The 126196-nt window shown below is 39.9% G+C and overlaps 2 protein-coding genes across 2 annotated transcripts; one reads left to right on the plus strand and one right to left on the minus strand.

Annotated features, from left to right (window-relative positions):
* Window positions 1–827: 827 nt before the first annotated feature.
* Window positions 828–2324, minus strand: LOC129775887 (putative transferase CAF17 homolog, mitochondrial). The gene is made up of 3 exons (XM_055781083.1): window positions 2090–2324; window positions 1033–2030; window positions 828–967 (listed from the first exon to the last, which is right to left on the minus strand). The coding sequence occupies exons 2-3, from the start codon at window positions 2025–2027 to the stop codon at window positions 964–966; spliced, it is 999 nt and encodes a 332-aa protein (XP_055637058.1). The 5' UTR covers window positions 2028–2030; window positions 2090–2324; the 3' UTR covers window positions 828–963.
* An 11589-nt stretch (window positions 2325–13913) lies between these two features.
* Window positions 13914–80858, plus strand: LOC129765989 (WD repeat-containing protein 20). Its single transcript, XM_055766454.1, has 5 exons — window positions 13914–14476; window positions 16105–16287; window positions 78066–78907; window positions 78978–79953; window positions 80016–80858. Exons 1-5 carry the CDS (start codon window positions 14078–14080, stop codon window positions 80073–80075), a joined length of 2460 nt encoding a protein of 819 aa, XP_055622429.1. The 5' UTR covers window positions 13914–14077; the 3' UTR covers window positions 80076–80858.
* The last annotated feature ends 45338 nt before the right edge of the window (window positions 80859–126196 follow it).

A 126196-nucleotide genomic window follows, 5' to 3' on the forward strand; every position in this document is an offset into this window, starting at 1 on the left:
CCAGACCCAGAGCCCAGTGAAAATAGTCCTCGACTACGACCCGACAGGAACGAGGAGAAGAAGTGCGCCGCGGGTAAGATGGTACGATGGTAACGCGGGTAAGATGGAAGCCGACTTGCCGATCCTACACAGACTGCATGACTGGCGACAAACAGCTATGGATCGGAGTGAATGGGGACGACTTTTGTGTACAGCATTGCTAATTAAGTAAATAAATAAGTTAGAGACATCAACGGAAAATAATTTATTCAAAAGCTTTCCTTTTTGATTTTTAATGACTTATTTTCCGTTTACACTTTATACAATTCATTTGTTCATGAAATTGTGAACTCGAACTTCAAGTGGTTAAAAAAATAAATTGCCAGTTTTAAATGTCGGTTCGTACGGTTCTAAGTAGATGTCAAAATTGGTGGCTATCTTCTTCTTCTATTGAAGACCATTGTAGAATCCTGAGATTGCACTCATGTTTGTTCGCTTAAGATAAAGGATGTGTTCGCTTAAGATAAACTATGTATCATGTGCCTCTGGTCAATCAGGAATATCTGACAACGAGTATGAATTGGACTTGCCTACTCTTCAAACGATCGCAAGCGCGAACAGGATTACATGTTTAGTTTTTAAATTGCTTCCTTATTTTTGCCTGAATTTCTGTAGGGAATTCGTGTACACATTTCAAGCTGCACAATTTACAATATGTATAAAGGTATTGAAAACTACATTTACTTTTTTTGCATACAACTCTGGAACATGTTCTACATTTACAACCGATCACTATGAAATATTCTATTGAAGTGGTCTGCTTCACGGAAGGCGGTGGACAGAACGGATCTCGCATCAAAAAACATGGTTCGTGAAATGTTACGTTCTTGGCGAATGGAGCTTGCTGTTCAAAACAATCGTAAAACTCGGTCCAGTTGCATAATTCACATGTGAATTTTTTTATTTGTTCCGTTTCTTCCATGGTCACCTGAAAATAGTTGTTATCTTTAATGTATAATTTTCAACAGAAAGTCATCTAAATTCAGTATTTACTGTTGCTTTTTTGGCCACCAAAATGGGGTGTGAGTGGTACAATGGTATTTCTCTGCCACTAATAAGTTATCATTTTTTCCAATTTTTTCGATTCTTAGTAGAGCCAGTCCAACAGAATTTTTTACACCTCTCAATTTTCCAACGATTTGTCCTTGCTGATTTTTTATTTCCGTATCTTTTGCAATACTATGCTCATCGATAGGTTCGTTGAAAAATAAAGGCATAATCCGTTTTCTCACAACTCCTGTGTGGTATGTACGTGCAGTCAATTCTTGGCCAATGTAGCAACCTTTGTGAAAACTTACTCCGTGCATGTAATCGCAATTGTATTCCAACGGAAAGCATTTATTCTGAGGAATATTGTCTAAACCTTCTCCAATTCCAAGAGAATATCGGTGTTCGTCATATGAAATTTTGCCGTCTATCTTAACATCGTTGTAAAGCGCTTTCTGTAAATTTTCATCGGACATCGATTCGGTTATAATTCTGTATCCCAGTTCTTTCAGACGTGGATCTCTGTGAACCATAATCTCGTTGTGTTTCTGATTAAAAATATTGCTAAGGTTGCTTTTTCCGTTTTTCACGAAGGTCACCCAAAGATCCAAGTTGGTTCTAATTATTTTCACCTTCTTTCTGATACGAAAAAGATTCAAATGCTTTTGAAAATTTTCAGCAGTTTGTGACTCGCATTCCACCAAAAAATCATGTTCATTTTTGGTTCTATGTATGATAGTATCATACAGGATTCTACCGGTCGAATTAAGAAACATTGCGTAGATGGAATTTGCATCGTGTTTCAAATGGTTCATGTCGTTGGTAATCAATCCTTGTAGGAAGGAACTCGCATCGGAACCTTGTACGCATAAGATCGATCGTGCCTGCAACTTTTGTAGTACCACGCTACTTAATAATCTGACGTGTATTGAACTTGATCCGTTAGGATATCTAGGCCTGATCAAAAACCCCAATCCAATCCTTCGGCCATATGAAAACATTGTCTACTTGCGAGAAATATTACCTAAGAATTCCACACTAACATTATCACATATATACTTACAACCTGAAACTACTATCTTTTCTCGAATTCGTCTTTTGTACAGAAAAGTGAACTATTTTTTCCAGCTGTATTTCCCAACACTTCGAATAAATTCCAGTGATCAATTTGTAAAAGTTACATGAATTCACATCACAATTCAAAATAGCGTTTTTCTAATCAAATCGTTGTTTGTTTATTGTTGGTAATTCAATTAAATATAGAATGTCAAATGCCTCAGAGCTTCGTTTGTTTACTGACTCTGAATTGAAAGGGACTAGGAATTTTAAACATCTACCGCCGCCAGAGATGCCAGGTTTGAAGACATGTCTTCATTTTGAAGACATTTGTATCACTGTGAGACTGTGAAACTGTGAAATATATGAAGACATTTCAGTATGCTAGCGTACGTAAGTTTTTGGAAGATATAATTTTCATGAAATTCTAACTATTGACCGAAAATACCGTCAAACGAAGTAGGACTTTTGTCTCAGGGTTATTCACTTGGTTCTTTCAAACTTTTCCCAACAGAAAATCCACAAGCATATAGAATAAATTCAACAATAAAGCTTGAAGTGAACTTGAAGTGGTCTAAATATATATTGTAACCAGAAGACGTTTGCGCTCGAGAATTCAAAAAATTGTGACATTGTATTTTTAATATTTTGGGCACATACTATAGAATAGATTAACCTAGATCTATCTTTCAACCACATTATGCCACTTCACAAATCGAAGGTTTCCCAGTTACATACCGTTTCCATAATAAGTTTTTATGAATATGGTGATCGCAGTTCCGTTTTTATGGAAGAATAGAGGTCAATCAACGGTTTATGAAGCCAATTAATATTTAGTTCACTGTTGCGCAATATTATCGTTGTTCACACTTCAAATGTTCAAGATAAGTTTAATGTAATGCGCTATATAATAATACCAATTGAGGGGCTCAAAATGAAAGCTTAGCGAACTTAGCTGGAAACACATTCTCAATTGAGGGGCTCAGATAGAAAGGGGTATAACTGATTTGATCGATTTCTCTTCGTCAACTTTTTCTTTAGTTAATAAATCAACTTCAGAAACATCCCAGTTTGAGTACAATTCGATAGATGAGGCTCTAACCTTTCTTCCACATTGTCAAATACAGCTGGGAATGTAATTGCAGCTATGTTATGACCAAAAGAGAGAGTCGATGTAGATAAATCGATGATGTCACTTACACCCCTTTCATTTTGAGCCCCTATTGTATTTGCCAATCGGTAAGATAGGTCAGAACCTCATCTATCGGATTGTATACCAAACTTAAATTGGAACGTTTTTGCAGTTGACTTATTGACTAAAGAAAAAGTTTGGTGAAGAGACATCGATCAAAAAAACTTACATCCATTCCATTCTAAGTCTCTCAATTATAATAAACGTTGAATAAGTTATTAAACTTTGTACAAAAATAAATTATGAAATTTAGTTTCCTCCGATATGATTGTGAAGACATTTGAAGACATTTTTTCGTATCATGTGAAGACATTTGAAAAAATCACCTGGCATCCCTGACCTCAGATTCAATTCTATGTTGAACCGCATTGAATTCTCTGCCAGAACATTGACATCAATACAACATAATTGGCACAATACTCACCGCTTCGTAAAGTTGCCATTCATATTCTGGATACCCAGACTTTTCAATATATAACTTGGGAAAATCAGCATTCTTTGTAGATACCCGATTAATCGATTGATTTTCTCTATTGTAGAGGTTTTGACACACGTCTTCAATTTCTATATAGGAGGTCACTCTACAAAAAAAGGTATCGATTATGATTGCACACCATTTGTATCAGATTTACATACCTAAACCATTAAACTAACGCATTTCGATGACCTCAATTCTGATCATGAGTTGTCCAATTTACTAATGTTATTTTGTCCACATGATTTCTATGGCAACCGCTTGGCGCGCTGCAGTTTGTTTATTGTGTCCTTCACACAAAGCAGAAAAAAAGTTCCTCTATGTTGAGTGTGTTGCGGTGAACACTTTTTAAATGCCCAATAAAATGCAATATTCTGAAGAAAGTCTATATATTAGAATGGATCAATATGATGACAGTAAACTCAAACAATGATAAATGCAACATCTACTTGAAAATTCGATTTTTTTCAATCAAAAATGGTGATTTCTAAAACCAGACAAACAATGATCATTTTTTGGACAAACCATGATCAGAGGTGGTCAAACCATGATCATAATTTCTCTTTGAGGAAAATCGTTAAAAAACATAAAAATTCAACCAATTCGGGCTCAATACACGTTTGTTTGTTTGTTTGTTTATTGTCCAGTAGCTTAAGATGTGAATCTTTTTCAAAAATTGATATTTGCTACGTCTTTATAGTATTACAATGTATGTAATTATGGTGAATCGTCAGTGGTCCAGGATATCATAATATCGAGCATGTTGTTTGGTTATGTAAAAAATGCAATTAATGAATTAAACTGGCTGCTGATCCTTTTAGCTCGATACACTTGACCCAGCGATGCTCCAACTTCTTTCATCCATCTGAAAAATACGTTTTCTCGAGGTCTGCAAAGTAGGCGAAGTGACTTTTTCAAGTTTGGAAACAAAACTTAGGTTCATATTTATGTAAATCTTTACTATTTAGACTTGTGTTTAAAAATGCTTACATTGTGACTTCTTGTCTTCTTCTGCATAATTGAATAACAGAAGAAGAGGGTAGTAATGGCTTTTAGGTATTTTGTGCACATTTTTGAATGTGGTTCTGGATTCTAACACGTTATCTCATCCAACTCGTTTGAAGGATACATGTTCATATAGGAAACGGTTTTTTCAGGGTTCCATTTGATGTATCAAAAGAGAAAAAATTACAGATTTTGAGCAATGAAAAAACTCAATTCAAATGCAATTACTACACACAAACACAGTCCTATGTCAAGATCCCGTCCGTGCCGCTAGGCCCAGACACACAAAATTTGTTAAGCAAAATATCACAACGATGTACAATTATATCGCTTACTTATACTAACTGATAGCTACCGTCATCGTCTCAATAATTAACTATTTGTCATAACGGTAAACCCACTATTTTTTAGGGTTCAAGAGAGCTTTCAAATTGAATTAATATATGTAGCGTTATAATGACTATCTTTGTTTATTAGATAAACAATTTGAACTTTATTGTTTTGATCAAGCGCGAATCATTCAAAACCGAAAACTCCAGTGTTTCATAACCATAGAACCAGGTGGAAACAATCACTCCTTTACAAAATTACCAGCATATTTCGAATAAATTACATCAAGTTTACAATTCGTAGCTCATCTTTAGTTCTCAATCAGTTAAAAAACCTATTCGGCTTACTATCAACTAAGCTACGGGATGCGTAAATTTATATCTCGCTCAACGCAAAGGTATCTGCTCATTTATACTCCTTACAACTTTCATACTGTCTGTTAGCTGCATCTATTTTTCGTATGATCGGCCCTTATAAGGTTTTCCAGCTGTATTTCCCAACACTTCGAATAAATTCCAGTGATCAATTTGTAAAAGTTACATGAATTCACATCACAATTCAAAATAGCGTTTTTCTAATCAAATCGTTGTTTGTTTATTGTTGGTAATTCAATTAAATATAGAATGTCAAATGCCTCAGAGCTTCGTTTGTTTACTGACTCTGAATTGAAAGGGACTAGGAATTTTAAACATCTACCGCCGCCAGAGATGCCAGGTTTGAAGACATGTCTTCATTTTGAAGACATTTGTATCACTGTGAGACTGTGAAACTGTGAAATATATGAAGACATTTCAGTATGCTAGCGTACGTAAGTTTTTGGAAGATATAATTTTCATGAAATTCTAACTATTGACCGAAAATACCGTCAAACGAAGTAGGACTTTTGTCTCAGGGTTATTCACTTGGTTCTTTCAAACTTTTCCCAACAGAAAATCCACAAGCATATAGAATAAATTCAACAATAAAGCTTGAAGTGAACTTGAAGTGGTCTAAATATATATTGTAACCAGAAGACGTTTGCGCTCGAGAATTCAAAAAATTGTGACATTGTATTTTTAATATTTTGGGCACATACTATAGAATAGATTAACCTAGATCTATCTTTCAACCACATTATGCCACTTCACAAATCGAAGGTTTCCCAGTTACATACCGTTTCAATAATAAGTTTTTATGAATATGGTGATCGCAGTTCCGTTTTTATGGAAGAATAGAGGTCAATCAACGGTTTATGAAGCCAATTAATATTTAGTTCACTGTTGCGCAATATTATCGTTGTTCACACTTCAAATGTTCAAGATAAGTTTAATGTAATGCGCTATATAATAATACCAATTGAGGGGCTCAAAATGAAAGCTTAGCGAACTTAGCTGGAAACACATTCTCAATTGAGGGGCTCAGATAGAAAGGGGTATAACTGATTTGATCGATTTCTCTTCGTCAACTTTTTCTTTAGTTAATAAATCAACTTCAGAAACATCCCAGTTTGAGTACAATTCGATAGATGAGGCTCTAACCTTTCTTCCACATTGTCAAATACAGCTGGGAATGTAATTGCAGCTATGTTATGACCAAAAGAGAGAGTCGATGTAGATAAATCGATGATGTCACTTACACCCCTTTCATTTTGAGCCCCTATTGTATTTGCCAATCGGTAAGATAGGTCAGAACCTCATCTATCGGATTGTATACCAAACTTAAATTGGAACGTTTTTGCAGTTGACTTATTGACTAAAGAAAAAGTTTGGTGAAGAGACATCGATCAAAAAAACTTACATCCATTCCATTCTAAGTCTCTCAATTATAATAAACGTTGAATAAGTTATTAAACTTTGTACAAAAATAAATTATGAAATTTAGTTTCCTCCGATATGATTGTGAAGACATTTGAAGACATTTTTTCGTATCATGTGAAGACATTTGAAAAAATCACCTGGCATCCCTGACCTCAGATTCAATTCTATGTTGAACCGCATTGAATTCTCTGCCAGAACATTGACATCAATACAACATAATTGGCACAATACTCACCGCTTCGTAAAGTTGCCATTCATATTCTGGATACCCAGACTTTTCAATATATAACTTGGGAAAATCAGCATTCTTTGTAGATACCCGATTAATCGATTGATTTTCTCTATTGTAGAGGTTTTGACACACGTCTTCAATTTCTATATAGGAGGTCACTCTACAAAAAAAGGTATCGATTATGATTGCACACCATTTGTATCAGATTTACATACCTAAACCATTAAACTAACGCATTTCGATGACCTCAATTCTGATCATGAGTTGTCCAATTTACTAATGTTATTTTGTCCACATGATTTCTATGGCAACCGCTTGGCGCGCTGCAGTTTGTTTATTGTGTCCTTCACACAAAGCAGAAAAAAAGTTCCTCTATGTTGAGTGTGTTGCGGTGAACACTTTTTAAATGCCCAATAAAATGCAATATTCTGAAGAAAGTCTATATATTAGAATGGATCAATATGATGACAGTAAACTCAAACAATGATAAATGCAACATCTACTTGAAAATTCGATTTTTTTCAATCAAAAATGGTGATTTCTAAAACCAGACAAACAATGATCATTTTTTGGACAAACCATGATCAGAGGTGGTCAAACCATGATCATAATTTCTCTTTGAGGAAAATCGTTAAAAAACATAAAAATTCAACCAATTCGGGCTCAATACACGTTTGTTTGTTTGTTTGTTTATTGTCCAGTAGCTTAAGATGTGAATCTTTTTCAAAAATTGATATTTGCTACGTCTTTATAGTATTACAATGTATGTAATTATGGTGAATCGTCAGTGGTCCAGGATATCATAATATCGAGCATGTTGTTTGGTTATGTAAAAAATGCAATTAATGAATTAAACTGGCTGCTGATCCTTTTAGCTCGATACACTTGACCCAGCGATGCTCCAACTTCTTTCATCCATCTGAAAAATACGTTTTCTCGAGGTCTGCAAAGTAGGCGAAGTGACTTTTTCAAGTTTGGAAACAAAACTTAGGTTCATATTTATGTAAATCTTTACTATTTAGACTTGTGTTTAAAAATGCTTACATTGTGACTTCTTGTCTTCTTCTGCATAATTGAATAACAGAAGAAGAGGGTAGTAATGGCTTTTAGGTATTTTGTGCACATTTTTGAATGTGGTTCTGGATTCTAACACGTTATCTCATCCAACTCGTTTGAAGGATACATGTTCATATAGGAAACGGTTTTTTCAGGGTTCCATTTGATGTATCAAAAGAGAAAAAATTACAGATTTTGAGCAATGAAAAAACTCAATTCAAATGCAATTACTACACACAAACACAGTCCTATGTCAAGATCCCGTCCGTGCCGCTAGGCCCAGACACACAAAATTTGTTAAGCAAAATATCACAACGATGTACAATTATATCGCTTACTTATACTAACTGATAGCTACCGTCATCGTCTCAATAATTAACTATTTGTCATAACGGTAAACCCACTATTTTTTAGGGTTCAAGAGAGCTTTCAAATTGAATTAATATATGTAGCGTTATAATGACTATCTTTGTTTATTAGATAAACAATTTGAACTTTATTGTTTTGATCAAGCGCGAATCATTCAAAACCGAAAACTCCAGTGTTTCATAACCATAGAACCAGGTGGAAACAATCACTCCTTTACAAAATTACCAGCATATTTCGAATAAATTACATCAAGTTTACAATTCGTAGCTCATCTTTAGTTCTCAATCAGTTAAAAAACCTATTCGGCTTACTATCAACTAAGCTACGGGATGCGTAAATTTATATCTCGCTCAACGCAAAGGTATCTGCTCATTTATACTCCTTACAACTTTCATACTGTCTGTTAGCTGCATCTATTTTTCGTATGATCGGCCCTTATAAGGTCCCGATTTTGAACTGGTGAATAAACAGGGTAGTCCACAATTGGAAACCCCAGTTAATGAACCATATATAGGTCTTCCGACTTTTTTTAACTGATGCGTTATCTGGTTGGAATACCATATCATCACAAATTGTGTACAAAAATAGTAAATGATTCAGAAGTACTTCCTCGAACTCCTGACTGTTCATTCGTGTTGGTGAAAAACCCACCTGAATTAGCTCTCTCTGGGGAAATTTCGTAATCAGGGACGAAAACTAATTGTCTACCAGGTGTGTATCCCAACGAATGTCTCACTGAATGGTAAAAGTATGCATTGATGCAAGTTATAAATGATATATGCCATGACTGTTTGGGATCTTGATACAGACGAGACACAATCCTACACCAGTGGTCGAAGCAAAAACGACGGAAATTCGCCTCATGCACCTCATACACCTAATTGGAGGTGGGATACAGTAGAGATACTATATACACAGAAAATATCCCTTATCTTCTGTTCTACGTACTTTGCAGCTAAAGAAGCCGCCGAAAGCCACTGAATATGTTTTACATCACCCAAGACTCCATGTGTATCACCAATCACTATGACCGGTGTGATGAAAAAGTATGCAAGCCAACATTGGCATTAACATGTTTTACATTATTAGTGTTAAGTACGAATTGCACCAATGCAAAGAGAGAGATCCCGCGAGGGTGGCCTAGACGGATTGCGCGTCTAGTTGGAGGGCAATTCTAATTCCTTCGTTCACCGTATCACCCTAATCAAGTGATACCTGGTTAAACTAGGTCGCAGATCTGCGTTCGAATGTTCGATCTGGACCTGCGATTTAAACATCCTCCTTTCTATCGGCTCTATGGCCGCTCAGAGTCATGCTAGTGGCTGCATGTCGTTGGGCATCAATCGTTGGTCACTCTACGTTCGGTAATACGCTGTGGTTACTCCGACTATAAGAACTACTCATTCGAGGTGAAGTGCTCGAGAATTTGAGATCATACCTTCAGTTTGAGGATAGAGTTCATACTGATTTCAGTATAGCTGTTACGAACAGGATGGGCAAAGTTTTGGTATGGAAAACATGGAGGTAGCAATAAATTTTCTATTCAGTAATGGAACATAATATTCCGGGGATATAAACCAAAGGATGTAACTATGCTTCATGAATTCAATAGCTTCAAGCTCTCAACTCGCATGAAACCGATTGCAGAAATACTATTTACATTATTTTACTATCCTCCAATATACTAGGTCGATCCGATAAGTACTTAACTTCATCGTCCGATGGTGTCAGTATCGCAAGAGAGATTACTATCGTGTAGTACATTCTCGTAAACGGCTACTGTCAAAGTTTCAACCGAATCTGATTCGTACTTTTGGTGTGAAAAATGGAAAAAGAGCAATATTGGTCGGTGATTCGATTCTTGTTTTTGGAAGGGAAATCGCGCAGCGAAATCAAAGAGCGCTTGGATGCTGTATACGGTGACTCTTCTCCTTCGATGGCGACCGTCAAAAATTGGTTTAACGAGTTGCAACGTGGTCGCACGTCGGTTTTTGATGAGCCACGCCCAATTGCCTCGATAACGGCTACCACGGAAGATAACGTGACAAAATTGACGTATTGGCAGACCGTCGATTGAAAGTGCGCGAGTTAGCGGGAACAGTAGGCATCTCAAAAGACCGCATGGGTCATAACTTGCATAAAATTCTGGGCATAAGAAAGCTGTCGGCGCAATGGGTGCCACGTTTGCTCACTCCGGACAACAAGCGCAACCGTGAGACCGGTTCAAAGCAGTGTTTGACGCTTTTTAAGCGCAATCAGAAGGAGTTTCTTTGTCGTTTCGTGACCGTCGACAAAACATGAATCCACTGGTACAAACCAGAGACCAAGGAACAAGTCGAAATAGTGGACTTTACCCGGTGAACGTGCTCCGAAGAAGGCAAAGACGGTCCTATCGGCCGGAAAGGTGATGGCCACCGTTTTCTGGGATTCACAAGGTGTGATATACATCGGCTACCAGGAGAAGGGCTAAACGGTCACAGGGCTCTACTATGCCAAACTATTGGGCCGATTCACCGCCGAATTGCAGAAAAAACTAAAAAACTTAAAGACGCCACCAGACGTCGACACTGTACCACTGTCATCGCAAATAGATTTAGGCCATGTCCTCACTGCAGCGGGACGATATTTTTATTCTCACACATTACACCGTGCCAGCGGCGTGTCTTTGCATGTTTTAACTGTCAATAATTGTGTGCGTAAGAACGAATGACGTTTGGTTTTGTTTTGAAATATTCCAGCAAAGTTGAACGTATCCTGATCAAAACCTCGACGACGATAACCGTATTTTCTATACTATATGTAACGTAAACGTAAACATATGTAAAATATGCATGTTCTATCGATTTTATTCGACACTATTTTGAAATGTCTTCACAAAATTAAATATCTTCGTAGTGAATGTAATGGAAATAAAATAAAATCTAAATGAAATCATGCATTTACAATCGGCAAAGCTCCTCCCCATGCGCGCAGTAATGAATACTACTACATGCAAAGAAGCGAAGAAGTACAAATATCGCCTGCGTGAAGCGTTTTTTTTGCACGCCAGAAACACGCCAAAACCTCGCTCAAGACACTGCAATGAGAACATAGCCTTAATATGGAACTCGCTGTCGCGGTAATTTTATGCTGAGCGTTCGAAATATCGAACAGTAACTTTGATAATTTTCCATGACTTTAAAGCAACCATATGGTCAGGCTTTGGCATCTAATGATAGCTTAGTTTCGTAGCTACCACTTACTTTCAATTTCATTCAATTTTGTATAACTTTATTGGGCAAAAAATCGGCTTAAAGCAACTATGTATGAAAAATACGTAACCTAACATAACCTAACAAATACAAAACCTGATAAAATTGTAAATATGTAAACTTTTCTGAAGTATTACTTTGATGAAAGAACACACATTGTGAAATAGGAAAAAAATCATTGGATTGAACCGTAACCTAATGAAAAATTTAGGAAACATTGAACGAAAACTGTGTCTAACGATGATTTTGTATTATAATAGTAATTATTTGTGGAACAAACAGGAAATGCATCGACAAATTGTTAAGTGAGTGTCAGGACTACATGTGTTAGGTAATCAAACAATATGAAGTAAAAATTTTCATTCAAACTTTTATATTTTACACTGCACTTGGCCCTTTTGATCAGATAGAGAAGTATTTACCTCCCACCTTTTAATGTGGGGCCATAATTTGGGCCCCGAACTCGATGTTTACAAAAATGTCATTACAGGTCTGTCCAATTAGCCAAATGTCGTATTAAATGTAAATTACTGTATATGGACTGAACAAAAAAATACAAGAAAACAAGTCGCTGGAAGTTCCTAGAAATCCTTCTATATCATCTTTTGGTGCCCCATAAAAACAGGCATTAATTTTTAGTTTACTAGCTCTTTATACTTTCATGAATTCAGTTGCTTACTTTGAATTAATAACAGGAAAAAAGAATTTCGTTATATGTGTTGGAGTATCAAAAATTACTCTGTTTTGAGGAGACTTAATTAGATGACTATTAAAAACTGAATAAAGACGAAGGAAACATATTTTCTGGAGTTTTTTCATTCTATTATATTGTGCGTCTATTCCCTAACTGGACACGACGGTTGGAAATATTCGCTCTTCAAACAGTCGTGGAAATAGTCGCTTTATTGTGACAGATAAATATGTCAAGAATGACAAATCCGATTAGCGCCTTTGCTCATTATTTTACGAGTATTTTTGTGGAATTTCAAAGATTGCATGAAAAACGTACGTTAGGTCGATATCAATACAAAATATCATTGATTGTACGGTTATTTTTTCCTGGGAATATTACGATCATAATTAGATACAAGCTACAAGAAGTTCAAATTAACTATTAGTTCCTGATTCATGGATTATAAATGAGAAGGAATAATAACTCTCCGCAAACGGTAGAGAATATTTCGAAAGATAGATGTAGACAAACGAATCTGTTTGATAATCCTGCTCCGAAAAAAATTACTATATGAACTATATGAACTATTGAACATCGAAACATATGTTGTTGAATCAAGCTGTTTTCAATGGATCCCATTAAAATTAAAACTCTTTTTTCCTGACGATGATGTCTTTGCAAATAAAGAGATCATGCGCAACCGCAACATTTGAAAGAAAGTTGAAGGGGTGACCAGTGCACCCTAACAACTCTGATAATGCTTCCTTTGCAATCCAGGCTTTTAGTCGCATGCGATGTACTCACTCGCGATATTTTGCAGTGCAACTCTTTTTAATCGTGCGCGATATCGCGAGATAATCTGTCATAAACTGTCTATCAATCCTGCATCCCTCTAATTATACTGCCATTATATGTTATGGACAAGGTCGTACTAGATTGGTGGAACAAAATCATATTGCTAGAAGTTTGAATGCAAGTAAATTCCAGATAATTAATAATTGAAAAGCTAACAAATTCAATCGAATATTAACAAAAATGTGTAAAAATAATTATGATATTATGCAGCAGTACGCTTGCAATAGGTGATCGACTCAGCTCTCCGTTAATGAACGTATCATATGTATAGAGCTGAACATTTATTTTGATATATCGTCCCACCCATCTAGCATATATTGTTCCACCTGTCTGATATATGTAGTATCTCCTGTCAAAGCAACGCGATTTTCGCAACCAAAGCTTCGAGAGTTCTATCTTTTTTCGCACTGCTAGTGGTAATTTCGCGCTTTGCTCTGATTGGTTGACGAATAAAAATCGTTATTGTAGAAAAAAAATCGCGGTCATTGTGAATGATTGTAAATCCGGCATAACGGCTTATTTAAAAAAGAAAATATTTTTATTGTCAGATATGTCAGGGGCGAACAGGGATTTGACGTCATCGTATTCCGCTGTATCGGGCAGTAACTCTATGCAGTAACGGGAAACGATACGTCTACTGTCAGTTTTCTTCTGCAAAAATGAATTAAGTTATGAAGTGCGTGGTGACTTTAAAATGCAATTTATGTAATTTCACCTTCGCATGTTAGAATTAGCAGTTCGTTTTAAAGTCAGAGAAAGAAATGTCGGTCCAACTGGTCGATGCAAGTGGTAAAGATGATTTAAAGACGCAGTTTGTGACTCGGGAAGGCGAGTATAGATTAATGACGCTGTCGGAATACTCTCGTCCAAACCGTGTTGGATATCAAAATAATCAAAGTAATCCTCAAGTAAGGGTTTCTTTAATAACATTACCATCGCAAGTCGCGCAGCAAGCTCAGGGAAGCAGCAGCCACAGCGGGAGTTCAAATCTATCATCAACGCAACCCGGAAGTTCGAGCTCGGTGATGTGTTCAAATGGACTGGAACAAAATGCTATCAATGGAATCTCACCGAACTGTACTCCACCCATTGGAGGCGACAGAATATGTTTCAATTACGGAAAGGAACTGTATGTTTATGCATATCGGGGAGTGAAAAAGGTATTTAATTTTGATTCATTTATTTTTTGTTATTTTTGAACCTGGTTGTTTCGATATTCAATCAGGATAACTCGAACAACATTGCACAAAACCTTTTCTCACAGATGTATGTGGAACAGAGAGCACAATGTTGAAAGAAGAAAAAAAAACTTGTCTATTCCAAATGCTTATTACACTATATAAAATCTATGTTTGAAAGTTTGAAATGAACTCGAATTAAAACAGAATATTATTGTAGTGTAATCAAATATGTTTCATATAGATGTATTGTTAATGAATTGATAATCAGGTGGTTGAAGTTTCACGTTTTAAAATACATACGTGCTTATCTACTTTAATGGTAATATACAAAAAATAATAATAACTTAACTTTGATTTTCTCAACGTAGTATTCTCGTATGAAATTTCATTTAGTTCTTAATTGATGTGTTGTGTACTGGATCACCAACAGAATTATATTTGACCTGCGGGCCCTTGGTCATACTGCTTGACCAAGGGAGTTTATTCTGACTTACAAAGTGTTTATGAACTGTATTCACCCAGCTTCAGTACATTGCACAGTAAGTACAATACAGTAAATTGTAACGCTACACTAACCCTTCATAGTTACTATTTATGAGAAGACTTGAGTTGAATGTGAATCTATTTTATAACAAATTGAGGAGTACAGTAAATTGATCGATTGTTGAAGAAATTACGTAATTTTATACATTTAATTAAAGTATTTTCGACATGACGGGTATAGATATGCTTGTCAAATCCGACAACATTGTGGAACTTCGCTTCCAAGTTACGAGGAAATACTCAAGAGTAGCATTATTCGGTTCGATCCAAAATAATTTTATGTCAGAATAGAACAATAGGAAAGTTGCAGTCGAATTTCGTTTATATACACTGGAGTCGCTTTTCACGCGGGGATACGTGCCGCGTAAACAAAAACCGGGTGAATTTTCAAATCCGTATAAAAATTTAACAAACAGTGAATTATCAATTAAAAATGCAACTCATGTTTTAACAAATGATTAACTGATTTTTTTTGTATGCTGCAATCATGATATCTGTATCTCCTTTTATTTCTCAGCTACTAATCGGTGATAAAATACAAACTTATTTCGTGAAAAGTCACATCAATTAGTACATTGAATTTGTACGCGGTTGATATGTGCTGCGTAAAAAAACCGCGTAAATATCGAAATCCGCGTAACAAAAACCGCGTAAATTCCGAAATCCGCGTAAAAATAAACCGCGTAAATTCCAAAAACGCGTAAAAAAAAACCGCGTATAAAAAAACCGCGTAAAAAGCGACTTCAGTGTAGTCATTTTTTTCATACACAGTATGAATAAAGGTTTCTGTATGAAATTCAAAGAAATATAAAACGATTTAATATTAACAGGCATAAGCTTTTGAACTACACAAAATTGACGAAACGTGCGAATCACACGAAAAATCCAATCTCAATCCTATGGGCCTCATCATTTTAATTTGAGATTTAACTATAATGGAAATTAGTATTGATCGAATAAACATTTTTAATGCGAAGAATTATTTTTTATGTCATTTATGTGGGAATTACAAACAACTTGCGCTATCAATATTGATCATTCCATATATTTTTTAATTTGTACAGGCTTCAGATTTGAGTAAACCAATCGACAAAAAATTGTACAAGGGAACGAATCCAAGCTGTCACGATTTCAACGCATCTGCAGCCACATTTGAAGGCGCTCCACTTTTGGTGGGATTTAGCACAGGTCAAATTCAGCTGGTTTATCCAGGCAGGCGAGAACAAGGGAAGCTGTACAACGAAGAGGTAAGAACAGTAAACTAAAAAAGAGTAAGATTTTTATTTTTGTATTTTCATCGAGAATATGACGGCGAAAAATAATTCTTTTGTTTATATTAACAACAATATACTCCCAACATTTGGTCGGGGAAGAGAAATTCATTTTTTGATTATGATATGGTATTGATGGTATTGATCTTTTTTTTTTGTTATTTCGTCTTCGTTAAAACTCGTGCAGATATAATCTATCTAACATTCCTAATACTATATTAAAAGCAGGTTTACTAGTCATGAAATCGAAAAATACTCTAACTTCGTTGAAGATTCGCAGGCATGAATCAAGGGAATTGTTGAAGTCATAACCAGACCGGTGTGCAAGATAACAGATGAACTGTTTGGCCCTTTACTGCCTTAAATGTCGAGCTGGAAAGAGAAGAGAAACATTCTCTATAAATCGAATATAGTCGACGTTACTTTGCAGTAGGTCGGATGTCACCAGCAGCTTAATGACTGTGCGCCTTGCACGTAATGTTTCCATATCGATCAGCATACAGCATGCTGAGAAATCTGTCAGCTTAGACGGGGGATTCCAGGGAAAATTTCGCAGCGCGAATCGTATAAAGCGATTCTGATGATCAGCGATGCATGGCAAAGTGCCCACAGAGAAGCAGCGTGTTCCTCCAGGATGCTTCGGACTAAAACGCAACGCAAAGTTTTTGGGCGTAGATGTCGGCGAACTATCAGATGATGCGTCGTATTAAGTCAAGGACCGCAGAAGCGTTAGCCGTGTTAAGCGCAACCTTGGAGTCAATAGCAAGCCCAAGATCGAGTGAACGGAATCGCATTTCCCACGTTGAATCATGCCGTTTATGTTGCACTTGAAGATGAATATTGTTCCCCTCGATAAATGCTGGTACAGCAGCATAGCAGAGATCATCATCGGCGATGAACAACGTGGACAACGGAACGAAGGATTTGACGACAAGCGAGACTACGAGCGACTCGATAAAACATGGAAAGACACCGACTGAAGCGATGTCAGCAAACACTTCTCTTTCGGAGAATAAACGCCGACTGGAAGAGAAAGAGCGTGAGGAGATGTAGCTGCTTTATCGTTCTCGAGAATCACGGGAGTTCCTCAAGAAACCAAACGCCACGGACAGAGGCTTTGTGCCGCGGACCGAAGTGTGCAGGAACAAGAAAGGTGGCATCTTGACGAACGAACGCGAGGTGATCGAAAGTTGGAGGCAGCACAACGATTAACACCTGAACAGCGCGCAGAAAGGAGACCTAGACGACCTTGAAGAGGATTACACCGGTGCAGTGAACAACGACGACGTACCACCACCAACGATGGATGGAATTAAGAAGTTCATTAGTCAGAATTACTCAACATACACAGTGCGTACAAAATGTTCCGGAACTATTTTTTGAAATAAGAAATAACGGGATACTCAAAAGATTAGATATTAGTTTTCTACATATAGGCTTATCTTTCAACACAAATTTTTGAACGTTCGTAAAGGTCTCGGAAAGCGGCTCTCTGCTCCATATTCAAAATTGTGAAATGACAAAAAATCACTGCGGTACTCTTATCAGCCAAAACTAGCTACTGAATCGAGAAAGCGGTTCACGGTAGAAACGGTAGCTGTCAAGAAGTTGGTGGAAAGTAGTTCGCGCGTTGGAGCAGACATAGCGCCACTTCCCGATCTTAGCGCGCGGCAGTCCTGGAACTTTTTGAATGCACTGTGTAAAGTATGGCCTCGCAGCCGATCTCTTCATGGTAGGTCCGGAAAAACTTGTAGAGTGTATACAACGGTTCATAGTCAGGATCTAGGACATGGAACATGGAACCGGAAAAGTGGAAAGAAGGGATAATCTGGCCCATATATAAAAATGGTGACAAGCTGGATTGTGAAAACTACCATACAATCACGATCTTGAAAGGTGCATATACAATTCTATCCCAGATCCACTTTCGCTGCCTATCACCAATAGTAAGCAGATTTGTGGGAAGTAATTAGGCCGAATTCATGTCCAGTTGGTCGACAGCGGATCAGATTTGTACACTATGGCAAATCATCCAAAAGTGCTGAAACTCGCGGCCATTTCTCACACCTCTTCGTCGACTTCATGGTCGAACATGGCTTTCCCCGAAAGCTTACTGATGCTTACTGAAAACTGATTCAGGCATCGCAGAACGGTGTGCGATGCAGTGTGCGTATCTTAGGCGATCTCTCGGAATTGTTTTGAGACTCACTCTTGTCTGCTCTTCACCTTGGCACTGGAAGGTGTTATGCGGAGAGCGGGCTTCAACTTGCGAGGGACGATTTTCAACAAATCCAGTCAGTTTATATGCGTCGTCAATGACGTTGTCATAATTGGAAGAATACATACGACGGTTGCGGACTTGTATAACCGACTGAAACACGAAGCAGGGCCAACTTAACTTGAAATCAATGCGTTCAAGGGTGGGTTTAGACTAGTGATATATTCATGTGAAGAAATATGATGAGATTTATAGAAATCGCATCAACCGTTTACACTAGCGTGAACTTCTATAATGAATATATTCATATCTTAGGTGAATTTATTCACCTGAAGTAGAACTGCATCCAACTTTAGTGATTTCTCACCAGTAAGTAATTCACAAGCGTTTACATATGCTGAATTTATTAAAGTTATATATACCTCGAATAAGTGTATCATATTTATTCTCACCCGTTTACACCTATTTTCACGTGAATAAATCCATCTATAGCTATATATCTCCCTAATGTAAACCCGCCATAAGACTAAATAAATGCTAGCAGGTGGCTCATCGTCACAGAATCTATCCTGGAAGTAACGTTGTAATCGACGGTGATGAGCTCGAGGTGGTTTATCGAGTTTATTTAGCTTGGCTCGTTGATAACAACTCACAACAACAGCCGTGAAATTAGATGCATACAGGTGTGAGAGACACGGTATCGAATGCTTTGAAAAAAAAAAACCACGAAACAGTATGTTTGTGTAGCTTCATTGTAGTGGACCGATGCTGGAGAAACCCATACTGAAACTCAGATATAAGAGGATGCGCCACAGAGTACAAAACGTAGCGGACTTAAGTTTCGGAAACTTCGCTAATCGACAGAGAAGTGATATTCTGATGTAAAGAGTTTTTCAATAAGAGCGCTACAGAAGTTTTTTTTAAATAAAACTAAAACGGTTTTGGATATCAATGAGATTCTTTATTCATGTGAAAGTACATTTGATGCCATTATGTATGAAATTCGACGCTGAATCCAATTTCGACGGTTTTCAAGCATAAATCGACCAATACTGCATCAATTTCACGTTCGATATTCGTACGAGGTTTATCAATCGTCGCTGGCTTGTTAGCATAGACCAGGGATGGCCAAACGGTAGTCCGCGGTCTACTGCCCGCGTAGGTATTCCTACGCGCCCGCCAACTGATTGAATATCCTTCCACCTTTTGCCGTGGTCATTTTATAATGTGTTTCTGCTAACCTCAATAAAACATATTAGTTGAAAGCACAAAAAATTTCTTCATTAAAGTTTTCGTTTTAATATTTTTATACAGATGTTAGTTATTTAATATCAACACATTAAGGACCGCACGTTTTGGGACAAACTTAAACGCTTCATTTGTTCTGATTCCATGAATGAGATCGTTTCCTTCGATGTGAATGAGACGAAGACGAGCCATCGGTAGATCTTGTTAGATTCTTGGGAAACCAAGGATTTAACCTTCAAGGGTAGAAAACACGGGTTATTTCGTGATCTATCCGTAACAGACTTAACGCAAAACACGAGAAATCTCGTGAGCGGTCCGCAATTAACACATTGCAGTATTCAGCAGCAGTATTCTAGTCTAGAAATTTGAAGAACATCCATTTTTTTTTCTTCTTATTTCTATAGTTCTATAGTTCAAGAATATACCCTAGAAAGGACATATCGAAAATCCTATTATTTACGTAGTTAGAGCCATTTTAGTGATGCGGTATCTAACCTGCTATGGCCATAACAATGAACTTCAAAAGCGTTTTTCTCGAAACTAGTTTTTTTCAAACTGGCGTACACGATATCCCAAGTTGTACTAAACCGATTGATGTCGAATTTATATGGACACAATCTACAGGCATATCCCTATCGCATGAACCTCTAAAAATGATATTTTTAAATTTAACTGTTTTTAAAAAATCGGGAAAAGTAAGAAAAAACGTTTTGAACCGCATTTTGTTTTTCAAACGGCCGCCATTTTGTCAAAAAAATGTTTTTGACTTGTCCGAGGTTCATGCGATAGCGACATTTTTACTTCAGAATCGATCGATTTTCGATTTTTTTTTTCAGATAACCAGAAGGGTTGGAATCGTGTACGCCATGGCACAACTTTTTTCATACCCTCTCACTTCATCAGCTCTTAACTATTCTAGTTATGAATATTTTTTCTTTGTTTAATTTTTATTTATTTTTAAAATATAGATGAATAAATAATGATATAATGGATAGTAAAAATATTCTTTGTTTTATTTTTACGGAGCTCGAAAAAGCATCTGAATTTCGTGTCTCTACACTAGAATACTCCCTTAACACATCCAGTTATTCGACCATAACTTGTAATAAAGCAAAAATTGTCACTAGGAACAATTCAAACAATGTTTTTTCCAGGCATATCATTCGTTCAATGATCAATTGAAAATGCTGGAAACATCCGGAAACAAACACATTTTTGTTTTTATTGATTTAAGAAACCTTATAGCTAATAAAAGCCAAAGTTCTGGAGAAAAATTCGCCTTTGAAGACTGCGAATGCCAGTTTTAATGAAGTGTTGTTACTTTAACTTTAGAACTATGATAAGTAAGTGAATTAATTGTGCAGATTTCTTCCAAGAAATATAGTCATGAATAGAGCAACTAGTGAATGAGAAATTAGAAAATTCTAAAATTAAATATTGGGTCCTATTATATATTGTAGTTAAAAATAATTTTGCTCGTTAGCTCTATTCTGCTGTTATAGATACAGTCGGGTGAACGCTGTCGGCATAATTTTTCGAGCTGTTTGTCAATGTTTCAAAATATGCAATTCGCTGACGTTCAAGAAAAAAACTCGATTCGAATCTTATTCTATCGAAATACAAAATAATTTTTTTTCGATGTGATAGTTATAGGGATTGAATCGACCGTTCGATTCAATTTGCATAATAGGGGCCAATATTTCCGATAGATAGTTTCATTAAGGACTTGTCAAATTCTTTGCTAATAAAACACAGGTTTTTTGAGATAGTGAGTTCAAATTTATTCTTCGAATTTCGCGTTGGATATTGTCTCTGAGATCTTCCAAATTTGCTGGCCTATTGGCATAGACTAGGGACCATAAAAAGAAATCCAATGGCGACCAAACGACATGGACCTGAACCTTGAAGGAATAACACATTCACCAAACTTACTTTTCGATAATCCATTGTAACGTGCGCTGTGTCGCAAGTGGCATCGTTTTGTTGGAACCATATACCATAGAAGTTAAGATCTTCCAATTCTGGTCAAAAATAGTCTTCCAACATGCCACGATAACGCTCTCCATTGGCGGTAACATGACGATCGTTCTCATCGACGAAGAAATACGGGCCAACCACAATTTTTTGCGGATGCAATGGTGTTTCTTGAAATGAGATTGCATATGATCAATAACGCATATTTTGCCTGTTGACCATTATTGGCCATTCTGCCAGAAATGAGCCTCATCGCTGACGATTATTTTGTAATAAAAACATCATTTTCTTCAAGATTCGTCAAATCCCAATCGAATTCACTACTTGTTGTTTCACCAAGCAGTGGACTGTATAAAGCTGTGCGATCCTGTTTGTGCGTGTTCGATACAAATTTCCACAGCCGCCCATGCGGCTGACATGCAAGGTCAACGAATGTGCAATTCTCAACCAAAGTAGCAATTATGCTACTTAGGAGAGAGTACGTTTCCACGGAATGATTCCGAGCGGCCCAGTGCTATGCGAGGTATGGAAAATTCCATAACTCTTTGGTCCTGTTAGGGACCAATCCAAAACACAAAACTATACCACGGACCGAATAAGGGATTAACCAGTTGATAGCAAACTTAAACTTATTCCTTTTTACACATTTTATTTGTACATAAATTTACAAGATTTATTATGAACACTTTCTTTTTAGGTTCTAAACGTTTAGCAGATTAAAATTCCTTCTTTCCAAAGCGGTGGTTGAAATTGAACTCCTCCCTGCACGCAGTGCAGGTTGCTTGTGCTCGCAAAGCATTCTCCCCACGGGTAGGGCGTTTGATGGTATTTGTATGCTGTCTGTTTTACTCGTATCCTTGCGATCGTTGTTTTACTTCCTCCGCTATCCTGCCGAACGTACATTCAGTGCGCTGCGCTGAGCGGTGGACTGAACATACTCCCACGGCAGAAGGAAAGTTTCTGTTGTTGATCATCTTTGTCCTCAATCAATGCGTTGATCCTTAGCTCTATCAAATGGTCATGAGACGGGCGATTCCAGAAATGCTGTCTCAGCATCTGGATGCGTTGCAATCGGTTAATTGATTTATGGAAAGTCTTTAGAAGAGAGTTCGAGTATGGCTATTAGAGGCCTGCTAATTATCATGTGTCTAGGGATCACAACATCTGGATCTTTTGGGTCAGAACAATGGGAAAATAGGGGCCATGAGTTCCAAATAACATAAAAGAGTAGCAAATTCCATTTTTGTAACGATAATTTCTTTATATATGTACATGATTTAGAAACTTTTGATTCCAGCCTCCCAATGAGGCGCACTTGAGGGAAAGATTGTCCATTTTTTTCGCTTTGGTTTAAATGTTTAATTTTTTCCAGTAATTATTGCCTTAACTTTTGACATATGTCCATCACTTGTAGCGTATCCTCATCAGACATAGAATAAGTTTTGAACTGTTCATCATTCTTCTCTTTAAAATTAAACTTTTGCTTACAAAGTTGCCACTTTAGAATACCACTTGCATTTGGTTCCTCATCTGTTTCATTGCAGTGCTCCAAGAGTACATATTCTTCCATAAATTTATCGTACTGTTGCTTAACTTCTGGTTGCTTGCATAACTTGGACTCCATCTTGTGAAACTTACTTGAATCCATCTGTTCTGAGGTGCTTGGTTGTATACTCATTTCCCGCAATGGCCGCTTAACCACATAACGACCTTCTAAATCGCGACGTAATGTTGACTGAGAGTGGGCCTTACACTCATCAGCCTCGATTGACACACATTGCTAAGTGGTAACGTTTTCCGAATTCCGAAAAATATTATTTAGTTGACTTGATTTCTCTTCAGATAATATTGCGGTATGCGAATGAACGATAGAACCAGATGTAAATTCACTGTTCATTTTTCTACCAATAAGCCATCCAAATTCTGAGTCTATCAATGTTGGCAATGTTTCTGAAAGCTTCACACGTCCGGGTTTAATGAGATCGTCAAACCACTCCATTCCGATTAGCAAATCTATTTGACCTCTTGTAGAATGAAGGGTCGGCCAATTGTGTTCCGGACGGAATGTTCCACGAAGCGACATCGATCTCGTAAGTTAGTAATACCAGTGACTTCACTAGTAACCAAGCAATCCAAATTGAATTTGAAGTTGCTATACCTAGAGTGTACTTGAATCCAACCCTTATGTTGTACTTTGGATTTGATGTTGCTAACTCCATTCACTATTATATTTGCTTTTCCCTTCTGCACTCCTAGCTTATCAAGCATTGACTCTGAGATGAAATTTATTTGCGAGCCACTATCCAAGAGTGCTCGACATGTATGAGGATTTTCCATATCTATCCAAAACTATTACTTGTGCTGTTAGTAGAAGCACTTGGTGAGCTGGTTTTCCATGCGTGTTGGAATAAGCAGCAGTAATATCCTGCATTGATGACCCTCTCGAAGTGCTGGGAGTGCAATGCTGTTTTTGATTCTCTAATGCTGTATCTTTTTTACCACTATTTGATGAACAAACTCCTTCCCTGTGAAGCAAACTGTGATGTTTACGCTGACACTTTGAGCAACATTTAGATGATGGACAATCTAACCCACGGTGACCTCTTCTCAAACAATTAAAGCAAACTCGTTTGTCACGCACCATTTTCAAGAATGGAAATGCGATTTTTTAGAAAAGAAATTGTGTCATCATAATTCGGAAGCGACCCATGTTCCATTGTTGATTCCCGTGCTCGTTTGCTCTCTTTGTCTAGAGCGCTAGTAAGGATGTGTACGACAATTAACTCGGACACTCCTGAGAATTCTTGACCCAGAAATTTCAAGTTCTCGACGTGACCCACACATGTATCAACAAGCTTCCGTAATTCGCAATGATCCTCACGAGGAAGCGATTGTTGCACGATCAACGGTTGTTGACTACCAGCGGGACGAGTGTCAAGCGCGGCAAAGTTCTCAAACCAAGTTTCGAGACAAATGGCCACATTGTCGTATAGCGTTTCAAATTCCACGTACTTACAGTCTTGTTCCTCTCTCATCTCAGGCGCTATCACCGCCACGATCCGTTCATGGTAGTTGTGAAATTCCTTGCAAGCAGTGTCAATTTTCCTAATGTACACTTTTACTTGTGGTGGTGTAAGCTATGTCTGTTCCGCTTCCGCTCTCTCCAACATGTTCTTTAAGCGGGTGATTTTACCTTTTGCTAATCCTTGAAGATTAGCGAGCGTGTTGTAGTCATCCATGTCGGCGCCATTGCCGCTACCGCATTGCGCACCGGTTTCGCCGGCAGTTCCATTACCACTTTTAGTAGGCGTTCGCAGCATTTTATAGCACTTAAAATCAATTTCACTCGAAATAGTTTTTGTTGCACATTAAATGTCTTAAATTCACCAATGTCCAATGTCTTTCTCCAATTCACCAATTTTCATTTTTTGCAATTTGCAAGCACTTTTTCCAGTCTTTTTGCGAATCACTATTCCAATTTTGTTTGCTACCAACCAGCTAATCCACTCACTCAAATTCAGGGCACAGTATGTTGCCAAATCGTATGTCGAAAATCCATATGTCATCCGGCCTCGATCCGGTTCGAAGGACCAAATGTTGATTCACCAAGCAGTGGCCTGTATAAGAGCTGCGATCCTGTCTGTGCGTGTTTGGTTGCAAACTTTCCACAGCCGCCCATGCGGCTGACACGCAAGGTCAACGAATCTGCAAATCTCAACCAAAGTAGCAGGTATGCTACTTAGGAGAGAGTGCGTTTCCACGGAATGATTCCGAGCGGCCCAGTGCCGCGTCTGATGCGAGGTATGGAAAATTTAATACCTCTTTTGGTCCAGAAAGGACCAATCCAAAACACAAAACTATACCACGGACCGAATAAGGGATTAACCAGTTGATAGCAAACTTAAACTTATTCCTTTTTACACATTTTATTTGTACATAAATTTACAAGATTTATTATGAACACTTTCTTTTTAGGTTCTAAACGTTTAGCAGATTAAAATTCCATCTTTCCAAAGCGGCGGTTGAAATTGAACTCCTCCCTGTACGCAGTGCATGTTGCTTGTGCTCACTCTCCCCACGGGTGGGGCGTTTGATGGTATTTGTATGCTGTCTGCTTTACTCGTATCCTTGCGATCGTTGTTTTACTCCCTCCGCTATCCTGCCGAACGTACATTCAGTGCGCCGCGCTGAGCGGTGGACTGAACACTACTTGTGGCTGCGATATTTTCGTTGCTTCGTGTGGGGTGGCTTCTCGTTGGCACGGGAACATCCAATAGCGAAAATGTAGACTTAAAGTTGCTCCCTAAACTATGCACAGCCTGTCGACTGGGGCGATTATTACGGCCGAAAGTTGGAGTAAGCGCTTTTAAAGCTACAACCAACGGCTACACGAAAACACAGAACTGTCACGTCACTAATGGATGACCCTTTACCTCTAGGTAATTGAGGAATATAATAATCATCTCAGGTGTATTTTTATTGAAAAAATAATTTCTTTTTATGTTCATAAATGACGGTTTCCTTAAAAAACCAACGATATTGATTGATGAATCTTTACAGAAATTAAAGTGATAACTATCAATTATTTAGTAACTGATAATTATTTCTATTTCATTAAATATTTATGACCTATGCTTTCCCTTAATTAACCCTCATACAGTCTCCGTCTCACAGACCGAGAACCTATAACTATGCAAAATATGCATAGTTGTGCATTGCATCCCGAAAAAATCACGGTTTGGTGCAGTTTATTGGGCCGTACTTCTTCCGTGATGATCAAAACGTGCACGTTACTGTGAATAGGAATCGGTACCGCTCAATGATAACCGAATATTTTCGGCCCGAATTGGATGATATAGACTTGGACAATATGTGGTTTCAACAGGACAGCACCACAAGTCACACAGTGGATTTAACAATTGATTTATTGAAAACCAAGTTTGGTGAGCGTGTTATCTCACTAAATGGCCCAGTCAATAGACCGCCTCGGTCATGCGATTTGACGCCGTTAGACTATTTCCTGTTGGGCTACGTCAAGTCTATGGTCTATGTCAGGGGTGGCCAAACATCACGCCTTTTGGACATCACGGGCGACTAATTGTTCAAATGTTAGGCCGCGGTCTACCAACGTTGTTACAGCAAAAATCCATTACAAAATGAATGTAGTGCTAGACAATAAAACATAGTTTTAACCCTCCTGTAATCTCGCGCAACATCGTAACTCGTATGTCACAGACTGTTCGTGTCTCTGTGCGTCCTACCCAGGATAGAACATATGCTCCTAACGAACCGGATTTGGAGAACCAATATACCAGAAACATGATACGATATTTCCTACATACCAGTGTTTAAAAAAAGAAGTACCGAAAATTATATTTCGTTGTGATACACTACGTGTTGTTGCATGTGACAAGTCCCTGTGGGACTTGGGGGGTTATGATATGATACCGTTGTTCTAAGTTGAGAACGCACGTCTTGCTTCCAGCACGGTCGCGATTAGACTTTTTTATTCAAACTCATATTTTACATTCATGTGCTTACTCTATGCTCGCAGTGGATGGCTACGTGATCCTTTTCGCTGCCGTCAGCATAAGCAACAATCGCTCATTCTTCGAGTATCGGATTGCGCTTTATGCTGATAGCGCGCATACAATGTATCGATCAGGCGGGTATCCACCACACGCCCTATCTAATAATATTTAAAAATTATACTATAGTTTTAATTTTTAAATCTAATATGAAGTGTTATAATTAATTCTATAATTTTATGCAATATATATTTGTATGTTTTTTAGTTTACAAAATGGTAGTATATATTCATTTTTTTTAATATTTATAATATTGTCCTATTCAATATATATATATATATATATATATATATATATATATATATATATATATATATATATATATATATATATATATATATATATATATATATATATATATATATATATATATATATATATATATATATATATATATATATATATATATATATATATATATATATATATATATATATATATATATATATATATATATATATATATTTATATAAGTTTTATTTTACATTTACTTCTATTCTCAGTTGTTATCGGTTTTAATTCTATTTTTGTGAACTATATCTTCTTTTCCGTTTATTTTTATTTTTATATTTGGGTCAAGGTCCTCGATGACCTTGTATGGTCCCAAAAATTTTTTGTTTAATTTTTTACCAATTTCATTCTTTATTAGGATTAAATCATCCTTATCGTAAAGTTTTCTGGTGGTCTTTAGATTACTCTTTGTAATTCGTTTCGTCTTGTCTGTTAAAAGATTTTGACTTATTTCTTTATGACAAATCTGTAATTTCATTGTGAGTTGCTTACTATAGTCGTCAATATCATAGACAGGTGTTGGTTCATCGTTTGTCAAATTTGATGGCATCTTGCTATTTTTTCCGAATACTAAATAAAAAGGTGTATATTTGGTATTGGTATGTACTGTATTATTGTACGCAAAAGTGTAAAAAGGTATCCAGTGTACCCAAGAGAATAATTTTTCGTTACAATATATTCGTAGAAAATTTCCCAAACTTTTGTGGGTATTTTCTAAAGAACCTATTGTTTCATGATGATATGCTGTTGAATTTAACTTTTGAATATTTAATTGTTTTGCTACGGATTCAAATAAACTTGACATGAATTCCTTTCCTCTGTTTGAGGCAATTCGTTTTGGGACACCATATTTTAGAATAACATGTTCCACGAATGCTTTGACAACTATTTCGGTCGATTTATTCGCAATTGGCGTTGCAGTTATGTATTTTGTTAGTTCACATTGAGTGGTTAGGATCAGTGTTGTAAACGGTCGACATTTCTCTCAACCATCACATACTGCCCTTGCTCAAGAGTTACGGCTCAATATGTATTGCGAATGTAACCAAGAATGCATTGCTCGGTTCTAACAGTCACATCAGAAATAAACGCACAGCCGCAAACACGACTATCAATTGAACGTTTATATGTTTTTTCTTTCTGTCGACCGTACCCAGAAGAGCGATGAAAATATGCTATTTCCATTCTACCATTCGTGCTCATAACCATCCCTCAATTCCGGCTAATATGACTGTAGTTTTAATGTCATTTGACATTAAAACTGCAGTGGTGTGCATTCTTTTTCTCCCTTTATTCTGCATTCAAGCGTAGCTGCACATATACATCCACCTGCTCACTCACACATCCATACACGATGGATGGTATTCAGACGGATTGCTATATCAAAGCAACCGTCGAACTCTCCCCTATCAAGTGCGAATGTGTTGAATGAACGTGAACGTTTTCAGCAGTGAGCGTTCCCCGTGAACACTGTTGTTTAATGACGGGGCGATGGATATCTAATGTATAGGACGAAAAAAAGCCGAAATGTCATATGACATTTTTAGTTCGACGGTTGTTTGACTGTTCATTTTATGATGTTCATTAATGACACAGCACATACGTCTCCATGAACAGTCATACGATGGTGACCATTTGCAACACTGGTTAGGATATATTCGTAACCACTAGTAGGTATTAATGGACCTACTAAATCCACATAAACCTTTTCAAACGCATAACTAGCAGTCGTAGTGACTTGCATAGGCGGTTTTGCACATCTCTCAATCTTAAATACTTGACATTGCTTGCATTTTTTGATGAAATTTTCGACATCAGATTTCATATTTTTCCAAAAATATTTCTTGCGAATGGTCGCAAGTGTTCTAATTCCTGCATGTCCAGCAGTTGGTCATATGTGGTAGTCATTTAAGATTAATAATTGTGTTTGTTTGTCTTTTAATTCTTTTATATGCTCTCCTAGTTTGATTAAAATTGGTAATGTTTTGTACGATTTTGTTTTCATTGTTGTTGTTGGTCGACCATATTCTTGTATTTCTTCGTACTTTTCAATAAATTTATTGACGTCATTCGATTTTCTATCATTCTTTATGATGATATATTTATATTATTTTTATTTGAATATTCCGCTATTTTTGACAGCATTGCCCGTAGGTCAAGTTGTGTCCTTTTAGACGGAATTTCAATTTCTTCATTGGAGATTTGCATATTTTTTATGTTTTCTTTTATTGTCAATTTTAGGTATTCATCTTGCTTAGACGTCGGTTGATCAGGTCATTAGCTATTTCTTGTTTAAATTTTGAAGCTCTGGTTACTACCAGAACTGTTTTCTCATATATGGTTTTCAAGTCTTGAATCGAAATGCGTGACAACGCGTCCGCTATCACATTTTCGCTTCCTTTCCTGTAAATTACGTCAAAGTTATATTCTTCCAAAGCTAATCTGAATTTTGTCAGCCTACTTGAGGGGTCTGATAATGAAAATAAATAGACTAACGGTCTATGGTCACTGTAGACTGAAAACTTCCTTCCATATAAGTATGGTCTGAAATGTTTGACAGCCCACACCATAGCCAATAGTTCTTTCTCTATGGTGCTGTAATTTATTTCGGCTTTGTTTAGAGATCGGCTAGCATACACTACTGGTTTACCGTTGCTATTGGATAGCACAGCACCAATTGCATACCCAGATGCATCAGTGTGTAGATTGAAGGTATTTGATTCATTGAAATCTGGATAATCCAGTACAGGAGGATTGATGAAACATTTTTTCAAATCATCGAAAGATTTCCTACATTTTTCATTAAACTCAAAGTTTACGTTTTTCCTTGTTAATTTATTCAAAGGTGCACATATTTTTGCGAAGTCTTTAATATGCTTGCGATAATAATTCGCAAAAGTTACAAATCTCTTAATTTCATCTGCATTAGAAGGAATCGGCCAGTTTTTAACTGCTTCTATTTTCGCAGGGTCAGGTTTGATACCTTCGGCAGATATATAGTTATGATTTATACACCATAGGTGGTATAAAAAAAAACAAACTTTTATTTTCCGAACTTTTGATTATAAAGTCAACTTAGATACTAACTCTAGTTCCCTGTCGCTAAGCCTTTTATAACTATCAATTTCTAAGTCAGCATAATTCAATCTTGGTTGGTTCCCGTTCATGATGTGTCGTGTTACATCTGGTTCTCCGGATTCTGCTGACGATGTCTTCTATGGCGATAGCGCTGGAATTTGTTTTGGCATCGTACGGTTCGTTGGAAATGTTTACATGATGACTGCGTGGCTCGATGATTATCTGACCTTGATGTGTAGTGTGGATTGTTGTGCTGCTGGGCTGGTTTCCGTACATAACTTCCCCCGTCTTAGATTGAACCGTCCCGGTTCAACATGTTATGACAAGGTTTCGGCTCCCGTTAACATGTTTGGGTTGATGGTTATTACCGAACGAATTGATCCCGTTTCTTTGATTATGAACCAAATTATTATTGATACAATTACTGACAACATTATAATTGTTCCAAATGTGATAGTCCGACTTTTCTGCGTCATTATTTCAATATGTTCCAATCTGTGGCGGTTTTGAATATGCAATTGTTCAAAGGGTGTCATCTCTTTCTTTATTTCGTTGATGTGAACTGAGTACAGGGGTAGAACTGCCGGTTTGATTTCTGTATTGTAGTTTTGAGTTTTGTGCTGCACTCCGTTTAAATAAATTGAGCAGTTCTCGAACGTTATGAGAAATGTGCCTGTTAGATTTCTCGGGCCAAAACCACAATCGTTTGATAGTGTTACTGATTTTCTGCGTTTTTAATCATTACTCCAAGATTTTCGATTGTCTTGATTTCTGCTGTTTTTGATGATTCGATAAAGGTGCAATTACTTGTATTTCCTCTTAATATTGTATGTATGCAATTGTCAGTGGAAACATTGAACAAATTTTGGATGTCACAGATGAAATTTTCTTCGATATTTGAAGATGGGTATGTTACTAAATATGATTCGTTGTTGCTTATAACAGCATTTGTTGCGTTTATTGCAATAATTTTGTTTCTTACGGATATTGTTTCTAATTTGAGTAGTTCATAATCGCCTTGTCTTAATTTTGGTATTTTAACGAGAATTGTTATGTTTAACCCGCTATGGAAAGCTATCGGTTTTAAAAACTCGTAAGTTTGATCATAGCTTTGAATTTTAATGCCTTGTGATTCTAGGATTTGGGTTGCGAAATCCAATTCTGATGGTTGCAGGAGTAGCTTGGAAATTATTCCGACTTTCATGAGTTGTATAGATTCGAAGAGGTCTTCCAGCTGATGCCTAACTGCGTCGATGTTGAATATAATACTATGTATGTGTAATGTATGCTCGTATTTAATTGAGTTTTCTGAGTTCAACCTAGCTTGTTTGATAATATCATTGATTGCTATAGATTGTTTAAATGCATGTATTGTCAAATTGTTTATTCTTTCTTCAAATAATTTGTTTATTGCTATTTGTTCGTTATTTTCTGTGATAAGTGCATTATTTGAACTTTGTATTGTCTGAATTTGATTTTCAATTTTTAATAAATCTTCGTTGTCTAGGTTTCCAGTTATCATTTTGATGGCTGATCCTAAAAAGTTTAGTGACCTTTTCGTCCTTTTCCTAGGTATTAAGTTTTCAATTACAAAATTTGCTTGATTATGTTTTTGTTTGATGATTTTAACAATTTCACAAAATTTTGGATTTTCTTCTAATTGAGCTATTATTGGTTCGTATTGTTTTAATACAATTTTGAATGAATTCAAATTAAATCTATGTAATAATGTGTGGAAGCCTTCTTTTATGAAAACTTTCCCTGTCTTTGCGGCAAAAACGCCAGGATTTTGATTTAGGTCCATGATTTCCATGTGGGATGAGTGGATAGGATTGGATAGGATCAGGAATAAGAGGATAATTGTGATCATCCTCCTGTTGTCCTGTGAAGTAAAAATCATAGTTAGTTAGTTAGTCTATGATCCTGCAAAGTAGAAAAATGTCATTAATAAAGTGTTTCATTATTCGTTTCCACTTTAGATTATTCGTTTCCTTTTTAATTTACTTTTGTGAATTTTTCGATTATTTTCATCAATTATGTTAGTTTCCCTGTTTTCTCTTACTTTGTTGTCTTTATATCTTTCTTGATGTTTGAGATTATTTCTTTTTCTTTCATATACAGTTTCATTATCTCGAAAAGTTTCATAATCTTCTCGGGATTGGTTTAATTTTTCTATTTCTTTACGTTTCCGTTCCATAATTCTTTCTTTGAATTCTTTATACATTTTTTCTTTCATTCTAATTCTTTCGTCTAGGTCTTCAGGGATCGTCGTATCTTGCCTAAATCCGTAAAATTATCTAGGGGTGATATTTGTTTGGGTATGAATGGAATCATTGTAAATTGCAACTGCTAGGTTAATTTTGCTCGATTCAGGAAGATCTTTGGTAGAGTCTTTGTTCGAAAGAATATTATGTAGTTCTCTTAGTGTTCGATGAACAATTTCTATAGTTCCGTTTGATGAGGATTGACCAACGCTGGTGTAGTGATATTGTATTTGATTTTCTTCTAGAAAGCTTTTCACAGTGGTAGAAGTAAATGCGGCTTCCTGGTCCATTATGAGTAGTGCTGGTTTACCAAGAGTTGATAGGAAATGAGATAAAGCTCTGAGAATGTGTACAGTATTACGCGTACGAATTGGTATAGCGAATGCAAGTCTGGAGAATTTATCACAAAAAGTGAGATAATTCTTTTCTTCTATTATGAAAATATCCATGTGAACTATTTGTAATGGTTTCGATGTGGTTTCAGTAAGTTTATATTTCTGTTTGTATGGATGTCTTTCGTATTTAGATTTTTGAAATAATTTACAAACGTTAATAAATTTTGTAACATTAGATTTTATTTTTGGGAAAAAATATTTTATGTGAATGTGTTTGCAAGTTTCGATAATACCTCTGTGATTATAGTTATGTTGCGTTAGAATAATTTGGTCTTGTTCCTCTTCGTCTGGTACATCAATTAAGAGTTTTTCGGTCCAGAGTATTTTTAATAATTTGGCTCGAGAGAAGTAGTTTTTGTAAATGATTTGCAATGATTTAAGAATTTCAGTGTGACAGTAAAGTCCATTCACACAGTTAGATGATGCATAGTCTTTTGAACTATTTATAAGAATAGCAGGACTGAAAATTTGTGTTTTGATGGTTATTCGATGATAGTTTGGAAAAATTGTTAAACTTTCTCGACTATTTTCGTTTGATTTTTCGAGGATGATTTGATTTCTAAATTCATTGAGAGGTTTTTCTGTGCTTTTAATGAAGTCACTACCATCAGAGTCTGCTGAATGTTGAGTCATACTTTCATCTGTTGTATTTGAATTTATTTCGATGTTCACTGATTCCTCTGGTTCAATTCTGGAAAGGGAATCAGCATTGTTATTTAGAGTACCTTTTTTATATTTGATTTCGAATTCAAATTCCTCTAATTCAAGTTTCCATCTCAGTAGCTTGCGATTCAAGTCATTTTTTTGTCTTAGCCATAAAAGAGGTTTATAGTCTGTACGGATTTCAAATTTGGTACCATAGATGTATGGCCTGAAATGTTTGGTTGCAAAAATTATGGCTAATAATTCTTTTTCGGTGGCTGAATATCTGCATTCTGTGTCGTTCAGGGTTCTAGATGCGTATGCAATTGGATGTTCTTTATCATCATCTGAGCGTTGTGATAAGACGGCACCTAACGCAAAATCGCTTGCGCTTTCAAGAATGAATTGTTTTTCGAAGTTTGGATATTTGAGGATGGGATCTGTTACTAACAGTTGTTTGCAATCTTTGAACATTTTATAAATTCTTCGTCATGGACAATCTTTGCATCTTTCTTAAGGTATTTTGTCAATGGCTTCGTGAGTTTGGCAAAATCTTTGATGAATTTCTGATAATATCCCAATAGTCCTAGGAATCCTTTTATCTGTGAAGTAGTCTTGGGTATCGGCCAATTTAAAATCTTTTTTATTTTATTGGGATTAGGTTTTATATCATCTTGAGTGACGATATGGCCTAAAAATTCACATTGCTTCTGAAGAAATTCACATTTATCCAACTGGATTTTTAAGTTTGCATTAATAAGTCTATGAAGCCCTTTGTCTAGGTTTTCAAGATGTTTGTCCAAGACGCGATTTCGTTCGAGGGTTTCTTACTCGAATTACTCGATAAAAGTACTTTGGAATTTTGTGGTTATGTCGAACCACTGAGAAACGTGAGATGTGTTACTTTCAATAGTTTTATTCTAACTGAACTTCGTTCTTAGTATAATCTTCCTTTATACTCCTGTATTCTATGATAGTATTTGTAAATAATTTTATTTCCTGCCAACTGTCAAATCTTCTCAGTGGGTATTACATAATATCTTGTTGAAATAATTCACGTAATTTTTATAGCAAGGTAATTGAAATATTCAAGATAAATATTAACGTTAATTCACAGAATTCAAGATTTAACTGTAGACATCCCGGGCCCCGTTGAAACTGCCCGTTTCAACGAACGACTTCATCCTCGTAGTGTTGGTCATCATGGTCTGTGGTGCTCAACGGCAGGACTCGTATCTCCGTAATTGCGCGTTTGTACACACCGCGTGCTGTACGGACTAGAACCACTCGTACCAAACCGTCGGTACCCTTGTATGTTTGCTCCACGCGTCCGAGGTTCCACATGAATGGTGGAAGGCCGTCCTGCTTCAGGAGTACCATTGCTCCCTCCTTGATGTTCGGCGTTGGTGTTTTCCACTTTCCTCGTTGATGAAGTTGGCTAATGTAATCTCTGGACCAACGGTTCCAGAAATGTTGTACCGAACGACGCATTTCCTGTAATCGAGATAATCTGGTTATAGTGGTGTCCGTGAGATCTGGTTCTGGAATCGAGAACATTGGTTCCTCAATCAGGAGGTGCCCAGGAGTTAAAACTTCCAGATCTCCTGGGTGGTCGGTGAGTGGGGTGAGAGGCCGGGAGTTGAAGATACCTTCGATGTGAGTTGTCGCTGTAGAGAATTCGTCAAAGGTGTATGAACTCCCACCGAAGATGCGGTGAAAATGGTGTTTGAACGACTTCACCCCAGCCTCCCACAAACCTCCAAAGTGCGGAGAACGAGCCGGATTGAAGCGGAATGATATACCAGACTCGATACAGTAACTCTCCCAATCACTCGACTTCAATTGGGCGAGATACCGACGACGCAACGCATTCAACTCGCGATCAGCCCCGACGAAGGCTGTCGCGTTATCGCAATGTAGCTCTATTAACCGCCCGCGACGAGCTACAAACCGTTTAATGGCGTTAATACACGCGGTGGTTGTGAGGTCGGGGACGATTTCAAAGTGGACCGCTTTAACCGCCAGGCAGACAAACACCGCCACGTACATTTTAACGTTCGCCCCCCTCCCATACAACGGGCGAATATTGAATGGCCCGCAGTAGTCGTGACCAGCTTTCGAGAAAACTCTTGATGGGACCACCCTGACAGCGGGAAGAGGTGCCATTTGCTGATGAGAATCAGTGGGTCGACAACGAAAACAGGTCACGTAATTGCGCACCACTTTGCGAACCAAGTTGCGGCCACGCAATGGCCAAAATCGCTGTCGAATTGTCGCAAGCAGTAAATTCGGACCAGAGTGTGCAGTTCTTAGGTGAATGGACCGGGCGATCAATATGGTCAATGAGTAAATTGATGGTAACACTATCGGATGCTTTGAATCGAAGGGACCATTTGTGTTCTTCAGTCGACCATCGATGCAAAGTAGGTCCTGTCCATCGAGAAATAAGTTTAAGTTTTTCAAGGGGGACTTGCAGTCGAATTCAAATTTGTTGTGACGGAGGCTTTTAATTTCTTTAGGAAAGTTTGTTACCTGGGCCAATCGTACCAGCGCTTTTAGTGCGCCATCCACTTCTGTAGGTGTCAGGATTCCGTAACATCTATTGGCCTTCGCGCTCCGACAATTGTTGCTAAAACGGATGCAGGTTGCCACAACTTTCAGCATCCTTCCCAGCTCGGAATATCGTTCGAAGATTGAGTCGTCGACTGTAACTGTTGCTAAGACGACGGTGCTACGTTTTTCTTGCACGGCGATGTCGATTTTCGCAGAACTAGATGGGCGATCCGGCCAAGCTTCTGCGGATTGTGTAAGGAACTGCGGCCCCTGCCACCATAAGGAATCGTGTTGTATTTGGCTAGGTTGAATTCCTCGAGAGATACGGTATGCTGGATTGCTTTCGGACGGAACATATCTCCATAGGGATCCAGACGTAAGGCGATGTATCTCTGCTACTCGGTTTGAGACAAAAACTTTCCATTCGCTTGGCGGGGAGTGAATCCAATGCAGTACGACCATGCTATCAGACCAAAAGATAGCGGTGGCCGAAAAATCCGTGTTTGTTTGCAAATTATGCACCAGTTGACTGCCAAGCAGAGCAGCACACAGTTCCAATCGGGGTATGGAAAGCCCACGAAGAGGTGCTACACGACTCTTTACTATTAGCAATTTACTCTCGAGGATTCCGTCTGCATTCGGACCAACGACAAAAACGCAGCAGCCATAGCCCTTTGATGACGCATCGCAAAAGCAATGAAGCTGGTATTCACGACGACAATTTGAAAGTGCCGATCGTTGTACGGTTATCTCTTTCAACTGGACCAGTTCACCTCGATATCGTTTCCACCAGCAACTTTCTGTTTCAGGCAGCTCTTCGTCCCAAGTTACACCCAAGTTCGCCCAAAGTCCCTGAACGAATATCCTGGCACTGATTATCACAGGTCCCAAAAGCCCCAGCGGATCAAAGAGCTGTGACATCTCTGAGACCACTATGCGCTTGGTTGTTACCGTATTTCGACCAATCTCTGAGTAGATGTCCCCCAGAGTTCGCAAGGTATATGCTGCAGCATCTTTGCATCGTTTGCGCTCCATTTCCGTAGCGTGAAACCTCCTCGTGCTAGAAGTTGCTGCAGCTGCCGACAAGCTTCGGCAATCTCCTCAAGATTGTCTCCTCCGGCAAGCACGTCATCGACGTAGAATCGCTTTGTGACGATCGGTGCAGCAAGCGGATAATTGTTACCGCAAGTTTGTTTAGTACACGGGCTGCTTGGTAGGGGGAGCTGGCAAGCCCGTACGTTACGGTCTTTAGTTGATAGATTCTCAAGGGCAGCGAGGGGTCCGAACGCCAAAGGACCTTCAAGTATTTCCTGTCGTCAGAATGTGTCCAAACTTGCCGGAACATTTTTTCTGCGTCGGCATTGAACACGAATTTCGGCATCCGGAAGTTTACCACCACGACAAGTAATGCTGGCTGCACCGTGGGTCCGGTGAAGAGCACTTCATTAAGCGGCAGTTGGCCTTGAGACTTGCTGCTGCCATCGAAGACGACTCTGGTTTGGGTCGTGGTACTGTCTGGTCGACGTATAGTGTTGACAGCATGCGACGAGAGTTGAGGTTGAAGTAGCTTCCCAGAAGCTCGAGCGAAAAAATGTTGTTCAACTAGGCACGAAACTGTACGCGGGCACTCCGACAAGGAAAACGTGGTTGTAAAACCTTCGGAAAACTGAAGAAATTCGATTTTGGTATATCCTGCTGCTACGATAGTTTTATTCAGACTGAGTGATCGATACAATGGATTCTATTTTTTTATAATTGTTATTTGCATATGTATGCGTGCAAACAGTGATAGGAAGTAGATTGACGCGAACTATTACGTTACGTTGATGGATTACGTTTTATAGCAAACAAATTTCCTACACTACAATTAATTCTACGACAAATTCATTTAGGATACAATTCATTTTAGGTATTTTATAATTTCAAATTAGGATAATAAATTTCTGCCCTCAACAGACCGGGCCGCGTTGAACCAATCGGGTTCAACTATTCTCGATGCTTCGATGTGCCATCCTCGACGACCTGGGTTTCATTGGCAGCTTGGTCTTCGTCGCTAGTACGGGTTTCCTCGTTGACGTCCTCCACCGTGTCGATTGGTAACACACTCACTTCTGTGATTGCTCGCTTGAAGAGACCACGACTGGTTCGCACAAGGACAACGCGTACCAATCCATCAGATCCGACGACAGCTTCGATGATCTTCCCAAGAGGCCATGTGAATGGAGGAAAGTTGGGCTGTTTGAGAAGAACGACGTCACCAGGTTTGATGTTCTTGGTAGCGCCCCTCCACTTCGAGCGCTGGTGTAAGCGGGTCAGATAGTCTCTGGACCAGCATTTCCAGAAGTTTTGAACAGCACGACGCATTTCCTGCAAACGAGACGTTTTGGTTATAGTGACGTTGGACTCATCGGGCTCGAGAATGGAAAACATCGGTTCCCCTATGAGAAAATGGCCGGGCGTCAATACGGAGAGGTCGTTGGGGTGGTCTGTAAGGGGAGTGAGAGGCCGGGAGTTGAGGATGCTTTCGATGTGAGTGGCAGCAGTTGTTAGCTCGTCTATCGTATATGACGAATTTCCAAAAATCCGTCGAAAATGATGCTTGAAAGATTTAACCCCAGCCTCCCACAACCCCCCGAAGTGTGGTGACCGAGCTGGGATAAAGTTAAAGGTGATTCCAGAGTCGAGGCAGTATCTCTCCCATTTATCGGTTTGGAACTGCTGCCTGTAACGGGTTTGAAGTTTACGCATCTCGCGATCGGCCCCGACGAAAGCTGTTGCATTGTCGCACCGGAGTTCGATTAACCGTCCACGTCGAGCAACAAACCGTTTTATCGCGTTAATGCATGCGGCGGACGACAAGTCGGGGACGATTTCGACGTGAACCGCTTTCACCGACAGGCAAACGAACACGGCGACATACATCTTGACGCTAGCCCCTCTCCCATACAACGGACGAACGTTAAATGGCCCACAATAATCCAATCCCACCTTCGAAAACACTCGAGCAGGAGTAACTCGCACCGCTGGGAGTGGTGCCATTTTTTGTGTGCCAGGAGGAGGTGAGCAACGAAAGCAAGTAATACATGTTCTAACGATTCGACGCACTAATTGCCTCCCCCGTAAAGGCCAGAATCGTTGCCGTATCGTTGAAAGCAGTAGTGATGGCCCTGAGTGCGCAGTACGTAGATGCAATGATCGAGCAATTAACCAGCTCAAATGCTGTTTTGCCGGGAGCAACAAGGGGAACTTTGTATCATATGGACCATCCATGTTTGCCAAACGACCATCCAGGCGAAGTAACCCATTGTCATCGAGGAAAATATTGAGATTCTTAAGAGGCGATTTAGAATCACTGACGACATCACGTTTGAAATCCTGATTTTTAGTAGTTAATTGATTTATTTCACTGGAAAAAGTAGTTACCTGTGCCAAGCGAATAAGTGATTTGAGAGCCCCTTCGATTTCTGCTGGAGTCAGTCTGCCAATGGTACGTTCCTTAGCCTCCCTTCGTATATTGTAAGAGAATCGCTTGCGACTGTTCTCAAGAGCTTCCCCAGGTCGGAAAATTTGGAGATAATAGAATCATCGACCTCCAGGCAGCTTAATGCGACAATTTGGCGTGCTTCGGAATTTACTTCCGAGATCCGAGAGGGCGTAGAGTTAGGCAGTGCTTCAGGCCAGCAGGTAACCGGATGCTTGAGAAATGGTGGCCCATACCACCATAGGATATCTTCCCTTAATTGACTAGGGCGTATCACACGTGAAATGCGATCAGCTGGGTTGTGTTCCGTTGGAACATGTCGCCATTCGGAACCCTTGGTGAGTCGTTGCACCTCGGCGATACGGTTAGAGGTAAACACTTTCCAATTGGACGGCGGAGCACGAAGCCAATACAGCACTACTGTCGAATCTGTCCAAAAGGTAACTGGTCCCGAGAAGTCCGTCTCATTTCGTAATTTGTTCACCAATTGACTTCCATCCACCGCTGCACAGAGCTCGAGACGTGGCACCGACAATCCGCGCAATGGGGCAACTCGAGCCTTGGTAACCAAAAGATGGCTGGTAAGATGCTCCTCTCCATCAGGACCAACGACATAAACACAGCAGCCATAGCCCTTTTCAGAGGCGTCACAAAAACAGTGGAGCTGGTAGTTGCGGTCTGGATTTGATAGAACACGACGAGGAATATCAAGCTGTTTGAGGAGGCCCAGCTCTTTTCGAAATTCCATCCACCACTCACTGTCTTTTGGAGAAAGTTCTTCGTCCCATGAGATGTTTTTGGCCCAAAGTTGTTGGACGAACATTCTAGCGCTAATCACTATTGAGCCAAGCAGACCTAGAGGGTCAAACAGTTGAGCAGTCTCAGACACAACAATGCGTTTGGTCACAATTCGCAAGTCTGCTAGTTGCGGGACCTTAAAGCCGAAACAATCGCTTTGTGGACTCCATAGAAGACCTAGAGCAGTCACCGTCGAACGACATAATTCCATCTGAGGCGCACTTTCCCACAGGTCAGTGGGGACGTGTCTTAGGACGGCTTGGTTATTGCTACTCCATTTTCTGAGCGAAAATCCTCCTAGATCGAGTAGCTCCCGTAGTTGGCGACAAATTTCGGTGGCTTCTTCGAGGCTGTCACTCCCAGCGAGAACATCGTCAACATAGAAACGACTCCTCACAATTTCCACAGCGAGCGGGTAGTTTTGTCCCTCATCTTCGGCGAGCTTGATGAGTACTCGAGCGGCTTGGTACGGTGAACACGCAAGTCCATAGGTCACCGTCTTCAGCTGGTACACTTGTAGTGGCAACGAGGGATCGCGTCGCCAGACGATCTTCAAATATCGCCGATCTTCTGGATGAACCCACATTTGGCGGAACATTTTTTCCGCATCCGCAGTGAAGACGTACTGCGGCATCCGGAAATTCAACACGGTGGATAGCAGTGGTGGCTGGACCGTGGGACCAGTGTGAAGGACGTCGTTGAGGGAAAGTGCACCGGTTCCCTTGCTGCTAGCATCGTAGACAATTCGAGTTTTTGTTGTACTGCTTTCCGGACGATGAACAGCATGGTGGGGAAGGAAATATTGTGGGCCCGCGTCGCGTGAACCAACTTCCATGTGCCCTAATCGTTCGTACTCGTCCATGAATTTTACGTAGGCGTCTTGCAGATCCTTGTCCCGAACAAACCGCTTCTCCATAAGCAGCAAACGTCGAACTGCTTGGTCGAAGGCGTCACCCAACAGGGGAGCCATCGATTCCCGGAAGGGCAAGCGAACAATGTATCGTCCCTCAGTATCGCGTGACACGGTTTGCAGAAAGTGGTTTTCGACATCCTGTTCAGCTGGGGTGAGAGACTTGCCAACGTCAAAGTTCTCTACTTCCCACATCTTCTCGAGTTGAACGTTTAAATCAGCTTCAGTGGCCACATGGCATGCCACCGTCTTGACCATGTTTGTTGAATACTTGCCGCATACGACGTAACCAAGCAAAGTTTTCTGCAACGTAGGATAATTATCAGCCAAAATCATTTGATGGGATTCTATCAGCATGAAGAAAAGTTCGGCCCCAACAATCAAATCCACTCCATGGCTAATATTGAACTTTGGGTCCGCCAATGGTAAATTTCGTGGAATGTTCCACCGCGAGATATCAACATGGCAACTAGGAAGACTCACAGTTAGTTTTGGGAGCACTAAACAATCTATATCCTGTACGAATTTTCCGAATCGAGAAGCGAGAGCAACCTGCACACTATAACGTACACTGACTGTTGCTTGACCAATTCCGCTTACGGGTATATTGATGCGAGTGCGTTTCAATCCCAACTTCTGACATAATGACTCCGATATGAAGTTGGATTGCGACCCACTGTCGAGCAAGGCTCTGGCATAGTGGCCAATACCATTGGCGTCCTGTACTCGTACTAACGCAGTGGATAAAAACACCATTGTTTCTCGAGGTTTGGCTATCGGATTGGGCAATATCGTGCTATCGTAAGAGCAAGAAGGAAGTGGTTCATTAGATTCAGACGGATAAACCGACGACGAGAGAGAGGGGCTATTAACGGCACGCGAATGCGGAAACGATACAACTACCGACGACGACCCATTTGCCTGTGGTGAGTTATGTGAGTGCACCACCGATGGTGCTACCGATCTCGGAAACAAGTTTCCCGCATGTGGGACGATGTTATCTGCTGAACCAACTGCTATGCAAGTAGTGGATGTAGAAGCCTCTTCATCTACTACGCTCGGAACGGATGTAACGGGAGGAAGGTGTAGTAAGCTGTGGTGTCTCTTTGCACAGGTCCGACACAAGCTACTGCGACAGTCTTTAGCCAAATGACCTCCACGCAGACAGTTAATGCAAAGTTGATGCTTCTTGACAAAGTCCAATCGAGTTTTCGGAGATAGATTCAAAAATGACTCACACTGAGAGATTGCGTGAGGCTGTTTACAGTTGGGACACTTTACCACACGCTCAGAAACAACGTGAGAGGAAGATTTGCCACGGTTGGGCTTGATGGAACTTGTCACTGGTTGACTTAAGTTTGGCTTACACATCTGAAGTGTGCGTGACCGTTTCAAAATGAAGCTCAACAGGTCTTTATACTGTGGGACGGCATTTTCGTCACACTGTCCTTCCCATTCCATCAACGATTTATCGTCGAGCAAACTACTCAATCGCTCCACTACGAATGAATTCCAATGCGCTTCGGGCGCTTCCAATTTGTCTAAAATGCTCACATGTCGATTAAACTCATCAGCCAACTCGGCGAGGGCTGAAGCTGATTCCCTTTTTACGTTGGGAACCTTCAAAATCGCTGACATATGCTGCTTCACGAGAAAATTTCTGTTTTCATACCGGTCGCAGATCGTTTTCCATACGACGGGGTAATTATCTGCAGTGATCGCCAACGACGAGATCAAACGAGATGCTTCACCTTGCAATGAGCTGCGCAAGTAGTGAAGCTTCTGAACTGACGACAATTGTGTATTGGTGTGCACCAGAGATTTAAACAAATCACGGAACTCGACCCATTCATCCGATTTGCCTCCGAATTCAGGGATTTTTATTTCTGGAAGCTTCACTGAAATGGATTGGGTAGTATGTGGTACACTTCGAGATGGTGGAGGTAGATCGGGAGAAGATGGGTGTGCAGCAGCAGGGCGCGGTAGCTTGCTAACCAAAGATGCTTTCAGCTCAAAGTATAAATTTTGAAACTCCTGACGAGTCTCCGAAAACCCGTCCTCCTGATCCTCTAACGCTTCAATATCATCCTCCGTGTCCTCGAATTTATCCCACAAATGATCTAACCTTTCAATACGAATCGGTACTTGATTAACTTGAGTAGCCTCGAACGTTTCATTGAACTTCTGAATAAGTAAAGCAGACCCAAGTAAGTTCTCCCGTTTACGATGCAGATTTTTCAGTTGAACAGACTTCCGAATACATGATTTTTTGTTCGAACTCATCTTCATATAGTGTAGATTGAGAGTACCCACCAATTTCGATGCCTCACTTACGAAGTCCACGTGGTGATCGTAACCTCAACTTACGAAACAGGTTCAGATCCAGCGAACCTTCCGGAGTTTTTCTTCCTGGTGACTTGCAGAGCACGTGCGACGAGAGATTTGGAGCAGCCTATCGGCCAACGAGAGTGACGAGATCCAACGTGCGATTTCACCGACGGCTGAAGATCCGGAACGATATGCTTTTTCGAACGACGAGTGGGAATTCCTCCCGGGTTTCGGCACCATATGTTGACAGCATGCGACGAGAGTTGAGGTTGAAGTAGCTTCCCAGAAGCTCGAGCGAAAAAATGTTGTTCAACTAGGCACGAAACTGTACGCGGGCACTCCGACAAGGAAAACGTGGTTGTAAAACCTTCGGAAAACTGAAGAAATTCGATTTTGGTATATCCTGCTGCTACGATAGTTTTATTCAGACTGAGTGATCGATACAATGGATTCTATTTTTTTATAATTGTTATTTGCATATGTATGCGTGCAAACAGTGATAGGAAGTAGATTGACGCGAACTATTACGTTACGTTGATGGATTACGTTTTATAGCAAACAAATTTCCTACACTACAATTAATTCTACGACAAATTCATTTAGGATACAATTCATTTTAGGTATTTTATAATTTCAAATTAGGATAATAAATTTCTGCCCTCAACATATAGCGTGGTGTGGTAGAAAAAACTGCGGGCCCGCGACGCGAGAACATTCTTCCATATGCCCCAGCCGTATGTAGTCCTCCATGAACTTAGTATACTCCTTTCGCAGCTCCTCGTCTTTTGCGAAGCGTCTTTCCATCATCGAAAATCGGTTTAGAGCCGCCTTATAGGAATCTCCTAACAGTGGTAGTAGCGGTTCCTTCAATGGTAGGCGCACAACATAACGACCACTTTCATCTCGCGAGGTGGTGCGATTGAAATGGTCCTCGACGTATTGTTCGTCCTGGGTAAACGCCTTCCCGACATCAAAATCTTCCACCTCCCACATTTTCTCCAGCTGGGAGTTGAGTTGTTGGTCAATAGTGGCGTGACATGCCACCGTCCCGAACGCTTGGATGGCAATTTTTCCAGAGACGACGTACCCTAAGACCGTTTTCTGCAAAATAGGATGGTTGTTAACTAGAGTGATTTGTTGTGATTCGAGGAGATCATAAAATAGTTCAGCGCCGATGATGAGATCGACTCCTTGACTGATATTGAATCTCGGATCGGCCAGTGGTAGGTTCCGTGGAATGTTCCACCGAGATATGTCTACACTCCGACTAGGGAGGCTCACAGTTAGTTTGGGTAATACCAAACAATCAAGCTGGCGTTCGACTTCTTCGAAACGAGTGGCAAAAGATAAGTTGACCGAGAAGTGAACATTCACTGTTGCTTGACCTATGCCACTAACTGGTAAGTTGATACGTGTGCGTTTGAGACCAAGTTTCTGACACAAAGACTCCTAGACAAAACTCGACTGCGAACCGCTATCTAACAATGCCCTTGCGAAATGATAGACTCCATGTACATCCCGAACTCTTATGAGAGCTGTTGACAAAAACACGGTATTGGTATGGGCAATGTTTGACTGCGTCAACGAAGTGGCTGGTTGTTGAGGGCAATATGGAAGTTGTTCAGAATCGAGACGACCGTACGGAACTACCGACGACGGAGAGGGGGGTATTTCAGGCGAAACAACTGACGACGATGTGCTTTCCGAGACCGACGCGACTGCCTGGGTTAACGCGCGCGTTTGCACCACCAGTGGTGCCTTGTTGACCGCATACGATAATTTTGGTGTAGAACAGATGACGGTGCATGACTGGGAAGTACTCGGTGATGGCTCGTTCGTTACATCTACAATCGACGAAGCTGACGTCAACGGAGGAAGATGGAGCATGCTATGATGTTTCCTTCCACAGGTGCTGCACAGGCTACTTCGACAATCTTTTGCCATATGCCCACCCTTCAGGCAATTGATGCACAAACGATGTTTTTTTGGCGAAATCCAGTCGGTTGTTCGGCGTCAATTTGGCAAACGAATCACACTGAGTCAACGGATGAGCTAGTTTACAGCTTGGACATTTCGACACATTTTCGGACGCCACGTGGGAAGAGGAAGGTTTGAGTTTGACTGATTTCACTGGAACATTTGCAGGGGCACTGCAAGACGCAGTACATTTTTGTAACGTACGAGATCTTTTGTGAATGAACTCCAGCAGATGAACATATGGCGAAACTTCATCCTCCCCACATTGCGTCTCCCACTCCAGCAAGGATTTCTCGTCCAGTAAACTGCTCAAACGTTCTACTAGAAATGAATTCCAATGGGCGTTTGGGGGCTCAAGTTTGTCGAGGATCCCCACATGACGATTGAATTCGTCTGCCAATTCTGCTAGTGCGGTAGCCGAACCCCTTTTCACTGAGGGTATCCGGAAAAGAGCCGACATGTGTTGTTTAACGAGATAATTGGTATTCTCATATCTGTCACATATTGTTTTCCATGCAATTGGATAATTATCCGCAGATATCGCGATAGATGAAATAAGCCGAGACGCATCTCCTTTCAAAGAACTTCGGAGATAATGCAGTTTTTGCACAGCTGACAGCTGCATATTAGAGTGGATGACCGCCTTAAAAAGGTCGCGGAATTCAATCCACTGCTCCGGTTGCCCATCAAACTCCGAGATTTTCAACTCCGGCAGTTTGACCGACATCACTTGGTGAACCATAGCAGATGCAGCGGGACCATTTGATTGAACACCGTTTTTTGGAAGCTTGCCAACTAAAGAAGCCTTCAGCTCAAAATACAAATCTTGGAATTCCTGGCGGGCTTCAGAAAACTCCTCTTGATTATCCTCGATAACCTCAATCTCATCCTCTACACTTTCGAAGTTTCTCCACAATTCGTCAAGGCGATCTATTCGCAATTGCACTTGATGGATCTGAGAACTGTCATACTGGTCGTTGAACTGTTGGATCGACTTTGCCGATCCGAGGAAAGTACTACGCCGACGTAGGAGTGTTTTATGGCGTACTGAATTCTTTCGCAAAGCCGCCTTTCTCATCTCGAGCACAATTACGGAAGAGTTGCGGTACCCACCTTAAACAAGTTGCTTACTTACTCCACGTGGTTGACCTAACCTCAATCGGCAATTTCGTTTTGACTCCGAACGATTTCAGCCTCCGAGATTCCGACGGTGGTTTGTGAGCTACCAGTTCCAGCGACGCGGTCGACAAACGAGAAGATTCCCCCAGGTAATCCTGATGATGTACTGCGATGAATTGTAGTCGTTGGAAGCGGCTGCACAGCACGTGGAAGCTTGCGATCCGGAGCAATCAGTCACTTTGGGATCTTCGTCCCGGGTTTCGGCACCATTAAATTTGTCCAAGACGCGATTTCGTTCGAGGGTTTCTTACTCGAATTACTCGATAAAAGTACTTTGGAATTTTGTGGTTATGTCGAACCACTGAGAAACGTGAGATGTGTAGCTTTATTCTAACTGAACTTCGTTCTTAGTATAATCTTCCTTTATACTCCTGTATTCTATGATAGTATTTGTAAATAATTTTATTTCCTGCCAACTGTCAAATCTTCTCAGTGGGTATTACATAATATCTTGTTGAAATAATTCACGTGATTTTTATAGCAAGGTAATTGAAATATTCAAGATAAATATTAACGTTAATTCACAGAATTCAAGATTTAACTGTAGACAATGTTGTTGTAATGAATTACCAAAAATGATTATATCGTCTAGGTAAACTAAACAACATTTACCTATCAGATCGCTCAACATGCTATTCATCGGTCTTTGGAAGGTAGAAGGAGCGTTTCTCAAACCAAAAGGCATGCGGATAAATTCGAAATGGCCTTTGTCTGTACTGAAAGCTGTTTTTGCTCTGTCTTTAGGTTCTACTTCTATCTGATGAAAGCCGGATTTCAAATCTAAGGTTGTAAAATAAATACTGCGACCTAACCTGTCCTAACTCTGCACGCTGAGACAACTTGCAGACGATGGAGTTATTTCCATCACGGGTACTAATCCCGTCGTTCTGCAAAAGTCGTTGCAAGATACCCTGAACAATCTGTTCACGTGGGCCCTCAAGCTGGGTATCGAATTCTCTACGGAGAAAACTGAAATGGTCGTTTTTTCTAGGAAGCACGAACCCGCCCAATTCCAGCTTCACCTATCCGGCAAAACGATCCAACACTCTATGTTTTTCAAATACCTGGGTGTATATTTTGATTCTAAGTGTACCTGGGGGAGACACATTGCGTATTTGAAACAGAAATGCCAGCAAAGAATCAATTTTCTCCAAACAATTACCGGAACATGGTGGGGTGCCCATCCAGGAGACCTCATTCAGTTGTACAAAACAACGATATTATCAGTGTTAGAATATGGCAGTTTTTGCTTCCGATCAGCTGCCAGGATTCATATTCTCAAGCTGGAGAGAATACAATATCGTTGCTTGCGTATAGCCATGGGGTGTTTGCATTCGACACATACGATGAGTCTCGAAGTTTTGGCAGGAGTACCCCCGCTTACTCTTCGGTTCACAGAATTATCCTACAGATTTCTCATCCGTTGCAAGATCATGAATCCATTGGTGATTGATAACTTCGAAAATCTACTCCAACTGACTCCTCAGTCAAGTTTTATGTCTTTATACCATGAGTACCTTACCCACGACGTGCACCCTTCACCAGGCATCTCCAACCAAGTTTGCTTCCCATACTTCTGCAATTCCTCTGTCATTTTTGATCTGTCTATGCGACAAAAAATCCATGGAATCCCAGATCACCTACGCTCCGATTCTATTCCGCCGATATTTTCGGCAGAATATGGGAAAGTTGGATCTGATAAAATGTTCTTTACTGACGGTTCATTCATAAACGGGTCCACTGGCTTCGGCATCTTCAATGAAAATTCCAGTGCCTCTTTCAAACTCAAAGATCCTTGTTCCGTGTATGTCGCTGAACTGGGTGCGATATATTACGCATTAGGGATCATTGAAACATTGCCCATCGACCACTATTTTATTTTTTCAGACAGTCTCAGCTCAATAGAGGCAATCCGCTCAATAAAAGTTGATAAATGCTCATCTTATTTCCTAACAAGAATAAGACAACTATTGAGTGTTTTGGTCGAAAAATTATTCAAGATTACCTTAGCATGGGTTCCCTCTCATTGCTCGATTCCGGGGAATGAGAAAGCGGATTCGCTAGCTAAGGTGGGCGCTTTAGAAGGCACACTTTTTGAAAGGCAAATTGCTTATAATGAATTTTTCCACATTCCTCGTCGGTATATGCTCGTAAGTTGGCAGTGCATGTGGAGTGGTGATGAGTTCGGTCGTTTTTTTTCCAAAATATATTTTTTATTAAGGCACATGTGGCGTTAGCCTGACGGGGCCGGGAGTCCAATATTTTGACAATTTCGGTCGTTCAGTACACACGGTCGTTGGTTACACACGTTTCGGTCGTTGGTTACACACGATTATCCCTAAGGTCTCGACGAGTGCATGGTTCAAGGGATTGAATGTAGGTCGTGATTTCATTCGCGTGATATCTCGGCTTATGTCCAATCACTACAACCTAAACGCGCATCTCTATCGCATTGGGCTCGCAGCAAACAATCTTTGTGATTGTGGCGATGACTACCACGACATCGAGCATGTTGTCTGGTCGTGTATCCGGTTCCATGCTGCTCGCTCTCAGCTCTCTAGAGCACTGAGAGCACAAGGCAGACAATCGGATATCCCCGTCCGGGATATCTTAGGTAGCCGTGATCTTGATCTTCTGCTTCATCTATACCTGTTCCTCAGAAACGCCAATGTCAACGTTTAATGATGTTTCCTTCGTTGTGTCCCTGTTTCATATCCCTCCTATCCGATCTATAAACTTTTACTTAGTCGCGGCAATACATACACACACTCTTTACAGATACACGGGCCAAAGGTTGTGCAGTTCACTGATCATTCAACAAGAGCCAAAGGTTGTACCGCTTATGACAACTCTACACGAGCTGATGATTGCGCCGGCTAGTGACCATTCTATCCTGGATTCCTCGAGTCGAGAAAGACGCACCACGCTAGATATGGGGTACAGACTAGGGGGGCGTTGCTGATTAATGGTCAGCTGCATCCCAATAGGAAGTATCCCGTGTCGGTCACACGTACAGAGCATCGAAGACTGCGACATACCAATTATGAGAACACTTGTAATACTAACCTCGAGTCAACCGCGAGTAATCGGTTACATATTACTAACATAGTCTAAGCAAACATTGTCAAAATATTGAACTCCCGGCCCCGTTAGGCTGACGCCATATGAGCCTTAATAAAATATATATTTTGGATAAAAAAAAAAAAACCTGTCCAATATTTCTTCAATGTTTGGTATAGGAAATTTGTCATCAATGGTTTTTTCATTCAATTTGCGATAGTCAACTACAATGCGCCATTTTTGTTTTCCACTAGCATCAGATTTTTTTGGTACAATCCAGATTGGTGAAGTCCATGGTGATATGGAATTTTGAATTATTCCATCTAACAGCATTTCGTTAATTTGTTTTTAAACTTCTGCTTTATGAATATGAGGGTACCTGTATGTTTTATTGTGGATGGGGATATCATCAACTGTTTTGATTGCGTGCTTTATCGCTGTTGTGCAAGAAAGCTTATGATTTTTATTGTGAATGATGCTACTATTTCGTTTCAAAATTTTAAACAATGATGATTTTTCTTCAGGGTTGAGGTGTTCTGTTCGGATTAATTTATCTAAGTCCAAATTTAATGGATGGGATTCTAATATTGTGTTATTTATTTCCATGGCTTTGGCAATTGGAAGAACCTTTGCTGGTTTGGTCCAAGTGAAGGTAACTGATTCGCCAAAATTTCTTGCTTGAACGTTAATGAATTCATTCCTTGCATGATATAATCCTGATAGTATTACAGCGTTATTAATGCGTATGTCTGAAGGGAGAAACACGTCGCCGTTTTGCTGTGAAAAAGGGAGTTTAATAGTTTGTACTGAATTTGCATTAAGAGTGATTTGAGGTGGGCCTAATGTTCTTATTTGCATGGGAATTGTTTTTTGTGGAAGAATTAATTTATGTTTATTGACGTCAATTATAGCTTTAAGATCTGACAATGATTCGTATCCAATGATGCCATCAAAAAACGTATGAAAATTAAGAAGATAAAAAGTAAAGTTTTGTTCAATCCCAAACAGAGTTGTGGTGAATTTTTGATCAGAGATATGTTTTCCTGCACTATTTTTAATGCTTATTGGTTTGCATGATTCTTTTCTTATATCCGGAATAAGACGTGGTGAGATGAAGTTTTTATTAGAACCGCTGTCTACGAGAATTTTTGCTTTTTTACCGAGAATATTTATGATTATGTAAGGAAATCCATTTATAGCATTTAACTCGGAAAGAGTTACCTGGGGAAATTTGAAAATTTGTCTCCGATTCATTTTCGTATTCATATTCATGTTCGTCCTCAGAATGATCTTCAAATGGTTTTTCAGATTCATCTTCTGCATCGTGATTGTATATTCTGTTCTGTTTTGATCTCAATGATGGATCAACTTCCATAGGTTCTACCTTTTGTCTGTCAGAAGGTGGTTTCTGTCGTGATACAAATTGTGTCGGTCTGTTGTCAATTGATTTGTTGAATGGTTTTTCAAAATGCTTTTTATTAGATTGAGGATGTTGCTCGAAAGCCGAATTTGTTTGAGTTTTAGTTTTCTCGGCATTTTGGAATCGAGTCAAGAAAGCGTATGCTGCTTCTAAATCACTAGGTTGGGCTGTTTGCGCATAACCGAAGTAAGGTTTGCTAAGTCCGTTTATAAATGCAGCTAGGCATTCCTGTTCTAGAAAATGATTGATTGCCTCCCAGTGGTTGGAGTAGATTTCATTTTGCTTCGCTAGAGATTTCATGTTAATCATGATTTCTCTTGTACGTTTATAGTATATGTGAAGAGAGTCAGTCATTTTTAGAGACCAAAGTTGCGTTTGATAGGTGGCAATATTATTGCGATCACCGTATACACTTTGTAAAATTTCTGCTACTTCTTCGAATGTTGATGGGTTACCATTTACACATATTGTGTCTCGGGCTCTTCCATCTATTTTCACAATCACCGCTTGTTCATAGACAGAAAATAATTCTGCTGTTACGTGTGATCTAAATAAATTTAGAGTTTTTCTTGCAGTTGTCAACCAAGACGCTAACTGCTTTTTGTTTCCATCAAACGATGGGATCGTTCTAATTGGATCGGGAATCCTATAGAAATCAGAGCGCCGGTCCTCCACAGCGGGGGCCTGCTGCTGCTGTTGTAAAATTTGTTGCTGTCGCTGCAGCGTATTATTTTCTTGCTGGAGAGCGCTTAGTCTCTGTTCCAGACTTTGTACTGTTGCATAAATGCTTTGGAGATTTGCTGGCTCCATATTAAATTTTAATGCCTTTACTTTTGGCAATGGATTGAATTTTGGCATATAGCACTAGGTTTTAAAAAGAAAAACGACTCACCTGCGATAGGTTCTGGAACCACTCCTTTGAATTGAAATTCACTAAATCACTTTGAAATATCTTATTGAAGCACCGCAAATCCTCCACGTGTTGGGAGATGGGTTTTCACCGAGTAGCCTCACACCGCGAATAGAAAATCACGTAGTGGACTCTATTCCACAGCACACTAAATGTTCATTAAAACAGTTCCGAATTTCCACGCACTGAAAACGTTTTTGCGATGTAGCGCCGCGTCTTTCAATTTGTCACGTATCGGACACAAACACTGCACTAGCGAAAGCGAAATTGTTTCCACGTTTCGATTCTAAGTTCCGATTTAATTTAGCACTTAGCGCAAATTCACTTCAACGCGATTTAGGAAGTGGCCCGTACGACTGCGCCAGTTATGATTTATAAACCATAGGTGGTGTAAAAAAAACAAACTTTTATTTTCCGAACTTTTGATTATAAAGTCAACTTAGATACTAACTCTAGTTCCCTGTCGCTAAGCCTTTTATAACTATCAATTTCTAAGTCAGCATAATTCAATCTTGGTTGGTTCCCGTTCATGATGTGTCGTGTTGCATCTGGTTCTCCGGATTCTGCTGACGATGTCTTTTATGGCGATAGCGCTGGAATTTGTTTTGGCATCGTACGGTTCGTTGGAAATGTTTACATGATGACTGCGTGGCTCGATGATTATCTGACCTTGATGTGTAGTGTGGATTGTTGTGCTGCTGGGCTGGTTTCCGTACATAACTATATAATGGCCTAGGTATAGTAATTCTTTCTTCAAAAAGTTACATTTTGTGGGATTAAGTCTTAAATTTACATTCTTTAATCTTTGAAGAACTGAAATTAAATTTTGGTTATGATCTTGAAGTGTTTTGCCGAAAATAATTATGTCATCTAAATAGATCAAACATTTATATAGGTTTAATCCAGACATGGCGACAGTCATTAGTCTTGAAAAACTTAAAGGGCTAGTCTTAAGACCCATAGGTAGTCTGGTCATTTGGTATTGGCCTGTAGGTGTTGAAAATGCTGTTATGTGCCTATCTTCTTATCTAAGTTGGCATTGATAATATCCTTGGGATAAGTCAAGATGACTGAAATATTTTGCACCAGCAAGTGAATCGATAATATCTTCAATGTTTTGTAGGGGGAATTTATCATCCTCTAACACATTGTTTAATTTTCGATAATCCTGCTATATTGCTAGGTAACTGGGCTACTACATTAAATTTTACAGGAATTTTTTTATTTTGAAAAGTCATATTGGTATTGATAGAACCTAGGGATTGCGTTAATCCATTGATACCTCGGATGGTTATTACGTCATGGGTATTGTAGGTACACGAGTATGTACATGTTTTTGGTGTATAAGACAGCATGACGCTCCACTGTATATAATAAAATTCGTATTGTTGTTAAATACAGTAAACACTGTACGAGGAGATTTTGTTAGTTTTGATTGATTTAATTCAACGAAATAAATCAATGAGATTAGCATCCTCTTGTCTGCTTTGTTGCTGATTTTGAGGTTGCTGATTGTGTGGTTGAGATTGTTGGCGAGGGAAGTTTTCCTCTCGATCCGCTATGTTAGCGTTTTCAGCTCGGTTTGTGAATCTTCCGCGGTTAGCAGGGAAACGATGGTTGTACCGTCCTGCTTGCGGGTTATTTTGGTTTGATTGATAGTTAAAATTGTTATTATAGTTGTTGTTGTGACCACGGCCTCTTGAGTAACCTCGGTTTCCTCGGCCTCTCCATGATCTGTTATTGGTTTGGTTATGCCCTCTCTGATTGTATCTTTGGGGATACTGGGCGCTAAACCAAAGGGTTGTTTCATTTTTTGATGATCCTTGGCCACATTCAAAGGCATCAGAGATTGCCTTGTTTAATGTGGTCGGGTTGCTTGCCTTTAATAAAAATTGAGTGGTAGGATTTTTTAATCCATCCACAAAGGCGCGCACAGCAACGGTTTCTACCAAGTTGCAGGCGGCAGACTCGCTAGCGAACGTTCCTTGGGAAACATAAGCAGCGGCCAGTTTTGGGGTAAGTTTGCTTATTTCCTCTCCAAAGTCGGTTAGGTTTTTACCATGTTGGCGTTTGGAAAGCATTCCGCTTTCCACCGCTTTAGGGGTTAACTTCACTCCAAATTTAGTTTTCACGTAGGACTACGTCTTTCACTTCTATACCGGGGTGTAAAATCAAAGTTTCGAAAACGAAAGCGTTACGCCGGAGACCGAGATTTTGAGCGTTAATAGCTCCTAAACAACCGAACGAAATGGTATGATAAACACTCCATTCGAAAGTTAAAATGTCTAAGCGTTATATACTTGTTACTTTTTGATCCAAAAACTTGTTTCAATAGCCTTAAAATTGCTTTCAAAACAGGGTATTGAAATCAACAATCGGTATATAAGCGAGCGTCGCTCGGATATTTACACATTTAGAGGCGAATGAACTGAAAAGTTTAAAGCCTCTTTAATCCAACATCATCATCATCATATTTACACAGTTATAATTGAACAGCGATTGAGGTACCATCGCAGGAATGAATGGATGTTTCCCTAACATAGACTTCAAAACCATGGAGCCTGGAGAAATCGTCATTGCAAAATAGATGGAGGCAGCGGATATTTTCGTACTCGTTTGCGCTTTTGCAAATCGGAATGTTTCCCTAACACAGACTTCAAAACCATGGAGCCAAGGGAAATCGGCATTTCAAAATAGATACAAGCAGCGGGTACTTCGTTTACGTTTTGACGTGGGACTACGCCTAACCGGAATATATGGAGGGTAAAATGAAAACCTAAACACAGATCATGCAGGAAAAAATGAAATATTTCGAATGCTTATAGCTCGAACATTTCGTACTGGATAGGAGAGATGTTTGCATCACTTGATAGGGAATATTTCTACGCATCTATCGCAACTAACAAAATGTTGTTTTTCATTAGATAAACAATTGAATAACTGTAAAATATTAGGCGTTATCTAAACGCCCTAACTGCATCGTTTTGATTGGCCCGATTTACGGTTTCCCTAACACAGCCATCAAAACCAAGCAGCCTTGGGGAAATCGGCATTGCAAATACATGAAAGTAGGGGGACTTTTGTTCTCATCGAAAAATGTTCCCTAACACAGACTTTAAAACCAAGCAGCGAAATCGGCATTGCAAACACACGAAAGAGCCTAGAGGCGAGTGAACTGAAAAGTTTAAACCCTCTTAAAGCCAAAAAGAAGAAGAAGAACACACGAAAGTAGGGGGAGCTTTTGTTCCCACCGAATTGTGTTCCCTAATAGAGATTTCTAAACGAAGGTGCCTGGAGAAATCGGTATTTCAAATTCATGCAAGTCGGGGGTATTTTTGTTCCGACTGGAATGTGTTTCCCTAACATAAACTGACCATACGTCCCGCGTTACGCGGGACAGTCCCGCATTTCAACAAAATGTCCCGCGTAGGATTCCGTCCCGCGAAACGTCCCGCATTTGGCAATAGAAACGAAAATGTCCCGCGATATCAATATATTTCGGGGGTCTTCGTAGCCTAATTGGTTGCGTGTCCGCTACTAAGCGAACGATCATGAGCTAATAACTCAGGGCCCCTCAACTGACCATCTTTGTGTGTTATTCTAGCTACTAGGTCCACGCAACAATCATCATGTGTCGGTAATCCCAGACCCTTACCGCTCACATTACGATCTGCTGCATCGGTAATTGGTGCTAATTCTAACACAGCAATGGAAGCCTCATATCAGCAGTCCCGTTGTGAACAGTCCAACTGTGAACATTCGAACAATAGGAATATTCTAACGCCGAAAAAGGCGGCATGTGTTGTGTATCGATAGAAATGGAATACTCGGCATGTGTTGTGTATCGATAGAATTGGAATATTCTTAGGCCTAAACAGCTACTGTGTTATACATAAAAAAAAAGTTTATCGAGGGATAGGAATCTTAAGCCTAAATAATATACAACAATAGTTATCTTAACATAAAAATATATACGAATAAATTCGGCTCTGTGACAGCTGAATTGCTAAATGAGCCTAATAAACGGATGGGATAAAAAAAAAAATCAATATATTTCAATATCACAATTTGATCATGTTGATTTTCTTAAATGGATGAACCTGAAAAAAAACTTTTGTTTGGCAGACTGTTCAAGAGCGCTCCTAATGCATTCAAAGATTAATACGTTGAGCTGGTTTCATCGCACCGACATTGGGCTTTTTATTTAGAGAGTGTTAACTGGAAGCGACAGCAACAAAATTGGAAAATGATTTTTATAAAAGTCCCGTATTGATCCGCAGGGACCAACGTGAGTCAGACTAAAAGTTCATCTTTGGTCCCCTAGCTCGGTCAGGGCTTAACGTTTTAAATAAGCCGGAAGAACTAGTGTGGCCGATGACCGATGAAAAGATGTATATCGGCGTGTTATTTTACCTATTACCTATTACCTATGTCTCTCTATTTTGGTCATTCGCCCAAAAGTTTTCTATCGGGCGCAGCTGGGGAATGTTGGGAAGGTTGGTGGTCTTCGCGACAATGTCTATCTCCAGTCGATCCATCCTCCAGTGATATTTTGGCATAATAGGCTGATACCAGGTTCGGCAAAAGACCACATCACCTTCCCGACTCCGGCAAGCACTTGGTACTATATATCTCCCTGTTCACCATATGACTCGAAAGAAGAGCGGCTTGGACATTCCCTTCACGTCTGTCAGAGAAGGACCTTCTTCGAGAACTTGATGTGAATGATATATTTGACGTCATCGCTTACCTGGGGAACGTAAAGTACCCGGTCCCCTGTCATTCGTAGAATTCTAGCATCAAGTATGTTTCGTCTTTCATTATGTGTACGAAAAGAAATTTTTCACTCCTTTCGCCGGAAATAAGTTTTTCATCAGCACCTCAAGCTACTCCTTCTGGGTAATTGCCTGCTGCTCAGATACGGCAAGTCTCGTCTGACGCTTCCGCATAAAAATGTTCATTTTGGCCGGTTGCTTCGAACTCCCGGCTTAAGGAGCGGCAAAGAGATGAAATTGTAAATACCAGATCGGCTATATATGGCGGACACAAAGTGCCTCAGGATGTCCAACTCCTTCGCTGTGGGGTGGAGCTTGCAGTATGGAAAAATCATCAAATTGCTTGACAGTGCTGCTGCTGCGAATCAACAGCCTTGAATCATTTTTGTTGTAGACCTCATAAACGTAAGATTTAAAGAAAATTTGTTCCTATAAATTATCTTTCATCGCCATCCGAAATTAGTCCATTTTTTTGAATGCATACGTTAACACTAAAATCGATGAAAAATGAATTGAAATTGCATTCCATTCGGTAATTTGAAGAAAATTGTAGAATTTGAATCGTGCCTGCCAGGCGTAAATGTTCTGATTGAGCGAGCGATTTTCGGGCGTAAACAAAATCTAAACCACCGAAAAATCCCAACTGAGTGCCGTTACTCAGAAAGAAATAATACTGATCAGTTTAGACTCGCTAAAGTATTATTCATGTTCACATAACGTATATACCTAACGTTTTGTTTTTTGTGTCCCGCGTTAGACCTCTGACCATCTGGTCACTTTACCCTAACACAGACTTCAAATCCATGAAGCATGGGGAAATCGGCATTGCGAATTCATACAAATCGGGGGTATTTTTGTTCCGATTGAAATGTGTTTCCCTAACACAGACTTCAAAACCGAGGTTTCTGGGGAAATCGGCTCTGCAAATAAATGCAAACTGCGAGTACTTTTGTCCTCGCTTGCCTTTGTGCAGAGTGGAATATGTCTGTCCTAACATGATCTTCTAAACTTAGGAACCTGGGAAAATCGTGCAGACACTAGAAGCGAATGAACTTCCCAGTTTCAAGCAAATTCGAGATTCGAGAAGTATGTACACTTTTGGGATGTAAACTTCAGAGGGAAATGTAAAATAGAATAATCGTTTGATTTTTTGTCTTTATTGGAAAGATTTTCAGCCTTAGGCTGGTTCATCAAACGTTTGATAATTCTTCCGTACATATATTTTGTTCTAGTCATCATACCAAACGTAAAAGGTCCGTCATTAAATTTACTTGTAACGAAGAACAATCAATCACAATAAATGAATTGACTTTACACGGCATTTGTTCATTTTTTTCACTCACAGAGCAAATATATTGAACTCAATTGAATTTGGAAACTGTTTCATTCAATCAAGAATTTAATCAATACAAACGAATGATTGCTAAGCTAAGGTAGTTCCACGTCAACCTTGCGGTTATATCATAGATATAACCCACTCATTTTTTTCGGAATGTGTTTTCTCAACACAGATTCCGAAACCAATAAATTGGGAAAATCGGCATTCCAGGACTCGGCAGTACTTTTATACTACCATGCATTTTTACACTCCGGAATGCGTTTTGCTAACACGGTCTACAAAAGCGGGTACAAATGCAACGCTTTGGCTCGGTTATTCAAGAATGCATGCACCTTCATGTTGCCATGTCACCGAACTTCTACGCATACCGTTTGATGATTAGGCAAAATGTTGATAACTATTTGAGCTTGAGCTTGAGTTTGAGCTTGGGTAGACTGTACAATTCGTAGTTGCTCTCCGTGATTGACCTGAACCTACCAAATTGCACAAAGAACACACAGAATGACGCTTGGGACTAGCAAATCATTCTCGTTGTGCAATTTCCGGTGATTCGAGCTTTAAATGGTCAATAACGACGCCGGCCACGTCCTTACAGTCACCAGGGGCAGGGAAGGAATGTTAGTATGATAATCGCCGCCCGAAGGCCAGAAGGGTCGCCTCTATAGCGTGGTTCCTTAGCGATTATCATGGAAGGGACAGTTGTTAGTAGGGTGAGGTGAGTATCAGGATTCACTGAGGTAAGTGATGTGATTATGTTAACGCGAACCTGTAAAAAGACGGGTGGGTAATGTCGGTGACATAACCGGAGTGACGTAGGACTATACAAAGGGGACAGCTTTTGCTAAATATATATTTTAAATATATTGTTTTATTTTCTTCTCCTACGTGAATTCCTACCTATCTACCTGAAAAATGGATTAGTTTACTGTTTACTCTTTATGAACATGTTGGGGGTTCTGAAAAGAACCTTTGGTGTTGTGTTTTTGCGTTTTTTTTTTACAAACTTGATTCTTGATTTTTTTCTGAAGGCTTTGTACTTATGAAATGTTCAACGCCGGGCATCTTTCGGCGTATACACATATCGTACAATCAAAATGATGGCTGCGATAGGGAATGCACAGGTGGTCATCAGCTCGTTCACTATCATATATTTCACTATTGAGCACATTACCGTACCTTAAGCTGTGGTTTCGGAGACGAATGAACTGTAAGATTTGTAGTCTCCGCAAACAAAGTAAATAAAAATGAAAAAGAACTGAGGTTTTGGAGACGAACTCTACGATCTGTCGAAAAATAAACGAGCTATAAGCGTTCTAAAAACCAACAGTAAATACAGGGACGGATGACCTTCGGATTAAAGTCCTTTAAAATAAGAACAGAGCAGCAGGAAATACATAGCTAATCGTGTTGCTCCTTAGTTATTTCTCTATTCAATGCAGATGTAACGTCAGTCACCGAGAAAATTCGTTAATGCCGTCCTGCATACAATGTGTTGTAATTTGAAGCCACTTTTAATTCGGAAACCATGTATGGGTTTGTGAAAACTGAATGATCAATTTGAAAGACCTCAGCCACCAATAAGCTCAAGAACAAGCATAAACAAAATAAATCGGTTTATATTATATGTCATATTATGTCACTTTAGAATGCATTGGTATTGTGAAAAACTTTTAATAACTCTTCTTTGAATGGTTTAATGGCCCTGAAAAGCGCCGTGTTTTACGGTGGCTGGTTTTGCACCAAAGCAGTCTGTATAAACAAACCTTTTTCTTTCTTCTACCTGCTGCCGTTTTGCGATTGCGTTTGCCATTAGCTGAAACTAGTTGTTGCCTTGATGAGCGCCGAACCGAAGCTGCTCTGTTCTTGATGCGTGTTTTGTGATTGTCGTGAGCAGCTTTGCAAGCCAACTCGAGCACTCCGACGGTCGAAACTCTATAATCGCTGTTAGGTATACTGGTGCTCCGGCACCAATCTGTTCGGCCTAGTTACCCTTGCGGAGCAATCAGTGAATGCGACCAACAGGGAACTGGAGACCTGCACGGTTCGAGTGAGACTTTGTCTTTCCCTTAACTTGTCCTCTTTTGTTACGTCCACACGTCCACGTTGCAGCTTGTTTTCTTATTATGATGTGATGCGATGCGATGTTAAACGATGCCGTACAACCACACTGGTTTACGGTTTGAAAGAAAATGAGATATTTTTTTGGGATCCGCGCGTTTTGTACTTTAGCGGTACACGCTCACAGGATAGAGACAAATCGGCAGACTCAGCCAAAGGGGCGAGTCCAACGAGACGAACGAATGAGCGTTAAAAGGGAGCGATGGTAAAAAAATACATTCATTACGATTTGTTCGCTCGTTGGATTCACATGCAGGCTAAAAAGGGTCCTTTTCAGGATCACAAAATTATCTTTAATCTAAAGAGTTTATTGTTTGGTTATCACTCGATATCCCCATCTTGTTCGGCTAAAGCTTCCTGTTTAACGATTGCGTTTGCCACAGCTTTCACAGTTGGGAAATTTCTTCCCATCCTGCTTATGACATGTTGTACAGTAAATTACATTTAACGCGACGTGTCGAAGCACCACTCAGTGTCGCATTCGAGGCGATTTTAACCTGTAATTGAAAATTTGCGATGACAGTGGTACAGTGTCGACTTTCAATGTGGGGCCATAATTTGGATCTCTATGTTTACAAAAATGTCCAACTAAATATGTCGCATTACATGTCCGTCCAATTAGCTAAATGTCGAACTAATTGTAAATTACTGTACTTTCAATCTGGAAACAATTTAAGAATTGATGAAAATTGAATAATCAGGAAAGTCCCCAACTATCAATAAGCTCAGAACAACTGCCAAATTCACATACTCATCAGATCCTGGCAAACAATTTATGAAAAAATCAATTTGTGTTTTATTATTATTTTGGATATTATTTTAGAAAGCATTGAACTGTTTTTCGTAAACTCTTTTTTGAAAGGTTCAATGGCCCTGACAAGCGCCTTGTTTTATGGAATGGTTCCAATTTAGAAAACTTTGTACTCGTGGTTTTGAAAAAATCCATTTCGAACGCCCTCGATGCCGCCTTGTTCTGGATGTGTTGTGATGCGAACTGATGTGGTGTACGGTTTGAATGAGAATGGTCGTTACGGAAGGAAGGAATTATTATAGAGACTTTAAATTTTTTCAGTTCATTCGCCTCTAGCCTTGAGAAAGGCCCTTTGAAAACGCTACTCTACTCTACTCCAACACTACCACCTCCACCCTCTTGCCTTGAGAAAGGCACTCGATTCCTCGCCGTCCAGCTCGTCCAGCAACGATGTTGTCCAGTCGGTGTCCACACAAAGAATGATCGTTACGGCATCGGAGCGGGGATTTTAAAGCAGACTGGCTGGCTCGAGAATTACGCATGTGTGAGACTGCGACCAATGTTTCGTTCATTTTTGTTCTTTTTCCTTTCCAACGTGCTTCATTCTATTTCGCTGCTGCTCTGGTTGCCCGTTTTGGTCGGTACGATTTGAGGAGCACAAAATGGACCAATCAAAAATGGGCACATAGTGCATTTGGACAATGCTTGATATTTCACAATAATTCAATTATTTATCTCAAGAAAAATGAAATGTTATTCGTTATGATAGATGCGTAGATATATTTCCTATCAATTGATGCAAAAACCTTTGCGATCTATTGAGAAATGCTCGAGTTATAAACGTTCCAAATCTTGCATTTTTTCCTACTTGTTCAGTGCCTAGATTTCCATTTCACCCCCTATATCTTCCGGTTAGACGTAGTCCTACGTCAAAACAATTGGACTGGTTATATTTTATTATTTATCACACGTATTTTTCATAGAAATGCAATCGCGACAGGGGAGAGTTGAGTGTGGGAAACCTGACAAGGTAACCGAGGGAACTTCTGTCAAATTATTATGATATATATCGTTATTAATTACGTGTATTATTTATCGAGCTCCAATTGCGACGGCGGAGAGTTACCTTTGGGAAACCTGAGAAGGTAACCAAGGGAACTTCTCTAAAACCAATCGGGCCGCCGATATATTCCATTGTTCAACGAGCGTACCCTATCAATTTCCAATAGCGACTTCGGAAAGTTATGTTTAAGAAACCTGAGATGGTAACCGAGAATATTTTTTATCAAACTTAAATCGCGAAAAAAGAAGAAATTAAAGAATTAAATAAATAAAAAACTGTAGAATTATAGGAGTAATCATTTAAAGGATTAAAGTATTAACATTTTCTAACAGCCCACGACGAAACAGTTAAACTTCTGTTTTAGTGAGAACGAGAACGCTTCAACCACAATTAAATTACGCGACGCGCAAACTATTATTACTTAAAGCAGACCACACTTTTCGAACGAAAAGTTACATTCATACGGATATATCAAAATGTTGATAACTATTTGCTGCGATAACCACTACCATAATGCATGATATGACCTAAATTGGGATTTGTTTGCAATTGAATTTGCAATTTGAAATTGTTTCATTCATTCACTAGTTTAATCAATAATTTAATCAACAGCTCTGCACAGTGACGATATCGTACCCAATGTGGAATATTCGAGGTACGATTATTGCTGATTGAAAAAAACACAAATGATTACTAAGCCAACGGCAGTCCTACGTCAACCTTGCGGTTATATCATAGGTATAACCCATCCATAGTTTTTAATTTTTCGATGGCAGCATCGACGGTCTCAATTCCATCGAATGCTCCACGGGCGGATCCTGTCAAAGTTATTTTTAGAAATTTTATTAGGTTGGCTGGGGGTACTCCCTCAGCGTAGTCTTGTAGCAATTCAATACTTTCGATGTAACTCTGCAGGTTGATCGCAGAACCATCGAAAGGTTTCACTATCTTCAGGGCTAAACCCAAGTCTAGCTGTGAGTTTGCCATTGTTGTCTCTTCGGTGTCTGATTCTAATTCAGTGTCAGAGACACTTTCATAAGTATCAGAATTGGTTCGGTCGGAGTTGTCTTCGTCTCCGTCGGTGTCGTCTTCTTCCTCCTCAGTCTTTTCTTCTATGTCACCGAGTTCTAGGAAGGTTTGGTTTAGTTCTGTATTTAATAATTTCAGACACTGCCTTGCTATTGATTTCACGGTCAGATATCTTCGTTTCAGGGCAAATTGTAGGTCTGTCCCTTTTGATTTAATAACGAATTTCTTACAATTAGTCAAGATACTCTTAATCTCTGTTATTTTAGTTTGCTTGGTCCGACTGGTATAGGTCTTTGTTTTCTTTAAATTCGCGAGGAGATTGTGTAGTGCATCTCCCGCATCTAGAAATGTATCCATGCCCTTTGGCAATGGAAGAAGAGGATATAAACCTAACCTGTTCTTATTTTCTAAGACATTTATTTAGGGTTTTTTTTTTGTTTCTACTCACTCGTTATCTCATGGCTTATTATTGTTTTCTTATTTCCAGTCAAGGAGAATAGCAATCGAATGTTCCGTGTAGTGTTCTAAAAATGTATGGTTTTCATACCAATTACTAAAATCGAGACTTAGTTATACTCATACTAGTTTTTCTCACTACACATTGGTCGATAGATTATTCAGCCTCACGGTGCGGGCAGCGACTCGCTCGATATGCTGACGGTGCAGCTTAATTAATAGTTTGGTTGCAATGTACCCAACAGCGGCGGCGGCCAGCATACACAGCGCGACGGCTTGCGCATCACTTTGTTGTTCGTTAGCGGCATTAGCCGCAACGGGCGCGACGATTTCGTCCGCACTAAACCAACCCATTGTTCGTGTAGGGTTTTTTTTCAGTTCGCGGGGCACTTCACTGGTTTCAAATGAAAACGCAGCTTTCACACACGACACGGCGTGAAACACAAGGGCATCAGTCCTTAGATCAGTACGACCATTTTGAGCTGGTCACTTATGTCTCATGTGGAACCATTATTCGTCTTCACTAATTTGTTTTCCAATTTGACGTATCACAATGAAGCACATTCTACAGAATATAGTACGGGTTATGCTTTCCTCTACCGCAGCGTGGGTTAAACCGTTCCTGGCTTAATACAGGCATTATCTTCGTCAGCGTAAAGTAATACTTATTTTGCGCAACATAATGATTATTTTTCTGTTTTCGCAGAAGTTCACTTCACGGCATAAAGTATACACACTTTCCTGGTTAACATTGATTTGTATTTTCTAGTTTCTAGCGCTGGAAAGAGGTAATTGTTTCTGCATCACTTAAATTCGTTCACATTTCCACATTTTTAGCGCATGCTCTACTCAGCATTCCATGCACTGGTTTTTCATTGTTTTAAACTAGAAGATGATGACTTCCTTACCAGTGATTTCTCGGGGAGAGATAAAAAAAAACACTTGGTAAAGCTGCCTCCTGGCAGGACCGCCATGACAAGTCCCTGTGGGACTTGGGGGTTATGATGTGATACCGTTGTTCTAAGTTGAGAACGCACGTCTTGCTTCCAGCACGGTCGCGATTAGACTTTTTTATTCAAACTCATATTTTACATTCATGTGCTTATTCTATGCTCGCAGTGGATGGCTACGTGATCCTTTTCGCTGCCGTCAGCATAAGCAACAATCGCTCATTCTTCGAGTACCGGATTGCGCTTTATGCTGATAGCGCGCATACAATGTATCGATCAGGCGGGTATCCACCACACATGATAAATCGTGTTTAGACGTTCATTCGAATTGTCGGCTTTTTTCTGAAAACAGGGAATTATTTCACCAGTTCCAGGATTGGGAAGCTAGATAAGATGCAACAACCGTAAAAGAATTGAGTGAAATTTTTTGTCAACGAGCCCAAGTGCAAAATAAAGTTATGCGACTTATGCTGAGTTTAATACGTTCCATAGCAAAGCGATGGCACTCATTTCGAATGAAGCGATTGACCAACAAGAGGAATTGGTATAACCCATCCATAGTTTTTAATTTTTCGATGGCAGCATCGACGGTCTCAATTCCATCGAATGCTCCACGGGCGGATCCTGTCAAAGTTATTTTTAGAAATTTTATTAGGTTGGCTGGGGGTACTCCCTCAGCGTAGTCTTGTAGCAATTCAATACTTTCGATGTAACTCTGCAGGTTGATCGCAGAACCATCGAAAGGTTTCACTATCTTCAGGGCTAAACCCAAGTCTAGCTGTGAGTTTGCCATTGTTGTCTCTTCGGTGTCTGATTCTAATTCAGTGTCAGAGACACTTTCATAAGTATCAGAATTGGTTCGGTCGGAGTTGTCTTCGTCTCCGTCGGTGTCGTCTTCTTCCTCCTCAGTCTTTTCTTCTATGTCACCGAGTTCTAGGAAGGTTTGGTTTAGTTCTGTATTTAATAATTTCAGACACTGCCTTGCTATTGATTTCACGGTCAGATATCTTCGTTTCAGGGCAAATTGTAGGTCTGTCACTTTTGATTTAATAACGAATTTCTTACAATTAGTCAAGATACTCTTAATCTCTGTTATTTTAGTTTGCTTGGTCCGACTGGTATAGGTCTTTGTTTTCTTTAAATTCGCGAGGAGATTGTGTAGTGCATCTCCCGCATCTAGAAATGTATCCATGCCCTTTGGCAATGGAAGAAGAGGATATAAACCTAACCTGTTCTTATTTTCTAAGACATTTATTTAGGGTTTTTTTTTGTTTCTACTCACTCGTTATCTCATGGCTTATTATTGTTTTCTTATTTCCAGTCAAGGAGAATAGCAATCGAATGTTCCGTGTAGTGTTCTAAAAATGTATGGTTTTCATACCAATTACTAAAATCGAGACTTAGTTATACTCATACTAGTTTTTCTCACTACACATTGGTCGATAGATTATTCAGCCTCACGGTGCGGGCAGCGACTCGCTCGATATGCTGACGGTGCAGCTTAATTAATAGTTTGGTTGCAATGTACCCAACAGCGGCGGCGGCCAGCACACACAGCGCGACGGCTTGCGCATCACTTTGTTGTTCGTTAGCGGCATTAGCCGCAACGGGCGCGACGATTTCGTCCGCACTAAACCAACCCATTGTTCGTGTAGGGTTTTTTTTCAGTTCGCGGGGCACTTCACTGGTTTCAAATGAAAACGCAGCTTTCACACACGACACGGCGTGAAACACAAGGGCATCAGTCCTTAGATCAGTACGACCATTTTGAGCTGGTCACTTATGTCTCATGTGGAACCATTATTCGTCTTCACTAATTTGTTTTCCAATTTGACGTATCACAATGAAGCACATTCTACAGAATATAGTACGGGTTATGCTTTCCTCTACCGCAGCGTGGGTTAAACCGTTCCTGGCTTAATACAGGCATTATCTTCGTCAGCGTAAAGTAATACTTATTTTGCGCAACATAATGATTATTTTTCTGTTTTCGCAGAAGTTCACTTCACGGCATAAAGTATACACACTTTCCTGGTTAACATTGATTTGTATTTTCTAGTTTCTAGCGCTGGAAAGAGGTAATTGTTTCTGCATCACTTAAATTCGTTCACATTTCCACATTTTTAGCGCATGCTCTACTCAGCATTCCATGCACTGGTTTTTCATTGTTTTAAACTAGAAGATGATGACTTCCTTACCAGTGATTTCTCGGGGAGAGATAAAAAAAAACACTTGGTAAAGCTGCCTCCTGGCAGGACCGCCATGACAAGTCCCTGTGGGACTTGGGGGTTATGATGTGATACCGTTGTTCTAAGTTGAGAACGCACGTCTTGCTTCCAGCACGGTCGCGATTAGACTTTTTTATTCAAACTCATATTTTACATTCATGTGCTTATTCTATGCTCGCAGTGGATGGCTACGTGATCCTTTTCGCTGCCGTCAGCATAAGCAACAATCGCTCATTCTTCGAGTACCGGATTGCGCTTTATGCTGATAGCGCGCATACAATGTATCGATCAGGCGGGTATCCACCACACATGATAAATCGTGTTTAGACGTTCATTCGAATTGTCGGCTTTTTTCTGAAAACAGGGAATTATTTCACCAGTTCCAGGATTGGGAAGCTAGATAAGATGCAACAACCGTAAAAGAATTGAGTGAAATTTTTTGTCAACGAGCCCAAGTGCAAAATAAAGTTATGCGACTTATGCTGAGTTTAATACGTTCCATAGCAAAGCGATGGCACTCATTTCGAATGAAGCGATTGACCAACAAGAGGAATTGTATGCTGAACTTGAAGAATATCACAATTACAATTCATGAGTTTTGTCGAATCTCTTGTTACGAAATAGAATGAGAAATTGTAATGAGGAAATTCGAAAAAGATATTGAAGTCTTCGCTGTGCCATTTTTAGAAATTAGTGTAGGCAAAATTGACATGCCGTCTTGTTTCTTTTCCGTATTGCTTTTTAAGGCCGAGAGATCATTCGGAATGAGCATGTGTTATAGAATTTTTCGAAAATTAAGCATGTGATTTTTCCATAAAAAAATTAAATAAAAATGTGAAAATGAATAGATAAGAACAAAAAATTCGTGATGAAATTTATTCTGAGATCAATGTAATGGGGCGAAGTCCCCATGCAACCAGGATAAGGAACCGAGGCGACACTAGCCCGCCGAGGTGACGCAATCCGAGACGGTCGACGATGTATGTCATGCATTTTGATCACAAAATAAATTTTATTGCGAAAAAATAAATTCATATTTAGAAATGCACTTAAGTGCCATGCATACCTATGTCTCCAAAATTGTCAGCTCTCTTTTTAGTAAACGGGCTGCGTCATTCATATTAATGAATGAACTTCATAATACGTTATATATATATATATATATATATATATATATATATAAATCTCGTGTCACGATGTTCGTGGTCGAACTCCTCCGAAACGGCTCGATCGATTTTGATGAAATTATGTACAAAACGTTTGTTAGGCATGAGAATAGGTCGTAAACTATATCACATACCGCTAGGGTAACGATTACCGTATATTTAATACTGATTAGGGTGACATTATGCAAAAAAAATCCATTTTTCTGAATAAATTGATTAATTTTTTTTGTGTATTTTTTTACAATTTGGTTTCACAAAAAAAAACATTAGAACCCAAATTTTCATCATTTTAACCCCGTTCCACAGAAAAAACCCGCCCCATTTTTTTATTTTTTATTTCGCGATTTTAGTATTTTTGTAAACACTGTATCCAAAAAAAATTAACTGCCGCTCAATTTTCCAACAGGACGAATTTATTTACGTTGTTGAATGACAAATCGCGCTACGTAAGCTTCATCAAACTTTCACTCACACATGCGGAAGTAACCTTAATTCGTCTAAAGCTAGGGGCATCGACGAGGTACTGGAAACGAATAAGTTCAATGAATTATTGAATTCCTTCAGATCACACATGCGATTGATATGCGATTCCTACGACACAATCGACAGACGAATAAATTACCTGCGAGAAGCTATCAAAAGCAACGCCGACACAGCCTTTGCTATTGCCAGGCTCAAACGCAATGCATTGTTCAGGAGAATCGATAGTGTAATTGCCTCGGAAGTTCCAGATCCGTCTACTGATCAACTACTCACCCGTATTCTGAAATACGGTCGAGTCAGAATAACTCGCATGTTCCATTCTGTAATCCGTTCGACTCAAATCCAATCATTTTGTGATAATTTGATAATGCATGGAAATTTGTCATAGACGACATTAAGCTTCGTGTTCTACTTCTGTAAAAATAGAAACGGATTTTCGGATGGAATTCGGGTGGAACAAGCTTTTAAAACGAAAAATATTGATGGAAATAAGCTATACCCTTTCAAGTATGTTCTGTATGTAACACAGTAACACATTTTCTGCAAGTGGGTAAAAATCGTGGACGAAAATTGTAAAGTTTTTGCAGAAATGTATTTAAAAAATAATATAGAAAAAAAGTTGAGTTAGGGTCAGGACTGTCATCTGAGTATTCAAATAACATGGAGTAATCATTTTCATTCAAATGTTAACAATGTAAAATTGCTTTCGGTCTGCTAATCTGATAGAGAGTAAATTGCTTCACAACTTCTATTTTTCATCAAGGTGAGGTTGCCACATTTTCATAAATCGATTTTGGTTTGGCAGATACGCCTCAGCTGAGCAAACCATTCAATGTTCATATTAATGTTGAGCTCCGCTGTTCGGCGAAAAGCAGTAAATAAAATAAAAGTCCGTGAATGAAGGAAGCAATATGGCTGTGTTTCAAATTCAGAATATCCATTTGACTACTTCTCGATTAAATGACAACGACGAAACAACAAATTGACCGGTATATCAGCGCCAATGAAGTTGTTTGTCATATCTTTTGTTTCACAATTCATGATCGGGACCCACCAGTCAAGAATTTGACTGTCCATTCAGAAAACTCATTACGATACCGTAATTGAAAAAAATTACTATTGATTTTCTTTATTTAATTTTCTGTTTTCAGACAAAAATATATTACTTTCTTTCACTTCACATTTTACTTATTTGAATTATATATTTTTTACTTATTTACATATTAACACTTTACATCAAACACATCAGTTACGTAAATGAAATACATTGAAATAAATGAATGATTTGATTTTTTTCATTGTTGTCGATGGTCATCATCTAAAGCGCCCAATTCCTCTGTGTGTCATAGTTCTTGTCGCCATATATTCGTTTGATCTTCTTCAACGAATGGATCAAAAACGTGAAACCATTCAAACATACTTACAATATATTAGTTATTGTTTATTCAACCACCAAGCTTCTTCTTCTTCTTCTTCTTCAATGGCACTAACGTTCCTAGAGGAACTTCGCCGTCTCAACGTAGTATTACTTGCGTCATTTTTATTAGTACTTAGTTGAGATTTCTATGCCAAATAACACGCCTTGAATGCATTCTGAGTGGCAAGCTCTAGAATACGCGTGATCACAGTGCAAGTCGGAGGAAATTTCTTTGACGAAAAATTCCCCCGACCAGAGCGGGAATCGAACCCGAACACCCAGCATGTTAGTTATGACGCTAACCACTCGGCCAAGGGAGCACACCCACCAAGCTAATCACTAGAAATAATGTACAGGGTTTTCCATTTCGGGCTTCCGAAAGTATACAGCCCTGCGCTGACAACCGTTTGACATAGCTGTCAACCAAAGAGTCATATCGTTAGCTGAATGTCTGCCATTTTACAATATGGATCGTTTTAGCATCGCACAACGTGTTAATTTTGTTAAATTATACTATAAAAATGATGAAAAACCGACAAATGTTTTTCGAGCATTACGGACGGATTTTGGTCGTCATGGACGGCCTACAGAGCACACAATCCCTAATGTAGTGCGTAAATTCGAACAAATTGGATCCGTTGCGGATATTGTGTAACTTGTGCATCATCGTAATGTGCGTTCGGCTGAAAATATTGCTGCTGTTGCTGCCAGTGTGGAGGATGACCCGAATGTTTCGATTCCACGGCGTGCTCAGCATCAACATCATTGTGGCAAATTTTGCATTTGGACTTGCACCTACATCCATATAAAGTACAACTGGTACAAAAATTAGAGCGTGGTGACCATGGAATGCGTCGGGCATATGTCGATTGGGTGAACGAACAACAGCAGCAAAATGCTGAATTTTCGCATCAAATTTTCTTCAGCGATGAGGCACATTTCGAGCTCGGTGGCTATGTGAACACCCAAAATTTCCGTATATGGGGCTCAGAAAATACACACGTGATTGTTGAGAGGTCATTGCATCCGCCAAAAGTCACTGTTTTGTGCGCATTGTGGTCTGGTGGAGTCATCGGGCCGTATTTCTTTGAAAATGAGGACGGCGAGACGGTAACTGTGAATGGTGAGCGCTATGGCCGCATGTTAACCGATTTTGTTTTGCCACAAATTGAAGATATGGATACGGATGACATGTGGTTTCAGCAGGACGGCGCCACGTGCCGCACAACACGACCGAACATGGCCATATTGCGAACGAAATTTGAGGGACGCATAATTTCGCGTTTTGGTGATGCCAATTGGCCGTCCAGATCATGCGATTTGAACCCGCTAGACTTTTATTTGTGGGGTTATGCGAAAGACCGTGTGTATGCCAACTCTCCGCAAACTCTTGAACATTCGACAACAAGACAACATTCGTGAAGTTATGACCGAGATACCGCCCCATATGTGCCGAAAAGTCATCGAAAATTACCTGTTCCGGATCAAGGTGTGCGAGGAAGCCCTAGGTGGACATTTGAATGATGTTGTATTTCACACATAATGGCATAAACCAAACTTTAATTTGAAATAAAAGTTTCATCGAAATTCGAATTCTAAGTGTGTTTTATTTCAATTTACTTTCGGAATTTAAAGTTGGAAAACCCTGTATTTTAATATGTTTTAATTGTTACGTTTGCCGGGTCAGCTAGTATGTTATAAAACTGCATTATTTCACTTTTCATAATTTTGAAAAGGATTTTATTCAACGCCACTATTTCTCAAATTGCACTACCCACGAAAAATACTTTTTAATGGGATTGAACGTACGAGACAAATATGATCTTCATATAACACTGATCACAAATAAATATACAAATACTTCCGTATTCTTTCTGGTGAGTGTCGCATTGGGGTATTTGTTACAATCGGGTAATTGCTGCATTCGGGTAAGTGTTGGTTCGGGTAGATGTTACATTCGGGTAAATGTCGCATTCGGGTATTTGTTACATTCGGGTGAATGTCTTTGGGGTAACTGTCTTTCGGCTGTGTGGGTTTCGGATAAATGTGACACAATCGTTGAAACCATGATGTAACAATTTTGGCAAGTTGAAGTGTCATGCTCTCTAAATTTCTGCCGACGAATTGGCTTGCGAGGCGCATTTCTTGTCCACGTATAAGCGAGACCCAAACTGATGATTTATTGTAAAACTACTTCCAAAGAAGAATGTTGACAAGTTAGATGATTGTCGAGCCTGACACTGGAGCGATTCCTGATGTTGGAAAAAAAGTTGGTGCGTAATCCTGAGCTACATATGCAGTACATTCAGTTGATCCGAGAGTATGAGACTCTTGGTCACTGTCACGAAATCAAAGAATTCCTAATCAACGCAATTTTTACATGCCGCATCATGCTGTTCTGCGGCTCTCGAGTTCCAGCACAAAATGTCGTGTTACCTTCGATATCAATGCAAAGTCCACTCCTGATAGTCTATCACTAAACGATGTTCTCCACGTCAGCCCTGTAGTAAGAAGCAAATTATTCTCTATTGTACTAAGATTTCGGAAACGCCTAATTGCAGTATCGGCGGACATAGCAAAAATGTACCGCCAGGTATCAATGGTAGCCGAAAATCAGACCTCCCAACGAATATTCTGGAGAGAACATTCGGCACATCCACTGCGAATACTGGAACTGTAAACCGTAACGTATGGAACTCTGGGAGTCTTCGTAGCCTAATTGGTTGCGTGTCCACTACTAAGCGAACGATCATGAGCTCATAAATCATAAAGCTCATTCGAGCTACAACGTCCACGCAACAATCATCATGTGACGGTAATCCCAGTCCCTTAGCGCTCACATTACGGTCTGCTGCATCGGTAAATGATACTATTCATAACACAAAACAAAAGCGCTGAAGTGAACTTCACACGATAAGGACTATAAATTTAATCAAACAGATTATTCCTGATTGGAACCTATCTCGCTATAGCTTTCATTCTACTTCATCATCAATAAGCAGTAGATAAGCTTGAAGCGTAGTAGAAAAAATGGGGCATACCACAATAGTTCAAAATAATGGAAGCAGTGGTTCACACCCAACAAGGAAAATAAATTAAAGGGTGTGTCACATCAAATTGCATCACGGAAAAAACGCTATAGAAATTTAATTTTTAGGAATTATATCTTCAGCTTTCGCTTATAATCAGATAAGAGTGTATAGATCACGTTGGCCATGCTTAACTGTCAATTTTTCGTAAATTTGGAAAAATGTCGTCGAACGAAAAAGAGCGTCGTGAATTAATCCTGTGCACTCATTTCGAGAATCCGGAGTTGTCACATCGGGACATCGATAAGATGCTGGGAATCGTCCAATCCACGGTCAGCAGAGTACTAAAACGATACTTCGAGAACCTAACCATCGACCGGAAGGTGAAGAACGGCAAAAATGGATGCTCCGTCAGTGAAAAAGATCACAAGCGCGTAGTTAAGCAGTTTAGACGTGATCCGAGAAGTTCGGTCCGGGATGTCGCCAATAAGCTGAATTTGTCAAGTTCATTCGTCCAGCGGACCAAGCAGCGGGAGGGCCTGGTACATACAAGGTTCAGAAGGCTCCTAACCGCGACGAAAGGCAAAACATGGTGGGGAAGACGCGAGCCCGGAAGCTGTACACCGAAATGCTGACGAAGCCGCATTGCCTGGTAATGGACGACGAAACCTACGTCAAAGCGGACTTTCGTCAGCTGCCGGGCCTGTTGTTCTTCTCCGCAGAGGACAAATTCAGCGTTCCGGAGGAGATTCGCAAGCAGAAACTATCCAAGTTTGCCAAGAAGTACATGGTGTGGGAAGCGATCTGCTCTTGCGGAAAACGGAGCGCCCCTTTCGTGATGACCGGCACGGTAAACGGGCAGGTTTACCTTAAGGAGTGCCTACAGAAGCGCTTACTACCACTATTGAAGCAGCACGAGGGCCCGACCATCTTCTGGCCGGATCTCGCTTCGTGCCACTATTCAAAGGACGTGTTGGAGTGGTACGAAGCCAACGGGGTCACCTTCGTGCCAAAGGAAATGGATCGCCCAACGCGCCGGAGCTTCGCCCAATAGAGAAATATTGGGCGATTATGAAGCAGGCCCTCCGATTATGGTGATTAGGGCGATTATGAAGAACCCAAAAGTTGTCAAATCGGAGGCGGACTTCAAGAGAAAATGGATTTCTGTTAAAAAAAAACTACAACCTGACGTTGTACAGAACCTTATGGACGGGGTAAAGAGGAAGGTGCGAGCATACGGGCTTGGGCTCGAAGTATGAATATAAAGAAAATGCCAAAAGATGTTTAATAGTTTTTATTTTAATGTCTAAAATTTTCAAAAGGATCGGTCTACTGGGCGAATTTCTACAGCGTTTTTTCCGTGATGCAATTTGATGTGACACACCCTTTATAACAGAATGGAGGCCTCATATCAACAGTCCCGCTGTGTTTGGTTTGGATTCTCATTCCGAAACAAGGCGACATGTGTTATGTATCAATAGAATAGGAATACTCTTACGCCTAAATGGCTACTTTATAATAGATAAAAATTTCCTATCGATAAGATAGGAATACTCTCACGCCAAAAAATAGCTACTGTGAAATATACAACAAAATTATCGTAGATAAAAATGTACACGAACAAATTCGGCTTTGTTACAGCTGAATTGCAAAATGAGCCTAATAAAATAAACAGATGGGATAAAAAAATGGGTGGGTTATATCTATGATATAACCGCAAGGTTGACGTGGGACTATCTTAGCTTAGCAATCATTTGTTTGTATTGGTTAAATTGAATTAATTGAATGAAACAATTTCCGAATTGAATTGAATTCGATATATTTGCTTTGTAAGTAAAAAGATTGTATAAATCCATGTAAGGTCATTTCATGCATTATGATAGATTATGTTCTTCGTTACAAGTAAATTTAATGACAGTCCTTTTACGTTTGGTATGATTCCTAAGGCAAAATATGTGAACGGAAGTATAACTTGGTTTTTATGGTTTTATGGTTTTATTGGTATTTTAACACCTTTCAGTCGGAGCAAAAATGCCCCCGACTTGCATGTATTTGCAATGCCGATTTTCCAAGACACCTTGGTTTAGAAGTCTGTAAAAAGTAAACACATTTCGGTCGGAACAAAAATACCCCCAACCTGCATTAATTGCAATGCCAATTACCTGAAACACCTTGTTTCTGAATTCTGTGTTGGGGAAACACATTTGAGCCGGAACAAAAATGCCCCCGACTTGCATGTATTTGTAATGTCAATTACCCTACGTTCCGTGGATTTTAAGTCTGTGTTGGGGAAACACATCTCAGTCGGAACAAAAATGCCCCCAACTTACATGTATTTGCAATGCCAATTCCCTCCCCCTACTTGGATTTAAAGTCTGTGTTAGGAAAACGCATTTCAGGCGGAACAAAAAAAAAATGTGGATGATATACTCACCGAAGCTGTAAGTGTGGCTGATGCTATCAAAGTTTATCGTCAATTAAAGCAGCTTCTTGGTCGAGGTGGTTTCCCAATACATAAGTGGTGTTTGAATTCGAAAGATCTTCTGAAACACATCGCCGCTAGACTGCGAGGGACAAACACCTATGGAGTATTGTGAAGCAAACCAGGTAATCAAAATTTCAGGATTGCTTTGGGATTCCCACGATGCCCTTTACATCGCCAACCAACGATACAACCACAGTCAATTATAAAGAGGATTATCTATGTTGAAGCGGCTACGTTTTATGATCCACTTGGTTTGTTTTCGCCGGTAATCGTTCTGGCAAAATTACTTGTGCAAGAAATTTGGAGCGGGATGGGACGAGTCGGCAAACACCGAACTGGCCCAGAAATGGCATATATTACAGTGTTCTTTGTCACAACTCAATCGAACAAAGGTTCCGAGATGAGTGACTTTTAACAATGCAATTGCTCACGAATTACATGGATTTGCTGACGCCTTAACTGCAGCCTACGTAGCTTGGATTTATCTACGAAGCATTTTCAGCAACGGAACAGCCAATGCTATGCAGCAAGACTTGATTTCTAACACGACCATGCCATACCCAGAAAAGAGCTTTTTTACTTACGCGACTTCTCCAGGAGGTAATACCAGCCCTTTGAATGACGTTCCAGGATATTGTTTTGTGGAGTGATAGCAGTTGTTCGTACGGAATCGTATCGCCGTCATCCAAGAACATACGACTGAGTACCGATGGCCTTTTCATTCGTTCTTAGCGTAACCCTGCCGACCTCATAACACGTGGTTTGCTGCCAGAACTTTTGGAAGAAAATATGCTTTGGCGGGACGGCCCCCAATTCCTTACAAAGCCACAATACAAAACAGAAAATGTTGAAAATGTTCCCAATGAGATGAAATCCGCTATAGCTACAGCAGCCGTGAGTAGTCCTCACTTTGCCTTTTTGTATAAATTCAGCAGCTTCCGTAAAATATCAAGAATAATGGGATACGTACTGTGGTTTGTTGTCAATTGCAAAAAGATTGCTTCTGAACAGGAACGATCCCTTTTTCAATCGTCAGAGGCTATCATCCGTATAATACAACTCACTTAGGAGACGAAATTGAACGAGTACTTGCTAATGAGTCCTGCAGATGAATCGGTCATCTCCGGTCAATGTACAGTAACGATTTATTGCGAGTTGGTGGTCGCTTTAGTAATTCCAAATTGCCGTTCAACAATCGAAACCAAACCCACTTGCAGCGTATCGTTGGTCTTGTTAAGCTAACCTACGAAGAATTTGCAACAGTCCTGACGAAATTGAAGCAGTGTGGAACTCTCGCTCACTTTATAATACTGCCGATCCACTGGTTATTACACCTCTTCATTATTTAATTGTACGTCCTCTCATCGCTCCTGTCGAACCAACGCTTGAAGAAATCAAGGCAAACCGTTTAGATCGCTGGCAACATCTTAAGTTAATGTGCCAGTACTTTTGTCGTGCTTGGAACCAGGACTATCTCAACACCCCGCAATCACGGAAGAAAAAAATTAAAGGTGATGCCCAACGTTCATGAAGGTATGATTGTTCTTCTACACGACCGGACCCAGCCCCCTTTCCACTGAGAATCGGGTCGAATCTCCGCAGTGTATCCAGAAAGCGGCGCTCTGATTCGCGCAGTTGATGTATCTGTCAACAGAATTTCAATTATGCCCATCGAAGACAACAATTCCAGTCGAAGTTCATCACATCCAAGCAGTTTGTAAGTCGTTCGATCGAGAGGAGCATGTTCAGAATGTCACCGAAGCGCTCCGGGAGCTTGGTTGAGAAGTTTATCTGCATTCATCTTATATTTCGTATCTAACAGCAAATGATTACCACCTGTTCTGTCTATGGCGAATAATTTTGCGGGTTAAAAATTCACCTCAAGAGAAGCTTGTGCCAACGACTTCCCAGTATTCTATCATTAGATACGATATTTTTTGAAGAGAGGCATGATCTTCAAAATGGCAACAAGCTATTGAACAAAACTCTACACATTTGAATTGAAAAGGATGAAGCTTACGTATAATGAATTCCTTTTCCTCCAACCTAGTATATCGAAAATAATTTTGCATTTATTTCTCATTTTAAAATAGATACATAATTGTAATTGTTACAGGACTGTTTTAATTATTTTTTTCGTAATTGTTTCAGCGATTAATCGATAAGACAAGGGTAACCTGCCTCAAATGGATACCTGGCTCGGAAAACCAATTTTTGGCATCGCATGCAAGCGGATGTTTATACATGTATAACGAGGAACTATCTTGTTCACCCATAGCTCCAAGCTATCAGCCTCACAAGTGTGGCGACGGATTCATTGTGCTATCGTGCAAGTCCAAATCCACGCGCAACCCGTTGTATAAATGGTGTTTCGGTCAGCAGGAGAATGCCAGCATTAACGAATTCTGCTTCTCACCATGTGGGCAACATTTAGCGGTTGTCTCACAGGATGGTTTCCTCAGAGTCTTCCACTACAATAACCAAGAGCTAGTTGGAATAGCCCGATCGTATTTCGGTGGATTTTTATGTGTCTGCTGGAGTCCTGATGGCAAATATGTGGTGGTAGGAGGAGAAGATGATCTTGTGACTGTGTACTCTTTATACGAACAACGAGTTGTCGCTAGAGGACAAGGCCATCGTTCGTGGGTTTCGGTGGTAGCCTTCGATCCGTACACAACCTCTTATTCGAACTGGGATGGTGGAGATTTTTCCGATGACGATAATCCTATTAACGATGGTTATAAGAACTGTTACACCCACATAAACCACACCAGCAGTGAAGCAACGGCTACAGCCGTACGTCGTCCACCTTCCACCTGTAGGAACAGTATATCTGCTTCGGACAAACTTGCTACCAGTTATCGATTAGGGTCGGTCAGTCAAGATACGCAATTATGCCTTTGGGATATAACGGAGGACGTTTTGCGACAGTCCATAGGACGCCTAAGTCGCAATTTAAGTTCAGCAGATCCTGCATTTTGCACAGCAAAAAGGTAACATAAATGTGAATTAAAATCATTCATTCCAATTCTTAAGTAAATATATATATATATATATTTTCAGCGAATGTTCAAGTAGTGCAAATAATAGTAATAATAGTAAACAACAAGTTGTTTCCACGAAAGATACCGCCAAAACAGCTAATGTAGTTTCTACAAATGATAACGATACTGTGGACAATGCTAATTTTAATCTAAAAAACCTAACACTAATTGGTAATAGTTCAAGTACTGGTATAAATTGTGATGATAGTAATAATAGTAACAACAGCAGTGGCAAAGGTTCAACAAACAGTGTTGATGGAAAGCATTCAAAAAAATACGCTGCTAAAACAAATAGTGTTCTGAGTTCTGTTAAAGTTTCTTCAACCACCGGTTCCGTGAACAAAAAAGAAAGAGAAGTTAACATCGAGAAGAACGCAAAACTTGACGCGAACCATCATCATAATCATTCAACGTTTAATTCGATTACACAACGGTTATCTAGCTTTAGCTTTGGTAACAGCGGCAATAACAGTAGCAATAACAGTGATAAAAGTGAGAAGAGTGAAAAATCTGGCAAAATCACCGCTAGCAAAAGAAATATCATATCGCTTACTGGCAAATCCAACAGCAATAATATTCATAATAGTGCAAACAACAACCATTTTCGACCGTCTAACACATTAAATAATACCAGTCATGTGAACAACAATATTGAACAACCTATCTCGACATCGTCATCCAGTAGTGGGGGTGGTACAGGTGGTGGTATTTCGAACACAATTTCTTCGATAATGACGTCGTCACTAACGAAAAACAAGCGAATAGATGGCACTGGTACCAGTGGCAGTGGAAGCAGCATTGTTTCGTCATACGATCCAATGAAACTGATCGGGACACCAGCGTGTCCACGATTCGATGATTGTCCAGTATTAGAACCGTTGGTTTGCAAGAAGATTGCCCACGAGCGATTAACAGCGTTAATTTTTCGAGAAGATTGCTTTCTCACGGCGTGTCAGGATGGATTTGTCTACACCTGGGCTAGACCTGGATATATTGTGAGTATAGAAAAGTTGAAATATTGCCTTCAGAAAATCATTTGTCGTTGTTTCTTTTTCAGAACCTAACACAGCATTTACCTCCAAGTCCAACAGCGCCATCCGGCGGTACGGTAGTTTAAAACAAACCACAAGTAGTTGCAATTTTAGCTCACACCTCTTTTAAATGCCTTTCACATGTGTTAGGGGACGTTTTTATAGTTTTAATAATTGATGCGATCATAAGAAATAAGTTTGAAAAGTTTAATCCGGAACTGTTTGTGAGTAATAATGATGATAATATTCTTCATATTTGAATCAAATGTGATTTATTGCAATCAATACAGCATGAATCAAACTAAAGCAACTTGATTGTTTAAGCGTTCACAGTTTGGCGATAAGACTCATAAACACTATGAAATTATTTCTGTTGAAATGATTATTATTATCATTGTGACACGCATAATCCTCTGATCGATAGATACCCACGAAAAAAAAGAGAGTCAATCCAACTAACTAAATTTGTCTCAACCGAAAACATGATTTATTGTGTTACAGAATGATCACGATATGTTCTAAACATAGACTAGAAAGGCAAAAATGTGAAGGAGAACAAACTCATAATATCTTTATTACACCAAAGACTATTCAATAAAATTTGTTCGAAAATGTTGGAAAAGCTGAAACAGAAGCTTATATGCTGTTTTGGTTTATGATGTTTTTGGGAAAATGCTAAATCTTATAAAAAGGAATAGTGAAAAACTGTGTTATTAGGATTATTAAATTGTACTTTTTTTAAGAGTATATAATTTGAACCGACGAAGGAAAGACAAGAATAAAAACTTTATAAATGATTATAAAAGTAACGACTATAGTAATAGAAAAAAATGTCTACAAACTAGAAGCATCAAAAATATAATATAAATCTTATGTTCGCAAAAAGAAAACAAAGCTTTATTTCAGCGAGGGGCAATCAATTCTATTGGCAGATTTCTATCGCACTATTGATCCATACATAGTTCTTTTTTGATGAATTTTTCCAATTACTGCGTCAGAGTTCCCTCTTGAGTTGGCAAACCGATTGGGACACTGGAAGTCTTGGGCGATGGTTATATTCAATTATTCCAAATGTTCCTCCGAGAGCGTGGTTCAAAGGTTTGGACGTAAGTCGTGACTTCATTCGTGTAATGAGTAGACTTATGTTCAACCACTACTCGCTAGATGTGCATCTCCACAGAATAAATCTTGTTCAAAGCAATGTCTGTCGGTGTGGAAACGGTTACGATGACATCGATCACGCAGTTTGGCAATGTACGGATAACTACGCAGCCAGAGAGTACCTTTTGAATGCCCTTAGGGCCCAAGGAAGACAACCTTATGTTCCTGTTAGAGACGTGTTGGGAACTCGCGACATCTGCTATATGCAGTTGATCTATATGTTTGTGAAACGGACTAGTATAAGAATTTAATGCTTTTGTGTTTTTTTCTTTTTCGTTATTAGTTTGTTTGTCTTGTTCCCTCATCTCACCGTCGCCCACCCTCGACAGATAGTCGAACACCAGAAGCTATCCCTGGTCATTATGCACAATGCTACAGTGCGTGCGGCAACTCTCGGTTGAGACAACGATACCTCATATCCATATCCCTAACCTGACCCATCCTACAAAAATTGTTGCCCCTCTAACCTCATGCGCTTGAGCCTTACAAATAAATGAATTGGAAAAAATAATTCTTTCTTAGAGTGTATTTTAGTTCGATACAGTAAGGTAAACAACTTCCTTCAGCATGACGATTCTGCCATTAAATGTATGGGAAAAAAGTGACCTTTGAATTTTCAAACCGGACTTGCAAAATGTTGATTCTCGCGAAAAAAAAACCTCTTGTCAAATTTTAGCTGAATTGGTTTTTATTTACAAGCGCCGTAAAGACGTCAAAGTTTGAGTTTTTTGAAAACCGTGAAATCACCCGGTGGGGAGTGCATGAAATCGGGTTACAAAAAAAGGATGCTGAGTGTCTTCAATTTTCCTTATTTTAATTCGACACCATCCCGACTGCAGGCTTTAATCGTAAAACAGATTTAGATTGAGGAAAGCCACAACTTTAACTCAAAGCTGCATATAAACCATATATTCTCTCACAAATAGTATGCAAAGAAAATTACCTTAACACTTTGACGGCCATGAGTGCCGTACTGCACTAAAAAATTATTCTGTTGGGGTCATGAGTGCAGCACTGTACACGCGAAATCTTCCTAAGTTTCAAATATGTGCGCTACAGTACAAGTTTTACGTTAAAACTAATGTGTTTTTCGTTTTCTACAGGCCTATACATAGTAGGACACTTCGATCTCATAGTTTGGCATCACTGCTTGTATTCTATTATTTTTATCGATATTTTAATCGTTTACCTTGAGTTGGGCCGCGTGTGCAGTTCTACACACGAGTAGTTTTTACCCTTATGTGGCAGATGGGGATGAAATTTTATGCTAGATGGGTTCCTGACACCATCTAGTATAAGAATCAACCATTGGATTTTAGAGGTTTTTACGAACTTTTTGGCCAAAAAACCATTGCCGTCAAAATGTTAAAACCAATAGGAAGTAACCCGTGTCGGGCACACGTACAGAGCATCGAAGACTGCAACATACCAATTATGAGAACACTTGTAATACGAACCTCGAGCCAACCGCGAGTAATCGGTTACATATTACTAACATAGTTGTAAGACAAAAATTGTCAAAATATTGGACTCCCGGCCCCGTCAGGCTAACGCCACATGTGCCTTAATAAAAAATATATTTTTGGGAAAAAAAAAGTGTTAAAATAGAGCAAGTAACAACAATAACAAATGCAACAATATTACGCATACATTTCACAGTTGCACACAAAACAGTCTAAAAGGACAACAAATAGGTGGGTTATATCTATGATATAACCGCAAGGTTCACGTGGGACTACCGTTGCCTTAGTAATCATTTGTTTGTATTGATTAAATTATTAATTGAATGAAACAGTTTTCTAATTCAATTGAATTCAACATATTTGCTGTTTGAGTAGTGTGAACAAACGCCATGTAATGTAAGGCATATATTAACGTTAAACGTAGTCCACGTCAAAAATCCACGACGATTATATTCCAACGCCATCTGGCGAATAGGTTCATGAATTAGTGCGGTGCGCATCCACCCGTAACAATTGTTGGTTCCGTTGAGGCCAAAAAGGGGAGTACAGCTGAACTAGCGACCGGATAGCACGGCAGTCAGAACATCCCGACAGAATGTTATGAACGGTCTTTGCAGTGATACAATCAGCTGCGCGCTGCGTAGCGGTAGGCTTATCAAAACTGCAGTTCTCAGCATGTTCAGCGAAAGTTGGACTGCTCTGGTTTTGTGATTCGTGCCGACTGGACATCAACCCCGCTGTGTTTAATCGCGAGAAAATAAGTATTAAAGCCTTACGAGAGTTGCTCATACGCACTGACTTCATGGACACGCGCTTAGGCAATTATGGTGATAATCTCCGAATCATTAACAAAACGCTCTATGGTACCAAACAGCAAGACAAGCTAAAAAATCAAATACTAGAAAAGTCGACATTTCATCAAACCATCGATCAACTGAACTTTGATGACACCATTGATCCTATCAATCGATCGAGATCGTGTGATGAGTCATCGTTTTTCGAAATTTTAGACGAAGTCAATAATTCAGTAGGACAACAATCTGAAAAACTCGTTGTGGGTAACCGACGAGTGCATATACTATCGAACCAGCAGTCCAGCACCTAATCTTATGCGAATGCATCTACGCCGGCTGCGTCTAACTCGAACAAAACTTCTCTCGTTCGACCTGAACGTGATGGTAACCAAACCAACTCTGTCATCTCCGGTCAGAATATTTCGCACGATAGTAAAAACCAGAATGGTAACAATATTTTGCGACGCAATAGTGGTACATTAAGTGTCGCCGACTATATGACAGCCTTCTACGTTACTCCTGATCAGAAAGAATGTGACTTTAAGCAACACATTCATGAGATTGCGAATATGGATTCTTCACTGATCAAAGTCACCAAGCTTGTACCTCGTGGGAAAAATCTAGATGACCTCTCATTCGTCTCGTTCAAAGTGACAGGCACTAAAGCTGTGTCCAATGTGGTCGGCGACCCTTGGTACTTGCCAGAGGGGCCGTCCTTTTGAACTCAACCAAAAACAAATGGGTGGGTATGATATAACCACAAAGTTGACGTGGGACTACCTTAGTTTAGCAATCAATTGTTTGTATTGATTAAATTTTTGATTAAGTTTGCATTTCTCAAGTGTACGTTCTTCTCGAACCGCGAATTTACTTGATTTGATGAACTTCAGGCACTCAGTTTCGATTTTGACATGTACGTCGAACGCATATTGTTTAATCAATAGGCGTTATCGCAGCAAATGGTTATTAACATTTTGCCGAATCATTCAGTGAGCAGAAGATATGATGCAATCTTGAATATCCGAGCCATAGCGTTGCGTCCCTAACCACTTTTGTAATCCGTGTTAGGAAAACACTTTTCGGAGTGCAAAAAACCATGTGGGTGCAGAAGTACCCCCGGCTTGCATGAATCAACTCCAACGACTCCTACTTTTTATACTACTAGCTGAACCGGCAAACTTCGCCCGCCCAGAATTTATTTATCGTTATCACATTCACGTTTTCTTACTAAGCGCACGTTCATGAGTCCCATCGCAGAACTGTTCATTGATTGATCTTCTAACCTGCCCTTTAAAATTATCTTTTACTATAAAATTCCTACTACTTCTACCTCAACTCGTCATTTGATATTGATTATTCGCAGACACAATTCTCGTTCAAGATTTATCGATCACTTGCAAATAACATGTTTCTCCGTTACATGGAAAAAATGTTTGATACAGGAAATATGATAGAATAAAGACAGTCCTAAATCGAACAATTCCTTTCTCGAGTTTTGCTCTTATCAACGCATTCGGTGATCCATTTTTATTTTTTATTTATATAGATAGAAGAAGATATAGGAGTGCGATTTATCGCATCAAAATCAATTTCCACTTTCGAACAAAAATCAATTTCGTTAACGCAAACATCAAATGGACTAACAACGCTTGTCACTATGTAATTGTAGAACATATGCGAATTGAATTCTTCGAATTTTCCCATTTTCCTTCAGAGTTTTCCAATTGTCATGTTTGGTTGAAATATGTGTATTATTTTTACGGAGCCCCTCTTCATTTTACAGGAAGGAGGAAACATCATAGAAACATTTCTCGTACCCAAAAATCTCTACATGCCAATTTTTTTTTTTTTCCAAAATATATATTTTTATAAAGGCTCATATGGCGTTAGCCTCACGGGGCCGAGAGTTCAATACAATTTTTCTTATTATCTATGTTAGTAATATGTAACCGATTACTCGCGGTTGGCTCGAGGTTAGTATTACAAGTGTTTTCGTAATTGGGATGTTGCTGTCTCCAATGCTCTGTACGTGTGCCCGACACGGGATACTTCCTATTGGGATGCAGCTGACCATTAATCAGCAACGCCCCCCTAGTCTGTACCCCATATCTAGCGTGGTGCGTCTTTCTCGACTCGAGGAATCCAGGATAGAATGGTCACTAGCCGGCGCAATCATCAGTTCGTGTAGAGTTGTCATGAGCGGTACAACCTTTGGCTCTTGTTGAATGATCAGTGGACTGCACAACCTTTGGCCCGTGTGTCTGTAAAGAGTGTGTGTATGTATTGCCGCGACTAAGTAAAAGTTTATCGATCGGATAGGAGGGATATGAAACGGGGACACAACGAAGGAAACATCATTAAACGTTGACATCGGCGTTTCTGAGGAACAGGTATAGATGAAGCAGAAGACCAGGATCACGGCTACCTAAGATATCCCGGACGGGGATATCCGATTGTCTGCCTTGTGCTCTTAGTGCTCTAGAGAGCTGAGAGCGAGCAGCATGGAACCGGATACACGACCAGACAACATGCTCGATGTCGTGGTAGCCATCGCCACAATCACAAAGATTGTTTGCTGCGAGCCCAATGCGATAGAGATGCGCGTTTAGGTTGTAGTGATTGGACATAAGCCGAGATATCACGCGAATGAAATCACGACCTACATTCAATCCCTTGAACCATGCACTCGTCGAGACCTTAGGGATAATCGTGTGTAACCAACGACCGAACTCATCACCACTCCACATGCGCTGCCAACTTACGAGCGTATACTGACGAGGAATGTGGAAAAATGCATTATAAGCAATTTTCCTTTCAAAAAGAGTGCCTTCTAAAGCGCCCACCTTAGCTAGCGAGTCCGCTTTCTCATTCCCCGGAATCGAGCAATGAGAGGGAACCCATGCTAAGGTAATCTTGAATAATTTTTCGACCAAAACACTCAATAGTTGTCTTATTCTTGTTAGGAAATAAGATGAGCGTTTATCAACCTTCATTGAGCGGATTGCCTCCAATGAGCTGAGACTGTCTGAAAAAATAAAATAGTGGTCGATGGGCAATGTTTCAATGATCCCCAGTGCGTAGTATATCGCACCCAGTTCAGCAACATACACGGAACAAGGATCTTTGAGTTTGAAAGAGGCACTGGAATTTTCATTGAAGATGCCAAAGCCAGTGGACCCGTTTATGAATGAACCGTCAGTAAAGAACATTTTATCAGATCTAACTATGCCCCCATATTCTGCCGAAAATATCGGCGGAATAGAATCTGAGCGTAGATGATCTGGGATTCCATGGATTTTTTGTCGCATGGACAGATCAAAAATGACAGAGGAATTGCAAAAGTATGGGAAGCAAACTTGGTTGGAGATGCCTGGTGAAGGGTGCACGTCGTGGGTAAGGTACTCATGGTATAAAGACATAAAACTTGACTGAGGAGTCAGTTGGAGTAGATTTTCGAAGTTATCAATCACCAATGGATTCATGATCTTGCAACGGATGAGAAATCTGTAGGATAATTCTGTGAACCGAAGAGTAAGCGGGGGTACTCCTGCCAACACCCCATTGCTATACGCAAACAACGATATTGTATTCTCTCCAGCTTGAGAATATGAATCCTGGCAGCTGATCGGAAGCAAAAACTGCCATATTCTAACACTGATAATATCGTTGTTTTGTATAACTGAATGAGGTCTCCTGGATGGGCACCCCACCATGTTCCGGTTATTGTTTGGAGAAAATTGATTCTTTGCTGGCATTTCTGTTTCAAATACGCATTGTGTATTCCCCAGGTACATTTAGAGTCAAAATATACTCCAAGGTATTTGAAAAACATCGAGTGCTTGATCGTTTTGCCGGAAAGGTGGAGCTGGAATTGGGCGGGTTCGTGCTTCCTAGAAAAAACGACCATTTCGGTTTTCTCCGTAGAGAATTCGATACCCAGCTTGAGAGCCCACGTGAACAGATTGTTCAGGGTATCTTGCAAGGATTTTTGCAGAACGGCGGGAATAGTACCCGTGATGGAAATAACTCCATCGTCTGCAAGTTGTCTCAGCGTGCAGTCTCTAGTTAGACAATCATCTATATCATTGACGTAAAAACTGTACAAGAGGGGGCTTAGGCAGGAGCCTTGTGGTAGGCCCATAAAACTGTATCGAGAAGATTTCAAGCTGCCATGATTGAAAAACATGTGCTTTTCTGACAGTAAATTGTACAGGAAATTATTCAGAATTGGTGAAAGTCCACGATTATGAAGTTTCTCTGAGAGAATTTCCATGGAAACTGAATCAAATGCCCCTTTGATATCGATAAAAACGGAAGCCATTTGTTCTTTACGAGCAAATGCGATTTGGATTTCAGAAGATAGCAGCGCGAGACAATCGTTCGTCCCTTTACCTCGGCGGAAGCCAAACTGCGTATTTGACAGCAAATTGTTCGCTTCAACCCACTTGTCCAAACGAAGTAGAATCATTTTCTCTAACAATTTACGAATACAGGATAACATTGCAATCGGCCTATACGAGTTGTGATCGCAAGCCGGCTTATTGGGTTTCCGTATGGCTATCACTCTCACTTGTCTCCAGTCATGCGGGACAATATTCAGCTCCAGAAACTTGTTGAACAAGTTCAGCAAACGCTGTTTTGCCAAGTCGGGAAGATTCTTCAACAAGTTGAATTTAATCTTATCCGACCCCGGAGCTGAATTGTTACATGAGAGGAGGGCAATTGAGAATTCCACCATCGAAAAATTCTCAATGTCGCATTGGAGCGGAATGTCGCGTACGACGCTTTGTGCAGGAACGGAATCGGGACAAACCTTTCTTGCAAATTTGAAAATCCAACGGTCAGAGTATTCCTCACTTTCATTTGTATGGTTCCAGCCACGCATTTTCCTAGCCGTATTCCAAAGAGTGCTCATAGCGGTCTCCCTTGACAAACCATTGACGAACTTTCGCCAATATCCACGCTTTTTTGCTTTAATCAGACCTTTTAGTTTGGCTTCTAGAGCTTGGTGCTTTCGAAACCATTCCACTAGTCCAGTTTTCCGGAATTTTTTGAAAGCGGATGATTTTTCAAGGTAGACCTTTGAACACTGCTTGTCCCACCAGAGTGATGAAGGACGACGTCGTAAAGTGGTAGCAGGAACACGTTTCTTTTGAGCTTGAAGTGCGCTTTCGTAAATCAAACTCGATATAAAATTATACTCTTCGAGTGGAGAAAGTTCATGCATTGAAACAAGTGCTTCAGATATTATTTCTGCAAATTTTCTCCAGTCAATATTTTTCGTGAGGTCATACGCAATATCGACTGACTCACGAGAACCTGATGCCAAATTTGGTTTCTTTTGCTTGATTAGTTTTCGAGTTATACAGAAGTTGGTGTTTAATTTGTATGGCAACCCCCCTCCAGAGAGGGGGAGGAGTGTTAATTCACCATAGAAACGATTCGTGCTAAGTTTGATTCCATTTGTTTGATTAGTTCTCGAATTGTTGATTTTCGAGTTATGCAAAACTTTGTGTTTCATTTGTGTGGCAGAACCCCCTTATAGAGGGGGGGGGGGGTGGAGTGTCTAACCACAGTAAAAACATTTATTGCAGCCTAAAACCTCCACATGCCAAATTTGATTTCATTTGCTTGATATTTTCTCGAGTAATGCAGAAATTTGTGTTCCATTTGTATGGCAGCCCCCCAACGAGAGGGAAGAGGAGTATCTAACCAGCATAGAATCATTTATTGCACCCTAAAACCTCCACATGCCAAATTCGGTTTCGTTTGCATGATTAATTCTCGAGTAATGCAGAAATTTGTGTTTCATTTGTATGGCAGACCAAATATGGTTTTCTGGACTTTGAGGATAGAGCGTGTACAACGAAGATTCATCCGGATGGTCTTGCGTCATCTACCTTGGCGCGATCCATTGAATCATTGCGTTCTCCGAAACTAAGTTGGACGATTGAACTCTCCCAAGTCAGATTTTCGGCCTGTATTACGGAGTTTTCCGATGTGATCGTTCTCCGTACGACAGTCGTAAAGCATCCGGAGGTGGCGTTTTGTTTGCAGTTCGACAGGATCTGAAGGCGCCGATTATCGAGGATGTCACTTAGCGCACTGTAGAACAGGTCTGAGTGGGAATCGAACTCGTTGGTCATGATCTCTTCTTCTGTGTGGTGTACTTTCCTCCTGATCGTATCAATGATGCTTCTTTGATTGGAGACCACATCAAATCTGTAGAAACTATATGTGGTTTTGCCGCTGCAATCGACGAAATAATAATGATTGGTGATTTCAATCTCTCGTGTCTTAGCTGGCGGTCTTCGACGCATGAGTTCCTATTCGCTGATCCCGCGCACCCATAGATTAACTAAACCGCCTTGGAGCTCATGGACAACTACAATACTGCCACTCTTCGACAGATCAACAGTGAAACTAATGAAAATAATCGCATTCTGGACTTGTGCTTTATCAGTTCTACAGATCAAGTTCCTAGTTTGGTGTTAGCGCCGACCTCTTGGTTATACGGCATCATCCTCCATTACTGACATCGTACGAAAGCAGTAAAGCATATTTAAGAGACGTTCCTGTGTCTGTTAGCTACAATTTTTGCAAAGCTGACTTTTCTAGCATCTTTGATGTTTTGAATGAAATCAACTGTGACGAAATTTTAAATAACGACGACGCTAACAGCACAGTGCTGACGTTCTCTAATGTGTTGGCTTACGTGATTGATAGACACGTTCCCAAAAAGGTTCATACCACTGCTAATGGAAAATCCTGGCAAACTCTGGAGCATCGCCGCCTTAAATCACGGAACAGAGCTGCCTTGAGGAGATTTTCAATACAACGAACTTCAATGTCAAGGATCTTGTATCAGCGTATTAACAGCACTTACCACAAGCTCAGTAGAAGTTGCTTCAGAAGTTATCAACGTGATCTGCAGAACAATTTTAGGAGAAATCCGAAGTCGTTTTGGCGATCAACAAATAGCGCAAGGAAAATGGATTACCTTCAACTATGTCGTACGAGGGCACGGCTAGTTCAAATACGGAAGACCACCGGTCGGATTTGGCCTACCTTCCCATATTCTTTAAATTTGAAAGCGTACTTTTGGAATTCCTTAGAAAGAGATTCAGCCTCGAACCTCTGAAAACGAATTGTTTGAAAGCACTGATCCCAACAGATGTGGGCCTTTATTTCCCTTCATTGGAATCGAGACATTGGAGACGTAATCACCAACACCATTATAGGCACCTTACACGATCAAACTGATTGACAATAAGTGTCTTCAATATCGTGACAGCTAGGCTTTCGACATCCGATCTAACCTCAATCAATATTTTGCCACCTTACACGGTCAATATCGCCCTCAACCCGAGACAACGAAAATATCCGCGATGGCTTGTGACGACATTCGAGTTTGGGATCCAAACTATTCTCCATTAGATTAGAAGGCTAAAACGCAATTTTCAATTGGTAAAATTTGAATGAAAATATCTACTTGGTATTATTTAATTAGTTGAAGCGCGTAGTCCTAACTCTAACTTAACCTATTTTCTATGAATTTTTAGATATTCCTACCAAAATTTATTATTATTATATAACGTCAGTTTCAGATACAATTTTTGTATGGGATTTTCTCACCACTTGCAGAAAAAAAGTGATTTGCATTCACATAGAATACTAATTTGATTTGGAAAAGTTAATTTTCATTCATAATTTACACTTTAAAACTCATTTTTCCTTCTCAAAAACACATCATAATACTCGCTTCACAAATACAGACTGATCCTTTCAGTTTCAGGGATGCCAGATTATTTTAGATTGCGAAAATATATGCAAATTATATTATCTGCAAGCAAATGTTTTTATTCGAAAAATTAGACTATGACAGTAGAACCCCAATTATCTGTATCTGTATCTATTTCTGTATTGATAAAACATAGTTTCTATGTTTAAACATCATCCCGACTATTCGCGGATAATCGGGATTCTACTGTAACTTGAATTAACACGTGATGTTTTGACGTAGGACTACGTCTTTCATTTCTATACCGGGGTGTAAAATCAAAGTTTCGAAAACGAAAGCGTTACGCCGGAGACCGAGATTTTGAGCGTTAATAGCTCCTAAACAACTGAACGAAATGGTATGATAAACACTTCATTCGAAAGATAAAATGTCTACGCGTTATATACTTGTTACTTTTTGATCCAAAAACTTGTTTCAATAGTCTTAAAATTGCTTTCAAAACAGGCTATTGAAATCACCAATCGGTATATAAGCGAGCGGCGCTCGGAAATCCACTCAGTTCTAATTGAACAGCGATTGGAGCATGTTGTCGCTGTTGCGGTGAAGCTCTTTATTTATCATGAAAGCGCGGATGAACGGTGTCACCAAGAGCCTGTTTGTGCACCCTAGGCCAGAAGGGAATCTATCAGGAGGAGAGTGATGCCACAAACGGTTCCCTGGGAAGACATCGCTACACACACATACACGCGCGGCTATTAACAGGTGGTTATCGAGTTGGCATTAACCACTGGTGGGCTTCCAGTATCGAGGAAAATGTGGAAATATCTAATCGTTACTGAAAATAATCTGCCAGTTCCTCTGGGAATTTTCAAAATATATTCATGTGAAAGAGTTTAATTGAATGTTTTCTATCCATGTTACACTGTGACCAAATATGTTTCAATCAAGTGCTATTAACAGGTGGTTATCGAGTTGGCATTAACCACTGGTGGGCTTCCAGTATCGAGGAAAATGTGGAAATATCTAATCGTTACTGAAAATAATCTGCCAGTTCCTTTGGGAATTTTCAAAATATATTCATGTGAAAGAGTTTAATTGAATGTTTTCTATCCATGTTACACTGTGACCAAATATGTTTCAATCAAGTGCTATTAACAGGTGGTTATCGAGTTGGCATTAACCAATGGTGGGCTTCCAGTATCGAGGAAAATGTGGAAATATCTAATCGTTACTGAAAATAATCTGCCAGTTCCTTTGGGAATTTTCAAAATATATTCATGTGAAAGAGTTTAATTGAATGTTTTCTATACATGTAACACTGTGACCAAATACATTTGGTTTTGTAGTTTTTCAATCAATCGCAATTAACAGGATAGCTTCAGAAGATTATTCTTCCCCATCAGTAGGATATTTCCGTATCCAATATTGTATGCGCCCGCAATCGATTATTGCTCAGTCGCCGAAAGTTCCGAGCTCAGAGAGTTCATTCCCCTCTAGTTTGCCTTCCAAATTGCCATCGTAAACCACACCTTCTCTCGATTCAATCACACACAAAAAGCATACTTAAGCGATATTCTGGTGGTGAGACACATTCATTTTTCGTGAGGACATCGACAAGACAACATCGTTGCCTAACGTGCTGGAGGAGGTGGACGGCGAAGGATCGACACATACACGCGCAGAACTCTTTCCGTAAGGATGCCATTCAGCATCGAGGAAGTTCCGGAAAGATCTAATCATTGCTGGAAAATAATCTGCCAGTTCCTTTGGGAATTTTCAAAATATATTCATGTGAAAGAGTTTAATTGAATGTTTTCTATCCATGTAACACTGTGACCAAATATGTTTCAATCAAGTGCTATTAACAGGTGGTTATCGAGTTGGTATTAACCACTGGTGGGCTTCCAGTATCGAGGAAAATGTGGAAATAACTAATCGTTACTGAAAATAATCTGCCAGTTCCTTTGGGAATTTTCAAAATATATTCATGTGAAAGAGTTTAATTGAATGTTTTCTATCCATGTTACACTGTGACCAAATATGTTTCAATCAAGTGCTATTAACAGGTGGTTATCGAGTTGGCATTAACCACTGGTGGGCTTCCAGTATCGAGGAAAATGTGGAAATATCTAATCGTTACTGAAAATAATCTGCCAGTTCCTTTGGGAATTTTCAAAATATATTCATGTGAAAGAGTTTAATTGAATGTTTTCTATCCATGTAACACTGTGACCAAATACATTTGGTTTTTCAAAATATATTCATGTGAAAGAGTTTAATTGAATGTTTTCTATCCATGTTACACTGTGACCAAATATGTTTCAACCAAGTGCTATTAACAGGTGGTTATCGAGTTGGCATTAACCACTGGTGGGCTTCCAGTATCGAGGAAAATGTGGAAATATCTAATCGTTACTGAAAATAATCTGCCAGTTCCTCTGGAAATTTTCAAAATATATTCATGTGAAAGAGTTTAATTGAATGTTTTCTATCCATGTAACACTGTGACCAAATATGTTTCAATCAAGTGCTATTAACAGGTGGTTATCGAGTTGGCATTAACCACTGGTGGGCTTCCAGTATCGAGGAAAATGTGGAAATAACTAATCGTTACTGAAAATAATCTGCCAGTTCCTCTGGGAATTTTCAAAATATATTCATGTGAAAGAGTTTAATTGAATGTTTTCTATCCATGTTACACTGTGACCAAATATGTTTCAACCAAGTGCTATTAATAGGTGGTTATCGAGTTGGCATTAACCACTGGTGGGCTTCCAGTATCGAGGAAAATGTGGAAATATCTAATCGTTACTGAAAATAATCTGCCAGTTCCTTTGGGAATTTTCAAAATATATTCATGTGAAAGAGTTTAATTGAATGTTTTCTATCCATGTTACACTGTGACCAAATATGTTTCAACCAAGTGCTATTAACAGGTGGTTATCGAGTTGGCATTAACCACTGGTGGACTTCCAGTATCGAGGAAAAATGTGGAAATAACTAATCGTTACTGAAAATAATCTGCCAGTTCCTCTGGGAATTTTCAAAATATATTCATGTGAAAGAGTTTAATTGAATGTTTTCTATCCATGTAACACTGTGACCAAATATGTTTCAATCAAGTGCTATTAACAGATGGTTATCGAGTTGGCATTAACCACTGGTGGGCTTCCAGTACGAGGAAAATGTGGAAATAACTAATCGTTACTGAAAATAATCTGCCAGTTCCTCTGGGAATTTTCAAAATATATTCATGTGAAAGAGTTTAATTGAATGTTTTCTATCCATGTAACACTGTGACCAAATATGTTTCAATCAAGTGCTATTAACAGGTGGTTATCGAGTTGGCATTAACCACTGGTGGGCTTCCAGTATCGAGGAAAATGTGGAAATATCTAATCGTTACTGAAAATAATCTGCCAGTTCCTTTGGGAATTTTCAAAATATATTCATGTGAAAGAGTTTAATTGAATGTTTTCTATCCATGTAACACTGTGACCAAATACATTTGGTTTTGTGGTTTTTCAATCAATCGCAATTAACAGGATAGCTTCAGAAGATTATTCTTCCCCATCAGTAGGATATTTCCGTATCCAATATTGTATGCGCCCGCAATCGATTATTGCTCAGTCGCCGAAAGTTCAGAGCTCAGAGAGTTCATTCCCCTCTAGTTTGCCTTCCAAATTGCCATTGTAAACCACACCTTCTTTCGATTCAATCACACACAAAAAGCATACTTAAGCGATATTCTGGTGGTGAGACACATTCATTTTTCGTGAGGACATCGACAAGACAACATCATTGCCTAACGTGCTGGAGGAGGTGGACGGCGAAGGATCGACACATACACGCGCAGAACTCTTTTCGTTAAGATGCCATTCAGCATCGAGAAAGTTCCGGAAAGATCTAATCATTGCTGGAAAATAATCTGCCAGTTCCTTTGGGAATTTTCAAAATATATTCATGTGAAAGAGTTTAATTGAATGTTTTCTATCCATGTAACACTGTGACCAAATATGTTTCAATCAAGTGCTATTAACAGGTGGTTATCGAGTTGGCATTAACCACTGGTGGGCTTCCAGTATCGAGGAAAATGTGGAAATATCTAATCGTTACTGAAAATAATCTGCCAGTTCCTTTGGGAATTTTCAAAATATATTCATGTGAAAGAGTTTAATTGAATGTTTTCTATCCATGTAACACTGTGACCAAATATGTTTCAATCAAGTGCTATTAACAGGTGGTTATCAAGTTGGCATTAACCACTGGTGGGCTTCCAGTATCGAGGAAAATGTGGAAATATCTAATCGTTACTGAAAATAATCTGCCAGTTGCTTTGGGAATTTTCAAAATATATTCATGTGAAAGAGTTTAATTGAATGTTTTCTATCCATGTAACACTGTGACCAAATATGTTTCAATCAAGTGCTATTAACAGGTGGTTCTCGAGTTGGCATTAACCACTGGTGGGCTTCCAGTATCGAGGAAAATGTGGAAATAACTAATCGTTACTGAAAATAATCTGCCAGTTCCTCTGGGAATTTTCAAAATATATTCATGTGAAAGAGTTTAATTGAATGTTTTCTATCCATGTAACACTGTGACCAAATACATTTGGTTTTGTGGTTTTTCAATCAATCGCAATTAACAGGATAGCTTCAGAAGATTATTCTTCCCCATCAGTAGGATATTTCCGTATCCAATATTGTATGCGCCCGCAATCGATTATTGCTCAGTCGCCGAAAGTTCCGAGCTCAGAGAGTTCATTCCCCTCTAGTTTGCCTTCCAAATTGCCATCGTAAACCACACCTTCTCTCGATTCAATCACACACAAAAAGCATACTTAAGCGATATTCTGGTGGTGAGACACATTCATTTTTCGTGAGGACATCGACAAGACAACATCGTTGCCTAACGTGCTGGAGGAGGTGGACGGCGAAGGATCGACACATACACGCGCAGAACTCTTTCCGTTAGGATGCCATTCAGCATCGAGAAAGTTCCGGAAAGATCTAATCATTGCTAGAAAATAATCTGCCAGTTCCTTTGGGAATTTTCAAAATATATTCATGTGAAAGAGTTTAATTGAATGTTTTCTATCCATGTTACACTGTGACCAAATATGTTTCAACCAAGTGCTATTAACAGGTGGTTATCGAGTTGGCATTAACCACTGGTGGGCTTCCAGTATCGAGGAAAATGTGGAAATATCTAATCGTTACTGAAAATAATCTGCCAGTTCCTCTGGAAATTTTCAAAATATATTCATGTGAAAGAGTTTGATTGAATGTTTTCTATCCATGTAACACTGTGACCAAATACATTTGGTTTTGTGGTTTTTCAATCAATCGCAATCAACAGGATAGCTTCTGAAGATTATTCTTCCCCATCAGTAGGATATTTCCGTATCCAATATTGGATGCATAAAACCTTGTGCCTCCAACGTAACGCTCTCGTTTTCGAAGTTCTCCAAATATTCATTCATTCAGAATGAATTCAGATTCAACTTCATACAAATGATCTCTAAATCAACGATAGTCCTACGTCACCCTTGCGGTTATACCATAGATATAACCCACTTCCTGTTTTTTCACCTGTGATTTTCCCAGATCTTCTCATTCTCCAAATTTTATAGCGGAGTATGAAGAAACACACAACTTAGACTAAAGTGGCTGCCCCGCTCGCTAGCGTAAAGAATTACCGAGTTCAATGTTAAAAAATTCCTAAGACGTTGTTAATTTTCATTCACTCTCTCACCATCACATTGTCACTTTACTTTGAGGTTTTGATTTGTATCGCGAAAAGTACTGTATTTTGCTATTTTAGGTACAGTAATTTACATTTAATGCGACATTTTTCTAATTGGACACACCTGTATGCGACACGTTTAGTTATACATTTTTGTAAACATCGAGTTCGGGCCCAAATTATGGCCCCACATTGAAATTCGCCGCCAGACGTCGACGCTGTACCACTCTCATCTTCAATGTCCAATTACAGGTCAAATCGCCTCCAATGCGACACTGAGTGGTTCCTCGGCATGTCGCATTAAATGTAAATTACTGTATCAGTTTTCCAAACCAAAAGCTTTCATTTATGATTCCTACAATTTCAGAAGTTTATAAATTTTAATTGCAATCGCAAAAAAGACTAACAAACATTAAATGTCCGCTTGCAAATCTGGCAACTCGACGACGACGCATCTACGCTTCGATTATATTCCGCCGATATTTTCGGCAGAATATGGGAAAGTTAGATCTGATAAAATGTTCTCTACTGACGGTTCATTCATAAACGGGTCCACTGGCTTCGGCATCTTCAATGAAAATTCCAGTGCCTTTTTCAAACTCAAAGATCCTTGTTCCGTGTATGTCGCTGAACTGGGTGCGATATACTACGCACTGGGGATCATTGAAACATTGCCCATCGACCACTATTTTATTTTTTCAGACAGTCTCAGCTCAATAGAGGCAATCCGCTCAATGAAGGTTGATAAACGCTCAACTTATTTCCTAACTAGAATAAGACAACTATTGAGTGTTTTGGTCGAAAAATTATTCAAGATTACCTTAGCATGGGTTCCCTCTCATTGCTCGATTCCGGGGAATGAGAAAGCGGACTCGCTAGCTAAGGTGGGCGCTTTAGAAGGCACACTTTTTGAAAGGCAAATTGCTTATAATGAATTTTTCCACATTCCTCGTCAGTATACGCTCGTAAGTTGGCAGCGCATATGGAGTGGAGATGAGTTCGGTCGTTGGTTACACACGATTATCCCTAAGGTCTCGACGAGTGCATGGTTCAAGGGATTGAATGTAGGTCGTGATTTCATTCGCGTGATATCTCGGCTTATGTCCAATCACTACAACCTAAACGCGCCAAAGGTTGTGCAGTCCACTGATCATTCAACAAGAGCCAGAGGTTGTACCGCTCATGACAACTCTACATGAACTGATGATTGCGCCGGTTAGTGACCATTCTATCCTGGATTCCTCGAGTCGAGAAAGACGCACCACGCTAGATATGAGGTACAGACTAGGGGGGCGTTGCTGATTAAGGATCAGCTGCATCCCAATAGGAAGTATCCCGTGTCGGGCACACATACAGAGCATTGGAGACAGCAACATCCGAATTACGAAAACACTTGTAATACTAACCTCGAGCCAACCGCGAGTAATCGGTTACATATTACTAACATAGATAATAAGAAAAATTGTCAAAGTATTGAACTCCCGGCCCCGTGAGGATAACGCCATATGAGCCTTGATAAAAATATATATTTTGGAAAAAAAGACGGGTGGGTAATGTCGGGGACATAACCGGAGTGACGTAGGACTGTACAAAAGGGACAGCTTTTGCTAAATATATATTTTAAATATATTGTTGCTGAAACTAGTTGTTGCCTCCGAACCGAATGTGCTCTGTTCTGTAGGCGGGTTTTCTTATTGTTGTGAGCAGCTTTGCAAGCCAACTCGAGCACTCCGGCGGCCGAAATTCTATAACCGCTATTAGGTATACTGGTGCTCCGGCACCAATCCGTTGATGCGATGTGATGTGAAACGATGCCATACAACCACACTGATTTACGGTTTGAAAGAGAATGATATATTTTTCAGCGGATCCGCGCCTTTTGTACTCTAGCGGTACACGCTCATAGGATAGAGATCACAAAATTATCTTTAATCGAAAGAGTTTATTATTTTGTTATCACTCGATATCCCCATCTTGTTCGGCTAAACCTTCCTGTTTAGCGATTGTGTTTGCCACTCGCCACAGCTTTCACAGTTGTACAGTAAATTATATTTAATGCGACGTGCCGAAACACCACTCAGTGTCGCAATGGAGGCGATTTTAACCTGCAATTGAACATTTGCGATGACAGTGGTAAAGTGTCGACTTTCAATGTGGGGTCATGATTTGGATCTATGTTTACAAAAATGTCCAACTAAATATGTCGCATTACATGACCGTCCAATTAGCTAAATGTCGAACTAATTGTAAATTACTGTATTTTCAATCTGGAAACAATTTAAGAATTGGTGAAAATTGAATAATCAGGAAAGTCCCCAACTATCAACAAGCTCACAACAACTGCCAAATCCACATACTCATCAGATCCTGGCAAACAAATTATGAAAAAATCAATTTGAGTTTTATTATTATTTTGGATATTATTATAGAAAGCATTGAACTATATTTCGTAAACACTTTTTTGAAAGGTTTAATGGCCCTGATAAGCGCCGTGTTTTATGGAATTTTAGAAAACTTAGTACTCGTGGTTTTGAAAAAAACCATTTCGAACGCACTCGATGCCGCCTTGTTCTGGATTTGCCACCAAAGCAGATTGTATAAAGAACAAACTTTTTTCTTCTGCTACCTGCTGCCGTTTTGCGATTGCGTTTGCCACTCGCCACTCGCTGCAACTGCCTGTTGTCGTGATGTCCGCCGAACCGAATGTGTTCTGTTCTGAATGCGGGTTTTCTTATCGTCGCGAGCAGCTTTGCCAGCCAACTCGATCACTTCGGCGGCCGAAACTTTATAACGCTAGGTGGACTGGTGTACTGGAACTAACGCGCTCGACCTAGCTACCCTTGCGGAGTAATTGGCGAATTCACCTACGGGGAATCGCAGGCTAACACGGTTCGAGCGGGATTTTGTCATATCCAGACATGGCTGCTTGTGTTGGTTTGTTAATGTGATGTGATGCGAAATGATGTGGTGTACGGTTTCGATGAGCATGATCGTTACGGAAGGAAGGAAGGTCTTGTATTATAGAGACTTTAAACTTTTGCAGTTCATTCGTCTCTAGCCTTGAGAAAGGCCCTTTGAAAACTCTACTCTACTCTACTTCAGCGCTACCACCTCCGCCCTCTTGCCTTGAGAAAGGCACTCGATCCCTCGCCGTCCAGCTCGTCCAGCAACGATGTTGTCCAGTCGGTGTCCACACAAAGAATGATCGTTACGGAAGGAAGGAATGTATTGTATTATAGAGACTTTAAACTTTTGCAGTTCATTCGTCTCTAGCCTTGAGAAAGGCCCTTTGAAAACTCTACTCTACTCCAGCGCCACCACCTCCGCCCTCTTGCCTTGAGAAAGGCACTCGATCCCTCGCCGTCCAGCCCGTCCAGCAACGATGTTGTCCAGTCGGTGTCCACACAAAGAATGATCGTTACGGCAGCGGAACGGGGATTTTTAAGCTGACTGGCTGGCTCGAGAATTACGCATGTGTGAGACTGCGACCAATGTTTCGTTAATTTTTTTCTTTTTCCTTTCCAATCGTGCTTCATTCTATTTCGCTGCTGCTCTGGTTGCCCGTTTTGGTCGGTACGATTTGAGGAGCACAGAATGGACCAATCAAAAATGGGCACATAGTGCATTTGGACAATGCTTGATATTTCACAATAATTCAATTATTTATCTCAAGAAAAATGAAATGTTATTCATTATGATAGATGCGTAGATATATTTCCTATCTATTGATGCAAAAACCTTTGCGATCTATTGAGAAATGCTCAAGTTATAAGCGTTCCAAATCTTGCATTTTCTCCTACTTGTTCAGTGCCTAGATTTCCATTTCACCCCTATATCTTCCGGTTAGACGTAGTCCTACGTCAAAAAAAATTTGGCAACTCAGTCTGGAAGTCCGTGAGGTAAAACGTCATCATCATGCATCCATATGAAATGTCACGATATTGATGCCCGAAAATCAGAAAATCCGGATTTCTGCGTTGTCGGCCATGTTCAGCTGTCATTATGCTCTCAAATGTCATCATATTGTCAATAAATTTGACCGTGTAAGGTCCGCTTTAGTGTTGGGAAAACGCAATTTTGTTGTTTTTTGTCTACAAACGTAACCATGCAAATTTCCAATGAAATAATCTGTTCAGCTGAAGGGTATTATCGGCAAAAAGAGGGCCTAGGAGATTTTGCTGGTTAAACATATGTTTTCCCATTTGGAAAACGCTTGCGTCTATTTATGCGGATAATCGATCGTTTCAATGAACATTTGTTCGCATAGCGAGACGCAATCACCAGGTTGCTCTGTCTGTAGCGTTAGTATTTACATTTCCGATAACAGTCAAAACGTCTCCGTCGATAGTCTCAGTTGTTATCGGATACAATCAAAAAGGTTTGGAAGAAATTTAGTAAAATGTCTGGATACTATGATAGTACTTTTAACTGAATGCTCTGGAATATGATTAGAACAGCAGGTTCGTGTTTTTCATTCAATTGACTTTGTAAAGGGTATCTACAATGTTGGTAATTTTAGTAACATGATTTGCCAAAATCACGATCAATTGCAAAAAGATGGTGGAGTGACTTCCGCAACGGTATGAGTAGTATGTGGAATAATTCAATGTCGAATTCCAGAAGTTATAATGCTAAGAACCAATATTATTTTAATGTAACTACTGATTTAATTGTTTCATTATATACTTGAAGATTTAAATGCAGAAATTTAGGTAATTATAACATTAAAGAACACAATTGCTTCACTTCGTTCATCGCAGTGCAGTGTACAGAAAGTAGTAATTGTATGAGTAGGGTTTCATTTGTTTCTTATATTCATCTATTAAGAAACACTAATGTCATTTTGAACCGGGTTATGGCCATCAAAGATCTTGGCGTCATTCTCGATTCTAAGTTAACATTTAAAGAACACGTAGCTTATATCACCAGTAAAGCATCCAGAGTCCTAGGATTCATCTTTCGCGTTACGAAAGATTTCAGGAACATACATTGTTTAAAGTCTCTATATTGTGCGTTGGTCCGCTCAATCCTCGAGTATGCTTGTGTGGTATGGTCGCCTTATTATCAAAATGGCATTCAGCGAATCGAAGCGATTCAACGCAAATTCGTTCGTTTTGCTCTGCGAAATTTGCCTTGGAACAATCCTTCAAATCTTCCAAATTATGAAGATCGCTCTAATTTAATTGGACTAGACTCACTAAATCTACGTAGAGACGTCGCTAAAGCGATATTCGTATCAGACCTGATCCTCTCAAACATCGACTGTTCTACTCTTCTCCAATTAATTAATTTTAATATAAGGACACGAACTTTGCGCTCTCATAAATTCATTTGTGTCCCCTCTTCACGCACTAATTACGGGTATAATGAACCCGTTTCAAGTATGTGCCGAGTTTTCAACCGCTCGTACACTTCGTACGATTTTAACTTGACCCTTTCACATCTGAAAAGGATTTTTTCTGATGCCCTTAGATATTAGGTAGAATTTAAGTTAGATTTAAGTATATCATTAGAGCACTCTTGTTCAGGCCTGTTGATAACAAATAAATAAACAAATAAACAAATAAGACACTGCAACACAACACACAGTTGTGAGATTAAAGTGCGCTACACATAAAACGTCTCGTCACCGTGAAGTCAATGTGAAGGAATGAAATGTCAAATATTCTCCCATGGTAATCGTATTCACATACACAATCACCGGAAACTTTGACGTCGGCAAAATAAGTCCAAAGGAATAGTTCACGGTAGAGGTGTGCAAATCAGCTCATCATGATGAACAGCTTTGATCATATCAGCTCATCTAAATGAGCTGTTCTTTATGAACAGCTCTTCAGCTCAGTTGTCAGTGCCGACTTTCAATTTGGGTCCCAAACTCGATAGCCACGAAGCCAGTTTGAAAATGTTAAAATTCAAATGAAATTTTTCACACCATATTATTAATTACTTGAAACACGTATTCCAGACTATTATTTACAACAGACTCGGCGAGTACAACATTTCCGACATTTTTACTGAGGCTTTACATTACAATAGAAAGTTTTCTTCAAAAAAAAAAAAAAATCTTATGAGATTTTTGCACCGCCTGCAAACAAAGTGTTTTTCATTGAAATAGAATACTCATTTGATACACAGAAGTTAATTTTCATTAATAATTTGAATTTTAAAAACGTGTTCATTCTGCCTGAGAGCTAATTATTATTTTTGGCGCCCCCTAAACTGGTAAACAAAGCTCAATGCCGTCAACGCGAATATAACAGTTGAAAAGACGAGGGACAAATGAAACTAAACTGATGTCTTAACACGAAGAGCGAGAGACGGTCAGTTCAATTGAATCTTACAGCTCACACACTCTCTTCAATTCTACAGCTCTTTTCTCTCCTTCATCATCATCAAAGTGAGCTGAAGAGCTGTTTGATTTTTTTTGCGAGCTGTTCCGCGTCAACTCACTTCAAAGAGTCGATTCTTCGGAACAGCTCATGAGCGGATGGCACATCTCTAGTTCACGGGACGGTGACGGCGACGCTGTATGTGTAGCGCACTCAACACAACAAAACGTCCAAGCGAGAGCAGAACAATAAATCACGCGTGGTTGTGCACAGCACCACAGCAATCATACGGACAAAACGAATTGAACGAAACAATCACCGGCTGCATGCAGTAAAAACGAAAACAAAACTGGGGTAGAAATACCAGAAAAACGCGTTTGAATCAACAAAATTTATAAATTTGTTAGATTTTATGACGAAAATGCACGCTATTTTATCTGTGTGAGTAATTTTCGTGTACGATGCAAAAAATATAGCTCACCTGTAGTATATGTCAAATCACGTTAGGATTGAACGAAGCGTGCAAATGTTCAATCATCACTGATAGGAATGAAATATTTCCTTTTTCTCAACTATTTTAGTAAGTGTAGCGACATCTATGATTAAATTTTAGTCTCGACACAGTTACCTATCATTAGTAAGTCAAAATAAATATTGAAATCAACAACCACACTTATAATAAACTATATTTTACCTACAGATGTCACTCTTTCTATCGATATTTCGTACAGTTACCTGCTAAATCGATATCGACCGACTGATGCTACCAAACCGCTGGAATTAAACTACGTTTTGCTCACGCAGCCAGCATTGCCCATAGTTTTAGCTATAATTGCAACAGTAATTAAGTATTAATTATATATATATGGCTAATTCTAATTTCAACTTTGTAAAGCAGTTTTTGTTTTATTCAGCGATTCAACAATCAATTTATCACCCTATATTAATTTGTGGTGTGGCCGGATCAGTGGCCCACATGATTGCACGGTACCTAGAATTTGTGGTACAAAAAGCTCTAGCGTTGAAAAGACTAAACATGTAGGCTATCTATTGCTAATTTAGGATATTCTTATTGGAATTCAATGACCACGATGACGATTTCATGAATATTCATGATTTATGGGCCCTATTATAGAAATCGAGGCGATAAGAATTTTGCTCGTTAGCTCTATTTTACTATTATAGAAATCGAGCAATTCGATAGCACCGAGCGAGTGATAGCTATCGATGCAATTGCCAGAAATTTTCGAGTTGTTTGGTTCGCTTTTTACATATCTTCAAAGAATTATTTTGTTTTGGTTTGCGTCCTTGATATTTTCCTTTTGGAAACGTTTCAGAAACGCTTAAATATATCCAATTTTCAACACATGTTCATTTGTTTTGATCAGTATTTGTTTTACGGTGCTGCCAGAATAGTGTATACAAGGTAAGTGTTCAATCCAGTATTATTTATATTAATCATGTAATAATTTAGAATGCAGAACTTACTTCCAGAGCATATTTCAGTGGCTGAAAATGAGTGGACAGACAAATCAGCACCAGTTTGAACGACTCGTTGAACCAATGAAAGCGAATGTAAACATTGCTCGAGGTATTTGTGGAGGCTGTTCAAAAAGAATCCCGGTTAAGGAAAAGTAGTTGAGGAGCTTAATGCACTGAGACCATCAATGTGTCTTGGTTCAGAATGGCAGAAAGTAAGTGTTTCTTCTACGATCCATATAACTTCATAAGTAAATTTTATCATATTCTTTGAATTACTATCAACCGAATTTCCTACCTAAAATTTACTGCTAGCGTACATTAGTACGTGTTACTTTTGTCAGTCATTTTCTTTTTTATTGCTATACTATACCGAACTTTCTATACCATATGCTAAAGCTGAAATGTCTTGCAAAATAATAATGGTTTTTTTAAAATTACAGATTTGGATTGACATGAGGTGAAAGGTAAAGAAAACACTAGCACACAACAAGCGAGAATTTAGGGCCACAGGTGGTGGCCCAATACAATAAAGCTATTGACGCCGCTACAACAAGAAATCGACGCTAAAAGAGAATCACATGCAAAAAAAATAGAAAAGTGGGATTGATGCGTGACTCCTTACGGAATTCCATATATTGCAGTTGTGAAAATACATGAAAAACAGGAAGTGGGTTATATCTATGGTATAACCGCAATGGTGACGTAGGACTATCGTTGATTTAGTGATCATTTGTTTGAAGTTGAATCTGAATTCATTCTGATTCTGATATTCATTTATTCATTCAATGAATATTTGGGGGACTTCGAAACGAGAGCGTTACGTTGAAGGTACAAGGTATTATGCATCCAATATTGGATACGAAAATATCCTACTGATGGGGAAGAATAACCTTCAGAAGCTTTCCTGCTAATTGTACTTGATTGAAAAATCACAGAACTAAATGTATTTGGTCGCAGTATTATATGGATAGAAAACATTTGTAACTTCCTGTCCGTTACTCGTGAGTGTCTAGCTCAAACCGCACGACGTTCTCACCACAGGGTCGTTTCCCCAGCACTCACCGGCAGCATCAAGCTGTCAATCGGGAGTTCGGGTTTAATTTCTTAAAAGTGTTAGACACACGCAACAAGGGACTGAGCCCTCAGCCGTTTTCCAACTTCCTCAAAGGCTGACGATGGCACAACTCCTTTTGAGTTCGGGAAAACGACAAACCAATTACAAAGAGAAATATGTGCACAAAAGAACATTCGTGTAGGTTAAACGATTTACTATTTACTAATACGAATTGCATGTAGTTTTTATAAATCTAACTAATTACTATACATGTACTTTTCTGTGTATTTGAGTCGACTATTGTATTTGTGACGACTATTGTATTTGTGACGTCACAATTCAAACTTTGTATACTTGCGCATTTATAAATTTTGAGCAATGTGGTTCGGCCCGTGATCTGATGTTTTCCGTTCTTATTCCGTATCCTTCGTGTGAATTTGTCTCACGATGTGGTCGTCTGTGACACGTCTGTCACCACAGTCAACCTCGATCGTAGATTGGGGTTAGGGCGTTCGTTCCAGCTTGGAACAGCTCAGCCGAGTACGTTGGTGGCTCGCTGCACTTTCTGCCTAGAAAGTGTCTGTCGATGTCCAGCCTATTTGAGATAATACATAAAAAAAGGCCCACTGTGCGGACCTTTTTTGTAGTTTTTTTTTCTGTTTCAGGTTCTTTATCGTCGTTACAGGTAAGTTTTCTTAATTTTGTCTTCTTTTTCAGGTTCGACTTCCTATCATAAATTGTTCAACTATTATATGCATTTTTTTTCAGGAACTATTTTCACAAACCTTTTCTCTAATTTCACAGTTTACTCACATCTATCGGAACACAAACAAATACTATCATTTTCTATATCTACAATGAAAAATTCTTTAACAAACTTATTTCACAAAAAAGCAAAATTAAATACAATTTACTACACACGACGCGCACTTCTAAACCCGCGCGTAGTTCTAGGCAGAAAGAATGGCCATCGCCTTTAACCGAGTCCCTATGCCTATTGTTGGAGTGGAGTGGAAAAAACAGGGGTACGACTAAAACGTCAAATCCCTCATATTGCCAGTGTACCCAATATTGCTGCGGTTTACTGACATTTTGGTTCAATCAATTACTGTTGTTTACAACTCGGTCCTGTTATATAGTCGAATATTGGCTAACTTTAAACTCCATGTTAAATGTGAACACCTCCATGTGAAACCGAAATATGAAAATCGCTCATGCAGTTAGAATAAAGCAGCGCATTTTTCGATTTCAATCCTCGTAAATGATATGTTGATAAACAAATGACGCCATGATGTCTAACCCCTGGGAAAAAACCCAACTCCGACAATGGGTTTGTACCTCCACTGTTCGACTGGGAACCCTGCCCATTGAGCAGTGTGTAGAACACCTCAAAGGTCAGATTGCTCAAACCGACGCAGCCATTTGCCATCGATGAGCAGTGGAGTGACACGTTGCAGTATTTACGTTCTGCGCTGTTTGAAGTGTAGTGTGTTGTGTTGTGATGTGGGGGTGTAATAATGTGTCGAAGACACAGATGGGACGGAACCTACCGGTTACACATTAAAATAAATTCGTTCGCTTGCATGTAATTTTCAATTCCAAGGGAAACTTGCTGATTATTTTGCAGCAACGACATCATTCCGGATTCTCCTCGATTCTTCTCGAAATCCACCAGTGGTTAATGCTAACTTGATAACCACCTGTTGATTGCACTTGATTGAAAATCACACAATTAATTGTATTTGGTCGCAGTATTAAATGGATAGAAAACATTACAATAAACTATTTCTCTTGGATGTAATTTTCAAGTCCAAGGGGGACTGGCAGATTATTTTACAGTAACGATCACTTCTTGCCGGATTCTTCTCGATAACCAGCGTAAAGAGTAGCACGCGTGTATGCGTGTGGCAGTTGCTTCGATACCTCAAGCGGAAACAATTTTCGATGCTGGTACTCTCTCGGTCGTCTTCTCTTCTCCTTATGGAGATGGATCGGCTTTTCTGCCCTCCCTCACAATTCCACACAAACTGTATGTCTTTCAGGTCAGGTCAGGCCAGGTAAGGAATCCCTCGATCCCTCGCCGCCCAGTTCGTCCAGCACGTTCAGCTCGTTCAATTACGATGTTGCCTTGTCGATGTTCTCATGAAAAATGAATACGTTTCACCACCAGAATATCGCTTAAGTATGCTTTTTGAGCGTGATTGAATCGAGAGAAGGTGTCGTTTACGATGGCAATTTGGAAGGCAAACTAGAGGGGAATGAACTCTCTGAGTTTGAAACTTTCGACGACTGAGCAATAATCGATTGAAAATTATATAATTTTCGCGATGCGAAACATTTTCCGTTGCGCGCGCATACAATATTGGATACGAAAATTTTCTACTTATGGGGAAGAATAATTTTAAGAATCTTTCCTGTTAATTGTGATTGATTGAAAAACCACAAAACCAAATGTATTTGGTTGGTGTTATATGGATAGAAAACATTAGAATAAACTCTTTCGCATCAATGTATTTTTTCAATTCCCAGGGGAACTGGCAGATTATTTTTCAACAACGATTAGTTCTTTCCTGATTTTCCTCGATACTCGAAGCCCACCAGTGGTTAATGCTAACTCAATAACCACCTGTTAATAGCATTCGATCGAAAAATATTTGGTCGCTGTGTTATATGGTTAGAAAACATTGAAATAAACTCTTTCACATGAATGTATTTTTCAGTAACGATTGGATCTTTCCGGAATCCAAACGAAGAGTTCCGCGCGTGTATGTGTGTGTGTGGCGGCTGCTCCGATCTCTTCCCGGGGAACCGTTTGTGGCATCACTCTCCTCCTGATGGATTCTCTTCTGGCCTAAGATGTACAAACAGGCTCTTGGTGACACCGTTCATCCGCGCTTTCATGATAAACGAAGAGCTTCACCACAATAGCGACAACTTACTCCAATCGCTGTTCAATTATATCTGAGTGGACTTCCGAGCGGCGCTCGCTTATACACCGATTGATGATTTCAATAGCCTGTTTTGAAATCAATTTTAAGACTATTGAAACAAGTTTTTGGATCAAAAAGTAACAAGTATATAACGCGTAGACATTTTATCTTTCGAATGAAGTGTTTATCATACCAGTTCGTTCAGTTGTGTTGTGTTCGTTCAGACTGTGTGGCGCTTCATTGACACGAGTCTTTGAATACATTTGAAAAAATTACAATTCAATACTAAAGTAAAATGTATGAACGATATGTTCTGATGAACAATTGCAAATATAAATATATATAGAAGGTGCATTTGCATATGAAGTAAAATTCTGATTATACGCGAGTGTAGCATGCGCAAATTTATAACACATGCGAAATGGGGGCTCTTTTGGTATTAACAAGTTCTTCCGCATAGTAACTCGATGTTGATAATTCCTCTATATTTTCCTTCCTTGATCGTATTGTTTTCACATATTCACGTTGGAGAGCCTTAACCCTTCTCTTCGTTGGCCGAGGCATTTTGATTGAATGTAATACTTTTCCGTTTACTGTTTTTGAAAGCATAGGCAGCCGTGGCAGTGTTCCGAGCTCTGCAATACAATTTTCTTACCCAATGTTAATGTTGCTAAAACTTACATTATATACCCATTAAACGTAAAAATAATAATTGATATGAATCAACACAATTTTATTCTATTGATTTTCATGACATGAAACGCTATGACTCAGAAACAACATTTTATTGAGTAGTTTTTATAGCTGTTTCGATGATGTTGTCTGGCATCAGTGTCGAAAAAATAACGATGCTTTCACCAATATAAACAAAACCATTGCCGAAGATTGAAAAATGAAAATTTAACTTTCAGAGCACTTGCTCGAGTTTTCCGACGTTTTTCACTATACAGTGCGACAGCAGAAGAAAATTTAATATCTTGTGAGTAATCGATTAGAGTTTGGTTGATATTACTTGATGGGAAGTGTGCGAAAACGATCATTTTCTTGACACTGTTTCGCAAAACTATTGATTTTCGGGCGAGGGGTGAGGGAGGGAGATGATAGAAATGAGCGCCATTGTGGCAGCCATTTGTGGCTAGCTTCCACCTTCACCTTAAATCATTTGCAAGCTGGTTTTTTTATGATGTTCTCGAGAGTCCATGCACTGTAACCACCAGCTGATGAAGATTTATGGCTAAATATAACTAAAATAAAGCTTGAAATGAAATTATCCTCGAAAAACTACAGTATAAAAAAGACGGGTGGGTAATGTCGGGGATATAACCGGAGTGACGTAGGACTATACAAAGGGGACAGCTTTTGTTAAATATATATTTTAAATATATTGTTTTATTTTCTTCTCCTATGTGAATACCTACCTATCTACCTGAAAAATGGATTAGTTTACTGTTTACTCTTTATGAACATGTTGATGGTTCTGAAAAGAACCTTTGGTGTTGTGTTTTTGTTATCACTCGATATTCCCATCTTGTTCGGTTAAACTTTCCTGTTTAGCTATTGCGTTTGCCACTCGCCACAGCTTTCACAGTTGGAAAATTTCTTCCCATTCAGCTTGTGACATGTTGTTCAGTAAATTACATTTAATGCGACGTGCCGGAGAAACACTTTGCCACTCACTGAAACTAATTGTTGCCTTGATGAGCGCCGAACCGAACCTGCTCTGTTCTTGATGCGGGTTTTCTAATTGTCGTGAGCAGCTTTGCAAGCCAACTCGAGCACTCCGACGGCCGAAACTCTATAATCGCTGTTAGGTATACTGGTGCTCCGGCACCAATCCGTTCGGCCTAGTTACCCTTGCAATCAGTGAATGCGATCAACAGGGAACTGGAGACCTGCACGGTTCAAGTGAGACTTTGCCTTTCCCTTAACTTGTCCTCCTTTGTTACGCCCACGATGCCGATGCCGTACAACCACACGGGTTTACGGTTTGAAAGAAAATAAGATATTTTTTTGGGGTCCGCGTGTTTTATACTCTAGCGGTACACACTCACAGCATAGAGACAAATCGGCAGACTCAGCCAGAGGGGCGAGTCCAACGAGACGAACGAATGAGCGTTAAAAGGGAGCGATGGCAAAAAAATACATTCATTACGATTTGTTCGCTCGTTGGATTCACATGCAGGCTAAAAAGGGTCCTTTTCAGGATCACAAAATTATCTTCAATCTAAAGAGTTTATTGTTTTGTTATCACTCGATATCCCCATCTTGTTCGGCTAAACCTTCCTGTTTAGCGATTTGTTGCCACTCGCCACAGCTTTCACAGTTGGAAAATTTCTTCCCATCCAGCTTTGTGACATGTTGTACTATAAATTACATTCAATGCGACGTGCCGACGCGCCACTCAGTGTCGCATTGAAGGCGATTTTAACCTGTAATTGAACATTTGCGATGACAGTGGTACAGTGTCGACTTTCAATGTATTGGCGGATAAGGTGGAACAATCGGTCCGGAATTGAAAAGACACAACTAAAGGATTAAACGTCTGTATTTAACGGTTGTAGTTTTCAAAGTAATAGAGAAAAATAATTGACAAGCAATGGTTGCTTCGACTTGACGTTGCTCGCTGCGTTGCTACTCTCAACACTCCTCCTCAACGCTGCTGCTGTAGACCACACTGGTGTAGAAGTTTCTCCAGACGTACCCGTGAAAGTAGTTGCGTCAGAAGGTCCGCTGCCATCGTTTCCGTAGGACAGTACTCGTATTGGACAACACCTTTCGTCTTCAAGTCCTTCGCGTAATGGAATTTGGTGGAAATGTGCTTTGTACGATCACTGAACTTTTCGGAATCCAACATCTTCAAGCAGCTTTGGTTGTCCTCGAACAACATCACTCCGGTTTCTTCTCCTAGGTTCTCTAATAATTTCTGCAACCAGATCGCTTCTCGTGATGCGTCGGAAAGTGCCACGAACTCCGCCTCTGCCGTAGACAGTGAGACGCAGGTTTGCTTGCGACACGCCCAAGAAATAGTGCCTCCACAGAACTGGAAGACAAACCCGCTGTTGGATTTCCGATCGCTGCGACATTCAGCCCAATCGGCATCAGCGTAACCAACCAGACCGGAAGAATCTCCACTACTGCTTAGTCGAAGTTTTAAACCAGCTGTCCCCTTTAAGTAACGAACCATTCGCTTTACTTCGTTCCAGTCACGCTGGGTTGAGCAACTTACTTTACGACTCAGGATCGAAATTGTTGCTGCGATGTCGGGCCTACTGTTGACTGCGATATACAGCAACTGCCCAACTACCTTCTGGTATTGTTGATTACTTGGGAGCAGGTCCCTGCCCTCGTTCTCGTCTGTCTTACTGTATCCTGGATCAATTGGCACGGTTGACACTTTTGCGTCTTGTAGACCAACAGAACGGACAACGTCTTCGATATACTTCCGTTGGCTGATGAGGAAGTCTCCAATCTGATCTCGGTGGACCTCGATTCCCAGGTAAAACCAAACGTCGCCCAGGCTGCTGATTTGGAAATTTCTGGTAAGTGTTTGCTCCAATTCTTCGATGATACGTTCATCCTTACTAGCCACAATGAGATCGTCTACGTACACGAGAACATAGCACCGCTTTCTACCAGTTTGCTTCCTGTATAAGCAAGGGTCAGCATCGCACCGTTCAAAACCATCTTCTTCCAACACCTCGTGCAGTCGCTGGTTCCAACAACGAGCCGCTTGTTTGAGCCCATACAAACTTTTCTTCAAACGGCATACCTTGCCTTCCATACCGCTGACGACAAACCCGGGAGGTTGCTTCATGAAGATCTCCTCCTCAAGGTTGCCGTTCAGGAACGCCGTTTTCACGTCGAACTGCTTGACACTCATCTTTTTCTTTGCTGCAACGGACATCATGGTGCGGAACGTGGTATGTCGAACAACTGGCGCAAAAACTTTGTCGTAGTCCGTTCCACAATGTTGGCTGAATCCCTGAACTACCAACCTGGCCTTGTATCGAACTACATTACCTTTTTCATCTTGCTTCCGTTTGAACACCCACTTGCATCCAATGGCGCGTCTCCCAGCCGGTAGGTCAACCAAATCCCAAGTTTCGTTCACTTCAATTGATTCTAGCTCTTCCATCATCGCGTGACGCCACTTGGTGCTGTCCGGACAAGACAACGCTTGCTTTAATGATTTTGGCTCCTCTTGGATCGACGTTTCTGCTGTACATGCATACCGCTTAGGTGTTACACCAAGGTTGGATCGTGTTGACCTACGGGGCATATCGACATCCACATGCTGCGAGCTGCCCGCCATAGTATCGAAGAGTGGGTCAGTTTCAACTCCTTCTACATCAGGACCATTATCGTCGTCGACTTCCTCGTCATCACCAGACTCGATTGGTGCCACCCCGCACACTGGATCTACACGTTGGAAATTTATGGATGGAACAATCAATCTTTCCTCCACCGGCTCTGGTTCCAGCCCACAAGACGATAGGAATTTCACATCACGACTAATGGTTACTTTTCCTGTAGTCTCGTCCACCAGGCGGTATGCCTTCGATGTCTCGCTGTTACCGACGAACCTCAGCTTGACTGCCTTGCTATCTAGCTTACCTCGCTTCGCTGATGGCACATAACAGTATGCGTCTACGCCAAACCGCTGAATGTGTACAAGATTGGGCTTCCTTCCAAACCACCGCTGATATGGTGTGCCGGTGATCGACCGCGACGGCAACCGGTTCTGCATGTAGTTTGCTGTCACCACCGCCTCTCCCCAGAAGCGTTTATTCAGATTTCCATCGATGAGCATGCACCTAGCCATCTCGACGAGATACCGGTTCTTCCTTTCGGCAACCCCGTTCTGCTGTGGGGTATACGGTGCAGTCAGCTGCCCAATGATCCCATTATGCTTCAGGAACGCCTTGAATTTCTCACCGATGTACTCACCACCCCGATCTGACCGCAGAATTTTCGGTTTCCTTCCAAACTGCGTGATGACAAGCTCAACGTACTCCTGCAGCTTCTGAATCGCTTCGGATTTCTCACGTAACAAATAGACGACCGTGTATTTGCTGTGATCGTCGATGAATGTGATGAAGTATCGCCTTCCGCCCACAGTCTGCGTACGCATTGGTCCACAAATATCGGTGTGAACCAAATCCATTACTGCAGACGATACACTTCCTGAAACCTTAGGGAATGGCACCCAGCTTCCCTTCAATGCACACTTCGAATGGGCCAATACAACTGCAACTCTTCACTTTTACGCCATCAGCTATTGTCTGCAATTTCAGCACCGCTTCACAGTCCCTATGGCCGAAGCGCCTATGCCAGGCATGGACACAATCATTACTCGATACTGCTATGGATGCACTCTCGATGGTTTGCCGAAGCACGAGCTTTTCAAACAAATTCGTCATCTTTGATACGTGCGCTTCCATATCACCGTTCCTCTCTAGACGTGAAGTGAGGATTTTCTTCATTACAGAAACCTTCGTCGAGAAAATTTTCTTCACGTGGAAATTTTCCAGAGCTTTCCACGCCTCCGCTGCTGATTTGGCCTTCCTTATGTGAAGCAATTGGTTGTCCTCCACGGCCAATCCGATCAATGCCAGCGCTTGCTCGTCCTTGGTTTTCCATGCATCCGTGACCGGTTCCGGTTTCGCGTTCGCTACAGCCGTCCAGTTGCCCTCCAGCAACAGCTTCATCCGGAAGCTCCAATTATCGTAGTTGGAGCCATTGAGCTTCGCGAACGACACCAGCCTTTCTTCCATCGTGATAGATTAGCTGCAACTTATATTTCTTCAGCAGTGTTCCGACTCCGCGGGCAAAGGGCCCATAACCTATCCGGTTATTGAAAAGACACAACTAAAGGATTAAACGTCTGTATTTAACGGTTGTAGTTTTCAAAGTAATAGAGAAAAATAATTGACAAGCAATGGTTGCTTCGACTTGACGTTGCTCGCTGCGTTGCTACTCTCAACACAATGTGGGGTCATAATTTGGATCTCTATGTTTACAAAAATGTCCAACTAAATAAGTCGCATTACATGTCCGTCCAATTAGCTAAATGTCGAACTAATTGTAAATTACTGTACTTTCAATCTGGAAACAATTTAAGAATGGGTGAAAATTGAATAATCAGGAAAGTCCCCAACTATCAATAAGCTCAGAACAACTGCCAAATTCACATACTCATCAGATCCTGGCAAACAAATGATGAAAAAATCAATTTGTGTTTTATTATTATTTTGCATAATGTTTTAGAAAGCATTGAACTGTATTTCCTAAACTCTTTTTTGGAAGGTTTAATGGCCCTGAAAAGCGCCTTGTTTTATGGAATGGTTCCAATTTAGAAAACTTAGTACTCGTGGTTTTGAAAAAAACCATTTCGAACGCCCTTGATGCCGCCTTGTTCTGGATTTGCCACCAAAGCAGATTGTATAAAGAACAAACTTTTTTCTTCTGCTACCAGCTGCCGTTTTGCGATTGCGTTTGGCACTCGCTACTCGCTGCAACTGCCTGTTGTCTTGATGTCCACCGAACCGAATGTGTTCTGTTCCGAATGCGGGTTTTCTTATCGTCGCGAGCAGCTTTGCCAGCTAACTCGATCACTTCGGCGACCGAAACTATATAACGACGGCTAGGTGGACTGGTGCACTGGTACTAACGCGCTCGGCCTAGCTACCCTTGCGGGAAACTCCAGATCAACACGGTTCGAGCGGGATTTTGCCTTTTCCTTCACTTTTCCTCCTTTACCATGTCCAGACATGGCTGATTGGGTTGGTTTTGTTGATGTGTTGTGATGAGAACCGATGTGGTATACGGTTTGAATGAGAATGATCGTTACGGCAGCGGAGCGGGGATTTTTAAGCTGACTGGCTGGCTCGAGAATTACGCATGTGTGAGACTGCGACCAATGTTTCGTTCATTTTTTTCTTTTTCCTTTCCAATCGTGCTTCATTATATTTCGCTGCTGCTCTGGTTGCCCGTTGTTACTGAACTTTTTTTGTCCATTGATTACAATGAGATCTAGCTCATAGATTCAGGGTCGTTTCGGATGTGAGGCGTTCTAAATCACGACAACTAGTTTTTAGACTAAACTAACCTTAACATTTATTGTTCACATACATTTTCTTTGTCTCCGGATCCATCCAAGCCACCACGCCACGTCTCCTGCTGCTGCTGCTGTTGCCGGTTCCCGATGTCCTGGATGACTCCTCTTCATGAACTGCCGGTATTCCGGCGGGAAAATCTCTGCTGTCACGCAATGCTGCGCGTGATGACGTAACAAGGTGTACGCTCTCTCAAATAACTCCCCAATTCTTGGGGGTAGGCCGTGGCACTTTGAAAACTGTCACACGGCTTTCCGTTCACTTGCACGAACGTTTTCTGGGATTTTTCCTCAGGAATTTCGATCCCTGCTTTCTCACTCGAGTTACACCGTTGATGCGTTATATAATCACCGGCGAATCACTTCCACAGAACGTGTGGTTCAACTACGTGTTGCCTCTTAGACTCTCGAGGGCCGAATCCTCCTCTTACACGTCATTCGACGTCCTTTTATTATCTCTCCCATTCCTATTGACCAGGCATGGCGGGAACCGGATCCTTGGCTGTGGTGAATATGGCATGGTAGCTTGGGTGACAGGTGGCAGGCTTGTGTGGCGGTTGGTTGAAGTTTTACATTATATAAATGATATTTCGAGTTTACAATTGTATTTTAGTATAAGGTATCGATTGTATTTTTACTACAAATAAAACAGAAATTCTATTTCACACGAAAAACATTAGTTTGTTTCAAGCGTTACGAGTGGTGAATACAATAATGAGTCGACTTCATACACAGTAAATACATATGTTACCGCGCACTGGTAACAAATCGCCCTGACACAGAGAAAAAAAATTGTTTACAATTTTTTTTTTTTTAGCCTATCTCAACCTACTTACTTGGTACCAACGACGAATAAAATGAATCTCAATACAACCATTGTGTTGTCAAAATGTCTACCGGGTGCATCATATATCCCGATCGCAAATGTATGTTTTAAATTTTTCGTTTCGTTCTCTCCAGTTTCTATGTACCATCCATCCTATATCGACAGATTTATATACGACCCGCCATTGTTGTTTGACTCATATCTCACGAGATCATAAATAAACCGCGTCAAACTCAAATTTACTCGCTTCAGACGTCTCCAGCGCCACTTTTGCAGAAGGACTCCGCACTTACTCATCATGACCTTGAACTTGAAATTCTTTTCAACCGAGGAACTGTCTCTTTATGCAATCTTCTCTACCGGATTACGTCCAATTTCGATCCTACTCGAACAAACACTGCCCAACCTCGCATACAACCACTCAACTTAAAGTCACTCAATCAACCACTTGGACGCATCCCCCTTCACCACTCAATATCGCACGTCTTTATCAGGGCCACAGTCACACTTCCAACATTCATTCCTCTTCCACCTGTTCCTACGGCATTCGGTCTAAAACGTATGTGCGTGCCTTCTAACTGTTTTGAATTTTCTCAAAACAGAAAAAGGGAAATACATTTCCTGGTTTTAATCCATCTACTTAATTATATGTCACGGATCATATAATTAATAAGAAAAATATCTTGAAATTGAGCGCATTCTGACTCCTGACTTCCACCCTGAGTGATGCGGCCAGACTGAGTTACTCCGCATCAACACTCACATATGTCACATGATAGTCACTCAGCACATTGAACTCATTGTCAATTCTAGTGGGTGATAAATTTTCAGACATGTCAATCCTCTTAGGACAGGGTAAGTAACGTGTGTTCCGCTCGTTGGAGCTCGTCGTAGCGGCTTATAGAAGTGAAAATCCAGGTAAACCATTCAATTTTCGGTAAGTTGAACAAATGCTAACATGCTACTTTCCAACAGTTGTATATAAATTTCTTTTTCTTGGCAGATCTCTGGAATAATTATCATGTGCTAAACATAACCTCAAATATGGTTAACTTGGCTTCAACAGGTTTGCTGGCCAAATCCCGATATTTTTGCCAGCGAGGTCAGATAATTCATAGGAAGAACTACCGTGCTTTTTTACGACCTTACAAGGAATGTACTGACAACCCAACTTTGCGTTATAGCCTTCTAACGCGTTGGAAAGTTTTTGATTCTTCCGGTACACCAATTGTCCTTCAGAAAAAGGTTTGGAAAAAGAACGATGGCGTAGGTTGTAACGGTTCTTAGAGCTAACGTTAGCCTTCTCAAGATTTCTATTGATAATTTCTTTTATGCCTATTAACCTTTTTTGTTTTTCTTCTAGGTCCTCTTCGATGTTTTCAGTAATACAGGGATTTCGAAAGTCAGTGCCTGATCTAGCCATTTCATGACCGTGTATGATGAAATAAGGCGATGCACCTGTCGAGGAATGACGAGTTGTGTTAAGGATGCATTCAACATCTGAAATTCTTTCATCCCAGGTTCGTTGATCATTCTTCACATATGCTCTTATAGCTGCATTAATGCTTCGATTTACACGCTCCACTGGGTTCGCTTGGGAGTGGTACTTGGAGTTAAGCCAATGTTTAACATTATTTTCCGTAAGGAACTTTTTGAATTCCTTGGAAACAAAAGTAGTGGCATTATCGCTCAATAAAATTTCTGGTGTATCATTCCTGGCGAACCAGTGGTCCCGTAAAATCGAACAGAGTGTAGTAGCTTGTATTTTACGAATTGGATGCAGTAATACCCACTTGGTAAATACATCCAAAACAACCAACAGATGTTGATTTCCATGTTTGCTCCTGGGGAGGGGACCAATGAAATCCACTGATATATATTTGAGATATTTGAGGATCCATGTAATCGCAGAGTTATCTGTTACCAATTTAAAATGGTAACCCTCCAGATAACCTCTGAAGTGATGAATGGACAGTATCACTGCCAGTCCCTCTTTTTCCGTGGCGTGGTAGTTCCGCTGTGGCTTGGTCAGCTTATGGGAGAAGTATTCAATTACCTTCTCACCATTTTCATATTCCTGCGTCAAGACTGCCGCGACCGCGACGTCGCTCGCATCTGTCTGAAGCACAAACTCTCTATTGAAGTCGGGTGCTACCAGGACAGGAGGTGTTATAAGCTTCTCTTTCAGTGATTGAAACGACTTTTCGGCAGAAGGAGACCAGTTTATGGCTTTGGTTTTTCCCTTCAACATTTCTGTTAATGGTGCGCTAATTTCACTGAACTGGGCAATAAACCGGCGATAGTAATTGGCCATGCCAAGGAATCGCCTGAGTTTAGTTACACTCTGGGGTCTTTCAAATTCCAAAACTGGTCGGATTTTTTCTGGATTTACCTTCAATCCATCGGTGGTCAAAACATATCCGAGGAAATTAAGCTCTTGTACCACAAATCTACTCTTCTTTAAATTAACGGTTAAATTGGCCGAATTCAGACGTGTTGCAACTTCTCTGAGTAAGCGTATATGATCCTCAAATGTCTCCGTTACCACGATGATGTCATCGAGGTAAACGAAGACATTTGGTTCAAGTTTTCCTTGACCCAACACGTGGTCCATCAGCCTAGCAAGAGTTGCAGCACTGTTGATCAGGCCGTATGGTAACCGTGTGAAACGAAACATACCTTTACCAGGAATACTAAAAGCGGTAAATTTTCGGCACTCTTCAGCAAGGGAAACTTGGAGAAAGGCTTCCTTCAAATCTATTGTTGATAAAAATTTAGCTTTTGGAAGACTGCTCAGTATACGTCCGGGATGCGGTAACGGATATGCATCCGGCACCGTTCGGTCGTTCAGGGGTCTCGCATCGAGACACAAACGAATTGAATTATCTGGTTTTCCCACAGCCACAATGTTGAGCGACCAATCTGAATTAGCCTCTTCAATAATCCCCATGTCCATCCACCGATCGATTTCTGCCCACACTTTTCTCAATTTGTTTGGGTTCATGGAATACGGATATTTCCGGACTGGTTTCTCGTTCTTGAACTCATCTTTTATTATTATACGGTGTTCTGTTCCGGTGGTACAATCCAATTTTCCGGAATGAATATCTTTGAATAAACGTTTAACATTCGCTATCTCCCTCAATTGACTATCATTTAGTGATACTTCGTCACACATTATTTCGTTGTCAAAATCCTCATCATCGTGTATTGTGATGCACCCTCTTACTTCCGGAGCTATTCCGAAAACAGACCAAAAGTCCATCCCACAAATGCAATTCATGGCGAGCTGTCCCACTATCAAAGTTGGTACTATTTTTGTAAGACCATTGTAAGTATATGGTATGTCTACCTGACTCACAATGTCTAGCTTTTCGCCGTTAGCTGTTCTTAAAACAGTTCCTAGCGGGACTTTACCTGTTATACCTGTTCTTAATTTTCGGAATGTTCTTGCGCTCATCAAAGTGGAGTTACTTCCACTATCCAACAGTGCCTTTATTTTTACCCCGAATATCTCTAATTCGACGAATGGTCGATTATCTGTCTTGTCTGTGATGAAGATCGTACATGAATTTGACGTGTAATCATCGTCAACTGCAGGCCGGTAGTAATTAGAAAAATTAGTATTAGTTTCACAATGTCGAGAAACACGCGTGCGTTGTATCGCTCGCGCTTTTAAGCGATACAGATGTCGTTTTTTTGACAGTATGGACAACGATTCGTGTGGAACCCCTTGAAGCCACAGATTTCACAAAAAACGCGTCCAGGTTTCGAGCAAGTTGTATGTTTATGACCTTTAGTACCACAATTATAGCATGTATCGTATGCTGGAGGATTATGATTTTTCACGAGATATTCTAAAGAGATAATCGTTCTTTCAGGAAAACTTTCAGATTGCGTTTGGGTTTCTTTACCTTTAGGTTTTGTTTGATTTATTTGTTTTCCTACTGATTGTGGATTACTATTTCCGTCTGAATCAAAACGATCGTTTGAGTAAGCGGTTTTATGCTTGTGATTTGAATTTCGTTCAACCGATTGACTTTGAGCTTGGTTTCGGTTCCAAAAATATTTCGGTTTACTGAAGTTGTTTTTACCATCGTTAGAATTCGAATTTTGATGAATTGGACGATTTGTCTGGTATTGATCGCGTGTTATGGTATTAATCTCTCGGGGGTTACCGAACACTTTGTTGAAAATTGGTACTCTTGATGCATCGAGAGTTTTCCCAATACTTAGAAGTTCTGCTAGCGTGTTAACAGATTTAAAAATCATTATCTGTTTGTAATCAGGTCTTAGATTTCGCTTGAGATGTCCCAATTTCTCCTCTGGGTTCAAAGGAACACTCAGAGCTCTGAAAAGTTTTTCCATACTTAAAAAGTATTCTTGGAAGCTCTCATTCTTATGTTGCCGCCTGGAGGCAATTTTCATTTTTAGTGTCGCATCTAATTCAGGATGTACGAAATTTGCTTTTAGTTCTCTAACCAAATGATTCCAATCAAACAGACGGTTCTCGCTTCTCATTGAAAGAAACCAATTCAAGGCTGTTCCTTTAAAAAGGTGCATAGCGGAGTTGAACAGTTCTTCTTGCGAGATTTGTTCTGAAACTGCATAGTGATAAACGCTATCGAGGAATTCATTTAACCCTAACCCTTCATCTTCGCCATCATATTTCATAATTTTCCAATCTGCGACGCGTTGTGGACGTCGATGAGTGAGTGAATCAAGTAAGACTGATCCTACCGGCTCGATATTGTTCGCGGGCACTTGCGGAATGTTCGCACACATAGGAAAATTAACTTCTCTTGTATTAGAGCAATTAGATATCACACGTGGGTTCAATATGTTTGACGTAACATGAGGGATTCCTGATGAACATCTAGGAGTATTTGAAAATGAACTGGTCTTAGTTGTAGAGTTCATCCCATGAGTGGTTACTGAACTAACAGGGACTCTAAAATTTTCGCTATAAGCTTGACTCCTGGAATGTTCTGCCGTCATTAACTCTCCTAATGTTTGGTTTGCCTTTTTAATTTCATTATTAATTTCCATCATTGTATCTGCCATCGAATTGATTCTTACCATGAAATTTGATATGGATTGAACCGATTCTAAAAGAGAATTTATTCGTGACACTTCGACTTTACGGTTCTCCTCCATTTGGATATGCATGAATCTAATCTCATGTATAACATCATTCCAGCAGGACAGATCGTTAGGTGTTCTGTTAGCTTGGGATACTGTTGTGATACAGTTTTCCGAATTCGCAATTTCTTGAGGTTCACAATTTCGGGTTGGGTCATTGACAGTGTCTGCCGGTTCAGTAGACTGAGCTGTCTCTTCGCAAATATTATCATCGTCCTCTGACTCAGTTTGCTCATGTGTCAAACCATCAAACGTTAAATTATAATAATCTATAACTTCTTCTAATATGTTACTAATTCTTATATTTCGTTCTCCTGCCGTGTACTTCATTAACAATTGAAGCCGATTGGCAAGATGTAATAATCTTGAGCGAAAAACTAATTTGTTAGGCACACGATATCTTAAATCTTCTTTAATCAATAGTAATTTGTTTGCACATAGTTCACCATCCTCCACCGCGTCACCGTATATTTTTCTAACAATTTCTTTTGTTCCTTTCTTTTCAGCTTTCATCAGATCGCGCACACGCCTTTTTCGTTGCGTTCCTTGGATATCCCTACCATCGAATTCTTCTAGCTCGACACCTCGCGACATTAGCTCAAAGTTCAGCTCATCCTCATTCAGATGATCAATTCGAAACGTATAATACAATTGTTTAAGGGAATTCAACGTGAGCTTGGCCATCATGGAGTGTTACAAAATCGTCAACAAAAGAGCTCGATAATAGAGAAGATTGTATAAAGTACAACAATAGTCTATTGTCTGTGAACCGATGATTTCATCAGGACACACGTGCAGCCACGGAATCACGACCACTAAGGACACCAAATAAATCCAAAAGCGGAGCGAACCTGAATATTGATTATTCAATAACGAGATCAAATCGATTGATATGAGTGGAACGACAAAAGAACTTTGCAAGGATCACCACGTTCGCGAAGAAACTAAAGAGAAATTATCCGAAAAATTTTAACCATTCACAAGCTGTCGGGACTGCACTTTATTACTTTTTTTTCCACGAACTCGAAAGAAATTCACTATATTTTCGTCGGACCCACCTCACATCCAGGAGAAAAAAAATTACGCAGTAATTTTTTTCGTAGTTTTTGTTGGGCGCCAATTAATTTGTTACTGAACTTTTTTTGTCCATTGATTACAATGAGATCTAGCTCATAGATTCAGGGTCGTTTCGGATGTGAGGCGTTCTAAATCACGACAACTAGTTTTTAGACTAAACTAACCTTAACATTTATTGTTCACATACATTTTCTTTGTCTCCGGATCCATCCAAGCCACCACGCCACGTCTCCTGCTGCTGCTGCTGTTGCAGGTTCCCGATGTCCTGGATGACTCCTCTTCATGAACTGCCGGTATTCCGGCGGGAAAATCTCTGCTGTCACGCAATGCTGCGCGTGATGACGTAACAAGGTGTACGCTCTCTCAAATAACTCCCCAATTCTTGGGGGTAGGCCGTGGCACTTTGAAAACTGTCACACGGCTTTCCGTTCACTTGCACGAACGTTTTCTGGGATTTTTCCTCAGGAATTTCGATCCCTGCTTTCTCACTCGAGTTACACCGTTGATGCGTCATATAATCACCGGCGAATCACTTCCACAGAACGTGTGGTTCAACTACGTGTTGCCTCTTAGACTCTCGAGGGCCGAATCCTCCTCTTACACGTCATTCGACGTCCTTTTATTATCTCTCCCATTCCTATTGACCAGGCATGGCGGGAACCGGATCCTTGGCTGTGGTGAATATGGCATGGTAGCTTGGGTGACAGGTGGCAGGCTTGTGTGGCGGTTGGTTGAAGTTTTACATTATATAAATGATATTTCGAGTTTACAATTGTATTTTAGTATATGGTATCGATTGTATTTTTACTACAAATAAAACAGAAATTCTATTTCACACGAAAAACATTAGTTTGTTTCAAGCGTTACGAGTGGTGAATACAATAATGAGTCGACTTCATACACAGTAAATACATATGTTACCGCGCACTGGTAACACCGTTTTGGTCGGTACGATTTGAGGAGCACAAAATGGACCAATCAAAAATGGGCACATAGTGCATTTTGACAATGGTTGATAATTCACAATTATTCAATTATTTATCTCAAGAAAAATGAAATGTTATTCGTTATGATAGATGCGTAGATATATTTCCTATCAATTGATGCAAAAACCTTTGCGATCTATTGAGAAATGCTCGAGTTATAAGCGTTCCAAATCTTGCATTTTTTCCTACTTGTTCAGTGCCTAGATTTCCATTTCACCCCCTATATCTTCCGGTTAGACGTAGTCCTACGTCAAAATAATTTACATTGTCGTTGAATTTAGTGCACATCAATTAGGCTCATTCGGGTATCATTATGTGCTGCAAAATATTAGAGAATCTGTTTATCGCACACTAGCTGACCCGGCAAACTTCGTCTCGCCCAAAATTTGTTTTTTGTTATCAAACCTTCAAACATTCACGTTTTCTTACTATGAGCAAGTTCATGAGAACGCATCGCAGAACTGTTCATTGATTGATCTTCTAATCGACCCCGTTAAATTTACCTTTTACTATAAAATTGCTAGTATTTTTAACAAAATTCATCATTATAATATCAGATTATTTTCAGACACAATTCTTGTTCAAGATTTTTCAACCACTTGCAAATAACATGTCCATTCGTTACATGGAATAAATGTTTTATAAAATATGATAGAATAAAGACAGCCCTAAATCGGACAATCATTTTCTCGAGTTCTGCTCTAAACAACACATTCGCCGATACTTTTTTATTGGTATAGATAGAAGAAGAAGGAGTGCGTTTCATCACATTAAAATCCATTTCCAGTTTCGAACAAAGATCAATTTCGCTAGCGCAAACATCAGATGGACTAACAACACTTGTCACTATGTAATTGTAGAACATATGGGAATTCAATTTTCCGAATTTTCCCTTTTTTTCTTCAGAGTTTTCCGAAAATTTTCAATTGTCATGTTTGGTTGGAATATTTTTGGTTGAAATATGTGTAATATCTTTATGGGACCCCCTCTCCATTCCAGAGGTAAAAATATTTATTGCACCCTAAAACCTCCACATGCCAAATTTGGTTTCATTTGCTTGATTAATTCTCGAGTTATGCAGAAATTTGTGTTTCATTGTTATGGCAGCCCCACCTAAGAGAGGGAGGAGGGGTGTCTAACCACCATAGAATCATTTATTGCACCCTAAAACCTCCACATGCAAAACTTGATTTCATTTGCTTGATTAATTCCCGAGTAATGCAGAAATATGAGTTTCATTTGTATGGCAGCCCCCCACAGAGAGGGGGTGGAGAGTCTAACCACCATACAAACATTTATTGCACCCCAAAATCTCCATATGCCTAATTATGGTTTCATTTGCTTGATTAATTCCCGAGTAATGTTCCTACATTTGTGTTTAATTTGTATGGCGGCCCCTCCTTAGAGAGGGGCGAGGGATCTAACTAACACGAAAACCTTCTCCGGCTCCAAAAACCCCTACATACCAATTTTCATGTTAATCGGTTTAGTAGTCCTGAGTCCTGAGCAAGGATGCAAAATTTCGAAAGAACATGTTGAAATCGAAAAGCAATTTTTATCAGTGCAAAATATCTCCACCGACATTCTTCACTTCTTTCTATCGCGGTGCCGCTGTGCCTATGACCGCTGGCTCACCATCTCGTTTGTTTTGATTTAGTTTTCGTTCCATCAACAGAAATATCAGTTCATTCTCGATGTCAGTGAATGCTCAAGCCGAAAATATCACCTTTCATTGCGTCCTGGTGAAATTTTCGTTGGTCATACACCCATAAACTCAGCACTCAAATGTGCCGTTGCCCATCGATGTGTGTGCAATAAGCGGCACAAAAATGGGACCGGGGCTAGAAACATACTAGGAAAACACACACGAACACGCGTTTAAACGTCTGACGCGGTGTCAGTGAGATGATATTTCCTTGTATGGAATTTTGTTCCCTTCCACTGTCAGCTGATCGAAGATGCGTATGAAAATTTCGGGTGTAAATTCTCAGTGAGACAGTGGAACGAATGAGTGTGGGGAGTAATGCAAAAACCAAATGTTCCACGTGACGGAGCGTCGGTTGCATGGAATTAAGTTTGGTTCATTTGTCATGAACTGCAGGGGAATTGGTGGTTGATTTTGATGTTGTCTCAATATCTTACGCTGTCAGTAAAATGAGTGTGAGATTTTGCAACTCTGGTCCTGAGTCCATAAGAATCAAACAGACTGACAGACAGAAATCCATTTTTATGTATATAGATAAAATATATATGAAAATTAATTTCAGTGTATATTTGCGCGCTTGCAGCCAGCGGGCTGCTAAGGCTAAGGTTACTTTGGATAGGAGTACGCACGAAAATTTGATTGTACGAATAGAAAC

This window comes from Toxorhynchites rutilus, chromosome 1 (assembly GCF_029784135.1).
Source record: "Toxorhynchites rutilus septentrionalis strain SRP chromosome 1, ASM2978413v1, whole genome shotgun sequence".
Classification (NCBI taxonomy): Eukaryota; Metazoa; Arthropoda; class Insecta; order Diptera; family Culicidae; genus Toxorhynchites; species Toxorhynchites rutilus.

Bases quoted from the DNA above. Each gene is read 5' to 3' on its own strand.
- LOC129775887 (XM_055781083.1), bottom strand. From the start codon at position 2,027: ATGTTTTCATATGGCCGAAGGATTGGATTGGGGTTTTTGATCAGGCCT.
- LOC129765989 (XM_055766454.1), top strand. From the start codon at position 14,078: ATGTCGGTCCAACTGGTCGATGCAAGTGGTAAAGATGATTTAAAGACG. The intron at 78,908-78,977 runs GTAACATAAATG...ATATATTTTCAG, and splicing joins GCATTTTGCACAGCAAAAAG to CGAATGTTCAAGTAGTGCAA. The intron at 79,954-80,015 runs GTGAGTATAGAA...TTTCTTTTTCAG, and splicing joins GGGCTAGACCTGGATATATT to AACCTAACACAGCATTTACC.